Here is a 144179-nt window from a genome sequence, read left to right as displayed (position 1 = left end):
ACAAGAAAGAATAGATGTGTGTGAATGAGAGGGAGGTCAGTGGAATGGTGAGGATGCAGGGAGTAGAGTTGGCAAAGGTGGATGAGTTTAAATACTTGGGATCAACAGTACAGAGTAATGGGGATTGTGGAAGAGAGGGGGAAAAGACAGTGCGGGCAGGGTGGAATGGGTGGATAAGAGTGTCAGGAATTAATTTGTCACAGACGGTTATCAGCAAGGGAAGATCTACAAGACGGTAGTGAGGCCAGTGGGTTGGAGACAGTGACACTAACCAGAAAGCAGGAGACAGAGCTGGAGGTGGCAGTGTTAAAGATGCTAAGATTTGCATTGGGTGTGACGAGGATGGACAGGATTAGAAATTAGTACATTAGAGGGTCAACTCAGGTTGGCTGGTTGGGAGACAAAGTCAGAGAGGCGAGATTGTGATGGTTTGGACATTTTTCAGAGGACAGATGCTGGGTATATTGGGAAAAGGATATTAAAGATAGAGCTGCCAGTCAAGAGAAAAAGAGGAAGTCCTAAGAGAAGATTTATGGATGTGGTGAGAGAGGTCATGCAGGTGATGGGTGTGACAGAACAAGATGCAGAGGACAGGAAGATATAGAATAAGATGATCCGCTGTGGCGACCCCTAACGGGAGCAGCCGAAAGAAGAAGATGAAGGAGTCCTTAACACCAGAAGCAATAATAAGAATATTACATACAAAGACATTTTCCAATACTAATACTATTTATATAATAGATGCAACAAATTTAAAAGTAATAAAGTTTGATAATATATAATTTGTAATTACGTCTTACCTTTCCACTTTTTCAACTATACAATGCAGGATGACTCGGGTAGTTCATAATAAGCTTCAAATCAAATGTAATGCTTTTTATCACAACTTTTGTTTTTTCATTAACCTCAGAGAAGCTCCTACTGAAACTTCAGGCCATTTCACTATAAAATTAATTCTCAACTTTATATCATACTACCAGGAAAGTTAGAATCTGCAGTTGCCCAGTATAGCAGTTAAAAGATATCTTATCCTCACACTAGAATAAGATCTCTTAAAGTTGATGATTTGTTTTTGATGGAGTGTCTATATTGTTATGACTGTATATAAGGCATTCCAACATCTAAAAATTATTCTTCATTCGCAATAAAGTGTGATAGGAAGTGACACACACCTTTAAAATGTAGGCACAAAGTACTTAACATTTCATTAAATATTTATTTTTGTGCTTTGAAAGTTCACATAGACAAATATAAAAGAAAGTATTCAGCGTAGATAAAGTAGTACATGTGCCAGCCACCAAGAAAACTATGACTAATTTGTTCAATATGAATGGACGTCAATAGTGCTGAATCTTACTTAAACCAACTACGGGATCCACAAAACTGCAACATTTGTAATAAAAATTCAATTTGTTTGGTGTAATATCAAAATGTCTATATATAACTTCTAGGCAAATGTTAAAAAAATCTAATGCACTGTCCTAGCACTTTTTTCTTTGCTATGGATAGTGTTTTATATCCAAGTCTCAGCTACCAATTTTCATCAAGAAATATTTACTGTATGTGCAAAAGAGGTTCAGTGTTCACAGAAGAAAAAGAAGTTATTTACAACTTTTTTATGGAATTAAACAAATAATGGAATTTGCATAGCAACCTGGATCTGTTTGAGTTTGACCATGCATAATTGCATTCTAATTATCAGAATAAACATTTGGTAACAATGACCTCCACAATTATTTATCTCCATGAATGCTCAACAAAGATCATCTTCCTCTTTTGTCACTAAAGGGCACACAGTCATGTCAACTTTTTTAATGCCTGACTGCTAATGAGACATTTTAGTTTAAATCAAGGTTAGCAGAAGGTTAGAGGACTGCACAGGGCAAAATGTTCCATACTGGAAAGAATTTCTTCCATTATTGTTATATTTTTTAAACAAAGAGCAGATAATAATAATATAAAAGTGTTAGCTTAAAAAAAAGTCATTATTATTTACTGAACGGACAAAGGGATTTGTGCAGCTGAGCAAAAATGCAATATAACACAGTGGAAGAAAATTCTGGTTATAGAGTGTGTTCTATGGATTGCATAGTTCTTCTCATTTTTGTGCTTCCATTTCTAGATTGATTTATAGCCTTCTCTGAATATTACTGGGTAAAAAAACTTTTGGATTTTGTGTGCTGGGTTGCTGAATAAGAATAAAAAGTAAGAAAAAGGAAGGCTCATGTTCTCTGGAACTTTCTTCCCAATCCTGAATATCACTCAGCCCTGTCTCATGTTCATGTTTTAATGGTGTAAACTGTGATGTTTGGTCTGTAGCGATTGACCTTCTATTTAATGATCATGCACAATGTTATATTGTTACTTTGAATTGTACTTGATTGCTGATTAAATACCTTGTGATGGACTCAATAAAAAATAAAGCCTGTTTAATTGCCTGAAAGTCAGCACAGTAGAGCTGTGATTATCACCACTGCCTCACAGTTCCTTCAAATAATAGCCTAGGCTATGTGTGCACATTCTCCCTGTGTTTATAAGGGTCTTCTCTAGATAACAGCCTGTTACATTAAATCAATCCTGAATAAAGTTGTCTGGGGGCAGTAAGCCCTGTGGTGGAGGGTCACACTATCCAGGTTTGGTTCTTAGAGCCTGGCACTCTGTGACCTGCTGTTGGAATGAGTGTGTTCGACTGATATCCATTACAGATGGACACTTAAAGGGAGAAACACAATCTGCAGCATCTTGCTTCCCAGACTCAAACAATATATTATGAAATGACAGAGAATCTATTTTAATGACTTACTTGTTGTGTGTTTCTAGGGAATTCAGTATTATGATCTGTATTTGTATGATCCTAACAATTTCAGGAATTCTATACTCTATTGGGATTAAAATACTAGAAATACTCATTTTCAAACCTTAATTGATGATAATATTTTTTCTCAGTAATAATATTTTATATCAAATAGAAAATGCCATAATAAAACTTACATATGACTGTTTTGTAAAGGCTAACCAACTAATCTTTGATTGTGGATAAGCATTATCGTATGATGTGGTTAGTTTCTTACAAATACAGATTATTTTTCCTTTCAAAATCAGGAGCACATTTTCAAAATTCAGCTAGCAATACAGAAATAAAAAAGAAAACAGCTTTTTATGTAGGGTATATCTTAATTTGATCAAATCCTATATTCTACTGCCACTCCCCATAGGTTTCAAGTTCATCATTTACTAATCCCTGTTTAAAACCATGCTAATCATAGTTTAGACTCACAATATGCAGCATTTTTTTAAACTACAGCCTAGTAATCTAAGGCTTTTTAGGGCTCATAACAAGACACCATCTAATGTAATTTAACTGGCTCTTTCAATACGAAAATAATAAAAGGCAATTAACACTTATCACATGCACTTTTCTCTTTTTACATTGAAAATAATAAAAGGCAATTAACACTTATCGCTTGTACTTTTCTCTTTTTACATCTATAATAAGCGAGATGTGCCCTCACAACCTCCAAACCACCATTTCTCTAATTTCTAGATGAGTGTTTGTTTTACTGCATTGTAGTGTATGCAGTGGGAAGAGCTAATGCTCCATCCAGGTTTGGTACCTGCCTTGCAAGTAATGTTATTGCGATAGGCATTAGCTATTTGTAAATCTTCTTTGGAGTAATGATATTTAAACATATAAAGAGGAAAGGATTGCTATTTTGGGTCAAAACCATCGTGTATTGTTCTAGATATGGAGACTTTCCTCATCTGTTTAAAGTAATAGCTGCCCACTATGAAGTATAAAAGTACATGCTTCACGAGTATGTTATATTCTCCATAAAATATAAAACTACTACTGCCATTGCATTAGTTTGATGATATAAGTTATGTACACATTTTAACACTAAAGTTGTTCAAGTGATAAATCACTATTTTATATCATCTAGCCCAGCAAAACTGCTGAGGAAGGTTACTGAAGTTTCTGTTGGAAGAGGATTCTTTCCTGAATTAAACATTCCTTATTTTGATTTCTTGTGAGATCCTGCACCTTGTGAAGGATTACATTTGTTTTTCTTATTTGTGATAGGTTAAATGTGTTGTTTTTGTGTGCAATTTAGAAATTATCAGCAATGTTCAATCTATCTGTATACATTCTATTTGTCTGTCTAGCCCCAAAACTGTTAACTGCAGGCTTCTGGTCAAGTAATCCCAAAACAAGGAAAACTGGCAAAATAACAAGAAATGTCCCAAAATATGGCAAAAGCCCCACAAGTGGAAGGATGGCCAGAAACCTTCAGCTTATATACAAAACGGCAACCAATGAATCTGCAAATGACATGTTTAATTTAAAAATAGAAAAATACAAGATAAAATGCTCAAGAACAAAAACAGGCAAAAATGAGTTGAGCTTGGGAATGAGTCACTGTGGGGTCTGTTATTTCATTGTCAGTATTAGAGGCTGAGTATGTGACATACAGATTGAGGGAGTTCTTGGCTGTTGCCAAGTGACATCTAAATATTCACAGAATGGTCCAGTTGCACTGACTGCACTAAATGGCAGCAGCCTGAAATGAAAATGGAATCAGGAGTGAGATTGAAAAATATATACTAGCCAAGGTCAAAACCATGACATCAAGAACTGAATAATGAAGCTCTGAACGAGAAGCAAAAATTGTAGTTGCGGCAGGATTGTAAGGCAGGATCAAGCATGGGTAAAATGTGTGCCGAAAGAAATCTCTCAGTCCAAAAGTTCATTTAAAAAATTTAGCTCTTGGACTATGATGTTTGCTGATGACATTGTGATCTGTAGCGATAGTAGGGAGCAGGTTGAGGAGATCCTGGAGAGGTGGAGATATGCTCTAGAGAGGAGAGGAATGAAGGTCAGTAGGAACAAGATGGAATGCATGTGTGTAAATGAGAGGAAGGTCAGTGGAATGGTGAGGATGCAGGGAGTAGAGTTGGCGAAGGTGGATGAGTTTAAATACTTGGGATCAACAGTACAGAGTAATGGGGATTGTGGAAGAGAGGTGAAAAAGAGAGTGCAGGCAGGGTGGAATGGGTGGAGAAGAGTATCAGGAGTAATTTGTGACAGACGGGTATCAGCAAGAGTGAAAGGGAAGGTCTACAGGACTGTAGTGAGATCAGCTATGTTATATGGGTTGGAAATAATAGCACTGACCAGAAAGCAAGAGACAGAGCTGGAGGTAGCAGAGTTAAAGATGCTAAGATTTGTACTGGGTGTAACGAGGATGGACAGGATTAGAAAGGAGTACATTAGAGGGTCAGCTCAAGTTGGACAGTTGGGAGACAAAGTCAGAGAGGCGAGATTGCATTGGTTTGGACATGTACAGAAGAACAGATGCTGGGTATATTGGGAAAAGGGTGTTAAAGATAGAGCTGCCAGGCAAGAGAAAAAGAGGAAGGCCTAAGAGAAGGTTTATGGATGTGGTGAGAGAGGACATGCAGGTGATGGGTGTAAAAGAGCAAGATGATGAGGACAGAAAGATATGGAACAAGATGATCCGCTGTGGCAACCCTTAACGGGAACAGCCAAAAGAAGAAGAAGAAAAAGTGAAAATTCAAAGCAAATAATCTCCACAAGAATAAAGAGAAAAGTTTGTTACACGCATAGAATAAAAAGCAAAAAAAAACTGAGAAAAAGCATTTCTTCTATAAACGTTTCTTGTAAAACTTCAGTTTTTCTATACTTAAAGATGATATATTTCGTATTCAGTACGTTCTAACATATGGCACTGCATATTTAATAGAGCACATTAACTTTCATACTATTGAGCACGTAAGGCACGGTTTAAAACCATGTGCCCACCATGCCTTACACATGGCAAGGCATGTCCCTAACTGTGACTATTCTATAGTCAGAGGAGCAGGAAGTAGTTAAATATACCAATTCAATTCAACTTGTGGGGGTTATAAGAACTTCCCATAGACTATACACTAATATTTAGGCAAGCATTTAATATAACTTAAATAACTGGCAAATGGCTCTTACAGTAGTTAAAAGGTGAAGCAACATAGTCTAAAACCAGTAAAGTACTTTGTAAATTATGCCAAAACATAAACTGATTGACATAGTTAAAAGACAGAAAATGTTCATAACCAGAAATCAATTTGAAAACTCCGAGAAAATTAAGAGAGGGATTTAATTTGGGTCAGTAACTTAATGTACGTAAATCACAGGTAAATGAATAAAATGAACTATTAAAGACAACACTCAGTAGCAAGAACAGTATATTTAAGGAACTGTGAGTATGGGTTCAGACAGGAATTCTACAGGGAAGCAACAAAAGGACATGATGACAGTGGTGCATATGATATTTTTTATCTTGATTTTTCCGAAAGGGTTTGATAAGGTCACACATAAGAGACTGGGTATTAAACTAAAAGAACTGATAGCTCAGAGTGTAGTATGTAGATGGGTGCAGAACTTTTTAAATCCCTGGAAACAAGAGGGTTATGGTGTGAGGATCCTTATCAGAATTAGAGGATGTTAATAATGATGTTCTGTAAAAGAAATCATTTTTGTTATATTTTAACATTATATGCTCTTAAGTTCACATTGCCCTTCAATTGTTACAGGCTGGTACATTTCCATTGTGCAACTGTTGTTCTTCAGTAAATGCCAAAAGAATGTCATATAAAAGTGGCTTAGATTGTCTTAATATTTATTAACACTCCATATATAGGATCGTTCTATTTGATTTATGCTTACTTTATGCTCAGGTCAATTTAATTAAGCATTTGTGTGGTCATGATACCATATAAGAGCTTTTGTCAAAAAAAGAACTTTTATCAGGCTGCTTTTGCAGCAGGAAACTGGGGTACTGTGTGCAGTTTTGGTCCCCGGGCTACAAAAAAGACATAGCGGAACTACAAAAGGTCCTTAGAAGAGTGGTTAAGACTGCAGAGTGTAAGTTTTGAGGTAAGATTTAAGTTTAAGCAAATGGAGATTAAGAGGTGACATGAATGAATTGTTTAAAATTATCAATGGAATTATAATACAATACAATACAATTTATTTTTATATAGCTCAAAATCACACAAGAAGTGCTGCAATGGGCTTCAACAAGCACTGCCTTTTGACAGCCCCTGAGCCTTGACTCTCTAAGAACACAAGGAAAAACTCCCAAAAAAAACCTTGTAGGGAAAAAAAATGGAAGGCATTTCAAAGAGAGACCTCTTTCCAGGCAGGTTGGGCGTGCAGTGGGTGTCAAAAAAAAGGGGGTAAATACAATACAATACACAGAACACAAGTAATCCTCAATACAATATAATACAGTAATCCCTCCTCCATCGCGGGGGTTGCTTTCCAGAGCCACCCGCGAAATAAGAAAATCCGCGAAGTAGAAACCATATGTTTATATGGTTATTTTTATATTGTCATGCTTGGGTCACAGATTTGCGCAGAAACACAGGAGGTTGTAGAGAGACAGGAACGTTATTCAAACACTGCAAACAAACATTTGTCTCTTTTTCAAAAGTTTAAACTGTGCTCCATGACAAGACAGAGATGACAGTTCTGTCTCACAATTAAAAGAATGCAAACATATCTTTCTCTTCAAAGGAGTGCGTGTCAGGAGCACAGAATGTCACATAGATAGAGAAAACAATCTCTAGCAAACAAATCAATAGGGCTGTTTGGCTTAAGTATGCGAAGCACTGCGGCACAAAGCTGTTGAAGGCGGCAGCTCACACCCCCTCCGTCAGGAGCAGGGAGAGAGAGAGAGAGAGAGATAGAGAGAGAGAGACAGAGTTTGTTTTTCAGTCAAAAATCAATACGTGCCCTTCGAGCTTTTGTGCAGCATGTCGTTTCAGGAAGCAGCTGCACAAAAGATAGCAACGTGAAGATAATCTTTCAGCATTTTTAGACGAGCGTCCGTATCGTCTAGGTGTGCGAACAGCCCCCCTGCTCAATCCCCATACGTCAGGATCAGAGAAAGTCAGCGCAAGAGAAAGAGAAAAGTAAGCAATCTAGCTTCTCAGCCATCTGCCAATAGCGTCCCTTGTATGAAATCAACTGGGCAAACCAACTGAGGAAGCCTGTACCAGAAATTAAAAGACCCATTGTCCGCAGAAATCCGCGAACCAGCAAAAAATCCGCGATATATATTTAAATATGCTTACATATAAAATCCGCGATGGAGTGAAGCCGCGAAAGGCGAAGCGCAATATAGCGAGGGATCACTGTAGTGCAATAGAAATATTACAAGTACAGAGCACAATTCAACAGTAGATGATATCACATAATACGATTTGGATTTGTTCAGAGTCCTGGAGACCTCAGCTATCTTGCTGCCTCCCTCTATTGACCATTCTACAGCTGAGTCAGTGCTGGGTCAGCCAATCTGATGAAAGAACCCTTCTTCCTGACAATTCCTGCATTCCTCTATCAGAGATGACTTTACCTTAGGCAGGCAAAATAACTTGGCAGGTGGGCAGTGACACCAAGTGCCACATTTGAGTTCCGAGAAGAGAAACAAGCGGTGAGAGTTAGTAACAAATTATAACTATCATATTACTTAGGTTTTAGTGCTAATAACTACCAACAGAGATGAAGCTTGTACAGCTAATCAGCAGCTCAAGTCAGTATATGCTAAACTGAAGTAGTGAGTCTTCAGCAGGGATCTGAAAGCTGAGACCGAAGGGACATCTCCTATAGTAGCAGGCAGACCATCTCACAGTTTAGGGGTCCTGTAACTCAAGGCTATTTTATTAATTCTTGGAAAAATAAGCAGACCAGCATCTAAAGATCTTAATGTACATTCTGGTTTGTAAGTTCAGAAAAGTAAGCCAGAACTTGGCTGTTTAAGGCTTTATATGTTAAAAGGAGGTTTTTGAAATCTGCCCTAAAATTAACCAGGGGCCAGTGTAAGGATTTAAGAACTGGAGTTATGTGTTGTATTTTCTTGTTCTTGTAATAATTCTTGCAGAAGCATTGTGGATTAACTGGGAGCTATATAAAGAATGGTTTGAACATCCAGTGAACAACACTTTGCAGTAGTCAATCCTACTAAAAATAAATGCATGAATTAATTTCTCAGAATCCTGCTTATTTAGAAAATGCCTTAATTTCACAACATTTTTAAGATGGAATAAACATGATTTAGACAACTTTGTAATATGCGCTTTAAATGACATGCTAGAGTAAAAAATAACTCCTAAATTGCGGGCGGATTCAGTAAAATTAACGGTGATTCCAACTGAGTTAAATGATGACAAAATACTGTTGCAATCAGTGTCATTCCCTCCAGTAATTAACATCTCTGTTTTATCAGCGTTTAAACACAAGTAGTTCTTATCCAAACACTCCTTTAATTCAATAACACAACTAATTAAAGACAACATTGGAGAAACTTCATTTGGTCTAAAAGAAACATATAACTGGGTATCATCTGCATACAAGTGAAAATTAACATTATGTTTTCTAATGATAGATCCCAGTGGAAGCATGTAAAGTGAAAACAGTAAAGGTCCCAGAATTTAGCCCTGTGGGACACCATATCTCAGTTCTGTGTATAATGATGGAGTACTGTCAGCACATTTATGTACATACTGGAATCAATTTGATAAATAAGAGCTAAACCAGGCAAGGACAGTGCCTATAAGCCAAAACATCATTTTCTAGCTTGTGCAGTAAAATAGAATGGTCAATGGTGTCAAACTCTGCTCTTAAGTCTAACAACATAATTACAGTGGAGTTTCCTTCATCAGAGAATATCGGAATGCTGTTTACAACACGCGTTAGTGCCGTTCCTGTACTATGACCAGTGTGGAAACCAGACTGGAATTTCTCAAATAAATTGTGATGCATAAGGTGTGACTGAAGCTAATTGGCGGCTACTTTTTCAAGTATTTTAGAGAGAAAGGGTAAATTTTAATGGGTCTATAATTATTAAGTATGTGTGGGTCTAGGTCTGACTTTTTAAGTAATGGTTTGATGACTGACACTTTTAGCCCATCAGGTACTGTGCCATGCAATGATGAACTATTAATAATGTTAAGAATAGGCACTGCAAGATCATCCATTGCACTTTTTACTAGTTTTGTTGGCACCGGATCTAGGGAACAAGTAGCAGATTTCATTTTAGAAACTAAAGTCAAGACTTCCTGCTCACTTACAGGATTAAAATTTCTAAAGTGTTGAATGCAATGTGAGACAGGGTCTGCAAGCTAGTATGCGGTTTGCATTGTGATGCTGAGATCTGGGATCTTATATTTTTAATTTTCTCATTAAAGAAGTTAATAAAGTCTGTACTGCTAATATCTGTTGGAATTTTGCACTGTAGATCTGAATTCCCTTGTTTTAAATTAGCCACTGTTCTAAACATTACCCGAGGATTTTTATTATTGCGATCTATTATTTTAAAATAGTAATCTGAGTGAGCTTTAAAGAGAGCTTTTTTATATTTTTTAACACTCTCTGCCCATGCAATTTGAAAGACATGCAGCTTTGTTGTTCTCCATCTCCACTCCAGTTTTCAACACTCTAATTTAAGAGCTCGAGTGTTTTAATTAAACCAGGGAGAGTTTCTGTGTGCTTTGATCACTTTTGTTTAAAGGGGAGCCACTGTGTCCAAAGCATCTCTTAAGGTCACATTATAATGTGATGTTAGTTGATCTAAATTGTTTTCCATGTTTACATTTGATGTTAACTGATCTAAATGGTTTTCCACAATTACACTTGATTTACTCAAAGTATCTATAAATTTTGAAGCAAAATTAGAGTCTAGATGTCACACTGTCTTTGTTTTAATCTGTGAGTGTATTGGTAAGGGAAGAACCAAATCAAACATAATTAAGTAGTGATCGGAAATAACTTAATTTAATGGAGTAATATTTAAATTTAGAATTTCAAATTTGTAAATTTTAATTAAATCTAATGTGTGGTTATGATTATGAGTTGAATCTTTGACAATATGACAAAATCCAACTGAATTTAACAAATAAGTAAAATATTTGCTAAAAGTGTCAGTTTCCACATCAAATGTGTTCATTAAAATCCCTAAACAATACTACGTGATCATAACTTATAGCCAAATTAGATAAAAGGTTGCCAAATTTAGTAATAAACAATAAATATGACCCTGGTGGTCTGTAGACTAGCACTACAATTGTGTTGGAATCTGTTTTAATATTTAAAATTAATGCCCAAAAGGATGTGAAGTTGCCTAAATATTTAGATGTGATTTGCATTTTGTTGCAATGAATTATTCCAAGGCCTCCTCCTCGACCCGAATCTCTAGACTTCTGAAAGAATGAGTATTCATCTGGAGATGCCTCAGGTAAGGGAACAGTGTCAGATTTGCTAAGCCAGGTTTCAGTGAGAAGACACAGATCAGATTTTGTACTTAATAAAACATTATTTACCAAAACAGCTTTACTTCCAAGAGAGCGAATGTTCAATAAGCAGCATTTAAAACTTGATACTTCTTTCTGAACTGGTGATATATTTTTTGTTTTAATTTGAACTACGTTTCTATTACAGGAATTAGTACAGTGGATCTGCAATGTTACTTTAAAATTAATTTAACAGGAACATGTGGCACAATTTGAAACTTATTAAGGGTAAATTTCACACAACATTAGGAAGTTTTTCTACACACAGTGAACCACAGACACATTGAATAAGTAACCAAGTTGTGTTGCAGACAGGACTTTAGAAGCATTCAAAATTCAATTTGATTTATTTTGGGGGATTTAGGTGGAAAGCAAGGCTGGCATTGGGCATTCATAGGGCATTCATAGGGCTGAATGGCGTGTTCTTAACACAATTTTTCTAATTTTCTAAAGAGATGAAACTTGGAAAACCAGGAAGTGCCCAACATTGACCTGTATACCTTTAATTTGGTCAAGTCACATGCCCCACACTTCCGGTTAACAGTTTATATGAAAAGCAACATGGTGAGAAGAGATAATGCATTTTATTATTAATATTGTTAAAAAAGAAGTTGAAACAAGAAATAAACTAAACCATTTTGGCCTCTAAAAACCCCAAAATGATTTTTCACATATTTTTAGAGGTCAAGAAACCAAAGAGAAAAATTTAAAACAAAAGGCAGATCATGACAGCTGTAAAAAAAAAAAATAGTGTTACTTACTTTAGAATCTCATGAGTCACACTTACATGACGGTCATACAAAAACAGGTGCTTGAGGCTCCACCGCCTTAGAACAAACAAGAGTTAGGGCTCTGACTGACTGCATCACCACTTGTTGGTTAGGATGAATAAAAGGTTACATTGTCACAAAGTCTAGGATTTGATGCCCAAATGTAAGTCATGTTGAGCCACAAGTATTTGCTTGAGCTAGTAACCACTCTGTAATAGAAGAAAATTATTTTTTGCTTACACATTAGTCATTTGGTATTGAGTACAATCATTTGAGGCATCAACTCTTTAGCTATGACTGTTAGAACCCTGGAATCTACAAGTTGGATGTCAAGATGATTGAGTAGTCACACAACAACACACAGCTGCTGCTCCTCATTAGGTAAGCTGCTTCTTAAAGAGCAAGCAGAAAGGTTAGGGAGAATAAGATCATAATAAATGTATTGTCTTAAGAAATCTACACTAGCTTTAAAGACAAGCTGCAAAAGTAATGTGATTATTGAAAACAGGTCAAGAGAAATGCTTAGCACCACAACTGTAGATTGAGCTTTTTCCACAATTTCAATATTCAGTAGCAGCTGGATATCAGTAATTCAAACTGCATGAAAAGAGCTAATAAGAAGTTACGGGCAAAGAAATCCAAAAGATATGAAACCCATGAGTTCCAAACGATTTTACACTAAACATAAATAAATGAGTTCTGCGTAAGTTAATGTTTCACTAGTTAAAAGAGTAGAGCATCTTTTGTCAATGTGCTGTAAGCCTATGCATTAGCATGCTAACTGCCTTGAAACATTTTGAGGATCAGAACTTGGCTTTATTGTAAACCGAATCTGAAATATCAGACACTATACACATATTTTGTTACTCTGATTTTTTTCACATCCTTCATGGATATATAGGAAAGGTGCACATTTATGATGTTAAACAAGGTGAACTGAAATACGTGATTAAGTATCTACATCAATGAATATGTAACAAATACCTAAGATTTATTACATGATTATTGTTTATTGATAAATGTAATTATATAGTTGGATCATTAATCAGTTGTTATTTATCAGATGGCATAAATAACTACAGAATTACAACAGAAGTAAATGCACTAAATGAGAATTATTTTTGATGAATATTATTACTAGAGAAGTTAAAATGTGTATTGTAAACAAGACAGGGAAACTATTGTTTTTTTTTTGAAGGAGCACCAAAGGACCAGAAAAAAAAAGGCTTCCAACACCAAGGCAGACCCCAGAATACCATGGGCAGCAACCCCAAACTGTACCAACTTAGTCTTGGCTGCCATTGGTTACACCTGCACATATGCAATGTATCCAAAATATTGGGTGCTTTAATTGCAACCCCCCCCCCCCCCCATTTGATTTCCTGCTGCAACATGGACTTAAGTGAACAGCTGTGCTGAACATCTGCAGGCTGCTTATGTGATACCATTGGCCTTTAGTGTTCTCCAGATGGTTGCTTTGTGGCCCCCCTTTTTCCTCTCCTAGTCGGCTCATGTGTCAAAAGAGGGAATGAAGAAGTTAGTTGAACAGATGTGGTAAGCACCAGGGCCTACAGCTGTATGCAATTAAAGTAAGGAAGAAAGGAAACGTGAAGATCCACACTTCCAAAACTGTGAAGTTCTTTTATATATATTCAGATGAACCTTATTCAAATGCCTAAAAGCTTTTGGGTCTCATTTTGTTAGTGCCGTGATCCAGGACCAATATTCAGTTGCCCTTGTTGACAGCACAGATTTTTGGGGTAATGCATACATTTGCTAGTTCAACAAAGTACATCAGTTTTAACAAATTTCAGGTGGATTTTTTATTCATATCTATAAATTTGTGATTTCATGTTTAGTTTTGTTTTATTTGCTATCGATTAGGAAATATTTGTGTATGATCTAGCATCATATGACTTTATTTTCTCTTAAAGAAAATTTCATTTTCTCTGCTACCTAAAAAAATTTAAAATTTAGATAATGAATTTATTTTAATATTATTATAGCCTGCCTTTCCAAAAGTCAATTATAACAGAATCTGATGTCTTAATAAATACTGATCTAAATTATTTCTGCTTTACTAATTGGTGCTTACCATATTTGTAGCATACCATATTTATAAAAGAAATTGATTTATCAGAGACTCAGGACTGGCTTAGATGTTTCACTGTTATTCTGAAGATTTCTGGTTATGCAATATAAATATTAGTTAAGGTCAAAAATTGTATTTCATAGTGGTCAGCACTAGGCCACTAGTTTTATGTATTGTGGAAGCTGGCTCGGACACAGACAGGCAGACACTCTCATGTCACCCAACACACGTTTATGCACAATATGTACACAGTCCAAGTGCTCACAAACCCCAAAGACCCCAAAGTCCTGGCCACACAACAATGCCTTCTTCAGGTCGCCTCCTTGCCTTCCTCCCGACTCTTGTCCATGACTGGAGAGAGGCGGCCCCTTTTATACACACCCAGATGTGCTCCAGGTGCTCCCTGGCAATCTTCCACCGGCACTCTCCAGTGTGGCAGAAGTGCCGGCTGCATACCTGGAAGCACTCTGGGTGTTCCCTCTTTTCTTCCCCCCAGCACTTCCAAGTGTGGCAGAAGTACTGGGGTCCAGGGTTCCCAAGGCATCAGGGCGCCCCCTGGCGGAGACCAAGGGCCCCTACAGGGTTGAGCTTCCAAGCTCTGTACCTGTGGTCCCCAAAGCAACCAGGGAGGACACCCCCTCGTGTCCTGGAGGAGGCACAAGCCCTCCTCCGCTCCTCCTGGGCATCCCAGCCGGGCATGAACCCCCGCCGGGTACCACAGTATTTAAATGATTTTTATGAAAAATATAATTAACAAAATATGTTCATTTGCATATGAAACTAAAGTGAACTAGCAAAAACCAGATTTATCAAAAGTCAGATATTGGCATTTAAATGCTAGATGTTAATAAATAATAAGGTTATACACAAATGATGCACCACTTCTAAGACTGTTATCTTGGGAACTTGTAAGGGAACTTTTGTGCCGCAATTATTGTTGCAATTGTGTTGTTTGGCGTTACTGTATGTGCTCCTGATGGGATTGTCTATAACAAGCTAATTTAAGGGAAGAGGTCAGGTCAGGACTATACACTAATGAAAAGCAAGATAGTATCAATTAAATAAAATAGAACCTCCCATTGAACTCTCCTGGAACAGGGATACTGGGAAATCCTCAGGCAGCTCTGCCTAAAAGTGACAGGTGGTCCAGTGACCCATGTAGTCTGGTTGAACTCGGTCCAGAAAAGCCACATTGAGCTAACATGTGGGTTCACTTCCCAAAAGGTGAATGATAAGGATTGGGTGCAGTGCCAGTAGGATACAAGATAAGAGTAGAATGGATCCAGACCTACCAGATTTTGGCACTGCAGATTTATTGTTGGGGTGAAGAATGTATATTATTTGGCAAGGAATGAGCAGGAGTACATGCAGGAGTTATATTCAGAGTTATCGCTGAACTAGACTTCTTGATCAAAGCTGAACTCTCTCTCCTAGTTTGAAGTTTCCCCATGGGAGATGCCCCGTGTGCCTTAGCTGTAAGGATGATAACAAGTACCTTAGATGGGCACCTTCATTTCTATGTTTCTTCTAGTGGAACCTTATGCTGCAGAGGAAACCTTTGACTGTTTTTCCCATGCATGCACCAGAGAACTATTTTGACTATTCTGCCTTTTGACGGACTTTAGTATACACATGGAAAATGAAAGAGATGATATCTAAATGGTCATGATTAAGAGGAAAGGCTTCTGTGATTTGAACCCCAGTGGTGAATTGTTATTGGATTTCTGTGCTAGTCGTGGGCTGTTCATAAATGAACATTTTATTTGGACACACAGACTGTGTTCAAGACCTCAGCAATTGAAACAGTTGCAAGGAGCTGTGCCCAGGAGGTTGTTGGTGCCAGTCATGCAACTATAACACCCGTTGGTTGACACAAGAGGTACTGGAAGCTGTCAGGAATGCTTTGGCTGGGGTTGGATTCCTCTGTGGCTGTGGTTGCTGTGGTGGTTAAAAAGCTTCTTAGTAGCACTTGATATAGCCAGGAGTGTTTTGGCTTACATGCCTTTTCAATGTGGTTTGAAAGGTAGTGCCTTAGGGCTGGCAGACTGGAGTGGCTGTCCTTATTTTTAAAAAGTATGATAAGATATTATGTTACACTTATTGACAGATCACACTGATCAGTCTCTCTAGGAGAGCGTCCAAATGTTAAACCTCAGATCCAGAATGAAAAATGTGGATTCTGTTTGGTCATGGAATAGTTCACCAAATCTTTGTCATTGCAAAGATATTTGAGTAATCATGGCAGTCTGTCAGTCCTGTCTACATGTGCTTTTTGGATTTGGAATAAACTTGCTGTATAACTGTATAGCCCATATTATCTTGTGGAGGATGGTTCAAGAGCATGGGGTTCCAAAGCTCCTGCTGTGTCCCATCCAGACCTTATGTTTGCGACACAGGATTTGTTTTTTTTTTGCATACTTTGCATAAACTCTAATCCATTCAGTGCAGACACTGGAAACCACCAAAGGTTGGTGTGTTACAGGTAATGAGAGTAACATACCAAACTATTTTTTAGAAGCATTTTATTTATTTACTGTAAAGACCATATTATGGGGAAAGAGATATGTTTCATACAACAAAATAACTAAATGAAAAAATAGGATAATGTTTAAAATAAAAAAGGCTCAACAACAGATTTGAAATATTAACTATTTTTACTAAGCCACTAGAGGCAAAAGCAAATAGCTTTTTTATATTTTTAAAAAAGAAATATGTTATTTTTTATTTTAAAAGTGATGAACTTTAATAAAATAAATAAATGAAAGTAAAAGGTATAATTTATTTATACATTTAGTTAACGGGCAGTATATGGTGGTACAAAAACCAATTATAGACTTTGCTGGTCACCTTGGTATGAGGAAGCCCAAAATGTATGGTTTTTACCACTAATGACATACAATATGTTTACAGGTTGTTTCATCAACCAATTTGTCCTCATTGTATTGGCCATTACAGAATTGTTTTATAATTTTGAGGCCAAGGCATAACCCATATCCAAGTTCCTTAACATGAATTCTTAAGCTACATTTATATGCCACTTCCTTTTAAGGTGTATGATCAACCTGAAAATAATGTGCAAAAAACATTGCACAAGATTATAAGCCGCATACTATACACTGAAATCCATAAACAGACTTCTTTGCATTATGTACTGTATAGTGAAAGGAGGATGTTCATAGTGAAATTAGGAAAACAACCATGAAAAAAGCAGCAGTAAAAGGAAAAGGAGACACTGGGAGGATGAATCAAATGGAATTAAAACAAAACAGGTGGAAAACTGTTTGCTCTCAGCTACGAAAAGAGCTGTGAATGAATCTAACAACATTCAGCAAAGTAAGCCTACTAAACTTCTTCAAACTAAACCCAAGCTCTCGATCCTTATGTTAAAAAAATATATACCAACAAGCATTTAAAATACAGCATATGTTAGAATGGTATTTAGAGATGCTTGAGAGGTAGAAAGAAAGTTCACCAGGGCTGAAGGGTATTGCCTTGGTGCCATTAACTACACAGACGGAACACCAAATATACTGTGGGCAATTACATTTGAGCAGTGGAAGAATATTTTTGAAAATCAGAAATAATAGTGGAAAGAATACATTTACAGTATGGAAAAGCAAAAGACTGCAAGAAAATAGATAAAAGAAAATGGAAAATGATAAAAGCATTAAAAAGCAATTTTGTGGGCAAGGAACAAACTTGCACAGAATATAAAATGCTTACTATTAATGAGAATATGTTGATGTACTGAAGGAATCTTGGATTCTGCTATAAAAATATGTCAAAAAGTGAATTGGTCAAAGGTGAGAGAGAAATGTATGCTAAATGTACAACTGCTGCAACTGTGAATTGCTGTGGAAAAAATAAGAGTATAGGAGGAAAGAAATTAAGATAAGTAGAAATAAATATTAAATGTGAAATAGGAAAGAATAAATACTAGATTCAGAAAGTGTCAGAAGATGTATTGTGAGATCAGTGAACATGTAGCTAGATGCAGTATTATACCAGGTAAGCTATTGTGAGGAAACATAAATGATGCAAAATAGGACCAGAATAAAAAATACCTGTTTTAGGTAGTATAATTTATTCAAATAAAATAAATTATAGCATATACTATATTTTAAAGACATCATCAGCCATATTTCACATGTTACATTGGGTAATTCCAAGACATTTTATTATATAACTAATTCTTTTCAATCATAGTTTAATTATATGTGCTTTAAAATATGGTCTAAAGTTATCATATGGAACAAATTCAAACATTATTTAACTTATGCTTATGGATTATTATGTTGTTACATTCATTGCTACTTCATTATTTATGCAGTAAAAACAGTCAGGTCCATAAGTATTTGGACTGGTGAGACAATTTTCAGAATTTTAGCTCTGTACACCACCACAGTGGATTTGAAACAAAGCCATCAAAATGTGTTTGAAGTATAGACTTTCAGCTTTAAATCAAGGGGTTTAACAAAAATATTGTATGAGCTGTTTAGAAAAGACAGGCATGTCATACATGGCTCTCCTATTTCCAGGGGCTCAAAAGTCTATATGAACATTTCACTAATAAGCCATTCTAAATCCAGGTGAGATCAGTTCCCTCATTATTTCATTAACTATTAAGCACGTGAAAGGTCTGGAATTGATTCCAAATGTGGAATTTGCATTTGGAAGCTGTAAATTTCTGAAAAAAAATTAATACATGTGCAAAGTACAATGGGCAGCACCCATTCTTAGCATTATCAATAGTTTATTACTGAATGACACAGTTCCCAAAGCACAAATTATCAATTATTAGGCTGTTACTATCCCACATACACTAAACAATTATAGAACTATTTCAAATTTTTCAAGTATTTTAGAAAGAAAGGATAAACTAGTCATCATGCAACTTCAGTCTCACACATCCCACCTCATTTGAGAAAATCTAATCTGGCTTCTGCACTAGTCTCAGTACAAAAAAGGAACTAATCTGTGTTGTAAACCACAATTTAATCTAAATTTCTCCGATGAAGGAAATTCCACAGTAATGATGTTGTTGGATTTAAGAGGAGTGTTTGACTATTGACCACTCTGTTCTATTATATAGGCTAGAAAATTACTGTGGGCTGTCAGGCACTGTACTTCTGTGGTTTAGCTCACATTTATTAAATTGATGTGAAATAAATAAATAAATGAATAATAAATACTGAAATGTGTTGACAGAGCTCTGTCATTATACTCAGAAGTTAAATATGGTGTCCACAGGGTTTAGTACTTAGACCTTTACTGTTTTCACTTTACATACTGTATTTCAATTGGGAACAATCATTAGGAAACATAACATTAATTTTCACTAATATGCTGAGGATATCCAGCTACCTTTCCTTTTAAACCAAATGATGTGCCTCTGATGATGTCCTTAATGTGTCAGTAAGTTAAAGGAGTGGATGGATGAGAACTGCTCTTCTCTGAATACAGAAAAATCAGAAATGTTAGATTTTGGGGAAAAAGATGTCCACTGCAATAATATCCTGTCACTTTTTAACTTAGCTGGACTAAACATTTTTACTGAATCAGGTATTTTGTTTGACACTAGCATGTCTTTTTATAAAATCAAATCAAAACACATTACAAAACTATTCAAAACATTTTTTCCAACATAAAAATTTTAGAAAATATTTTCTAAATATGGAAATTACTGAGAAATTAATTCATGCATTTATTTCTAGTAGGATTAACTACTGCAATGCATTATTCATAGGCTGTTCAAATCATTCTTTATGCAGATTTCAGCTAATTCAAAATGATGCTGCAAGAACCATGACAAGAATTAGAAAGTATGACCATATAACTCCAGGGGCCTGGTGCGTACACACAAAAATGTTGTGTAGCCCGCTTCCTTACACACTTTGAGATGCATAAAAACTAAACTCGGAGTAAAGCTACGCACATTTCCACGGTAGCCCCTTACCTTGTGTACACAGTGCTACCCATTTCTGTGTCATCTACCTTACTTTTTCATATTTGCATTAATGACACAGGGTTTATCAAATACACAAAAATTAACTGCATATCGTTTACAAATTTAATTCACTTGATTGTTATCATTCTCTAACAATATAATGGTGCATAGAATGGCCAAACTATTCCATCTACCATAATTGCTTTAGCATTGTTAGAAGACATCACAAATGGAAGAGTTAGACGAGAGTGTGTATTTATAAATGATGATGATGATGATGACTGGGTTTCAATTTCCAAGAGCGACCCTGTTGGAGCTGTGTGCTGAACTGGCGCTGGCTTTACAAAGCAGACTTTGAGGAATTGTGCTCTACCTTCTCCTTTGCAAGCTCTGTCCACTTTCGGATATTTAACCACAGGAGCTTTACAACGTGTCACACCATGCCAGCTGTATAGGATGGTAATATCCGCGTGTCATCCAGATATATAAGATTTCCTTACACTGTGGTTGAACTGTGAAACATCAAAGAGCAATTTGCAGTAATGTCCAGTTTTCCAAATGTAATTGGAGCGGTCATCTGCACACACATTGCTATTGCAATGGTGCTGGATAAGTTACATCATATGGGGATGAATCACTAAAATGAATGAGCTGGCATTAGATCATATATAGCTGGAGAACCTATAAAAATGGCCATCACAGGTGCTTTTTCCAACTAGTGCAGAAAAACGCAAACAGTTCTTTTAAAGATAGCAAGTCACCTCAAATAGTCATGTAAAGAGAAAAGAATCGATCTGTCGTTTCGCTTGACGCTGATGCTACACTACAGTATAAATGCACCTTCACAGAATGAATTTGTTTATGTAAATAGAATGCATTTCCACTCAATTAATGTGCTGCTGTATAGTCCACAGAAAGTGTGTCACATTGTTCTGGCATGCAGCATCCTGTATAATGGGCCACACAATCGTTGCTTGCCTGTTTCTGAAGAGAAGTGGTATGATGAACCTGACCCATCCATCCATCCATCTATCCATCCATCCATCCATCCATCCATCCATCCATCCATCCATCCTCTTCTGCTTATCTGAGGTCGGGTCGCGGGGGCAGCAGCTTGAGCAGAGATGCCCAGACTTCCCTCTCCCCGGCCACTTCTTCTAGCTCTTCCGGGAGAATCCCGAGGCGTTCCCAGGCCAGCCGGGAGACATAGTCCCTCCAGCGTGTCCTGGGTCTTCCCCGGGGCCTCCTTCCGGTTGGATGTGCCCGGAACACCTCACCAGGGAGGCGTCCAGGAGGCATCCTGATCAGATGCCCGAGCCACCTCATCTGACTCCTCTCGATGCGGAGGAGCGGCGGCTCTACTCTGAGCCCCTCCCGGATGACTGAGCTTCTCACCCTATCTTTAAGGGAAAGCCCAGACACCCTGCGGAGAAAACTCATTTCAGCCGCTTGTATTCGCGATCTCATTCTTTCGGTAACTACCCATAGCTCATGACCATAGGTGAGGGTAGGAACATAGATCGACTGGTAAATTGAGAGCTTTGCCTTATGGCTCAGCTCCTTTTTCACCACGACAGACCGATGCAGAACCCGCATCACTGCGGATGCCGCACCGATCCGCTTGTCGATCTCACGCTCCATTCTTCCCTCACTCATGAACAAGACCCCGAGATACTTGAACTCCTCCACTTGGGGCAGGATCTCGCCTCCCACCCTGAGAGGGCAGTCCACCCTTTTTCCGGCTGAGGACCATGGTCTTGGATTTAGAGGTGCTGATTCCCATCCCAGCCGCTTCACACTCAGCTGCGAACCGATCCAGAGAGAGCTGAAGATCACGGCCTGATGAAGCAAACAGGACAACATTATCTGCAAAAAGCAGTGACCCAATCCTGAGTCCACCAAACCGGACCCCATTCAACACCCTGGCTGCGCCTAGAAATTCTGTCCATAAAAGTTATGAACAGAATCGGTGACAAAGGGCAGCCCTGGTGATGTCCAACTCTCACTGGAAACGGGTTTGACTTACTGCTGGCAATGCGGACCAAGCTCTGACACCGGTTGTACAGGGACCGAACAGCCCTTATCAGGGGGTCCGGTACCCCATACTCCCGGAGCACCCTCCTACAGGATTCCCCGAGGAACACGGTCGAATGCCTTTTCCAAGTCCACAAAACACATGTAGACTGGTTGGGCAAACTCCCATGCACCTTCCTGGACTCTGCTAAGGGTGTAGAGCTGGCCCACTGTTCCACAACCAGGACAAAAACCACACTGTTCATCCTGAATCCGAGGTTCGACTATCCAACGGACCCTCCTCTCCAGAACCCCCTAATAGACTTTTCCAGGGAGGCTGAGGAGTGTGATCCCTCTGTAGTTGGAACACACCCTCTGGTCCCCTTTCTTAAAGAGGGGGACCACCACCCCGGTCTGCCAATCCAGAGGCACTGTCCCCGATGTCCATGCGATGTTGCAGAGACATGTCAACCAGTCCTACAACATCCAGAGCCTTGAGGAACTCCGGGCGTATCTCATCCACCCCCGGGGCCCTGCCACCAAGGAGTTTTCTGACCACCTCGGTGACCTCAGTCCCAGAGATGGGGGAGCCTACCTCCGAGTCCCCAGGCTCTGCTTCCTGATTGGAAGGCATGTTAGTGGGATTGAGGAGGTCTTCGAAGTACTCCCCCCACCGACCCACAACGTCCCGAGTCGAAGTCAGCAGCGCACCATCCCCACCATTTACAGTGTTGACACTGCACTGATTTCCCCTCCTGAGACGCCAGACGGTGGACCAGAATCTCCTCGAAGCCGTCCGAAAGTCATTCTCCATGGCCTCCCCAAACTCCTCCCATGCCCAAGTTTTTGCCTCAGCAACCACTGAAGCCGCATTCCGCTTAGCCTGCCAGTACCTGTTAGCTGTGTCCAGAGTCCCACAGGACAAAAGGGTCTGGTAGGCCTCCTTCTTCAGCTTGACAGCATCCCTCACCGCTGGTGTCCACCAACGGGTTCGGGGATTGCCGCCACGACAGGCACCTACCACCTTACGGCCACAGCTCCGGTCAGCCGCCACAACAATAGAGGCACGGAACATGACCCATTCGGACTCAATGTTCCCCACCTCCCTCGGGATGTGGTCGAAGTTCTGCTGGAGTTGGGACTTGAAGCTACTCCTGACAGGGGACTATGCCAGACGTTCCCAGCAGACCCTCACAACACGTTTGGGCCTACCAGGCCTGACCGGCATCCTCCCCCACCATTGAAGCCAACTCACCACCAGGTGGTGATCAGTTGACAGCTCCACCCCTCTCTTCATCCGAGTGTCCAAGACATGTGGCCGCAAGTCCAACGACACGACCACAAAGTCGATAATCGAACTGAGGCCTAGGGTGTCCTGGTGCCAAGTGCATATATGAACACTCCTATGCTTGAACATAGTGTTCGTTATGGACAATCCATGACTAGCACAGAAGTCCAATAACAAAACACCACTCGGGTTCAGATCAGGGGGGGCATTCCTCCCAATCACGCTCTTCCAGGTCTCACTGTCATTGCCCACGTGAGCATTGAAGTCTCCCAGCAGTACGAGGGAGTCCCCAGAAGGTATGCCCTCTAGCACCCCCTCCAGGGACTCCAAAATGGGTGGGTACTCCAAACTGCTGTTCGGTGCATACGCACAAACAACAGTTAGGACCCGTCTCCCTACCTGAAGGCGGAGGGAAGCTACCCTCTTGTCCACCGGGGTAAACCCCAATGTCGGGGGGCAATAAGTATGCCCACACCCGCTCACCGCCTCCCACCGGGGGCAACTCCAGAGTGGTAGAGAGTCCAGCCCCTCTCAAGGAGATTGGTTCCAGAGTCCAAGGTGTGCGTCGAGGTGAGCCAGACTATATCTAGCCGGAACCTCTCTACCTCGCGCACTAGCTCAGGCTCCTTCCCCTTCAGAGAGGTAACATTCCACGTCCCAAGAGCCAGTTTCTGTAGCTGAGGATCGGACCACCAAGGTCCCCACCTTCGGCCACCACCCAACTCACACTGCACCCGACCTCCTTGGCCCCTCCCATAGGTGGTGAGCCCATGGGAAGTGAACCTGACCCTGACCCACCAAATGATCAGCCAAATCGAACAGCGTTAAAACTTTGTTTGAATCTAATTAGCAGAATGTAAAAACAGGTAATCAGATGCAGCATTTATTTTTAACCAGTTCATTTAAATTGTGATCAATATCACATAGTACAGCCCTTATATGTCTTAGTTCATTGGCCACACCTCTTACAACATCCACTATTGTATTTTGTGACTTCAGAACAGCGTACGTCAGCACACAGCCAGATGGTATCCCAGTGATTTCTGAGGCAGAAATGTTTGTGCAGCCAGTGTCTGAAGATGTGCTGGGCACAGCAGCACCATCACCGCATGGAGTCACGTAATCGGCATAGGGGTTAGCATTTGTAATATTGTCTGAAACAGAATAAACAGGTATTGGCTGCAACTCACCTTTTCACATCAACTTTCATATCTACAGTAACCTCTACTTTTTTTATTTTTGGAACTGTGTGACCTTCTGAACTTGAACTTTTGAGATTCTCCGACACGCTGTATCACACTATAACTGCTTAAGCCAACAAATAGAATGATTTTCCTTGCTTCTACTTCTCATTTGATGAAATTCTTCTTTTTTCAATTTGATTTTGCTATTGTCTTTTAACAAAACAGCAAACGGAAGGTGATATTTATATTGATTTGCATATTAAAATTTGTAAAATTCTGGGAGGAGTTGGGGTGGAGCTGTGGCGTGTGCATGTACCTTAAGTTTCACATTCATTGGGATTTATAAAGGGGAAGTGCATGCAACTTGGCATATGCTGTTTTATGCATCTGGATTTTTTTCTGTGTATGCACATTTCTATTTTTGTCCATACACCATGTTTTAGTGTGAATTCTACGCACAGTGTTATACATGAGGCCTCAGGTCTTAAGTCCTTACACTGTCTTTCAGTTACTTTGAAAACTGAAAATCATCTTTCTTACGTATGAAGGCTTAAATGGCCAAGACCCTGCTTATTTATCTGAATTTATTATTACATACAGACCAGAGCATCATTTAAGATCTCAAGATGCCAGCCTACTAAAGATTCCCAAGATTAAAAAAAATGTGGGAGGTTGAGCTTTTAGTTACAGGGCCCCATATATGTGAAACACTCTGCCTCCATAAATAAGAGATATCCCTTTGGTCTCAGCTTTTAAATCCAAGTTGAAGAGTCACTAGTTTCATCTAATATACTCTGAGTAGGACTACTGATTAGCTATGCATATTTAATTTCTGTCTGTTTGTCATTTGCACAAAAATAAAACTGCTCAAAACATTAAAGGAACACTTTGAAAACACATCAGATCTCAATGGGAAAAAAATCATGCTGGATATCTATACTGATATGGACTGGGTAATGTGTTAGGAAAGAAAGGATGCCCCATTGTTTGATGGAAATGAAAACTATCAATCTACAGAGTGCTGAATTCAAAGACACCCCGAAAACCAAAATGAAAGAATGATGTGGCTGACTAGTCCATTTTGCCGAAATTTCATTGTAGCAACTCAAAATTGTACTCAGTAGCTTTTGTGACCCCACATGCTTGTATGCATGCCTGACAATGTCCTAATGAGACGACGGATGGTGTACTGGGGGATCTCCTCCCAGATCTCTCCAGGGCATCACTGAGCTCCTAGACAGTCTGAGGTACAACCTGGCGGTGTCAGATGGACTGAAACATAATGTCCCAGAGGTGCTCTATTGGATTTAGGTCAGGTGAGCCTGGGTGCCAGTCAATGGTATCAATTCCTTCATCCTCCTGGAATTGCCTGCATACTCTCGGCACATGAGGCCAGGCATTGTCGTGCACCAGGAGGAACCCAGGACCCACTGCACCAGCATAGGTTCTGACAATGGATCCAAGGATCCAATACCTAATCGCAGTCAAAGTGCCGTTGTCTAGCCTGTAGAGGTCTATGCGTCCCTACTTGGATATGCCTCCCCAGACCATCACTGACCCATCACCAAATCGGTCATGCTGAACGATGTTACAGGCAGCATAACGTTCTCCACAGCTTCTCCAGACCCTTTCACATCTGTCACGTGCGCTCAGGTTGACCCTGCTCACATCTGTGAAAAGCACAAGGCACCAGTGGTGGACTTGCCAATTCTGGTATTCTATGGCAAATGCCAATCGCGCTCCATGGGGCCAGGCAGTGAGCACAGGGCCCACTGGCGAATGTTGGGCCCTCAGGCCACCATCATGAAGTCTGTTTCTGATTGTTTGCTCAGAGACACTCACACCAGTGGCTGACTGGAGGTCATTTTGTAGGGCTCTGGCAGTTCTCATCCTGTTCCTTCTTGCCCAAAGAAGCAGATACCGGTCCCGCTGATGGGTTGAGGACCTTCTATGACCCTGTCCAGCTCTCCTTGAGTAACTGCCTGTCTCCTGGAATCTCCTCCATGCCCTTGAGACTGTGCTGGGAGACACAGCAAACCGTCTGGAAATGGCATGTATTGATGTGCCATCCTGGAGAAGTTGGACTGCCTGTGCAACCTCTGTAGAGTCCAGGTATCGCCTCATGCTACCTCATGCTACCAGTAGTGACACTGACCGTAGCCAAATGCAAAACTAGAAAATAAACAGTCAGAAAAGATGAGGAGGGAAAAATGTCAGTGGCCTCCACCTGTTAAACCAATCCTGTTTTGGGGATCGTCTCATTGTTGCCCTCCTAGTGCACCTGTTGTTAATTTCATTAACACCAAAGCAGCTAGAACTGATTAACAACATCCTCTACTACTTAACTGACCAGATCGATATCCCAGAAGGTTCATTGACTTGATGCTATACTCTGATTTAAAAGTTTTCCTTTAATTTTTTTGAGCAATATATAAGCATTACAATAACTAACTTTGATTTATTCTATTCTGGCCATAGTTTAACGATTAATTAAAAGACAGATATTGTTGGTGTCCATTTATTTAAATCAGTTTCAAACTTCTTTGTTTTTCCTGTCTAACAAAATTGGTGTCTTTACATATATTCATCATTTACTTAGTAAAGTTTTGTTTTTGCATTTTACCTGAGAACTTCTCACAGTGCTCTGCACTTTAATTCAGTGAAGAGCGCTTTATAAAAATAAACTGAATTGAAATTAATATAACTTAACACAGTTATTGGGTGGGAATTGAATTTTGTTTTCTTTTTTTTTTCTCCTTTGTATTCGTTTTGAAGTAAATGGTTGTATCTGTTATTATAATTTATTTGATTGAGTAGCATGACATTGTGATGTTAAAGTAAAATTATAAAAAAAAAGAGTAAACACAATTCAACAATGATAATGTGAAAAATGACAATATTGTGTGGTGTTTTTAGAATAAGCCATTATTTTATATGGCCTGTCTTGTATTGCAAGACTTATGCAATTTACTTTGGTACACTGCGGTATAATTTTTTGTTCAGCTATTTCTGTGGTAAAATCCTGCAAGCTTCATGTAGTAAATCTTTAGCTTGCTATATTCCTTGTCCCTGTCCCAATCTAATACTGTTAGTATTCCATTTTTAGATGTCTGCTCTAAGTAGGCTTTAATTGTGTGTGGGGGGGTTGTTACCTTGTTGAAAGATTTTGCCATTAAATTATTTTCCCAAAGCTGCAGGGCAATTAATTAAAATCTGTTTATATATATGAGCAGTCATCATTGAATAATCCTTTACATAGCTGGCTGAGCTGGACCCCTACTCCAGTGGTTAAGGGCAGGGCTCTTTTCTGCTGATTTATGTAAAAACAACTACATTGTTTTATTGATCGATTTTTTTCAAAGCACTCACATGAAGAGTACTTTTCACAATTAAAAGAGAGAAAATATGACAGTGCATCTTTAATTACTGATCATTTGATAAGAACAGTTTTTGGGCCTATCATTCTACTTTCTATCTTGTCCAGTTTCTTCAACAGCTTGAAGTTCATATCAGTCAAAGTATGTTAGTTTAGCCATTTACAAAACTTTCCTTGCAGTACATCAGAATTTTTGTTACCAGGGCCAGCACATGGGATAAGGCAATAAGTTGATTATCTTGGGTGGCACATTGGTAAGGGTAGCATTTTCATACTTTTTATTTTTTTACTTTAAGAAATATTTCAAATTTTGCAGAATGCAACGTTTAACATTTGTGAGTGTTTAAGAATCCAAAGGGTGCATGCTTATTTCGAAGCCATGTGTCCGTATTTGACCGGGTGAAAATTTTAGGGATTTGTTTAGTATTTATTTATTGTTTTTTGGAATGGGATTATTACTTAAATATGTTTTTGAGGTTCTTACTCTTTGTTTTTTTTTTTTTGTTTTGTGTGTGAGTTTTATATTTTCCAGGGTGACGTCCATCACCATCACTTTGATAGATCTAATTTAGCCTGTGTCATGTGTGCTGAATTGGGGCTGATTGGGAGGCAAGACTTCTACTTTAAAGGATCGGCCAGCAGTGTTTTGAGGAGCAGGTCTCTGGTTTAAACTTGGTGGTGTTGTGTGCAATACCCAGGGAGTGAGTGCTATTTTGGCCACTCCATGGGAGTGCAGACAACTGAAGGAGATTGTTTTACCCCGATATGTGCAGCGGGTGCTTCTCCTTAAATTGACAGAATCCAGGATGGATGGTGCAATTAGTGCAAAGGAGAGAGGTACAGTGAGTGAGATTAGAGATCGGGCAATTGTCTGACTGGTGTTTCCAACTGACTTCATGCTTGTCCTGGTTTCGACATATTTGAGGCCTGGAAGATGTGAGTACCTTCAATGTTGTCTTCATCTGGGGTGATTTAGACTCTGATCATAACTTCTCGTGTTCATTCAAGTCGATGAGAGTGGAGAGCCCTGTCTGGCACCGTGTGTGTCTTGCTTTAGGAGCTGATGGGAAGCCGTCCCTTGAGACAAGCTTATGTGGAGGATCCCCGGTGGATGTAGGATCAAGCTGAACAAGTAAAGTCTGCAGCACCTTTAACTTTCAGGGTTGTACAAAGATGAAATAGCAATTAACAGAAACGGGAACTCACGAGTATCTGTGCAAGCACTGCATTGGACTTTGATTGATCTATTCTGTTTCAGATGTTGGTGATGATTGTATTTTTTTTTTATTTGGTTACTAAAATTGTATTTTTTTAATTGTCTGTTCGATGTGGTGGTTGCTTGTCCCTGTATAGAAAAAAGAACCTGTGTTTAGTAGCAGTTTGGAGGTTAGCTAATTTTGGGTCCCATTTCCCTTCCCTTACAGTCATTTCTTGCTGTATTGAGTGGGGTGGAGTTCAGGAGAGTTAGGCATCCCGGCGCCCCCTGCCGGTGAAAGGAAAAAGAAACAATATAGAATGCCCCCTTCTCACTCAGTACATGGTATTATAGCTCATTTTCCTGATTTTTACAAATTGCTATAGGTGCAGTCTATTGTGGGTAGGGGGAATAATTCTGAAACAATGCTACAGAAAAGTTGCTATGGTACAAATGAGCTGAAAAATCCATACCATCAGCTGTTGACTGTTTATGTTGCTACATCCTACTGCGGCTACAATGAGACTGCAGTTAAAAGTGTCTCACTTCTGGAATTTGACTCATATGGAATTTTTTTGTTTGACAGCTCAAATTCATTTTACAAATGATCCAAATGTGATATGACTACACATTGATATCTATCCTGAATCTGCAAAATTAGTAAAAATGAATTCATCAGACAGATGCAACTTATTAAACAAACATCAATACTAGCTACATGCTGACATCAGATTTTTTTACTTTGCTGGATGTTTGTAAATTGGTCAGGTCATGAGGGAAAGTGCTCAAGGATGCTTTGTGTTTCAATCATTACTGCCACATCTGTCTGCAAGTCTTTCTCGGAAGAATATGCATTTGAGATGTGACATTACACAAAACATGTAGCAATTGTGCCATATTAGCAGACTTTTCCCAGATTGAGTCTGTGTCACATGACTGGAAAATATATTATCTTTGAAAAGCAATATGAACAAGCATCATTTAGAGTGCTCTCTATTTAACTTGCCAGCCTACCAGGTAGCTTACAGTGATAGTGACAGCGCAATTATAATTTTACTATGCAGCCCCAAAAACTATAACAATATTGATTATATTTAGGCCCATGGACTAAACTTTTACCCATGATTCCTACTTACCATATTTTCACTAATGCATTCAGAGAGCCAGGAGCAAATCTGAAGATTGGAATTAGTCAAGTCATTGAAAGTGGTGAAAAATAAATGCAAGTTACGATGTAAGCCCATTTGAGAGATGCTTACACTTGGAACTGCATCAGGATTTAGCAATGCATTCAAAGTCTACAGTTGCAGTCCTGTTGCCCCGATGATCATTTAATTTTACTTTGCCATGTCTGTGTCTCCTAAGCTATGCCAGCTTGACAGATATTATCATTATTATTGCTGTATTATTGCCTATGTAGTAGCCTGTAATTTTTTTTAAAGCTCCCCCAATATTTTTGATGGTTTGGCACACATACATATTATGTTGCATATATATTGATAATTGTCATTTAGTTAAATTTGTTAATTTCTACTTTCAGTTTAAAGTGTCAGTCACTATGTTTGTTAAAATTCTCTTAAGTTTGCACTGTGCATGTTTATTCAAAAAGAGCAGCTTGCAAAGCAGAGTTTGAAACAGCCAAGGTATTTAGTGAGGTGTGCAAGAGAAGCGATACAGCTGAGTTTCTGTTTGTATTATTTTTAAATACTATTTTTGTTTTCAAGCTAAATCCTTTTTTTCACATTTTTCCAAAAATATATTCATTTTTTCAGTCAGAGAATCCACTGTATTGTGAAGCCTTTATAGCAATATGAATTGTATGTGAGTTAAGTTTATTTTCTCATGCTGAATAAGGATATAAGGGTTGGTGGCAAAAAAATTACCTTGTCTCAAACGGCCCAGTATATTACTATCAAGTGGATCCATTTATTTATTAAATTATGCCACTGACATGCCTACTTTGAATGATTACCACCTCATTAATTGGAATCACAAGTACTGTTGGTAGAATTTAACAAATACTCAGAATGGCAAGAGTGTACTTAGAAGAGATTTAGAAGCTGTGTTCTTACCATCTTATAAGATACAAATATGTGTTTACTTTTCATTAGTTAAGATGTTTATTTGTGTTTATTCTGAAGTTTAATTATGTCTTTAACAAAAAATAAACACTGTTTTGATAACTTGCTTTAAAAATAATTTTCTTACAGTAAGTGGCCCAAAACTTTTGCACAGTAATGTGTATACATTTTATAAAATTTTCCTCATCATAATCGTCAAGAACTTTCAATTTCTTTCTGTTCCTAAAATAGCATTACTTTCAAAATGGAAATCCAGTTAATATTTCTCTTTGTGGCACTTAGTTAATTAAGACTATATTCATGTGTGGGCTAATTCAATTAAAATTATTTCACTGTGCATCAATATATATTTACTTTTCTTGAAAGATTCATTTTAATAACCATTGTTCATAAATAAACAAAATGGTAGAGCATGTTGTGTACAGGGCGGCACGGTGGCGCAGTGGGTAGCGCTGCTGCCTTGCAGTTGGGAGACCTGGGGACCCGGGTTCGCTTCCCGGGCCCTCCCTGCATGGAGTTTGCATGTTCTCCCCGTGTCTGCGTGGGTTTTCTCCGGGCACTCTGGTTTCCTCCCACAGTCCAAAGACATGCAGGTTAGGTGGATTGATGATTCTAAATTGGCCTTGGTGTGTGGGTGTGTTTGTGTGTGTCCTGTGGTGGGTTGGCACCCTGCCCGGGATTGGTTCCTGCCTTGTGCCCTGTGTTGGCTGGGATTGGCTCCAGCAGACCCCCGTGACCCTGTGTTCGGATTCAGCGGGTTGGAAAATGGATGGATGGATGGATGTTGTGTACAGCAAGTATAATCAAAAATTATTATGTCACTGTGATTTATGATTTAATTGGTTGTCCACACACATATGTGATCTTTTGTGTTGTTCCTATATTTTATAACTAGTTTTGGCTTACATACCTATATGAGTATTTTTTACATCAGGGGGTCCATCATTAGTGGTAGTCAAAAATCAGACAGGAGACAAGCAAGGCACCTTAAAATGACAGAGTCTGAGAAGTAGGCTTTACAGGAATGCAATAGAGAGAAGATGTTTCAGGCAAGAGAGACACACAAGGATACCGAGAAGTGTAGGGTACTCGTGATGCAAGAGAAATGAAATATCTATGTCTTTGACAGGTAATGTATCTAGTAATTCATATTTGAATAAGATGATGGGGAGGTCAAATACTATGCCCTTTTGCTACCATACTGTGTGTCTTAATGGTTTAACATCTTTGTAATGTTGTCAATCCATCCAGTCCTTCTTCAACAAAGCCACTTGGGCATAGCTGAATGACCTGTAAGAAAACTCAATACCAGAAAAGAAATGTGCCCACATTCCTGGTGTGCCAGAGACTTTTGTTCTGATGATGATGATAGAGGTATGCTCATTGTCCCTATAGCTGCTTGTATGTTAAACAAGCATAAAAACACAAAGTTGGGTGTAAACTGAAGTGTTTATTCATCTTTTATACTAAGATCATGATGTCTGTTCTTGCAAGTAGCAGGAGACATAGAGTAAAATGAAAAATACAATGTTAAAATTTTAGTATTGGAAAATGTGCAAAAATAAGCAACATCTATGTAATGTATAGCTTCTAAATAACTAAGAGTTATAACTGAATTGAGATTAAAAGGATTAAGCAACAAATTTTAAACTAGAGTCTTTAAGAAAACAATGTTTTAGCTTGATCTAACTAAGAGATGCAAAATGAAGTAAATAGATCTAAATCTGAGACAATGAAACCATAGGCCACTATATTTCATGATGACAATGTTGTTATATTAGCGGTCCCGTGATATGGTCTGCAGTAAGATGCCGCTGCTAAGTTTGGCTGATATCCTGATCGCTCAGTTAAGATTGTGTGCTCACTTAACTCTTTGGTTATTTTTTTTCACACTTTTTGCACAAACTACTACTGCTTTGATTATTTATGACAGGTGAACACTTTTAAACATTCCAAAGCATTTTACTCACCTATTTCAAAGTGACCTACCAATGAGCCTATCATGTCCATGTGAGATTCTCCCTGAGATCTTATGTGATTAGGGTAACAATAATAGTCAATCAAAAACAGGATGGTTGATATCCGAACCAGGATTAAATTCTAATGGGACATCAGAGGCTGCAATGTTGTTTGACTGAAATATGGGTTTCACCTGTAATACCAGACCAGAGTAACACCATCTGAGTATTTCTCCATTATTCAGACAGGCAGAACAGCTGAGTCCAGTAAAAGTAAAAGGTGGAGGTGTTTGTTTTATGATAAACAATAAGTGTTGCGATCCCAGGAACATCTCCACTCTCTCGCACTTCTGCTTCGCTAATCTGGAACATCTGACACTCACCTGCTGCACTCATTATTTATGACATGAGTTTTCTGATGTTATGATCACCTCTGTCTATGTTAACCCTCATGCTAATGTAGATAAGGATTCTCTCCACTTTGCATACCATACAAATAAGTATACAGATGATGTCATCTCACATATTCTGTGCACCTTTCTGTCCTGCGTAGACAGCAACAAGGGGAATTATGTAAGATTGTTGCTTATAGACTACAGCTCAGCGTTTAACACCATTATCCCCCATTTATTGGCCACAAAGCTCAAAGACCTGGGACTGAACACCCTCCTCTGTGATTGGGTAACAGGCAGACTTCAGGTGGTGAGAGCAGGCAACGATTTCTCTGACAGTATCATTGTTAACACAAGGTTGTGTAATGAGTGTTCTGCTGTACTCCCTTTACACACATGACTGTGTGGCTAAACACAGCACCAACACCATTGTTTGTTGATGACACAGTTGTTTTAGGCCTCCTTGTTGTTGGAAATGAGGTGTAGTATGTTAGTATGGTGCCAGGCTCATAACCTCTCACTGAATGTCAGCAAGACCGATTAGCTAGTGGTGGATTTCAGGTGGAAGTAACAGCAGATCTACAGCCCCTTCAGCATAAATGGAGTTCCTGTTCAGAGAGTGGGCGGCTTCAGACACCTGGGTGTGCAAATCTCTGAGGACCTGACATGGATCCATGCACAAACTCAGGTCAGGAAGGCGAGACAGCGCCTTTGTCACCTGACTTGGATGAGGAAATTCAAGGTCTCCCCACCTATTTTGAAAACCTTTTACATTGGCACCATATAAAGCATTGTAACACAGAGCTGTACATCATAGATGAGAATTGTTCAGTCCAAGATCACAAAGCCCTGCAGAGAGTGGAGAGTTCAGCAGAGTGTAGCTTAAACTCAGCACTGTCCTCTCTGCAGGACATCTATGACCAGGACAATTAAAATAATTATGGACTCTACCCATCCCAGCAACAGACTTTTTAGCCTGCTCAACTCAGGCAAGTGGCTGTGCAATCTAAAGACTGAAAGACTCAAGAGGAGGTTTTTTATTTTCCTCTCAGGTCATTAGGATCCTGTAATCTGATATGCCAACTAACATACAATCTCAAAATTCATTGCACACTTACTTTAACTTGCTGCACAGTCACTTTACACTTGATATTGTTTCAGATTTCAGACTTTAATTTTCATCTGGTTTAACTTATTTTAGTTAATTTATTTTTTTTACTTAGTTAATTTTATTATCTTCTTAATTTTATTTTTTTCTATTGTATGCTTCCTTTTGTTTGGTGTAACATTATACCTCTATAACTCTTGATTCTTGAATGATATCAGTCACATTACTGGGAACTGTGCATAGAAACAGTAAACAACATGACACTATCCCCAGTCAAATTTAATAAAATAGTGGTTCCCCATGCAATACAAAATTAAATTATAATACTGTAGTAAAAGGAAAATGATGATTTATGACGATGCAAATCAAGATCCAACTCAATCATTGCAAAAACAGCATTAAATGCAATCTAGACATGGTAATGACAGAAACAAATTAATAATAACAAAAAATATACTCTTAAATTCAGGCATATGTTTATGGTAATACAGTAGCATTAGGCTTGATATAACAGAATATTTTAAAAATAATTTTCTTTAAAGAAAATAACCTAATAAAATTGAAACAACCTAAGTTTATGGAATTGTGTGTTCCCTGTAAAATATAACATATCTACATTACTTTTTGAAATTATAAAATTCATTTATTAATTAAGATTAGCAATAGAACTGTACATTTCATTATTACCAAGTATAAATTACTTAACTGAGCAACTCAAAATATTTTAATTCATACCTAGCTTCAATTTGTCCCTGCTTATTCAGTTTATGAGGAGCCTATGTTGGTATCACAACCTTAAAGAAGGAACCACTTTGGACTACACCAATGTGTATCTCCAAATACTTTATAAAATTGTGAGTTTTATTTATTTACCTGTGTTTCAACAAAAATAGCTAAACAGGCATATATAGACTAACATACTTTTGTAATATTTATGCTGGATGAAACATTATCGAAATTTTATTTATTAAACAATTGATATTTGAATCTGTTTTTTTATAGTTGTCATATTGCAGATCACAAGAAGACAGGGCATTTCATAAAAGCAGCTCACAGGTTTCATCACTGATTAAACAAAAGATTAGGCTGAACAAGTGACCTCAGGCAACAACAACAAGAATTTATTTATATGGCACATTTTCATATAGACAATGTAGATCAAAGTGCTTTACAAGGGAAATGAAAAAAACAATTAAGAATAGACAATAATATTAAAAAATAAGTAACAAAAGGAAAAGTCAAGGTCAGATGGCCAGGAGGACAGCAGAGAATAGTAGAGATTAGTACAGATTGCGGAACCCTGAGGAACATGATAATTCTATGCCCATATAATCTATTAGGAATAGAACTAAAAACTGGCTACGAAAAAGCCCAATTAAAGTAATAGGTTTTAAGTAGTTTTTTTTTTTCCCACAGTATTAGCCTGGCAAATTTCAATTGGCAATGTGTTCCAGATATTAGATGCATAACAGCAAAAGTCCACTTCTTTTAAGCTTGGCTCTTGGAATTTTAAGCAGATCTCTATTTAAAGATCTAAGGTTGTGACTTGGAGTGCAGGGGGACAGGCATTCCTATCTATAGGACGGGGCAAGAATATCTAAGGGTTTGTAAACCATTAGTAGTGTTTTAATGTCAATTCTGAATGACACAGGTAACCAATGTAATGACGCTAAAACTGGTGAGATGTGCTCAAACTTTCTTTTTCGAGTTAAGATTCTGACTGCTGCATTTTGCACTAATTGCAACTGATTGCTGTGTTTCTTAGGTAGTCCTGTTAGGAGTGCATTATAGTAATCTAGTTGAGTAAAAACAAAAATGTGAACTAATTTTCCAGCATCATGTAAAGTTATAAGAGGTCTAACTTTTGGTATATTCCTTAAGTGAAAAAATGCAGTCCTAAGAAAATACAATTTAACATGTAAGTTAGAGTCAATGATTACCCCTAAATTCTTTACCCCTGCCTTGACTTTTAAACCTAAGTAATCACGTTTATTTCTAATACCCTTGCTATTTCCATGTTTGCCAATCACTAAGATTTCAGTTTTTTCCTTATTAAATTTCAGAAAGTTTCTACTCATCCAATTGGAAATACTGCTAAGATACTGGATCAGAGAGTCAAGAGCATCAGGATCATCAGGTGCTATTGATAAATACAGCTGTGTGTCATCTGCATAGCTGTGGTAGCTCACCTTGTGCTTTGAGATAATCTGACCTAATCGAAGCAAGTAGATTGAAAAAAGCAGCAGACACAGAACACATCCTTATGGTACACCATATAAAGTATCATGTACAATTTCCACAACTAATAAAGAATTTTCTACCTGTTAAATTAGACTGAACCCGACTTAAGATGCTGCTGGCGTGGTCTACCCATTAGAGCGATTTATAAGAATACTGTGGTCTATGGTATCAAATGCTGCACTCAAGTCTAAGATAATGTGAACAGACATCCAGCCTCTGCCCGCATTAACCTGCAAATCACTTACTAGTTTAACCAACGCAATTTCTGTACTATGATTTGTTCTAAAACCTGCCTGAAACTTATATAAATATATATATATATATATATATATATATATATATATATATATATATATATATATATATATATATATATATTGTGGAAGACCAGCCCAGACACACACCTTTATTTACAATATTTACAACTAGTAAAGTCCCGCAAACAACCCAGTGTCCTTCCACCAATCAACCTCAAGTCTGGGCCTTTCAATGATCCAGCCTTTCTTCACCGCCTCCACTCCTCTCCTCCGAGATTCGTCCTCTTTCTCCCGACTCCGGCTGACTACGTGCTCCAGGTGTCCCTTGATGAGCTTCCTGCGGCACTTCCTGGTGTGGCAGAAGTGCCGCATGAGCACCCGGAAGCACTCCGGGTGTCTCTGGTATTTCTTCTGCCAGCATCTCCGGGTGTGGCGGAAGTGCTGACATCCAGGGCTCCTTACTGGTCTGGGCACCCCCTGGCGGTGGCCATGGGCCCCTACAGGGTTTAGCTTCCATGCTCAATTCCCGTGGCCGCCATACAAACCAGGGCAGATGCCTTCTCGTGGTCCAGGGGAGGCATAGTCCCTCTCTCTGTCCTTCTAGGCGTCCCGGCTGGGCAATATATATGGGCTGGGTTGGAGCGGTACCTTGGTTTCCCACAGGGCTCCATGGGAACTGGAGTTTGGTGCAGCTCTGTTGGGTCCCGCAGGCACCGCCAGGGGGTGTGCAGCTGGGACTCCTGAGCCCTTCTGGGCAGTGTTTTCGCCACACCCGGAAGTGCAGCTGGAACTTGGCATCAAGCACCTGGAGTACTTCCGGGTGGACTATAAAAGGGGCCAGCAGCCACCACTCTAGGAGCCTTAGTCGGAAGGACGAGGACTACGCTTACCGGGAGGAGTGGTGGTGCAAAGAAGTACTGTGGGTTTTGTTTGGTGTGCTTGTGACTATGTTGTGCCCGTGGGTTACGGGGAAGACATGCCCCACAGGTGAAGAAGAATAAAAGTTTCTTAAGTTTTATTCATGCCTCCGGTGTCAGTCTGTGTGGGGTCGGCACCTATAAAGCACCTTTGTTATATACAGTGCATCTGGAAAGTATTCACAGCGCATCACTTTTTACACATTTTGTTATGTTACAGCCTGATTCCAAAATGGATTAAATTCATTTTTTTCCTCAGAATTCTACCCACAATACCCCATAATGACAACGTGAAAAAAGTTTACTTGAGGTTTTTGCAAATTTATTAAAAATAAAAAACTGAGAAATCACATGTACATAAGTATTCACAGCCTTTGCTCAATACTTTGTCGATACACCTTTAGCAGCAATTACAGCCTCAAGTCTTTTTGAATATGATGCCACAAGCTTGGCACACCTATCCTTGGCCAGTTTCGCCCATTCCTCTTCGCAGCACCTCTTAAGCTCCATCAGGTTGGATGGGAAGTGTCGGTGCACAGCCATTTTAAGATCTCTCCAGAGATGTTCATTCGGATTCAAGTCTGGGCCACTCAAGGACATTCACAGAGTTGTCCTGAAGTCACTCCTTTGATATCTTGGCTGTGTGCTTAGGGTCGTTGTCCTGCTGAAAGATGAACCGTCGCCCCAGTCTGAGGTCAAGAGCGCTCTGGAGCAGGTTTTCATCTAGGATGTCTCTGTACATTGCTGCAGTCATCTTTCCCTTTATCCTGACTAGTCTCCCAGTCCCTGCCGCTGAAAAACATCCCCATAGCATGATCCTGCCACCACCATGCTTCACTGTAGGGATGGTATTGGCCTGGTGATGAGCAGTGCCTAGTTTCCTCCAAACGTGACGCCTGGTATTCACACCAAAGAGTTCAATCTTTGTCTCATCAGACCAGAGAATTTTCTTTCTCATGGTCTGAGAGTCCTTCAGGTGCCTTTTGGCAAACTCCAGGCGGGCTGCCATGTGCCTTTTACTAAGGAGTGGCTTCCGTCTGGCCACTCTACCATACAGGCCTGATTGGTGGATTGCTGCAGAGATGGTTGTCCTTCTGGAAGGTTCTCCTCTCTCCACAGAGGACCTCTGGAGCTCTGACAGAGTGACCATCGGGTTCTTGATCACCTCCCTGACTAAGGCCCTTCTCCCCCGATCGTTCAGTTTAGATGGCCGGCCAGCTCTAGGAAGAGTCCTGGTGGTTTCGGATTTCTTCCAGTTACAGATGATGGAGGCCACTGTGCTCATTGGCTCATTCAAAGCAGCAGAAATGTTTCTGTAACCTTCCCCAGATTTGTGCCTCGAGACAATCCTGTCTCGGAGGTCTACAGACAATTCCTTTGACTTCATGCTTGGTTTGTGCTCTGACATGAACTGTCAACTGTGGTACCTTATATAGACAGGTGTATGCCTTTCCAAATCATGTCCAATCAACTGAATTTACCACAGGTGGACTCCAATTAAGCTGCAGAAACATCTCAAGGATGATCAGGGGAAACAGGATGCACCTGAGCTCAATTTTGAGCATCATGGCAAAGGCTGTGAATACTTATGTACATGTGCTTTCTCAATTTTTTTATTTTTAATAAATTTGCAAAAATCTCAAGTAAACTTTTTTCACGTTGTCATTATGGGGTGTTGTGTGTAGAATTCTGAGGAAAAAAATGAATTTAATCCATTTTGGAATAAGGCTGTAACATAACAAAATGTGGAAAAAGTGATGCGCTGTGAATACTTTCCGGATGCACTGTACAGATAGATAGATAGATAGATAGATAGATAGATAGATAGATAGATAGATAGATAGATAGATAGATAGATAGATAGATAGATAGATAGATAGATAGATAGATAGATAGATAGATAGATTGTCTGCCATGAGGCAATGGCAGGTTTGCTGCACAACCAAGGCAACTACGAGTCCGGAGCCTTGCCACATAACATGTCCGTCGGCCTATGGGTGATTCAGGGAGCACTTTAATCTGGCCACTGATTTGGCCTGTTTCTTTTTCTTTTCTGTTTCCTCTCCTCCAGGATGACCTGATCGCAGCCGATGATCCACAGCTGCTGGACTGACTGGACGAGAAAGACTATCTATTCCTGAACTGAAGAAGGAAGTCAAGGCAGGATGACTGATAATGTCACTTCTTGTTTGCTTGTTATTGAAGTGGTAGCTCCTGTTTCAATTAATACCCTGGCTGTTCCTGAATTGAATAAAGCTGGTTTTCGTGAAGCCCTTGGACTCAGCTTCATCTTTCGGGTGCAAGACAGTGACTTACACATCACATGGTACCAGAAATGGGGCCTTGCACAAATGGATCCCCAACAGACACATAATGTTCTGCTACCACCGGAGCAAGATGAGGTTCCTACAGGAGCTCCTGCCTTTGCCCATCCAAGAGATGTGCTGGTGAAGATGGCTCCCTCAAATGACCCAGAGTGTTTCCTATTCAACTTCGAATGCACAGAAACACTGTTCTGGGACAGGGGAGGCTGAGCATTGTATTTTGGCCCTGTTTTTGGCTTGAGAGGCACTACAGGTGTTGCAAAATATCCTTCCTAAAAGGCTTGATGATTATGACTTCCTGAAGCAACAAATGTATGGCTATGAGCCCCTTAATTAAGGGGCACCATTTTACTCTGTGGTGAATTGATTCTGAGTGCCCTATACGGGATATGTCTAGGACTTGGTAGACCTGATTCAAAGTTGGCTTCGCAGAGACACCTTTGAGCGCATTGGGGAGAAACTTTCCATTAACGCGGTCCTGTCAGGGATAAATGAGGACCTTTGTGATGAGATGCCCTGGAACGATGTTCACTCACTACTAGACCTGACCTGCAGACTGGAGGGTGCCCAAACCACCTGGAAGCAGAGGGGTTATCCTGACTTGGCACTGGCTTCACGCAACCATCACATTCCCACCAGATGACTAATCGCCAAAGTTGTGGGTCTCAGCCTCCATCTTCACCCCATCCTTGCCTATCCTCAGGACAATGTCTACTGGCATTCCCTGCTGCAACTCATCCTATTCCAGTTCAGGCTCCTGGTGGGGCCACACAACACGGTGCCACAGGTGGAAGACGCTATCGTAGGAACTCCACAGCTGGGATCTACTACAGATGCTTTTGCTGCGATGAACTGGGCCATCTGGCTAGGGAGTGCTGCCTCTCACCTACGCAGTCCATGGACATCGGTCTGGCCCAGGTATGATGTTCGCAAGTTCCTCCAAGATTTTGAAGAAAAACCATTTTAAGATTTCTATTATGTCTGTCAATGTAAAATCCCGGTGCTTCTGGACTCTTGAAGCAACTTCTTGCATAGTATCCTGTGACTTGCTCTGGCAGACCCCGTACACGACCAAAGACAGGCTGAACATACACTGTGTCAATGGGGACATTAAAATGTATGAGACTGTCTTACTCCCACTGAAATTTAAAGAGAGGAAATTTAAGGTTTGGACTTCATATTAGACACTTCACCCTGGCCTCTTTTAATAGAGAAGAAGGATGCCCTCTTCCTATGTGTCCTAGCCACCTGCAGGGCACCTCCTTGAGTAGATAGAGAGGGTCAGTCAGGGAGCCGGTTTAGAAGCTGAAACTGATTTGTTCAGTGAGGTGGGGGATGGACCCTCATTTGACGGTCTGGGACAAGTTGAGGACTCTGCACCCCAGGCACTTGTGCCTTCAACAGGCCCCAATGTAGCAATGGCAGGGGAAGAGAGGAATGCTGCGTTGGGCACAGGGGAAGCAGAGACAGACACTCTGACAGAGTTTCCACACCTGCAACGAGCCAACAGCTCATGTCACAGATGATTCTTACTATGTGGACATGGAGGACCCAAACTTTACAACACCACACGTTTTAATTAAGGATGGGTCCTTACATAGGATAATTTCTGACTGCATAGAGAAAGGGCGGATTGAACAGTTGATGTTCCCAAGTGGGTATAGAAAGACGGTTTTAAAAATTGCTCACACCCACGTCTTAAGGGATCACCTTGGAGCAGAGAAGAAGAGGGATCACATTTTGAAACTTTTTTCGGCTGAATATGGACCAAGAAGTGGAGCAGTTTTGTAAGTTTTGTCCCAACTGTTAAATTGTTTCCACTCATAGACCCACTATAGCTCCCTCTTACTGATGTCTAATTAGGATGTCCCCTTTGTGAGGATTGGTTTAGACATTGTTGGCCTTCTTCCCAAGAGTAAAAATGGTTCTCAGTATACGCTCGTCTTGGTTGATTATGTGACAAGATATTCTGAGGTGGCCACTCTATGGAAGGCTAATGCACAGGCTGTTGCTAAGGCTCTCTCAGTAATTTTTACACATAGTGTCATCCCTTTGCGAGATTTTAACTGATAAGGTTACACCCTTCATTTCCTACATCATGAAGCAGCTATGTGAGTGCCTTGCAATCAAGCAATTGAGCACCACTGTTTATCATCTGCAGCTGAATGGCCTGACTGAACAATTTAATAAAACTTTAAAATACCTGATCTCCTGGGATACAAAGCTGATTTTTCTCCTCTTTGCTGTTCGGGAATACCCCCAGGCCTCTAATGGGTTGAGACCCTTCAAGCTGCTAATTGGCCGCTGCCCACATGGGGTGTTGCACATTTTTTGGGTAGGAATGGACGGGTGTTCATGATGCAGTTTGTGGGGGGAAATTTGCCAATTGCGTCATTTTCCTCCAAGAACAAAGTTCTATATTGTCCTCTATTGTGGAGGAACATCTGCAGTGTGAACAGGAGGGACACAATTGTAATTATGACAAAAAAAGCAAACTCTGCGAATTTAAGAAAGGTTGATCAGAGACTGGTATTGATCCTTTCTTACCAAAGTAAATTTCAAGCAAAATGGCTGGGTCCAGCAGTGGTGGAAGAACGCATGAGTCCTGTGAATTATTTCCCAGTCGACGAAAGCCAGTGCAAACTTTGCATATTAATCTTTTCAAGGAGAGGCATGGCCCTCATGAGGAGTTCTCCACATCTACAGCAGTTCCTCTGACTGAGGTTGCTACTGGTGATGATACAGTATGACTGACCCTCAGAAAGCTGAATTGCTGGCACTGATCAAAAGGAACTCTGATGTTTTTTCTGCAAGGCTTGGCCAGATTGAAATTGCTGAACACCAGATTATTACTGGACCCATCAATAAAGTACAGGTTTCGCCCGTATGTCTTCCAGAAGTAATGAGGAAGGTGATATGCCAGGAGGTGAAGCAGATGCTTGAGCAAGGGATAATCCGTGAAAATAAAAGCAAGTGGCAGAGCCCAATTGTTTTGTTCCCAAAACCAGATGGATTGGTTCAATCCCCTATTAATTTTAGGCATTAACAATAGAATCCCTGAAACCTACGAAAAAACTCATAATCCTGGGCCACCTTTAATTCTCTTGCACCTGCTCATCAGTGTCTTTTGTTTTACAAATGAGTCAATCAGCACAAGCAGCAAGCAGCCTATCTCTTTCCCCCATTGACTCAGCTTTAGTCATACACCAAGTTCTCCTAGCTCAAGTCTGTTTTTCTGGATGTGAGCTGCCTTGAATTGTATAGGGTAAATAATATATCGTTACTTGGAACACATACATTTCATGTGTGTTCCATGTCTACAACAATCTAGGTAAATGTAGGATGACAAGAAATACAAGGCAATAAATGTTGAACAGAAACTTTTTCATGTTCTACTATTAATTGACCAAATGCTGATGTGAAGTGTATGATGTGTAAAGACTGATGTCCAAATATCAAGTAAACACTTTGACAAAAGACTCAAATATAACCAAACAAGAGCGCTTTTTGTCAAGAATTTAACCAAGGCAAAAGAATTTGGGATAGGGTACGACACACACATCCACATACATGTCTGATTGGCCGGTGTAGAAGTAAGAACTGCTGTCTCCATGTCGATAGGTGGTGGGTTTGATCCCGGGGCTTTCATGCATTAACTGTTTTGAGTAGTGAGCGGCTATTTATTACTACTATTAGAGTAAAAACATTCAATTGGTTTATTTGAGTCAATTTGGAGGCAAGTGCTTTTGTCTTGGGGGCGGTGCTTTCTCAATGTTTCGATGTGGAAGAACACCCCATCACGTTTCTCAGCAGGAAACTATTTTAAGGGGAGTGCAATTACTTGACTATAGAGAAAGAATGTGTAGCAATTAAGTGGGCAATGGAGACCCTCCAGTATTATTTATGGGGTCAGAAGTTTACCCTGGTGACTGATCATGTCCCACTATAGTGGCTCTACAGGCAGAAAAATATGAATACCTGGCTCACTCTGAGGTTTATTATTTTACAGCCATTTGCCTTTGATGTTCACCATTGTCCCAGGTCTACACACTTTAATGCTGACATCCTCTGGCACATGGCTTAGACTGTCAATTCATTCACACAGATGTGAACAAACCTGTGGGGGTTGATGCAAGACCCGCTGTTGGGACACACACACCCCAGCCCAGTGCCAAAATGTGCTGTGTAAGGCATCTGTCAGCCAATGGTTGATGCGGGAAGCACTTTAATCCGGCCACTGATCTGGTCCATTTCTGCTCCCTCGCCTCCAGGATGAACTGATCGCAGATGCTGATCCACAGCCGATGGACCGATCAGATGAGGAGGACTATCTGTTCCTGAACCAAAGAAGAGAGCCATGGTAGGTGCTTGTTGGCTGTGTCTGTGTGTATTGAAGTGGTAGCCCCTGTTTCAATAAATACCCTGGGTGTTCCTGTTTTGAACTGAATAAAGCTGGTTTTCTTGAGGGCCTTACACTCAACTTTAGCTTTCGGGTGCAAGACCGTGACTCACATGTCACAATGTATAGTGGAATAAGGACATATTAGACCTCTTCACTTTCTGCACACTTTGATGTGCCGTGGATTTAATTTTAAATGGATAACCTTTTCTTTTTTTCTCTTATCAATGTACACTCAATAGCCCATAATGAGAAAGTGAAAACATGTTTAATACAGTTCCACTATATTATATTTATGGCATTTGTATTTTTTTCCTGCTGATCTTAATTTCTAATGTGATAATAGTGAATAATGTCAGATTAAATTTAGGAAAGCTGACATTTGGTATTTTGTTGTGTTGTTAACAGACTTCTAGCACAAAGAAGATCTGGGAATTGCCAAGGACACTGCAATATATTATCATGATACTTGTGTCACAGTGCAATAATGCAGCCATTTATTATTTCATTTTTTCACTGAAATTAAAAGTGAAGTCATCTCCCTGTAGGTGAAAAATGACAAACCATTTTACCTAATAAGAAAAAGCTTTGACTCAATTAATTCAACTTAATTAAGATTGGATTTAAAGTATTTCAGCAGTCTCCACAGTAAGACTGGAAGTTATGGCACATAACACACACAAATTGGCACGTTATCTATCTGTACTGCTGGATGATTCCTTGTGAGATAAGCTGTAATGTTCATATAGTAAGGCTGTCAGACAGTAATTAAAATTACTGTGTTTCAGAATGTTTAAAATACAGTGCCTTGCAAAAGCATCCAGTCCTTTCACTGATTCTCTGATTTTACTGAATAGCAAATGATACACTCAAATTTTGCTCTATGTAAATATTGTTACTTCAGAGCATTCATACTCAAAATTGCTCGTAGATTGTACTGCCATTGCAGATGAACTGAGGAATGAAAATTTACCAGGAAATGCATTGTAAATCTAATTACCAAAGCAAAGTCATTAAGCAGGAATTCAAAATAAACTGTTCCACAATCCAGAATGCTAACCATAATCAAAGTCATAAAGGAAATTGCTAATATTCAAAGTTAATATAACACACTAAATAATACCCAAGCTCTCTTTTGATTATCTGCAATCTTGGATGAAGTTGTTAGTGAACTTCTGGGTTATAAAGTATCACCTGTGTTATGTCACAGCATGTGACCATCAAGAGTACACCCCTAACAACTGACCAGTGTGTCTTTGATGACGGAGCCACAATATGACAGTGATCCCCTAAAACAAAATATTGGTGCAAAATAACGTAAACAAATATTAACATGACCCAAAACCAAATATGCACACAATAGTAATACATTCTGACTCTGCATGGTTCAAAACAATCAAAAAGTTTACTCATTAACTTGGAGAAAAAATTACCTTAAGCACAAAAAAATTTTCAAAGCCTGCCACACCACAACAATTGTAAAATAGTTCTATATTGAAAAAAAAACTAAAGAACATAAAAAATATGTTCATACATTTTAATATTTTGTAGAGTCACCTTTTGCTGTAATAGCAGTTTTAAACCTTTTGCAGTAAACTTGCCCTAGGTTTGAGTAATTTTGTTCCAGGCAGATTTGCTCATGGTTGTTCAGGTTAGGTGGATAACACTTGTGTGCTTCAGGTTTCAAATATTGTGACATATTCTCAGTTGGGAGTGAAACCATGGCTTTGAATGAGGCATTACAGGACATACACCTTGTTGTCCTTTAGCCACTCCAAGATTACTTTGACCTTACATTAGGGATTACTAACATTCTGGAACATAAACTTTCACCCAAGCTTCTTCTCTAACTGATTTCTTACAGTATATTCTTGTATTTTACACCATTCGTTGTTCCTTCAGTTATAATAAGATGCTCAAAACTGCTGATGAAAACCAACCCGAAAACACAACCTCTCTCTCTGCTATAATGAGCATATAATGTAGTTATACTATACTTCACTAAAGAGAGAGGTACAGTAATGTTACATATGTCTTGAAAAAAAAATCTTGATGTCTTCTGATCTAAAAACTTTTCCCCTAACTGGGTCACTCCCATGCATTTTGGCAGACATTAGTTCATATGGTCTTTTGTACTGTCGTTCCCAACAGACCAGTGCTATGCACAGCTGATGCACAGTCAACTGATGCACCTTTACTCACTTTCTAAAGTCTATAGCTCCTTCAAGGTGATTGTTGCAGTCTCTGTAGCTCTTCTCAAAAGTCCCCTTCTTGTTTGCACAGAGAAGTTTGAAGGATGATGCCTTTTGTAGATAACACTTGGGAAGTATGATGCAGCATCCACATTGATAAATTAATACACTGTCCCCACTGGGACAACCAAACATTTGGATATTATATTGTACCTATTTTATAAGTTATGTATCTGTATTAGATTATATCTGATTTCTCTGGAATGCTCTTTAGGCATTAATGTTGCAGCAGTGCTTCAGTTTAACAACCAGAATAATGGTCAGTAAACAGAAATTATGTCAGTTATCTTAATGATTCAGCAGTGGAGTACAATTGTAAGGCAGTTGTGACCTTGGTAGGAAACTATTTGTTTGCTTCTCTAAATCCATATCTTCCACAACACTGGAAGCACCATATTTACTTTTCCTTTGTTTCTAACATAAAGCAAGGTTGATTTGTTTTCAATCCTAATTTTTGTAAAAATTGATAAATTTGTATGGAATGATTACAATAAAATTAATAAAATAAAAAATAAAATACAAAAATAAAGCAAGGTCTCATTAAAAGTAATTTTGAGCTTCACTCTTTTGAAATAAAAATATAATATAGAACAAAATCACAACTTAGAATTTGTTATTAAGTAAAATTAGAGAATTGGTTAAGAAATTCAATATATATAACTGTACTACTCGAGTCAAGAATTGAGATTTTTTTTGGTTGTCTCTAACTTGTTTTGGACTTGGGGGTATTCATACAGACTTGACTGCTTGTCTTCTTTAATATTTTTGTTTTGATCTCGATTTAATCCAGTACCAAGTTGTTAAAATCTTGAAGAATGAGTGCTAAGGGTTAAATTGTTTTTCTAACCATGAAGCAGTCTTAACTTATATTTCATCTGAGCTCATATTTGTATTAGCTCATAGCTGCTTTTAGCCCATGTTTGCTCATTTCTATTTATTACCTTAGTTTATACATTGACTTATGACAAACAATGCAGCAGCAAATTTAAGACTCTTAAGTCTTCCTGTGGTTTGTACTTGCAAAGCTGCCTATGAAGCTCGTTTCAAAATTAGCCTTCCTATTAGTTTTTAAGATCATTTTGTTCTTTAAGAGACACTTCATAAGAGTTAAATGATAATGTTTGTGTGAACTTATAAAAGCAGCCTGCTCAATGCAACAAACACACACACATCTTAGGAGTTGCAGCAGGGCGTAGGACATTTGTGTGTCTAGCAATAAACCCTTGCTTCAGACTGATTGATGCATAAAGTGTTTGATTTATTTTTCATACAGGTAAAAATTTGAAATTATCTACAATTTGGTGGCAACGGTGGGATTCAAGACTGCTAGTCTTGGACCTGGTTCCAGGTTGAATGTGGGAAAGAAATTATGAACACTAGTATATACTGTAAATGTAAGGTGTGGGAAAGCCGGTTTGCTAAAATTTCCATCTTTTCCTTTGTAATGCTGCTAACATTCTTCGGTGGGGCTGTTGACTGTCAGTCCCTGAATCCTGCAGTTAGTAAGTAAATAAATCTTTAAAAGTGAATGATTATCTGGTCAACAGTTATTGCTAAAAATCCAAGCTTCAGCATTTCCAAGTTTAGGTAGTTTGGCATTTTACATGTCAACTGGTTTTGGTAAATATGTTAATAAGTATATGAAAAAATGGAATAGGAAATGGGTCATGAACATGGAACGAGCCATGAACAAAGTATACAGTGGCTGCTGGACAACAGTTTTCACTGGGATAAATGGTGTTATTTACAGGAATGTCTTTGTGAAAACAATAAGGTTAAAGTGGTACCGACAGGGAAACAGAAAATATGGAACCTGGATCCAGAATATAGGTATTATCAACTGGTAATTAGAATAAGGGGTATTCTGTATGTTAGAGGTTTAATGATGACCTGAGGAGTCTATATATGGCAATATCGAATGAAGTGCCCCGAATAATAATAAAAAAAATTGTATTGTGGATTCGGACAATGAGTTTTTTCCTCCTCCTTGTGAGCTGTAGGTGCCATTATTGAGCCCTTACCTGTCCGCAACGAGTCACAGGATTGGTCCAGCAGTAAATCCAGTCGTCTATGCAGATGGGGCAGGAGGGGCCGTAGCGGCTGGAGTTATGGAAAAGAAACAGAAAACCAAAGTTGCTGAAAGTGATAATTTGGCAGACTCAGAAGTAAGCAGTAGAGTCTGGAATAAAGTAAAAGCAGTAAAGAGTAATGAAAGCTAAAATATTGAGTACCCGAATGTTTGCTAGTGTCCTTTAATATTTGAAGCTGAGCACAATTAAAACAAAGTCCAAAGTTTTTGATAATTTTGAGTCATACACTAATCAATACTGCACAAATAGTGTGGATATGAGTCAATCGGAGGTCAATATATCTAATATTCATTTTTAAGGTTTACAATGCACGAATGCACTTGTGAGGCCTCATCTTGAGTACTGTGTGCAGTTTTGGTCTATAGGGTTTAAAAAGATCATAGCAGCACTAGAAAAGTTCTAGAGAAGAGTGACTAGGTTCATTCCAGGGCTACAGGGGATAAATCATGAAGAAAGATAAAAAGAGGTGAGTCTTTTCAGTTTAATCAAAAAAAGATTAAGAGGTGACATGGTTGAAGTGTTTTAAATTATGAAGGGAATTAGTACAGTAGATCAAGATTGTTGTTTTAAAATGAGTTCATCAAGAACAAGGGGAAACCATTGGAAACTTGTTAAGGGTAAATTTTGCACAAACATTAGAAAGTTTTTCTTTACACAGAGAAACATAGACACTTGGAATAAGCTACCAAGTAGTGTGGTAGACAGTAAGACTTTAGGGACTTTCAAAACTCAACTTGATGTTTTTTTTTTTTTTTTTTTTTTGGAAGAATTAAGTGGATAGGCCTGTTCTCATCTAGATTGTCCTAATGTTCTAATGTATATGCGTACCCTATGTGTGCGCTCCAAGCTGGTAGTGATAAAGACAGGAAAGCAATTTTTGAGCAAGTTTATCATCCATGGACACCTGCAGATTTAGTTGAAATTATGCACACTATCAATCTATTACTGAGAATCCTTGGGCGTTTATTAAACAGTTGGCTAGAAGTATATGTATCTATGCATCTTCATAAGGAATTGTTGATCAACTAACTAATACATCAACGTGGGAAAATATAGGAAAATATAAAGACCACAGGAATTTAAAATTGCCAGAAATGCATGAAACTAGTTAGTGTGATTCGGCAACAGGGAGTAGCTGAAGTCTCCTTTAATGCAGTTAAAGTCTCCGACTCATGGGGTAAAAATGCCAAATAGTATTTAGGATTTAAAAAAAGGACAGCAAAAAAGTGCAATGAAAGAAATTAGAAATTTCAAATGTAATATTGTAAACCAAGGAAAAAACTAATTCTGTTTAGTTGGCATTGTGGTTACTGTTAAATGTCATTTGTTAAAGAGAAATGTACAGCCTGTTTCTTTTTTTTACTTGCTTGGTGCCCCCTCCTGAACCCACAGTATTTGTGCTGTGTCTTTGTGTGTGTGTGTGCATTAATACTTGGAAATCTCAGTGTCTGTATGTACAAACTACAAGTCTGTGGTTAGAGGGCAAAGATATTAGGTTAGGGTGGGGTTGGTGGGGGACTGATAGACGGCCAGCTCTCAGAAATACATTAAATCAAATGCTGCACAAAGAAGGGTCAATGTGACGAATGTAATGTTCTGTGATGGAGTTTCTTGGTTTGTTTACTCTATTTAATAGTATTTCTGTTTCTGTTTACATTGTTAAAGTAGCTGTTGAGAACTAATAACTATCTTATGTGCAGGCAAAATAAGACAAATAGCCAAAGATAAATAAATTAATTGATTGATTGCATTCATTTGAGAAAAAAAGAGGTTTGGTTCTAAATGAGTATAATATTCTGTGCAAAGAATATGTCTCCACATTTATTCTAAAATATATATTTATGAATGTATTCCATCAGCACTGGTCACTTTCTGTGTTTAGTTTCTTTGTTCACTTTCACTGCAGTTATTTTTGTAGTTACCAGTTAGAATCACGTTTGAGAATATCCTTATTAGTTCTATTTATTGTTTGTCATGTTTAGTACTCTCATTTTCTTGGTAAATAATTTCTTATTATTTTTCAAGGGAGTGGTTAGCCACGGGCAGTGTTTTATATCTGCTTTGTTACTTTACTTGAATAAGTTTCAAAACTATTTCTGCTTTAGCTGATGATAAAATTCTCTGTTTTCATTTTTGCTTAATTACATTTTCTACCATAAATGGCTACTTTTACTTCTTTCCTAATCTAAGGCTGCTAGACACATTCATCATTGCAACATTAAACAAGAACACAAAAGACCTATACAAATACTCACAATGCCTTATTCAATCAATCACCTAAAGTACGCCTTTCCCATTCGTCTGCTCCCCACTGAACTAGGCTACAATTATTGACGCAGGGGTATACCATCAGTATGTTCTCTATCAATACTTTTGCAAGGTATCAAAAATCTTAGCTGCTTTCCTTAAATGTGATGTAGGTTAGTTGTTTTGCTGGAAACCTTGTGACCATATCTACTGACTGCCTATGCCTTGGTGTTTAACAATGTGTATTTTTTGGTTATGTAACTACATTTTTATAGATGAATGGAACAAATCAGCTGGAAATTTAGCTTTTTGTAAAAGCTCAAGAAATATTATAACAGAAAACAACCATAACAACAACCCCACTCAAATACACATAAAAATTAAAATAAACAAACAAACAAATATATTTTGATGTATTTACATATTGATGTAAAAACAGCTTCTTCATGCTTTGTTTATTCTTTCTGTACTAATAACAGTATATTGAAGATTTTTTCATTGTTTTACAGATTTTATTGTTGAATTGGTCACATTTTCTTCTGTTTAATATGCTGTGATCCATCTATAACTATATACACAAAAACATTTTTCTAATGAGTTTTGATTTAATAACCATTCTTGGTTTAAATAGAACTGTTATTTCTTCTTAATAACCCAGGTCATGATGTAGAGCCACCATCTCAAAGCATGTCATCAGAAGAATTAACCTTACTTTTCAGATTTTTTCCTTTATGTTAGTCTCCATTGAAAGCTAATCAAGAGCTCTTTATGAACTGTGTATCTTTGCCACATTATTTATCAAGTTGAATTATCAGCGGCCTCATGTATAAACAGTGCGTACACACAAAAATGTTGTGTACGCCTGTTTCTCCACACACTTCAAGATGTATAAAAACGAAACATTTTCATGGCAGCCTTGCATCATACATACGCATGTTTCTGCTCGGTTTTGCAAATGGACAACACCCAACATGAAAGCAGTGCCACTTTTTCTGTATGGTGTGTCTTTCTTTTTTTACATTCGTATCCATGACATGGGATTTATCAACCACACCGCAATTAACTGCATATCGTTTACAAATTTAACTCCTTTGATTGTAATCACTTTGTAGCAATATACTGTACAGTAATGGTGCATTGAATGGCCAAACTATTCCAACTACCATAGCTGTTTTAGCATTGTTAGAAGGCATTGCAAGTGGAAGAATTAAAAGAGAGCACATATTTAAAGATGATGATGACTGGCTTTTAAGTCGATTTTGATTTCCAAGAGCTATGCTCTTGGAGCTGTGTGTTGAACTGACGCTGGCTTTACAAAGGCAGACCTGCTCCTTTGCAAGTTCTGTCCATCCTCTGAGTTTTAGCCACAGGAGCTTTTCAATGAAGAATTTGCTAACAATGAATTGCGCTATGCCAGCTGTATGGGATTGGTATTATCCCGTTGTCATACAGACATATAAGATTTCCTTACACTATGGTTGAACTGGCAAGCATAAAAGCACAATTCGCAGCAACATCTGCTTTTCCAAATGTAATTGGAGTGGTTAGCTTTATGCACATTGCTGTTGCAACGGCGCTGGACAAGTTTCATCCCCCAGGGATGAATCACCAAAAATATGTGCTAGCACAGCATCGGCTATAGCAGGAGAACCTATAAAATGGCAACTCTAAATAGTTGTGGGCGCTTTTTCCAACTAGTGTGGCAAAAGGCAAGAAGTCCTTTTAAGGATAGTGAGTCACCTCAAAGAGACATGTAAAGAGCAGAGAATCTATCCTTTTGGGCGCTCAGCACAGATGCTACACTATAAATGCACCTTCAGAGAATGAATTTGCTCATGTAAATAGAAAGAATTTCCACTCTATTAATGTGCTGCTCTATAGTCCACAGAAAGTGTGTCACATTGTACAAGCATGTAGCGTGCTGCATGATGTGGAGCACAATCATGGTTTGCCCATACCTGAAGAGATGCAGTATGGTGAACTTGACCCACCAAATGATCAGCCAAAAAGCGAACAGTGTTACAACTTTGTTTGAATGTAAAAACAGGTAATCAGATGCAGCATTTATTTTTTAACCAATTAATTTCATTTGTGGTCAATATCACATAGTACAGCCCTTATATTCCTTAGTTTATTGGCCATATTGTTACAACATCCACTATTGCATTTTGTGAATCCAGAACAGCGTCCATCAACACGCAGCCAGGTGGTTGCCCAGTGGTTTCCAATGCAGAGGTGTGTGTGCAGCCAGTGCCCAAAGATGTGCTGGGCACAGCAGCACCATCACCACATGGAATTGTGTCCTTGGCACAGGGGTCTGCTTTTGTAATATTGTCTGAAACAGAATAAACAGACACTGGATTGTGACTCGCTTTTTCACATCGACTTTAATATCTGATCACTTTTTTATTTTATTTTGGGCACTGTGCGATTTTCTGAACTTTCAAGTGTCTCCACAACACTGTATTACTCCATTAATTTCCTTTTGTTGCTTATGCTACTGTTTAAGTCAACAAGTAGTATGTTTTTCCATGTCTCTACTATACAGTACATTCACTCTTTTTTCCACGTGTTTTTGTCATTGTGTTTTAACAAAACACTGAACAGATGGGGATATTTATAATAATTTGTATATTCAAATATGCAAAATTCATGGAGGGGTCTGCGTTAAAATTCATATTGATTGGGATATATAAAAGTAAAGTGCGTGAATTTTTTTGTGCATGCACACATTTCCAGTTTTGTCCATATGCCATGTTTTAGTGTGAATTCTACGCATGGTGTTATACATGCAACAAATCGGGATTTACCTTAAAGAAACTGCATTTAATATACAATGCATACATTAATTCTGTCATTGTTATCTTTTTGTCTCCTTTGATTATGTAACATATTCCTTTGACTTGTTCTGAATTCAGTGTTATACTTTTTGTTTTAATGCTTTCCATATTTTTAACTTTTACGTTAAGATCCTATCCACTTATTCTTGAAGTAACCTCAACTGTAGGTTTTCATGATATGTTGACAGTTTACTTCAAAGACAATGTTCAAAAGATCTATAGAAGAACTAAATGAATTTTGTTGTCCAGTTTATAAACCTTTACAAATGCTTAATTTTATTAGAGGAAACATGTTGCAAGGAATGTTCTGCATTATCAGCACATTGATTTTGATGCCGTAAATGGGCTAGGCTGGTTGGATGGATCCTGTGTGTTTGCATCTAGTGGACAACAAATGAGTTGTTGTCCACAGTGTCCCTCTAGCACCAGCATTCAGTACATTTAATCTCAATATTTTTTTTTCTTTTCACTTGAAAAAAAATCTTCCCCATTAGGCATTTTATACTTTAAAGTCTATAATATAATCTCTTCTAGGGCAGCGGATACATGAAATCACCATGGGACATTCCTGTTCCCTTGGCATTACACTTTGGTTTAGTTGCTGTGGATCAACAGATCAATGGTAGACCTATTTTCTGGGATCTTGCCAAACTTTCCTGACTTACTTTATGATAGTAACTTCTGAAAGACACTTTGAGGCTTCAACATATTGCTTCCTTATGTTAATGCAGGAAAAATTTACATTCATTGGAGTTAATTCTATTAAGAGTAATACAGCTGGTAACTAATTGATTTTGAAATAACATGGCCAATGAACAAAATGATCTATTAATTGAATAAGGAAAGTGATAACAAACATGCAGATGCAAAACTTTGGGAATTTCTTTTTTTTTAATTATTCTCAAGGATGGCTGTGTAACTGATTAGAATGGATATACACATATACTGTATAACAGTATTATTAGGACTATCACATTGTGACACTCCAAAAGCCAATATTTTTCTTGATATACTAAGAAGACAGCTAAATCTAGAATTCAACCATCTAAAGCAGTAACTCATTTTATTGAATACAGTATTAGATACACATAAGCAATAATAACAATAAAAATATTTGGTTATTAACAAAGAGTGTTAGACATCAAACTAAATCCTTTAAATTATTAATTCAAGATATTATTAGAGAAGAGGTATAAAACAAAATGGATTTGGGATTCTTTATACCACTTTGAGCATTTGTTCTCTTTCAAAGAATAGACTGTCCCACTATAGCTGTAACATTACACATTCAGCTAGATCCTTTTTAATTTTTTTGCCTGCATGCTTCCTTGTGAATTTTTGTTATTTTCAGTTTCAAGCTACATTCAATTTAAACATTTGGGTAACATAAGGAACTAGTTATGTGATAAATCAACTCCATTGAGCTCCTAACTCTTGATTTTTTGTCAACAACTTTTGAAAATGTTACTGGAATAATCCACATAAAAAATAAGCAGTTGCCTGATGTGCCCTGCATTGTTCAACAGAAAGATTCATGGTTCCCTTAGTGTCAATAAAAGACAGCTGACAGAACAATGCCTGAAATAAAATACAGTATGTTTATTCATAAGTTAATTTACTATTGGAGTTGAATGGGTATAGAATCACCACTGTGGTCACAATGGAGTTTAATGTCTCTGTGAACAATGGGTAGCTTCAAGCAAACCAAAATAGCTGATAATAATGAACAATATAAAGGATAATCACTTCACCCTTAAATAACGTTTTTCAATTTTCTGAATAAAAAGTGTGCTATTAGGACAAAACAAAAAAAAACAGATATAAAGGGATTAGACAGATGCATTGTTGTAACACACTTATAAGGCTGTTTAACATGGTTGCTATATTTTTATTAAAATAAATGTGCATGTTATGTAAAATTGGACGCTTCTCTTTGTGAGTGAGTGTAGATAGATAAAACTTTATTTGTCCCCAGGGAGTAATTTGGCTTTTTACAGAAGGAGGTGGGGTTGGTGATGGTCCAGAGTGTGTCCCATAATTGAGCCTGCCCTTTTATTTAGTTTGTTGATCGGTGGTCCTCTCTTAAAGTGACATTACCAGCTTAGCACACCACAGCGTATAAAATTGCACTGGCCATCACAGAATGCAAGTCTTTACATAAGTGTGCCCAGTGACAGATTGACATTGTGTTCAGGGATACCCCTTGCCCTTTGACCCAGAAATGAAGTAAAGTGATCTGAAGATGGATGGATGGTTCGATATCTTTACCTTTAAAAATGAATGCTAATATAAAATAATATACTGTACATACCAATAATATGCAATACAACTTTTGTATTGATTAATTTAATTATTATATATGTAAGAGGCAATCTTAGAAAGTTAAAGTTTTGAGTTAAACTTATATTAATGTTTGCTTTATTTGAATAGAATATAATTTCTTCCATAGTCATAGACAATGGTATAGTCTTTTCCCCTATAAGTTAGCAAGAAATAGAATCTTCTTACTATAACTGAGAAATAGTGAGTTTATAAGCTCTAGTTGTTGTTTAGAACAGGTCCCAGTAAAGAAGGACTTGATAAACCCATTTTAAGTTAGAAATGGGATAAGCATACAGTTTTCTGACCGTTTTGAAATGGTTCAGAAATTATAAGTAATTAGTAACGATTTAAGATGTAACAAGATTAAGCTTAGAACTACATTTTTCTTATTATAATTTTTTCTTTTTTTTTTGCTATTTTAATTTTCTTTTTTGTGTGAACTGTTTTACTTTGAAACTTAACTAAACTTTTAAAAACGAAGATATTTTGTCTGTGGAATCATTTCTGAGCATTACGCCTTTGCTGAATCCCATTTTTTTTGAGTTAGAACTGCAGAATTTTAGAAACTTTGGGAAAACGCAGCTACAATATATTTAATGATTTGATGCCTAACAGTGGCATTACTAGGATAAACTCTGGTTCACTACCACAATGTACTGAACTATGTGCATTTGAAATTTGCTGAATTTTATTTTATGTGTATTTGAAAATAATTAATTTAATGAACTGAGTAAGAGTTTAAGCTCAAGTGGTGGATGAGTAAAATCCAATAATGTTAATTCAATAATGTCTTACTAATAAGACATTATGCTTATTCTCAACACCAGTCAAATAAGGCCATTCAATTCAATGCATTGTTTTTCCACTTCTTTGTGTTGAAAAATACTTATTATGCTTTCGCAGCATGTTTTGGCTCATTGTCTATCTGTACTGTGAAGCTCCATCCTATCTGTTTTGCAATATTTGATGAATCTGAGCAGATAGTATAGCCCTTGTGATCACCATGGGGTACACAGCTTCCCAAAAACCTGACAAAACAGGCAAAGACTAAAGTTTTAAGCACACAGCACACATTTATTACACATTGGGAAGCACTTTCCCAAAGCAGCATCCTTACAAAGCACCAATATAGCACTTTAACAGTCTCTTTTCTTCTCTTCTCCTTCTCTCTCTTCCACCTCTACTACTCAAGCTTTGTCCTCTTCCTCCCAATTCTGGCTCCCTGATTAGAGTGAAGTGGCTTCTTTTATTGAGCACCCAGCAGTGCCCCGTGATTTCCTTCTGGGTGTACTTCCGGGTGTGACAGCAGCCATATATACTGTATATATATATATATATATATATATATATATATATATATATATATATATATATATATATATATATATATATATATATATACACAGTGCATCCAGAAAGTATTCACAGCGCATCACTTTTTCCACATTTTGTTGTTACAGCCTTATTCCAAAATGGATTAAATTCATTTTTTTCCTCAGAATTCTACACACAACACCCCATAATGACAACGTGAAAAATATTTACTTGAGATTTTTGCAAATTTATTAAAAATAAAAAAATTGAGAAAGCACATGTACATAAGTATTCACAGCCTTTGCCATGAAGCTCAAAATTGAGCTCAGGTGCATCCTGTTTCCCCTGATCATCCTTGAGATGTTTCTGCAAGCTTTATTGGAGTCCACCTGTGGTAAATTCAGTTGACTGGACATGATTTGGAAAGGCACACACCTGTCTATATAAGGTTCCACAGTTGACAGTTCATGTCAGAGCACAAACCAAGCATGAAGTCAAAGGAATTGTCCGTAGACCTCCGAGGCACAAATCTGGGGAAGGTTACAGAAAAATTTCTGCTGCTTTGAAGGTCCCAATGAGCACAGTGGCCTCCATCATCCGTAAGTGGAAAAAGTTTGAAACCACCAGGACTCTTCCTAGAGCTGGCCGGCCTTCTAAACTGAGCGATCGGGGGAGAAGGGCCTTAGTCAGGGAGGTGACCAAGAACCCGATGGTCACTCTGTCAGAGCTCCAGAGGTCCTCTGTGGAGAGAGGAGAACCTTTCAGAAGGACAACCATCTCTGCAGCAATCCACCAGTCAGGCCTGTATGGTAAAGTGGCCAGACGGAAGCCACTCCTTAGTAAAAGGTACATGGCAGCCCGCCTGGAGTTTGCCAAAAGGCACCTGAAGGACTCTCAGACCATGAGAAAGAAAATTCTCTGGTCTGATGAGACAAAGATTGAACTCTTTGGTGTAAATGCCAGTCATCACATTTGGAGGAAACCAGGCACCGCTCATCACCAGGCCAATACCATCCCTACAGTGAAGCACGGTGGTGGCAGCATCATGCTGTGGGGATATTTTTCAGTGGGAGGGACTGGGAGACTAGTCGGGATAAAGGGAAAGATGACTGCAGCAATGTACATCCTGGATGAAAGCCTGCTCCAGAGCGCTCTTGACCTCAGACTGGGGCGACAGTTCATCTTTCAGCAGGACAACGACCCTAAGCACACAGCCAAGATATCAAAGGAGTGGCTTCAGGACAACTCTGTGAATGTCCCTGAGTGGTCCAGCCAGAGCCCAGACTTGAATCCGATTGAACATCTCTGGAGAGATCTTAAAATGGCTGTGCACCAACACTTCCCATCCAACCTGATGGAGCTTGAGAGGTGCTGCAAAGAGGAATGGGCGAAACTGGCCAAGGATAGGTGTGCCAAGCTTGTGGCATCATATTCAAAAAGACTTGAGGCTGTAATTGCTGCCAAAGGTGCATCGACAATGTATTGAGCAAAGGCTGTGAATACTTATGTACATGTGATTTCTCAGTTTTTTTATTTTTAATAAATTTGCAAAAACCTATTCCGCACATAAAGGGAACACCTACAGCATGTCCGAGCGGTATTGTGGACACTTGGTAAGGCCGGGCTCCGGATTAATCCCAAGAAATGCTTCTTTGGATTGAGTGAAGCCAAATATTTAGGCTACCTGGTGGGTCGGAGTAGATGCCATTTTGAAATGGCCCCGTCCGCGAACCAAGCGGCAGGTCCAAGCCTTTCTCGGGTTAGCGGGGTACTACCGCCGGTTTGTACCCCGGTTCTCGGAGAGGGCGGCACCTTGACTGATTTAACAAAGAAGAGCGCCCCGAACGTTCTGGTATGGACTGAGAAGACAGGCGCTGCATTTGGTGACTTGAAGCATGCCCTTGCGTCCGCACCTATTTTGATGGCACCTAACTTTTCTTTGCCTTTCATCCTCCAGACGGACGCTTCGGACACAGGCCTGGAGGCCATGCTGAGCCAAAGTGTCGATGGTGTGGAACACCCCATCATGTTCCTGAGCCGGAAACTGTTGGACCGGGAGACCAGGTATAGCAGCGGTGGAAAGGGAGGCTTTGGCGATTAAATGGGCGATTACTCAGCTTAGGTACTACCTGTTGGGCTAGGAATTCACCCTTGTCACGGACCATGCACCTCTACAGTGGATGGCCCTGCACAAGGAGTTGAATCCGTGGGACACCCGGTGGTTTCTTGACCTACAGCTGTATAAATTTTCACTCGTTCATCGCCGAGGCGCTCTCCATGCCAACGCTGATGCTCTTTCTCAGGTTCACGACCTCTCGGTTAGGGTCACCCGACCCGACGGGTCTGGGCTAAGGGGGGGGCCTTGTCACACACGTGCGCATGGGAGGCAGCTAAAGGGCTTGAGTGACGGCAGTTCTAAGGCATGTCGGTATGTGGCAGAGTACACTGACTCTTTTTTCTCTCTTTCCTGTAGACCATTCCCAGGAGATTCCATCTGGCTCTCTTGACGTCACTTCTGGGACCGAGCTAATGGAAGGAGACCTTACCAGCTCCGGCCCCTGTGACTTCACGTCCGGGCTCGAATCAATGGCTAAAGAACATGGGCCCGATCCTTATGACCTCACTTCCTGTCTTCCCCTTGTGATGCCCGCCGGGACGCCTAGGAGGAGTGGAGGAGGGCTTGTGCCTCCTCCAGGACACGAGGGGGCGTCCTCCCTGGTGGCTTTGGGGACCACGGGTACGGAGCTTGGAAGCTCAGCCCTGTAGGGGCCCGTGGTCACCGCCAGGGGGCGCCCCAATGCCTTGGGAGTGTTGGCCCTCAGTACTTCCGCCACACCGGGAAGTGCTGGGGGGAAGAAACCTGAAAGCACCTGGTGGACTTCCGGAAACACCTTGGGAGCTTCCGCCACACAGGGGTGTGGCCACGGAGGCCCTAATGATGCACCTGGAGCCCATCCGGGGCATATAAAAGGGGCCGCCTCCCTCCAGTCAGGGCGAGAGTCGGGAGGAAGAAGACAAAGCGTGCTGGAGAGGAGTGGAGGCGGACCAGAGAAAGAGAAAGGCATTGTGTGGTGGCCAGGACTTTGAAGGGGTGATTGGTGCTTTGTGCACTGGGATTGTGCAATATTAACTGTAAATATTATGTATAATAAACGTGTGTTGGGTGACATGAACGTGTCTGCCTGTCTGTGTCCGAGCCAGTCTCCACAATGGCGCCCGAACAGGGACCCTCTGTCTGTTCCAAGACGGGGACCCCAAAATAAATATTTTGTGGATGGCTCGGCGCAGCAGGTGCGCCCACACACGCGCTGCGGGAGCGGCGCATGCACAACCCCGCGGGAGCAATTCACCTCACGGCCCGCCACCGGTCCTTTAAATGGCCATGTTCTCCTGGTGCGGGGAGAAATCCAGGGACGTTGCCGGAGTGCAGCGGGCTCCAGCAGGCACACTGTCGCCGACGACGGCCGGTTCGGCAGCGCGGTGAGGACGGCGAGACAAGAAGGCGAGTCCCAGGAGGTGAGTACCCTGCCCAATGGCGATTGGCCCCGTGGGGGCAAGTTTACCTTTTGTGCTGCAGGCAGGGACTACCTGGGACTGCGTCAGTGGCAACGTAAAGCCGTGCCTCAGGCTGTCGACGGCGCCGAGGTGGCAGTAAGCAGTGCCACGAGAGAGGAGCCGCTGCAGCTCGATAAGCAGCAGCAGCCGCTGCTGGGATCCAGGAAGGCACGTCGCCGCATCAGGAGACGAGGAAACAGAGCCAAAATGGCCGCAGACCGGAAGCCGCTCCCAGAGACTGGTCCAAGATTGGGCGGTGTGTCTGACGTGTCCGCCAATGATTGGATGGAGGCGGGCACACAGAATGTCAATCTTGGGCTGAGGAAGGACCCGACGGGGCCGGTGGGAAGGCCCCTCAGAGAGCAGCCGGCGGATATGCCTGACAGAAAGGTAAGGCAACTGCCGACTGTCTCTCTGTGCTTGCCAGCGGCTCTGCGCGAGCTGGAGGAATGCCTTCAGCCCGCAGAGTCGCTTTTACAGGTGATGCGCGTCCTCCGTAGAGGATTGAAGGAGCTGGAGGTGAAAGCGGCCGCGTCCGTGATGACGCTGCGACAGTGGGCGGATCGGCGCGGCGCTGGAGGCTCCAGCCGGAGGGACGCGGCGGAGACGGTAAGTGGAACCGCCCCCGTACAAAGAAAGGGAGATCCTACTGATGGGGACTGTGAATACAGTGATCAGGACCATGTCGGTAGATCTCCGACAGCGGATGCCGCGGTGCAGGCTGCTCGCGTGGTGAGGGGAGTAACAGCAAGAGAGCAGGGCGGACAGGGGCTGACAAGTGCCCTGGGTCCTAGTGCCCGACGCCCCAAGCCCGCGGCAGTCTCCCGTCGCTCTGCATGGACGCAGACGGGAGCGAGGCTGCACGTTTGTCATGCGCAGACTCAAACCGTCAAGGCGTCCAAGAGGGAAAGGAGGGATCGAGGGCTGTGTGCCGATTCCTCCAACAGGAAAGGATGTGCTGTTGGGTGCGCCCGTCCAGTTAAGGGCCACTCCCCTGAGCCAGTGGAAGGGAGAGAAAAGCAGGCGGTCCCGTCAGCTAGAGGGACACGCAACCCGCGGAAAAGGTTCCGAACAGGCAAGTTCCGGGGTCCTTGTAAAAGGGGGGAGCGCTGCCAGTGCGTGGCACAGAGGGACGCCAGGGAAGGGTGTCCAGGCAGTGGCTCTGCCCCTGTGTTTCTGTGTGTTGCAGGATTGGGCCCGGGACGAGCAGTAGGACCTGCTTCGTGGGAAGCCAACCCTCATCAGATGGACCGTCTGGCCGGACGACATTTCGCTGGCGATGGGGCAGCCTCTCAACCAGCGGAGGCTGCGAAGGCACGAGCGGCACTAAACAGCGGGGCGAGGAGATCTCGGAGGGGGTGCCGAAGAAGAGAGTTCCAGGGTGCCGGATTGGACCCTGGACGAAGAGTAGGACCCACTTCGGGGTCGAGCCGCCCTAACGGGGTGTGTCGCTCGGACCAACGGGTCTTCGCTGGCGATGGGGCAATGTGGTGCCCGGCGGGCATCCATGCCCGGCCGGGACGCCTAGGAGGAGTGGAGGAGGGCTTGTGCCTCCTCCAGGACACGAGGGGGCGTCCTCCCTGGTGGCTTTGGGGACCACGGGTACGGAGCTTGGAAGCTCAGCCCTGTAGGGGCCCGTGGTCACCGCCAGGGGGCGCCCCAATGCCTTGGGAGTGTTGGCCCTCAGTACTTCCGCCACACCGGGAAGTGCTAGGGGGAAGAAACCTGAAAGCACCTGGTGGACTTCCGGAAACACCTTGGGAGCTTCCGCCACACAGGGGTGTGGCCACGGAGGCCCTAATGATGCACCTGGAGCCCATCCGGGGCATATAAAAGGGGCCGCCTCCCTCCAGTCAGGGCGAGAGTCGGGAGGAAGAAGACAAAGCGTGCTGGAGAGGAGTGGAGGTGGACCAGAGAAAGAGAAAGGCATTGTGTGGTGGCCAGGACTTTGAAGGGGTGATTGGTGCTTTGTGCACTGGGTTTGTGCAATATTAACTGTAAATATTATGTATAATAAACGTGTGTTGGGTGACATGAACGTGTCTGCCTGTCTGTGTCCGAGCCAGTCTCCACACCCTTTAAAAGCCTGCCCCTTTTCCCTATTTCCTCAGTCTTGTTTTGGACTCTGTTGTATGCACATCAGTGCTGTATATTTCGAAAAAAGCAACTTTGCAGCCAGGATACCAAATTATACGGGTGGCTGCCCCAAACCTTTATGTGATTATGTCTCATTTTTGTGACAGTGTATAAAGGGTCATTGTTGACCTCAAGGGGCAGAGTCTCGACCTCAGTGACTTCTTTGGGAGGCAATTCTGGGTCGGTCGATGAAGTGGCGGACTTGTCCCCTTGAGCGTTAGCACCATTTTGGGTTACATGGCGTGGAGACAGCCAAGTCAGAAGAAAGTCTGTCCATTTCAAGGCCCAACTTATTTTTAGGAGTGGCTATTTCCATACTGCTTTTGTTCTCAGACCAGTCTCATCCTAATATAACCGAATAAGGAGGGTCAGGCTACAAATAACTTCTTGGGTACGCCCTCCCAGGTTATACAACAGTTGGCGGACTTATAATATCTGGTCTCCACATGTATACTAGTCACACTGACCTTTGTTTTCAGGTATTGTCACGGTAGGACTAAACAGCAAGCAACAAAAGAAATGTTACTCCCAGAGTCTAGCATCGCAATCCCCCGTTATCCATTCACTAACACCAATCCTGTATGTGGGATTGACAGGGGATTAGATAGAGTGCTATACCTTCCTCCTCGAGCCAAAGTGCTTCTGACTCATCAACTCCCACCATGGGTCCATTCAAAGTGGTGCAACTTCCTGCTGTATGTCATTTTGCAATTGGCTTGCCACATGGATTCCTGGCAGGAAGTGAAGCGATGTGATTGAGGATTATGCTCCCTCACTACCACTGACATCAACAACTCTGTTGTGCAGGCTCTTCTTTCCATCTATCTTCCTCATCCTTTCTACCACATCAAAGTCCATGGCGATGTGCAACAGATAAAGAGAACAACCATTGGCTAATGGTGTATTATGTTTTTAGTATGGAACCCGGATGTATGGCGGAGTTGGTGTGATGGCCATTTAGAGGCACAACCAGGACAAGTGCCTCGTCTGTGTCCTGTCTAGGCAGCCTTTTCCAAGCATAGCACTGCCTACCCCTGACAGGATGGTGACAATAAAAGTCATCCTAAACAAAGTTTGTCCCATCTTTACTTGGCCAGGAAATTGCACCTGATGAGTCACCCCTCTACATGCAATCAAAACACTTCAAAATCTTTCATCCTAGCTTACTTGGAATGTCCACACTCTCATGGATTAGATCACTACAGACTGACCACCTTGGAGAACAGCCCTCGTAGCCTCAGAACTCTAATACTACAAGGTGGACATCTGTGCCCTCAGTGACACATGTCTCACTGATGAAGGATCTATCACTGAATCCACAGCCAGATGTACATTCTTCTGGAAAGGCTGACCGAAGTCAGAGATATGGATCCACAGCCTAAGCCTCGCTGTCAAGAATGAACTCCTCCTAAAAATCCCAGAGTCCCCTGTTGGCATCGGCTTGCACTTAATGACCGTGCATGTTCCACTGAAAAAAGGTTCCCATATGATAATCATCTGAGCATATGCTCATATCCTGGATTCAGCAGAGGAAAAAAAGGACAACTTCTATGTTTCTAGTGCCAAAGCAGTCTGGAATTTTCCTGTTTCAGACAAGATCGCCTTACTTGGTAACTTCAGCTCACGAGTTGGAAGGAGTCCAACAATGTACAATTATGTGATTTGGAAATATGGAACTGGAAACATGAACGCTAATGAGCCCCATCATTTATCCTTCTGTGCGGAGCAATAATTGTCTACTACCAACATAATGTTCCAGCTCCCCCACAAATACAAGATGACATGGATGCATCTTTGATCAAAGAACTGGCATCTCCTGGACTGTAAGATTGTCTGTCAGTATGATCTCGAGAATGTTCTGATCACACGAGTGATGCAAGGAGCAGAAAGCTGGACAGACCATAAACTCCTCCATGCTGTACTTAGACCACCTACTAAAAGACAATCCCCCAAGCCAGGATTCAATGTTGCATCCCTTGCATCCATTTACACCAGAAACGCATTGACATTTTTGCAGTAAGCTTGAATAGATCGAGATCCCAACCGTGGAGGGTGACAATTATAATTACCAATTGTGATGTTGATAAACTGTGGACATTACTGCTCTCATCAAAGAAAGGCCTTGGATTATCCAAGTAGAAACATCCATACTCGTTCAAGAAGGTCACAGACAAGATTTTCCACCTCCTGGAGGCCAAGAATGTAGCATTCCAGGCTCATTTTGTGATTCTGTCATCAGTTTCCTTCCTGCAGAAGTGGAAAAAAAACTAGACCCGTTACACAGTGCAAACTCTGTGAAATACATAATAACTGGTGGATCAACAATGCCACTGAAATCCAACACTACTCAGATGAAAACAAGACCTATGAATTTTACAATGTCATCAAAGGAATTTGAGTCCGGGCTGCAGATGGTGCAACACTCCTCTAAGTAAGCAACAGATCCCCCCCCCCCCATGTCCCTGAAGAAGTGGAGTGTCCTACTCTCCATGTAGTCTGAACTGTTGTCCAAGCCCTGAAAAACAAGAAGGCTCCTGGGGAAGACACTATACCTGCCAAAATATATAAATATGGGGACTTAATCTTCTTCCTGACTCATGGAAACGTGCTACCATCATCGCCCTCTACAAGAAGAAGGGGGGCTTAGAGTCATGGTATGTTACTGTTGGATGTTGCTGGGAAAATCCTTAGCCATGTGGATGTGATGCTTCTCTGGCTACTTTGTCACATTGTAGACAGAGTACTTCCAGAGTTGTAAGCTGGCTTTTGCCCCAAATGCAGCTCAATTGACATGATCTTCGTCATCCGCCAACTCCTAGAGAAGGCTTGGGAACATCAGTGAGACATCAGCATTGCCTTCATCGACCTGTGGAAAGTATTTGACACCATCAACAGTGAGACGCTTTGGGAAGTACTCCATATGTTTGGATGTCCCTCAAAATTTCTCAGTATGCTCCGTCTCTTGCATGACAGAATGAGGGTGATGATCCTTGTTGGCAGAAAAACATCTGCTCCCTTCAAAATCCCTGTTGGTGTCTAGCAAAGCTGTGTCCTGGCTCCAGTACTTTTCAACATTTACTTTGTCGCCGTCATTCTTCCCTCCAGAAATGCGGTGGATGCAACTGATGGAGTGCTGACCTGGTACTGACTGGATGGCAATATGTTCAACTTCTGAAGATTGTTAGCCCACTCAAAAAACTCTTTGACAATCATCTATAAGCTCCAGTATTCTGATGATGTTGCTGGCATAGCTCTTCACCTGGGAAGCATTCAGAGGACTGCCAAGTCCTTAAAGTCAGCCTATTCCTGGATGGGCCAGGAAATCAGTACCTCCAAGACACTGACTCTTCAGATTGCCTTCTAGCACACACAAATCTACACACTAGAAGCAATCCACATTTGCTGCTTCCAGAAGATCCTGGGCATCACTTGGAAGGACAGAGTTGCACACACTAAAATTCTGGAATGCTGATCATGAACTAACATTGAGGTCATGCTGCTTAACCGTGTCCTCTGCTCACTGGATGTTATCTGCATGGATGAGTTTTGGCTCAGTTTTGGTTTAAATTTATTTTGTTCCTTTTTAATATATTTATTTTCCTCATGTAAAACTTTAACAGTGACACTGCTCCATGCTGTAGAACTGTTATGATGTTTTAGTTCAGTGCTTTGTCTTTTTTTTTCTTAATATTTCATCCACCATGCTTGCATCCGATCCTTCTCAACATAAACATCCTACAAAAAAAAATGCTTGTTTTTTTTGTAAAGTGCTTGAATATTCTTTATATATCCATTAGGACTGTCAAATCAAATGCCAGAAGGCAAAAGCTGGCATTTGATTGTAAAAGATCAGTTGTGTATTTTACCTCACATTACTACTGACATTATTCTACTCCAGACATGTTACACAATGCTATGTGATGCTGCAAATCTGTTCTTGCACATCAGTTTCACAATTTTGAATGTTTGGCGTGTTATCTTCATTAGTAAAATTTAAAGCCACACTCCTTCACAACATTGTTTGGAACATTTTTTCTTCTCCGCTGCCATGTTTTCTGACCCACAGATTAAGCTCAGAGCAGATTTCTTAAACACTTCTCAGGTACCTTAGCATCATTCTGCATCTAATCCCGATCTAATTCACTCTTGAACCTGAGATCACTGAATATAGTTTTATGCTGAAACATTGTCAATAATACAAAAAGTAAATAACTTTCATCATTCTAATTTTCCCTTCATAAGTATAGAATTTTAAAATCTACACTTGAAGGAGCTTTTTCATTGTCAGCAAGGCACATTTAGCTACCTAAGCCAACACGTACTATCCCACAATTAGTCCCAGTCTTCTATGGTTGCTGGCTGGTTACATTATGCCTAAAACAATGAGGTATAATTTAATAATATTAGGGTTTTGCTGCATCTGTAATGGAAGAAAAAGTGCCTTTAATTTAGTTTAATTACATCAGTTATTCCTTGAAGGCTGGCTCCCACCTGCAGCAACTGCCATGGTACAAATGTATAAAGTTTGGGCTGAATATCTATCTAATTTGCACAAGCTTCATCTTTTACTTTTTTTTAACTAACTACATCCTATGCCACTTGTGATTTTCTTTATAATTTTGCTCTTCATCATTTTTAAACTTAGTAGTTTCTTGGCATACACTCAAACTCATTTTACGAAATGTTTACGTTGTGAATAAAACATTTTTTACAAAAAATAAATTATAATGAATACTAGATATTTGAAGATCATTACAATGCAACATTTGGTACATTTGGTTTCTTCATTTATGAGATCAAAAATAGACTAAATTTGTATAAATACGAGATAGACAGTCACCTCTGGCCTCAAGCACCAAAAAGCCACTTAACTGATGGAAATTAAAATGATGACTGCATTTATCATGGGTGATTTTTTTTCTGGGCTTAAAATGTTCATTACAGGTTGCGTTAAATGTGTCCTGTTCTATTTTCTCTTTTCTCGCGTCACTTTATACACAGAAAAAACATGTTTTTGCAAAGGGATGTATTTTTGAGAAACACTTTTGTTTGAAGGGCACAGTATTCATTCAATATGTGGATAACAATACAGATTTTCATACCTGAGTTAACAACAGCCACCACCAGTACTGTTGGCCAAACAGGGTGCTGGCAGAAATTGGGCTACTGTTGGCCGAAAAAGAAGAAAAAAAGGGGGAAGGCATGTCCTGATGCGGGGGAAGATGAGGAAGGTAAAGAGATCAGAAGTGAAGGTAGTAACTTTGAATGTTGGCAGTATGACTGGTAAAGGGAGCGAGTTCACTGATATGATGGAGAGAAGGAAAGTTGATATATTGTGCATGCAAGAGACCAGATGGAAAGGGACTAAGGCCAGGTGTATCGGAGTATTATCCTGAAGGAACATTATGTCAAGAGAATTTCTTGTAGGTGAAAGTGTCAGACAGAGTGATGATTAAGAAGCTGAAAATTGAAGGTGTGATGTTGAATGTTGTTAGTGCATATGCCCCACAAGTTGGGTGTGTGATAGATGAGAAAGAAGATTTCTGGAGTGAGCTGAATGAAGTGGTAGAGAGTGTAATCAAGAGAGAGGGAGTAGTGATTGGAGCGGATTTCAATGGACATGTTGGTGAAAGAGAACAGAGGGGATGAAAAGGTGATGGGTAGGTATGGTGTCAAGGAGGGGAATGGAGAAGGTCAGATGATAGTGGATTTTGTGAAAAAGGTGGACATGGCTGTGGTGAATACATATTTTAAGAAGAGGGAAAACACAGGGTGACATAAAAGAGTGGAGGAAGATGAACATAGGTAAATTATATCCTATGCAAGAGAATCTGTCTGAAGGAGATTGAAGACTGCAAAGTTGTGGCAGGGGAAAGCGTTGTTAGGCACCATAGGATGGTGGTCTGTAGGATGACATTGGATATCAAGAAGAGTAGGAGAGTGAGGACAGGGATAAGGATGAAAAGGTGGAAGTTGGAAGAGGATGATTGTAAGGTGGACTACAGGGAGGAGGTGAGACAGCCACTGGGAGGCAGTAAGGAGTTACCAGATAGCTGGGCAACTATAGCAGAAGTGGTAAGGGAGTCAGATAGAAAGGTGCTTGGTGTGACATCTGGACAGAGGAAGGAGGAAAAGGAAACCTGGTGGTTTCAATGTTTGCTCTTAGAGTATTGAAGTATAGAGAAAGCAGAAGGAGTTGGATTGTGTCTTTGTGGACTTAGAGAAATTATATGACAGGGTGCCTAAAGAGGAGTTGTGGTATTGTACTGTATAAGAAAGTCGGGAGTAGCAGAGAATTATGTAAGAGTGGTACAAGATATGTACAAGGGAAGTGTGACAACAGTGAGCTCTGTGGTAGGAGTGACGGATGCATTTAAAGTGGAGGTGGGATTACATCAGGGATCAGATCTGAGCCCTTTATTATTTGCAATGGCGATGGACAGGTGAGATTAGACAGGAGTCCCCGTGGACTATGTTGCAGATGACATTGTGATCTGTAGGGAGAGTAGGGAGCAAGTTGAGGAGACCCCGGAGAGATGGACATATGCTCTAGAGAAGAGAGGAATGAAGGGCAGCAGGAACAAGACAGAATGTATGTGCATGAATGAGACGGAGGTTAGATGAATGGTGAGGATGCAGGGAGTAGAGTTGTCAAAAGTGGAGGAGTTTAAATACTTGGGATCACTGTCTACCCCTTTAGTACTTACTACATATGGTACATCTATGCCACAACTGTGCCTCCACAACAATATTTTTACATGGGTGTAGACATCTCTTTGTCATACCTAAAGAGTGATGGGGATCTTCTTAAACATTCCCTGGGGTAGTTTCATAACAAAACTTCACAGAGAATCACAGTGCTAAAGGCCAGCTAAGGCATAGCAAATACTATCAGAGGATAGGACATTACTGACGAACAACATAACTTCTAAAGACATGGTAAAACAGAAGAGGATATGGAGCCTGACCCTCTACACAGTTAGCAAGAGGTTTGATAAGTACATTGTAGTGTAAAGTCCCAACCTAAGAAAGATGGAATAATGTTTCATACATTTTTTATAGAGTGAGAGTTCATGCAGGAATGACAAGAAGACTAAAGATCACTTGAGGGTAACATATGGGATTATGGAGGACCAGTTGTACACCACTTGATGGAGCTCTAGTGTTTTGTCTATGCAGCCAAGTAGAAAGAGATACCCAGATGAGTAAGAGAAACACTAAATGAAAAAGAGAAAGTGCTTACATTGCTTCATAGATGGGCATGTATAAGTGTAAGTAAGCAAGTTCAGATATGGGCTTTGTTAATATATTTAGTTTGGTACTTTGTGTTCTCCCTGTGTTTGTCCTTCTCATGTGTGTCTGGTCCAACAGAATCGGCTACTTTTGACACATATTGGATATCTTGATGTTATTCAAGATGTGGACAGATACTAGGTTGGACCTCCCCTATTACGCTATGTATATTATTTTTATATTGTTTTCTTCCCATAGTATTTGGTTCAGATGCCATACACAATTATTAGTGTGTATTTTTTTTTAATTTCTTGTCTTGCACATGTTACTTCTTAGTTCCTCATACTGTAACTCCCTATTGGGGGGAATTGGTTCAAAAGATGGATAAATGGGTATTTTTTATTTCATTGTCCCCCTTTTTTGTTCTGTTCTTAATTCTGATATTTGTAGTTGCCTGCTCATGGAGGTACATTTTACTTTGCACTCATTTACAGTATTTTGTGTCTTTCAGACAATTTCCCCTTAGAGATTAATATAGTGTACGAAATACCAAAATATTTATTTTGACAAAAAATCGCAGTGCTGCAAATTTATAGCAGTACATTTCTACTTTAAAAACACTAAATTTTGAATTCTTAAATGCCTGCCTCAAAAAAATAAACTACTTCAAAGTATGAAGGTTAAACATAAGGGATAGCCATTCCCAGAATACTGATTTCTGGCTTGTTTAATGAATGTCAGCCTCTTGCAGGACATCTATAAAAATGAGTGACTCATTCTCTGAATGTCACAAGGGCATTCCGCCAATTCACGTACCTGGAAATCATGACTTTTTAAAGTTATTTATGGTACCATGTTTTTAGCAAAGGATCAGGGTCCCTAAAAGCTCCTAAATGCCTATGCCTATTACTGAGCCATCAGTTTGAAAATAACTTATCAAGTACTAACCTATAGTCTTCAATGCTTCTTTATATTACTCATGAATATACCTCTGTAACTAAACAGTGTCTGTTTTGGTTTAAGATTTAAAAACCCTTACGTTGATCTTATAACTAAAGCTTAATCTTTTTTACTGATTCGCTTATTAAAAGAACTCATTATGTTTTATTCCTTTATTTGCAGCATGCTATACTGTACATATGTTGTTTATTTCATCTATAGAATTTTAATGAAATATTTTTAATCAATACATGATAATTTTTACAACGTAATATAAGCATATACTTAATTGAAGTTGTAACAATGGATTATTAAAAGCATAAGGAAAAGGACTGAAGGTAACTAATGGGTTAACTAAACACAGCTTAAAGCTTGGGCATGAGAAGCTTTTGCCTCAACAAGAGGAGCCACCAAGATAGATCTTAGGAGTAGAATGAAGTGGATGTGTAATGAACACCCCCTTAAAAAGCAAGAACAAACTAGTGAGAAAGCCCAAACACCCCTATTATGAAGCGATGATAAGGTCAACGGGAAAACCCGTAGGATATCCCTGTTAACGAAGCAATCTATATTAATAAAAGGCAAAGCCCTCACTGATGGACTGACTCACTGACTCACTCATCACTAATTCTCCAACTTCCCGTGTAGGTGGAAGGCTGAAATTTGGCAGGCTCATTCCTTACAGCTTACTTACAAAAGTTGTACACCAAAAAATGTATACATTTATGCATGTAATGGGCAAACAAAAAATGTACTATACCCGAAAGCACTGCAGTAGTACTCAATGTATCTTTACTTCTTAAATGTTAACATTTTACTGTTTAATAATTTATACGCTTCTTATATGTTGTTCAAATTCTTTTATCAAAATACCAGTAACAGCGCACTGCACGATAACGTGGAGTGAATACACTTGACATAAGCATTCATGTTATTTATCCTCTTTCTCTGTACATTTACCGTTCGTTTGCTCAGAGGTTAATGCGCTTGATGCTTACTGAGCAGCTCTTCACCCTAGCGTCCCGCTGCTTCTCATCTTTCGTCGGCATCTTTTCACGTTAAAACTGATTAAGTTACTTTTTGTATTGCGATAAATTAGTATGTTTTCTTTAATTTTTCAGTTAAGCTGGCACTTAAGTCTTCACTCTGCCTCAACAATGATTAGCGAAGGTGGTAGGGAATGAAAACTGCACCCGTACGCATCCGCCCACGGCCGCCCTGGTGCGCGCAGCTGTGAGTTCATTCTACAATAAAATAAAATAAAGATAAAAAGACTAATAAAATCATCACCCCAGAAGCGGATAGTAGACGTGACATAGTATATGTGTACCAAATTTCAAGTCAATAGGTGAAACGGTTTGCGAGCTACAGGTGATTTAAAATCCTGGACAGCCAAACGAATAGCCACGGTAGCGTATTATACAAGAAGATTTTACTGTTTAATAATTTATATTTATATACAATGTGCTTCTTATATATTACTTCATATTCTCATATGATAATGATGTTAATGTTGTTTATATTGATTTCTATGTTATCGTAAGTGCTCTTTATTTGTGGAAAAATAAATTTGGCAATTAACAAACTTATTTTATAAATACTACATTTTATGTTTTTCTCTTGCACTCAGTGAGCGAAGCCACTGGGTAATCAGCTATATATATATATATATATATATATATATATATATGTGTGTATATATATGTAGATATGTACTGTATATATATGTGTATATATATGTAGATATGTACTGTATATATATGGGTATATATATGTAGATATGTAAATATATATGTGTATATATGTGTCTGTGTGTATATATATATATATGTGTGTATGTATGTATGTATGTATGTATGTGTGTATATATATATATGTATCTGTATGTATGTGTATATGTATATATGTATATGTGTGTGTGTATGTATGTGTAGATATATGTTGATATGTGTGTATAAATGTATATATGGATGTGTATATGTATATATGGATGTGTATATGTAGATATATATGTGTATATGTAGATATGTATATATATTTATATATTTATGTGTGTGTGTGTGTGTGTGTATATGTATATATATATATATATATATATATATATATATATATATATATGACAGCAACACTCATAACAATGACAACACAATTACATTGACAATCGTTACGTTATTTTTAAAATGTTTCCTTTTCTTTTTCATAACCTCTTTAACACACTACTTCTCCGCTGCGAAGCGCGGGTATTTTGCTATATATATGTATATGTATATATATGTATATGTATATATATGTGTATGTATATGTATATGTATATATATGTATATGTATATATGTATATGTATATGTATATATATGTATATATATATGTGTATATATGTATATATATATATGTGTATATATGTATATATATGTATGTATATGTATATATATGTATATATATGTATGTATATATATGTGTATATATATGTATATGTATATATATATGTATATATATGTGTGTATATGTATGTGTATATATATATATATATATGTATATATATGTGTATGTGTATGTGTATATATATGTATGTGTATGTGTGTGTGTATATATATATATATATATATATATATATATATATATATATATGACAGCAACACTCATAACAATGACAACACAATTACATTGCCAATCATGTTACGTTATTTTTAAAATGTTTCCTTTTCTTTTTCATAACCTCTTTAACACACTACTTCTCCTCTGCGAAGCGCGGGTATTTTGCTAGTATTTTGAATAATGGAAGAATCACCATGTAAACAATCTTACTGGTGACTGTAGTCGATAGGCTAACATAATAGAAATCCGCATATTAAGAGTCAGATGATGTGATGTATTAGATAATAATAATAATTCATTACATTTATATAGCGCTATTCTCAGTACTCAAAGCGCTATCCACACAGGGAGGAACCGGGAAGCGAAACCACAATCTTCCACAGTCTCCTTACTGCAAAGCAGCAGCACTACCACTGCACAGGTAATGATAATAGGAGTGTATAAAAGGGCATGAATTGTTTTCTTGATTGCTCACTCCATGAACAGAGACATTTGTGCATATCTATGTGCAAATAAAGAATTATTCTGCATTTTCATTTGGTCTCAGAGAATGATCTCTTTGAATATAGAGGAAAGTTTTTCCACAAACATCACTGTAAATGTTTTACCTTCATAGCACACCATATGTAAAACAGATGTGTTTCTTCAGTATGTTCTATAAGAATGTATTTGCCTGACAAAAACATAAACCTGTTGCAGGAGCTATACACAACAGGTGGTGACATAAAAAGTAATTAAACATTCTTTCACACATCAGTCCTCTCAATAATTCAGTTGTAACAGATGTATAGGGGTGACATAGCATGTGAAAAGAGAAATTAAGGAAGTATCAAAGCTTTAAGGTTTAACATTTGCAGCACAGACAGGAAAAACATTTATGAGAGTTGTTTGTGTTTGATTTTTCTCTTGGGCTGTAGTCCTAATTTGCTAGAAATAAAATGTATAAAATTAACATTTTGTGAAAAATGAGGGTGGTAAACTGCAATGTCTTGACATCAAGGACTCCTTTTTCCTTGCATCTGTTCGCTTTAAATTATGTTGTGCTATGGTACAGGCCACAAGATGATGAAAAATTAAGCAGCTGTATCACTTAACATGTGGAGGGTCATTATACTCTTAATGCAGTTAGTTAATTAAAAAGGCCGTTCATTTGTGCAGAATTTTAAAAACCTCTCCAATATACTGTAGTGAGTGTTACATTTATAAATCTAATGTTCCATGAGCTTTATTTATTTAAGGACTATTTACATTATAATTAAATGATGCGGCAAAGTAGAATAATTTTAATGTTTTTGCAAGGATGAAACTGTTTATTTTTCATAGTTACCGTAGGACAAGCAAATTTAATGTTTCCAAACAGTAATTTCATTTGCTTAGTCAACAATAAAATAAAGTTAAGCTTATCATGAGGTGTACCATTATTAATTAAATCAGTTAATTTAAACAAAAAATTGTTTATTGATTTTATTAAAATCAAATAGCATTCCATACAAGCAAGTCAATTTCAACAAAACTAGGTTCGAAACTAGTCAACCCCCGCCCATGAGAAAGAAAGCTAGACCAGCAGAGTAAAACTTTAAACTAGTAAAACTACCGTGGATACTTGCGTATAAGTCGAAAAATTTATGCCTTAAAATTCATTCAAAAAAACAGGGTCGACTTATCCACAGGGCAACACAATTGTCCATAGAAGTTAGGTAATGACATTGTACACTCAACGCTTCACGGTGTTAAGTCACCGGTCATCTGCCGTTTCCCATGGTCTTTGAAATAATTATAAGCCAGCAATACTATTGCTAATTAGCTACTTTTTTTCTAATTTCATTAAATAATTATTTAAACTGTGAAATACTTGAATTTGAGCATTAGCTTTTGCAGGTTTTGGATAATAAACATACCATTAGCTGCCACGTGCCATCTAGCGGCTGCCATCGCGCGTGCCTGTCGGCTAGTACATAGTGTTAAAGGTCGCGGGAGTAAGCCGGCATATAGCGGATACAATCGCGCGTGCCTGTCGGCTAGTGCATAGTGTTAAAGGTCGCGGGAGCAAGCCGGCATTTAGCGGCTGCAATTGCGCTGGCTGGACTCCAGGTACATAGTGTTAAAGGTTGCGGGAGCAAGCCGGCATATAGCGGCTGCAATTGCGCTGGCTGGACTGCCGGTACATAGTGTTAAAGGTCGCTGGAGCAAGCCGGCATCTAGCGGCTGCAATCGCACATTCCTTTCGGCCAGTACATAGTGTTAAAGGTCGCCGGAGCAAGTCGGCATCTAGCGGCTGCAATCGCACGTGCCTGTCGGCCAGTACATAGTGTTAAAGGTCGCCGGAGCAAGCCGGTATATAGCGGATACCATCGCACGTGCCTGTCGGCTGGTACTTAGTGTTAAAGGTCGCTGGAGCAAGCCGGCATCTAGCAGCTGCAATCGCACGTGCCTGTCAGCCGGTACATAGTGTTAAAGGTCGCCGGAGCAAGCCGGCATATAGCAGATATGATCGCGCGTGCCTGTCGGCTGGTACATAGTGTTAAAGGTCGCAAGCTGTCAAGTTTTACCCTCGACTTATACGCGGGCCATAACAAATTTCGTAATTTTCGGCTGAAAAATACACTCTACTTATCTGCGAGATCGACTAATACACGAGTATCTACGGTAGTTCAATTAATAAAATAGAATAGAATAAAAAAGAGGGGGGAGAATCCGCTTCCTCAATTTAAATTCTTATTCTAAAATGTTATTGATTAAACCCTGCCAGGTTTTGAAAAAAATTTGTACAGATCCTCTAAGTGCAAATTAGATTTTTTCCAGTTTCAAATAGTATATAACATCAGTTACCCACTGACTTAGAACAGGTGAGTTAGGATTCTTCAAATTGAGCAACTCTACTTGCCAGTTTTGTAGTGAAGGCAGTTACAGTTTGTTTGTCCTTCTCCACTTCAAGCCCATCAGGGAGTACACCAAACACAGAATTTAGTGGATTAGGAGGGATTGTGACATCTAAGCTGTCTGAAAGTCATTTAAAGATTTTGGTCCAAAATGATGTTAATTTGGTACACCCCCAAAACATGTGACCAAGTGAGGCTGGAACTTGATTGCAGCGTTCGCAGGTTGAATCTTGCCCTGGAAACACTTTGGACAATTTTAAACGAGAAAGATGTGCTTGATAGATAATTTTAAGTTGAATAATTGTATGGTTTGCACATATGGAGCTCAAGTGAATTCTGTGCATTGCTACCTTCCACACTTTTTCTGAGATGTTGAGTGAGAGATCTTTTTCTCACTGTACTCTGGGATCTTTGAAAGGCAGGGACTGTAAAATGTTTTTATATATTATGGAGATGCTGTCTGAGTCCTCAAGACTGATCAATATATTTTCTGGAATAGAGGTAGGTGGGAGGTGAGGAAAATTGGGCAGGTTTTGTTGAACAAAGTTTCTAATTTTAATGTAGTGAAAGAAATGTGTTGCTGGAAAGTTCAATTTGGAGTGTAATTGTTCGTAGAATGCAAAGATGGTGTTTATGTACAGGTCTCTAAGTGATTTAATCCCAAATGTTTTCCAGATATTAAAAACTGTGTACGTTTGAGGGGGTGGAAAAAAGTGGTTCTCATGCAGAAGTGCCACAGATAAAAGCTTCTCTGTCTTGAAGTACTTCCAACATTGGTTCCATGTTCTGAGTGAGTGAAACACAATTGGGTTGTTAGTATACTGGCGATGACTTGTTCTTATTGGGGTACAAAGCAAGGAATATAAAGAAGTAATGCAGGATTTTATTTCTAGTGCAGACCAACCCTGTGTATATTCATCTATCTGTGTCCATGTCCAGGTTTTTATAGTTTGTATATTTGCTGCCCAGTAATAAAGTTAAAAGTTAGGTAGAGCCATGCCACCTTCTGCCTTAGGTCTTTGTAGAGTTGCCCTTTGGATATGTGGATGTTTTGAATTCCAAATAAATTAGGTTATGGTTGAATCTAATTTCTTAAAAAATGATTTATTGATGTACAGTATATTGGAATGTTTTGAAATAGAAAAAGAAGCTTAGGAAGGATATTCATCTTGACAATGTTATTTCTTCCAGCTAAAGTGAGATGAAGGGTAGACCATCTATACAAGTCTTGCTTAACTTTTTTCATACAGACAGCAAATTGTGTTGATAAACAGCTTTATGTTTACATGTGATATTTACCCCTAGGTACTTAAACTGATCTGCGATGACAAAAGGGAAATTAATCTTCAATTATCATGGTAGGTAGACTAGTAGGGGAAAAAAACATACTTTAAAAAAATTTTTTTAACCTACCTGCTTATTGATTTTTGTTAGTATTTTTAGCATTTAAGATGATTTGAAATAACAATATAAATTGTTGAACTTGAAGTAAAAACAGCAAACTGGCTCTTATTAGTTTATATGTGAAATGTTAAATTTACCAATACTAACACTTAATAATTCAATTATTCATTCTTTTAAATTTTGCGGAGCGTCACAATGTTTTATATGCATGGATTGATGACTCAATATGTCACATGACCAGAAATGTTAAGATCATGCCTGTTCAGAATTTCAAAATGGGGTGCAGGTCTGTACCAACAGAGTATGCCACACCCTTTCTAGAAGCCTAACCCCAAATTCAAGAGGTATGATTGCAGTCTGTGGCCCAAAGGTGGAGCAAAAGCTTAAAAGTCCAAAATATTGCAAAGCAAAAGAGGGCAAAAATGTGAAACACCCTATGGCCCAGAATCAAATCAAACTTCTTTTAATATTTCTATATTTTATTTACAGAACTCAATAAAAAGATTGCAAAAAACAAAGGGAGGCTTGATAAAAGGAGCAAACAACAAGCACACCTGAAAGCAAGCAAATTCAATAGATACAAACCAGAAACAATGACTTCTAACATCTGATGCTTCTACTTAAATAGCAGTGTGGGCGTTTCCCCAGCTGCAGCAAAAGGTGGCTCCATCTCTCTGGCCATACAGACAAGACATGCAAAAAATAATTTAAAGAGCCAGACGCAACAAATCTAATTTTATTCAAGAACAAAAAATAATTAATAACCAAGATATTCATCAACTCAAAATATGTAGAACAAAAAACAAAATCAATATAATTTTCCAAATAATTAATGATAAATAACAAAAAGATTAAATAAACAAAAAACACACTTGAGCTAGGAATAAGACAATGGCTGAAATATAGCAAGCAACAGGCAGAGTGATGCAGAAATTGTCACAGAAATGTTGCGAGTAGCCCTGTAAAAATGGAACACAAAATGGTACCATCAGAAAAATGATTAAGTAATGTAACTACTACAAAAATTAAGTAGAAATGTATACCAGGAAGAAAACTCAGAAAAAAAATGTTCTGAACTATAACCACAACACAGTTGTTTTAGCATTTTTTGAACTTTTTCATTTTGTGCAGTTTGCTGTTACACTTTGATAATGTCCTTTAGCACACCACAAATTGTGTTCTGCTGTGGTCATCACCAGTCACTTGTACACTAGTGGGTCACTAGCACCATTGTATATTTAATACACGGTGATCAGGGTTTTGCCCTGACAGGCAAGAGAGAATGTTTTTGTCTTTACTTTAAGAAAATATGCATAAGGGAAATAGAAAGGCAGAAATCATTTTAACCTCAAAAATAAATATATTTAATGGAGAAAACAAATAATTAAACTTCAGTATTCATTGAAGGAACAACTATAAAGAAATCACGTATTTAATGGGACAAAAAACAGAAGAAAACAAAACAGTTATGTTCACCAAAAAAGAGATCTTGCATGTACGGCATTAGGTATATTATTTAAACAGTGACCACATGTGGACTCCAAGAAAACTCAATGTAAAGGATAAGATCAATATGTTGTAAAGTTGAACATATGTTTTGCAATGATGCTATACATTAATTTACAATGGGAAATTGTTTTTTAATTGAATACAGTGCCTCTTCCTTCAGTTTAAAATGGCATCTACAAACCTCCAGTGCAACTGTGAATTGGCATTAATAGATAAAAAGTAAGACGGAGAGGACGGATTTTCAGAATAGGAGAGACAAAGCCCTGGATGGTTGCGACTTTTTTTTACTCTTTTGATTAGAGTAGAGGAGTTAGTGCCTTACCTGATTTTTTTCTAATACATGAATATCTACAGTACTTTCTAAATCTTTAACTTTTTTTTTTCAGGTGTGCCAGCTCCGTGGCAGTCTTAATATATTCTGTTGTGCCTCAAATAGTAACCTAGTGTGTATAAGACAAAATCATCTTACATAAAGGAAAAGTAGAATCTGAGTGTGAGTAAAAGACAAATTAGATAGTGTGAGCAAAAAGGTAAAGAAAATCTTTGCATTTGGGATTGATAATAATTGGCCCTGGCCCTGGCATATCTTCATCAAAGACTTTTCAAAGATACTTTGATCTGAGAGGATTTGCAGCCACTGACCTTGGTTTGCCTTGAATTTTTTTGTTTCTATAGAGAGTCTTTAGAGACTTTTACATTTGTAGATTTACTGGTTATGAACTTTATTTTACAGTTTGGCAATGCACTTATTTTACTGAAAAGATACTTAGACTCTATGACTAAAAATAAAACAATGTAGCTACCATAAAGAAAGAAAAATATTGTTTCTGTTTTTCTGGATGACTAGACTATAACATAATGTTGGTATATTAATTTTGTTGAGAACAAATCAGAGGGAGGGTATACTCCAGTTCTATTGTAATGTCTTAATAATAGTGAGGGATCAAAGTAACATCCTTTGAAATACATAGACTTCCTGAAGGTTTCTACACCTACATTAATAAGTGATGGTAAGGCCAACACTAAGCATACTGCTGAAAACCACCCAAAACCTGATAAATCTGACTTCAACTGCTTAATAAGACTGAACAACAGATTAGTATATTCTGACACTATGTATGTAATGAAACAAAGCTGATCATAACCATGAAGCGACAAAACCGCAGTCAATTGTAAATCGTAAACTTAAAATAAACATGTCACGCATGCACATTAGTGGGTCATCCCCTGGGCTCTTTTCAGGTATGTAATATTGCTGCAAGCTGGAAGAGGGCAAAGCCGCTAGCAGTCTTGTCTTCCCTTTCTCTCAAAGTGCTGAGAAGTCACCAAAGGGGCATAATTGAACCCGCCACTTCAGGTCCACAGATAATAAAGGCACAACCGTGCAGAAAGAGTTGAGGAGTGGAGAAATGGAAAAATCCTAATATGAATAAAAATATATCATTAACCTTTTGATAGCCAGTGTTAATTTCCCCTACCTCTTTTGTTTTCTATTTTGATGCCATTGTGCTGTGTAGAAGTAAACGGGGACAAGTGGCTTGGCACCCAAATTTTATTCACGCCTGCAGAGACTTATTCCTTTAGAGCATCACAATATATAAAAAAATATTTACACATTCCTAAAACATTATGTCATAGGATTTATGTGACCAAATTCAATGCTGAGAAACTGTTTTGAATTTCAAGTAGATGACTGACAGCTACTGAGTGCTGTACAGAAGATATTTTAAACTGTTCAGTTAATAGGCTTTTTGCTTTTAGTTTAAAGTCTTGACAAGCTGAAAAAAAGAGTACTGTGCATTCTGAGGTAGCTGGAACATGAAGTAGGACTGTAGAGTCTTTTTATACTTTTTGCCGAGTTAGTTTTGAATCTCAGAAAATTAACCTTGCACTTTTGATAATGATGTCTAAAACATTTTAAATGAGTTTCAAGAAATAGCTTAATGTTAATGGGGATATAAACCAAACACCAGGGGCCTCATGTATAAACGGTGTGTACGCACAAAAATGTTACATACGAATGTTTCCATGCTCAAATCACGAAGTATAAAACCTAAACTTGCCGTAAAGCCACACACATTTCCATGGTAGCTCCAACCCTGGCATACGCAAGTTCTCCGCTCTGTTTTGCAGACCGGCAGCACCCAGCGTCAAAGCACTGCTACTGTTCCTGTGTGGTTACCCTTTCTTTAGATCCACAACCCTGACGCAGCTTTATCGTACACACTGAAACTAACTGCATATTGTTTATTAGGTTAATGCATCTAACTGTAATTAACCTGTAACAATATAATGTTCCAGGGAATAGCCAAAGTATTCCAAATATCATAGCTGCTTTAGCGCTGTTACTCTCACTGCACCTTCTTTTTCTTCTTTCAGCTGCTCCCGTTAGGGGTTGCCACAGCAGATCATCTTTTTCCATATTACTCTCACTGCACCCCTCAGAGTATTTATATCACTATATCTGAGTGGGGAATCACAGATCTACAGCAGGGAATTATCGGTATACAGCATCAAGCACACGCTGCCTCAGCCATGCTGCCTATTTGAACTGCTCTCACTCGGCAAACGCTTCAAAGCCTTTCCTGTATGGACCTCGCGGTTCAGAAACAGTTTCATCCCAAGAACTATAAACGCATTCAATCAGTCCATCAAGTGCTCCTATTTGTACTTATTAATACAATTACCTCACTGTAAACTTGCGATGCAGTTATAATATTGCACAACCTGAGCCACTGTATAAAGCGCGTATTTACATATGATGACAATATCATTTTTAAGATGAAATGCAGCAAAATATGTTTATTATATTATACAGGTAAAATGTTAACATCATTTAAATAATCTATATTGTTAATAATTAAACATGTGAGGACACGGTGCCGCAGCACTAGCTAGATCAGGGACTATTCCTGCTTCGCGCTGTATTCTTGCTGGTGCTGACGCGACACTGGAAGGATAGATGGATATAATAATTAAACACGTACTACGAAGATATTTCAATGTTCCTTAAAAGTTTTGAAGAATCGGCGTTCTAAGCTTACAGATGGCTTAACGTCTATTACAGAGCTGATTGTGTGGCGATTGGGTATTTGGAGAAAGAAAAGTAAGGACAGGAATTGGGGGTTAGTACGTTTGAAAGAGACAGTACTGCTACAATAAAGTATTTCATCGAAGGTCGCGCATGGCGCAGCAAGCATGTTGTGTGAGACATGAACAATCACTGCGCCACCGTGTTCCCATGTTTAATAACATGCTTTAACTACTATCATCATGAATATCACGTATACATCTCAGTATTTTAATTATTCAGAGAGCTGTAATATTACAAATGTAATGGATTCTGTGTCCTGTCGGAGGCAGAGAAAGCCTGTAAGCACGTAGTGATTCACACACATAAAGCACATAGAAAATCAAATACAAAACAAAGCATTTAACGTGCTACTTTAGTTACGATGGGATTTGAGAAACTAGTAAATTAAACAATTTTAAGATGAAGTTTATGATGTTCTACTTTAATGACAAAATAAACTACGTGATTAAAGTGGAAATTTCAAGATTAAAGTTGACATTTCATGCTTTTTTCCCCACTGTGTGCCTTTTTTTTTCTCTGTACCCTAATAAGCTTTCATATGACGGTGGGCTACAACTCGCCTTTTCACGGCGACTTTGATATGTGACAACTTTTTTATTTTGGGCACTGTACGACTTTGTGAACTTGAGCTTTCGAGTTTCTCCGACGCGCTATGTCACTCGATCAAGTTCCTTTTGTTGATTATATCACTGTTTAAACCAACAAATAGTAAGTTTTTCCTTGCCTCCACTTGGTATTCGCTGAAATTCTTCTATTTTCCCCCCTGCATTTACCATTGTCTTTTCACAGAAGGCTGAGCTTAAGGGCTATTTATATTGATTTGCATATTCAAAGAGGCGTAATTCTGGGAGGAGTTGGAGCAGGACAGCGGGCGCGTGCACGTGCGTTACTTTCACTCTGAATGGGATTTATGTAGCGGAAGAACGTGGAAGTTGGGATTTGTGCATCTGGATTTTTTTGTGCGTAAGCACATTTTCGCTTTTGTCCATACGCCATGTTATAGTGTGAATTCTACGCACGGCGTTATACATGAGGCCCCAGGTGTTATGTCCTTGCTCACTTTTGATCAAGAAGAGAGGGGAGCCAATGCATTTTTTTAGTTTCTAAAAAGAAGACACTTTTCAGAGAACTCCCCCCTTACACTTCCCCTTTCCCTTTTTTTCTCTCTATCTCTGCTGCTTTTAAAGGTGAGACTTGTTTTCCAAATATTTCCTCCTGTCTCTCTCACTGCATACATTGTAACGAAATTCATGGGATCATAAAAATATTTCATCATAATGGAAATTTCATTAATAACAAAATTTCGGAGACCATAAAAATACTTGGGCAGCACGGTGGCGCAATGGGTAACACTGCTGCCTCGCAGTTAGGAGACCTGGGTTCGCTTCCTGGGTCCTCCCTGCGTGGAATTTGCATGTTCTCCCTGTGTCTGCGTGGGTTTCCTCTGGGTACTCCGGTTTCCTCCCACAGTCCAAAGACATGCAGGTTAGGTGCACTGGCGATTCTACATTGTCCCTAGTGTGTGTGTGTGTGTGTGTGTGTGTGTGTGTGTGTGCACGCCCTGCAGTGGGCTGGCGCCCTGCCCGGGGTTTGTTTCCTGCCTTGCGCCCTGTGTTGGCTGGGATTGGCTCCAGCTGACCCCTGTGACCCTGTAGTTAGGATATAGCAGGTTGGATAATGGATGGATGGATAAAAATACTTTGTTATAAAGGAAATGTTGTTATAACAAACATGGGGAAAATATGTACACTATTGTGACCAGAGTCGCTGTTGATTTGCCATCTCTAATGGCAATGTTGCAAGGACATCCTCGTAGCTGCTCTGCTACACCTGGTAAAAGGTAAACCAAGGGCAAAGAGTCCTCTGCAGGCTTACTACATAGCATGCTTGTTGCATGATTTTTTATATATACAGTAGGAATGCAGAATGAAAATGAGACGTTAGTTGAAACTTTTTTTTTTATAGAAACACGGGTAAGAATACAAAACAGAACAGTATCTGCAGGCGACTCTACTACCCACACAGACACTGACTCGGAATTTAGCTATGTATATGATGTCACGCCTACACTCTCACTGAGATTGCCTGAAACAGGGAATTTTTGCAACAGACTGTCACTTTCTTTTGGTCTAACAACAAAAAAGACATCCTGTTGCAGAGTTCCCAAGACTCGGCGAAAAGTGTATGCTCTGCATTAAGTATTTTTTGCATTGCATTATTTTTGGTCGAAAAAACATTTGTTATAGTGAAATTTACATTTTGTTTAAATGAAATCCTTAAAATATGATGTTGTATGAATGTTTGTTCAGACCCACAAAAAATATTTGTCATGCTGAAAATGTTGTTACTTCGGTATTCACAATAACAGGATTTAACTTGTATTCATTTTGCTAGAGGACACATAATCTGCAAGCATAGAAGCCATCTGGGAATGTAATCATCATCTTGTTACTGCTACTTGGGCTAAATGAAGACTTGAAACACTCAAGTTGTATGGTTTTTTGTGTCACTGTATGGTATATACTTGCTGGTAATGGTTCTGATGCACACAAAGATAATTCTTAAGTAAAAACTTAAAAGCTTTAACTCTGCTTGACTGTTACTAGTGAAAACTAAGAAGTAGATTATCATTCCATGTTCAATTGTAGTCCCTTTAAAGAATTAGAGGACACACTTTTGAAGCACTCTATTGATGGTAAATAGATTTGAAGTAAAGGAGTGAAATTAATGACAGTCCCAGTCAGCAAGCAACCTGCCATAAATGTCTACAGGGCTAAATACCTAAGAGGTTAGTTGGAAAATTTCGTGTTGAGTGTTCTGATAACATTATAACACAAATATCTTCCTAAATAAAAGTAAAAGCTTAATCTCACATGACTCTCAAGCCCAAGCAACAAACACAGTAAAGTTGCTCACAAGCTTTTTTTAAGTGTGACTTCCTTCCATAAATGCAAATAAACTGACAATTGCACTGATGCAGTTCCTGATGTTGTGGCTCAGGGCATGGGGTGAGGGGATGATTAGAAAAGGGATACAACAGTCTTTCACATATCAATTGTTTCTTGTTCTGGCATGCTGCTTTATTTTTAATTCTATTAATGAAAAAAATCTGATCACAAAAAGGGCAAATATGATTTAGAGCTTCTGTAAACTTCCTGTACATAAAAGTACTGAAGTCTGGTATTTGTACTATTTTAGTTAGAAAGCAACAATTTTAGTGCCTTAATCCTTGTTGTATGGTGATGAAAGCAAATGTATGACAAGTTCTTTTAGGCCTCAGCTGAAAAGCAAATTCTTCAATTGCAAACATTCAGAACATTGCACAAACACAAAGTAAATGTCATATAGTGTAGCAATAAGCAGTATTACTATATAATATAAAAAAACATTAACTATACAGTAGAAATAAGCAGTATCATTATATAACATAAAAAAACATTAACTATGTGGCTCTGACACTCTATCATCATTCAATGCAATCATATTTGGAATACTGGATGCAAATCTGGGCCCCATACTACATAAATGATGAAGCAGCAAAAAAAAGCAATTCTAATCACCCTGGAACTGTAAGTTATGCCATACTGTACAATGAAACCTATCCCTTTCCATCCATCCATCCATCCATTTTCCAACCCGCTGAATCCGAACATAGGGTCACGGGGGTCTGCTGGAGCCAATCCCAGCCAACACAGGGCACAAGGCAGGAAACAATCCTGGGCAGGGTGCCAACCAACCGCAGGACACACACAAACACACCCACACACCAAGCACACACTAGGGCCAATTTAGAATCGCCAGTCCACCTAACCTGCATGTCTTTGGAATGTGGGAGGAAAAAGGAGCGCCCGGAGGAAACCCACGCAGACACGGGGAGAACATACAAACTCCACGCAGGGAGGACCCGGGAATCGAACCCAGGTCCCCAGATCTCCCAACTGCGAGGCAGCAGCGCTACCCACTGCGCCACCGTGCTACCCCCTATCCCTTTCAGGTTTGAATAAAGGAGGCTATATGAGGTCCTAAGACTACACTCTCCCTTTTGTAGGTTCCTGCCATATTTCAATATCCAAATAAGGTAATCTGCAATCCATGAATAACATTCATATCCTACATTCATATAAATGTGGCTCACTGTATATTTCCACATATCTCCTTGTTGGAGAATGCAATTGATGCAAAATGACAGGCAGAAGAATACTGAATTGTGTGTGAAAATGCATAAACCAATGAGGGTGAAAATGTAAGTGTATTAATGCACACAAAAATGTGCATCTCTTCATACGACTAAGTGTGAATCTAGCCTAAACTGAATGTTCACATTTATCTAGAGTGTTAGTAAAGCAGTATTATTTCAGCTAAGTTATTAATCTTGAGCTCATGAAAACTTGAGGGAACTAAGGCTGAAATATGTCCAAGACAGAAAGCAGTAACCTTTGCATGCAATAAATTGTAAGAATTGCAAGAGACTAAAGAATCATTTAGTTGAAGTGATGAATCCCAAATCTCTATATTTTAATAAAATAATCCTGTGATGAGACGAGACTTTTTGGAAAACAAGACTTTTTGGAAGAATTTTTCAAGTCCCACGAATTGAGACTTTGGCCATGAGATGTCTTCAAGTCACGCCCTCCTCTCAACAATAGAAAACCACACACATGGTCCTCTCACCTCTCATTCGTGTAAATGCTTTTGACAGACACAGTTCTTGCTCTCTCAGCTCTTATAAATTTTAATGTTTTCCTCACTTTAACTTCCCAATTAAAGAAAATGTATTATGTCCAAATCTTATTGAAGAATTTCATCACAAAGGGTTATCAACAGTAAGAATGAGTACACGGGCAATCCTAGCACAGAGAAACGAAGTCAAATGAATTAACGCCAAAAATGATGATTGGTTACACTGCAAATTGGTTAAATTCGTATCAATAGACTATGCTGAAACAGTTGGTGATGATTGTGTGGAAGATGAAAACATCAACTTACAATATTCCAAAGAATATCTACAACCGTTAACACCGTCCGGTCTTCCTCCGCACAAATTACTGTAGAAAGAAGGATGTATCCAAGAAAGGTAATGTAGTACATCAGGGCCGGATTAAGAGCTTTGGGGGCCCGTAGCACATTTCAAATTGGGGGCCCTTTTGGTCTGCATCATCTGAAGTTTAGATTCTGAACAGTTCAAACCGGACTAAATAATTATTTTACTCTCGATTATAATAAGAATCTTATAATATTTATGTGAATTTTATGTGTTGGGCCCCTAAAGTTTTGTTGTGTAAGAAATTTACAGTTTAAAAACGTAAAGATAATATTTTTAAAGACCAGTTTTTCAATGCTACACTTTTTCATTAAATATTGGGTCCACCATTTGGGGGCCCCCGAAATTGCGGGGCCCGTAGCATATGCTACATGTGCCTATTGGTTAATCCGGCACTGTAGTACATCCATCCATCCATCCATTATCCAACCCACTATATCTTAACTACAAGGTCATGGGGGTCTGCTGGAGCCAATCCCAGCCAACACAGGGTGCAAGGTAGGAAACAAACCCCGGGGAGGGCGTCAGTCCACCGCAGTAATGTAGTACATCTTCCGCAGATAACATTTTAATACGAATGGCATATCAAGATCTCCTTTGTTGTCTAATGTTAACAGTTTCCTGTTAGAATAGCTTTTGCAAAGACAATTAACAAATCTCAGAGCCAAACATTCAAAAAAGTCATTTTATTTAATAGAGATAAATAAACGAAATTCAATCCTGGGCAGTTATACATTGCTTTGTCACGATGAAAGTCCAAACACAGAATCAAAATTCAATGTGATATTGACAAAAATTTAATTCAAGAAATTGTTTCTGACTTCAGCTGCAGGTGGAAACTCCTATCCCACCCTATGCAACTGTGTTTGATCTTATTCAGGAAAAGATCCCAGTTGCCCCACGGGAGAAAGACTTTCTGAGACTAAGGTCATAAAGCTTATGAAACCATTTCTGGACAAAGGCAGAACCATAACAACAGTTGTGTGGAGCATGTGTGTGAGCATGCAATTTACTTGTGACTTTATGGTGTAGGAAGATATGTAAATAAATCAAGATAAATAACATTTGATCTGGCTTTTATATAAGTAACATATAAATGTTTTTATATAAAGACCATCACAAAACATAATCACAAACTGGGCTTTGCACAATACCTTGGCGAGCTCTGTAAGCTATGCTTTTTCTTTGAAGGACAGGTGTGGGGCAGACTGACTGGCAGGATGATGTCTGACCTCTTTTTGCATCCAAACCGTGCCATCTTTCGCCTTTACACCTGGGGCAGCTGCGTTGTTCTTATATGTGACTGGACATTTATTGCAGGGAGGGCTTCTGTTCTCTTTCTACAATGTAGAACCATCGTCCTCATCTGAGTTCACCTCTGTTATAGCATGTCGTTATTTGAAAACAGCAATATCAGATTGGGGTGAGTGTGAACGAGACTGAGGCTAACCTCTAGAAGTGGCATACAGTTACACTGGCTGTTACAGACTCAAATCAAATGTATGTTATTATTGTATAATAGTAACAATAAGAGCAGCTCACTACTCAAAACGCTTATTTTGTGACGCAGCAAGGCTCAGACCCGCGACCTGTGGATTATGAGTCAGTAGTTTTTACCGCTGTACTACCAAAGCAGTCATAACAACGAAGTACACTAACCAGCTTTCTTTTTCTTCGGTTATAGTTTTGAATAAAAGCGCACTTGTTTGGTTATACTTGTACCTTTTGTGAAAGTGCTTATTTGATATTTGGACTGGTCTTCACACATTATACACTTCATGTCAAAATTTTGTTGTTAGTACTAAAACATGGTATGTGTTGAACATTTCTGTCATGCTATACTTACATAGATCTTTGTACACACGGAACACACATGAAATGCACGTTTTCCGAACAACAATATATTATTTACACTATACAGCTCCTGGTACCTGACTCCCATATAAGGCTTGAGTTTTATCGATTTTGCCATTTCTGTGGTTGTGGGAGATAGCTGAGATAGATGAGATAGCAGGCTGCTTGCGCTTATTGACACATTTACAAAAGAAAAGACGCTGACAGTGAAGTGCGAACGGATTTAAGTTAGGCCGGGTTTACGAGTTTTTTTGTAGGCTTTGGTAATTCTAGTGTTAAGTGAGCTTGGGCCCAGAAATGGTGCTGGGGTTGTTGGTGTATGATTTCTTCTTGGCATGGTTCAGTTTTAACTTGCATTGGTGGATGCAGCAAGGAACTTTGTTCATAGACAATGGTTTTTGGAAGTGTTTCTGAGATCATGCAATGATTTCCATTACAGAAATGTGTCCATCTTTAATGCAGTGCCAATATATATGCCATCCAATATAAGAAGCTGCAAAGGAAAAAAAAAAAAACAGCTGTATAAGGCATATAGGACTCATTACTCCAATGCAAATCTTAGGGAGATTAGAGCATGAGTGCATCCATCAAGAAAGATATTAGAGAAACTGAAAGGCAGTTAGAGAGGAACATATCCGTTAAGGTGAAAGATGACCCAAAGAGATTCTTTCAGTATTTTAGTAGTAAAAGAATAACCAAGAAGGAGGTGAAGAGCATCAGGTATAATAAAGGGAAATAGATGCTCTAAAATTGTGTTTTTCTGAAGTCTTCAGATATGAGGAAGTGGATGACAAAGGGACTAGTAAGGAGGTACTGAATGATTTGGAAATTGTAGAAGGAGTAGCACTACTTAGATTAAATACGCTAAAATTAAACAAATCACCAGGACGGGATAATATTTACCCTTGAGTGCTCACGAAGGGTAGCAAGTACATATATAAACCATTAACACATATTTTTACAAAGTCACTGCTGACTGGTGAAATTCAAAAAAGACTAGAAAAATGGCAAATATTATTCTACCAGTAAAGGCACACTGCATGATAACGTGCAGTGAATACACTTGACTTGAACATTCATATTTTTTCATACTCTTTCTCTGTACGTTTAGCATTCGTTTGCTCAGAGGTTGATGCGCTCGCTGCTTCCTGAGCAGCTCTTCTTTTCTCCACCCTAGCGGCCTGCTTCTTCTCTTCTTTCGTTGGCATCTTTTCATTTTAAAACTGATTAAGTCAGTGTTTGCATTGCAATTACTTAGTATGTTTTCTTTAATTTTTCACTTAAGCTGGTACTTAAGTCTTCAATCTGCATAAAGAATGATTTAAGATATGAAGAGGTAGTGGAAGTGATTGTGAAGGTGGTAGGGATGAGAACGGCGGCCGTACACATGCGCCACACGGCCGACCTGCTTCCGAGAGTTGATTGTACAATAAAATAAAATACAAATAAAAAGAGGAATAACCGCGGAGGTCAATCAGCTCCCCAAAAGCAGATAGTAGAGGTCACGTAGTATATGTGTACCAAATTTCAGGTCAATAGGTCAAACGGTTTGCGAGCTACAGATGATTTAAAATCCTGGACAGACAAATGAACAGCCACGGTAGTGTATTATATAGAAAGATTATATAAAAAGGATGACCAGGCAGATCCAAACAACTATAGGTCAATAAGCTTAACATGTATCACAGGTATATTAATGGAATTAATTATTAAGGAAAAGATAGAGTAACACATGGCAAGAACTGGCGCTTTACTGAGCAGCCAGCATGGATTCAGACGAGGAAAGTTGTGTTTTATAAAATGCAAAAATTTTATAAGGAAGCAACAAATGGATATGATCAAAGTGGAGCATATGATATTATTTATCTTGACTTTCAGAAAGTATTTTTTATGAGGTCCAACATGAAAGGCTGGGCATCTAACAAAAAGAAGTGGGAGTTCAGGGTGTGGTGTGTAGATGGGTGTAGAATTGACTAGCAAAAGTTTATGGTATAAGGAGCATGATCTGTATATTATATAGTATAGTACTATTTTATATTTATATATTGTCGCAGGTGGCTGGCGGGGGCAACCTCCCTGGTTACTATGGGGACCACAGGTACAGAGCTTTGAAGCTCAACCCTGTAGGGGCCCGTGGTCACCACCAGGGGGCACCCCGATGCCTTGGGAGCCATGGACCTCAGCACTTCCGCCACACCTGGAAGTGCTGGAGGGAAGAGAAGCGGGGACACCCGAAGTGCTTCCGGGTGCGCAGCCGGCACTTCCGCCACACTGGGGAGTGCCGATGGAAGATTGCTGGAGAGCACCTGGAGTACATCCGGGTGATGATAAAAGGGGCCGCCTCCCTCTAGTTGGGAGTGAGAGTCAGGAGTGGAGAAGGACGGAGCTCGGGAGGAGAGACAAGGAGGCGGCCTGAAGAGAGTGAGGCATTCGAGTAGTGGCCTGGACTTTGGGGACTTTTGGGGGTTTGTGGTGCACTTGATATTTGTAAATATGTACAATAAACGTGTGTTGGGTGACATCAACGTGTCCGCCTGTCTGTGTCCGGGCTGGCTTCCACAATGGCATCCCAGATGAGACTCTCTGCCTGCTACAAGGCAGGGACCCAGAACAAATAATTTTGTGAACAGTCCAGCACAGCAGGGGCACCCACACACGTGCCACGGGGGCGGTGTGCACCCAGCCCCGTTGGAGAGACGTACCCCACGGACCGCCACCGGTCCACGGAAGGCTTGGTTTTCCCGGGTGCGGGAGAACAACGACGGGCAATACCGGAGTGCAGTGCTGTCTAGAAAGGCCATGCCGAGGCAGCTGCCTCGGACAGACGGGACTCGGGAGGTAAGTTCCTTGCTTGCCGGCAGCCGGCCCTGGGGGTCCGAGCGTGTTTTGTGTTTTGCAGGAAGGGGCTGCCCGGGTCTGCCTCAATGGCAGATGCGCGCTGATCTGCGGGGATTTGCAGATGCGACAGCAGCTGCGGGAGCTGCCAAGGAAGAGACACTGCGACTCAGAAAGCCAGCTCGTCACCGCACCAGGGGGAAGAGATCCAAGATGTCCGCGGACCGGAAGTCCCTCCCCAAGACAGGCACGGGATTGGACGGTGTGTCTTGTGTGTCCGCTGATGACTGGATGGAGGCAGGATCAAGGAATGTCTGTCTCGTGCCGGGGAGAGACCCGATTGGGCCAGAGAGGCCCCTCAAGAAGCAGTCGGCAAATATGACTGACAGCCAGGTGAGTCAATCGCCGACTGTCTTTTTGTGCTTGCCAGTGTCGCTGCGTGAACTGGAGGCCTGCCTTCAGTCAGCAGGGCCGCTTCCACAGATGCTTCATGCCCTCCGTGTGGAATTACAATTGCTGGAGAGGAAGGCGGCCGCATCAGTACGGGCACTACGTGCATGGACGGAACAATGCGACGCCCACCTCAGACCACGTGGGGGCAACCACCTTGGTTACTATGGGGACCACAGGTACAGAGCCACACCCGGAAGTGCTGGGGGGAAGAGAAGCGGGGACACCCGGAGTGCTTCCGGGTGCGCAGCCAGCGGCCTGAAGAGAGTGAGGCATTCGAGTAGTAGCCTGGACTTAGGGGACTTTTGGGGGTTTGTGGTGCACTTGCTATTTGTAAATATGTACAATAAATGTGTGTTGGGTGATGTCAACGTGTCCGCCTGTCTGTGTCCAGGTCAGTTTCCACTATATATATATATATATATATATATATATATATATATATTGTAACAAAAGGCTTTATATAGGCGCCTGACCCAACACAGATGGACATGGAGGCACGTATAAAATAAAAAGACTTTTATTTTTCTTCAGCTGGAGGGCACGTCTTCCCCGTGTCCCCCAGCTACAACACAGTCCCAATACACCAACACACCACACACTTTCTTCTCCTGCACCACCACTCCTCCCAGGCAACCTCATCCTCCTCCACCCGACTCTGGGCACCTGGACCCTTTTATTGGGCACCTGGAAGTGCTCCAGATGTTTGACTGCCAACATCCGGCTGCACTTCCGGGTGTGGCCAAACCAGTGCCCAGAAGGGTCCAGCAGCTCCTATTGCAGCACCCCCTGGCTGCGCCTGCGGAACCCAACAAGGCTGCACAAAACTCCAACCCCCATGAAACCCTGGGGGAGTCCGAAGCACTGCTGCAACCCAGGGAGGCTGGCATCTAACGTCCAGGGAGAGATGTTGTGTTTCCCATTTTTGCTCCCTTGGTACATATGCTGCAGGGGCGTATATATTGTGGCAGGAGGCTAGGGTTCATGCCCAGCCAGGACGCCTCTGCACTCTGTATTCAGGGGGAGCAGCCCTGGATGGTGCAATACCTCCTCCTGGATGCTAGATGGCTGCCCCCCTGGGTTGGTGCGGTGCCTCGGTTACCCGCAGGGCTCCATGGGAATTGGAGTTGGGTGCATTTATTTTACACGTGCCTCCGTGTCCATCTGTGTCAGGTTGGGCACAATATAGTGCCTTGTTACTATATTATATATACAGTAATATATATATATATACCCCTCCTTTAACCGCCACCTTATCGTGGTGGAGGGGTTTGCGTGTCCCAATGATCCTAGGAGCTCTGTTGTCCGGGGCTTTATGCCCCTGGTAGGGCCACCCAAGGCAAACTGGTCCTAGGTGAGGGATGAGACAAAGAGCGGTTCAAACCTTCTATGATGAAATGAAAACTTTGGACGCCGTTTTCCCCTTGCCCGGACGCGGGTCACCGGGGCCCCACTCTGGAGCCAGGCCTGGAGGTGGGCTCGATGGCGAGCGCCTGGTGGCCGGGCCTGCACCCATGGGGCTCGGCCGGGCACAGCCCGAAGAGGCAACGTGGGTCCCCCTTCCCATGGGCTCACCACCTATGGGAGGGCCAAGGAGGTCGGGTGCAGTGTGAGTTGGGGTGGTGGCCGAAGGCGGGGGACCTTGGCGGTCCGATCCTCGGCTACAGAAGGCTGGCTCTTGGGACGTGGAATGTCACCTCTCTGAGAGGAAGGAGCCTGAGCTAGTGTGCGAAGTTGAGAGGTTCCGGCTAGATATAGTCGGACTCACCTCGACGCACAGCTTGGACTCTGGAACCAATCTCCTTGAGAGGGCTGGACTCTGTACCACTCTGGAGTTTGCCCCCCGGTGAGAGGCGCCGAGCGGGTGTGGGTATACTTATTGCCCCCCGACTTGGAGCCTTTACATTGGGGTTTACCCCGGTGGACGAGAGGGTAGCCTCCCTTCGCCTTCGGGTGGGGGGACGGTCCTAACTGTTGTTTGTGCGTATGCACCGAACAGCAGTTCAGAAGTACCCACCCTTTTGGAGTCCCTGGAGGGGGTGCTAGAGGGCATACCTTCTGGGGACTCCCTCATTCTGCCTGGGAGACTTCAATGCTCACGTGGGCAATGACAGTGAGACCTGGAAGGGCGTGATTGGGAGGAATGGCCCCCCCCGAATCTAAACCCGAGCGGTGTTTTGTTTTTGGACTTCTGTGCTCGTCACTGATTGTCCAGTAACGAACACCAATGTTCAAGCATAGGGGTGGTTCATATGTGCACTTGGCACCAGGACACCTAGCCTGAGTTCGATGATCGACTTTGTGGTCGTGTCGTCTGACTTGCGGCCACATGTCTTGGACACTCGGGTGAAGAGAGGGGCGGAGCTGTCAACTGATCACCACCTGGTGGTGAGTTGGCTTCGATCGGTGGGGGGAGGATGGCCGGTCAGGCGTGGTAGGCCCAAACGTGTTGTGAGGGTCTGCTGGGAACGTCTGCAGAGCCCCCTGTCAGAAGTAGCTTCAACTCCCACCTCCGGCAGAACTTCGACCATGTCCCGAGGGAGTGGGGGCATCGAGTCCGAATGGGGCCATGTTCCGTGCCTCTATTGTTGAGGCGGGCTGACCAGAGCTGTGGGCCGTAAGGTGGTCGGTGGCCTGTCGTGGCGGCAATCCCCGAACCCGTTGGTGACACCGGTGGTGAAGGAGTGCCGTCAAGCTGAAGAAGGAGTCCTACAGGACCCTTTTGTCCTGTGGGACCCTGGAGGCAGCTGATAGGTACCGGGCAGGCCAAGCGGAATGCGGCTTTGGTGGTTGCTGAGGCAAAAACTCGGGCGTGGGCGGAGTTCGGGGAGGCCATGGAGAACGACTTTCGGACGGCTTCAAGGAGATTCTGGTCCACCATCCGGCGTCTCAGGAAGGGGAAGCAGTGCAGTGTCAACACTGTATATGGTGGGGATGGTGCGCTGCTGACCTCGACTCGGGGACTTTGTGGGTCGTGGGGGGAGTACTTCGAAGACCTCCTCAATCCCATTAACATTGCCTTCCAATGAGGAAGCAGAGCCTGGGGACTCAGAGGTGGGCTCCCCCATCTCTGGGACTGAGGTCACCGAGGTGGTCAAAAAACTCCTTGGTGGCAGGGCCCCGGGGGTGGATGAGATACGCCCGGAGTTCCTCAAGGCTCTGGATGTTGTAGGACTGTCTTGGTTGACACGCCTCTGCAACATCGCATGGACATCAGGGACAGTGCCTCTGGATTGGCAGACTGGGGTGGTGGTCCCCCTCTTTAAGAAGGGGGACCGGAGGGTGTGTTCCAACTACAGAGGGGATCACACTCCTCAGCCTCCCTGGAAAAGTTTATTCAGGGGTCCTGGAGAGGAGGGTCCGTCGGATAGTCGAGCCTCGATTCAGGAGGAACAGTGTGGGTTTTCGTCCTGGTCGCGGAACAGTGGACCAGCTCTATACCCTTAGCAGGGTCCTGGAGGGTGCATGGAGTTTGCCCAACCAGTCTACATGTGTTTTGTGGACTTGGAAAAGGCATTCGACCGTGTCCCTCGGGGAATCCTGTGGGGGGGTACTCCGAGAGTATGGGGTACCGCCCCCCTGATAAGGGCTGTTCGGTCCCTGTACGATTGGTGCCAGAGATTGGTCCGCATTGGCGGCAGTAAGTCGAACCCGTTTCCAGTGAGAGTTGGACTCCGCCAGGGCTGCCCTTTGTCACCGATTCTGTTCATAACTTTTATGGACAGAATTTCTAGGCGCAGCCAGGGCGTTGAGGGGGTCCGGTTTGGTGGGCTCAGGATTGGGTCACTGCTTTTTGCAGATGATGTTGTCCTGTTTGCTTCATCAGGCCGTGATCTTCAGCTCTCTCTGGATCGTTCGCAGCCGAGTGTGAAGCGGCTGGAATGAGAATCAGCACCTCCAAATCCGAGACCATGGTCCTCAGCCGGAAAAAGGGTGGAGTGCCCTCTCAGGGTTGGTAGCGAGATCCTGCTTCAAGTGGAGGAGTTCAAGTATCTCGGGATCTTGTTCACGAGTGAGGGAAGAATGGAGCGTGAGATCGACAGGCGGATCGGTGCGGCATCCGCAGTAATGCGGGCGCTGCATCGGTCTGTCGTGGTGAAAAAGGAGCTGAGCCACAAGGTGAAGCTCTCAATTTACCAGTCAATCTATGTTCCTACCCTCACCTATGGTCATGAACTATGGGTAGTGACCGAAAGAACGAGATCGCGAATACAAGCGGCTGAAATGAGTTTCCTCCGCAGGGTGTCTGGGCTTTCCCTTAAAGATAGGGTGAGAAGCTCCGTCATCCGGGAGGGGCTCAGAGTAGAGCCGCTGCTCCTCCGCATCGAGAGGAGTCAGATGAGGTGGCTCGGGCATCTGATCAGGATGCCTCCTGGACGCCTCCCTGGTGAGGTGTTCCGGGCACGTCCAACCGGGAGGAGGCCCCGGGGAAGACCCAGGACACGCTGGAGGGACTATGTCTCTCGACTGGCCTGGGAACGCCTTGGGATTCTCCCGGAAGAGCTAGAAGAAGTGGCCGGGGAGAGGGAAGTCTGGGCATCTCTGCTCAAGCTGCTGCCCCCGCGACCCGACCTCGGATAAGCGGGAGACAATGGATGGATGGATGGATGGATGGATATATATATATATAGATAGATAGATAGACAGATGATATGATAGGAATTTGAATAACAAGATGGTTAAATTGCAGATGATACCAAGTTAGGTGGATTGGCAGATAATCTATAAACCATTGAATTATTATAGAGGAACTTGGACAGCATACAGGCTTGGGGAGATTAAATTTAATTTAAGTAAATGTAAAGTATTGTATGTAGAAAGTAAAAATGTTGAATACACAATAGGAGGTCTGAAAATTTAAAGTACACTATATGAAAGGCATTTAAGAGTTGTATTGCACTCTTCAATATCAACTTCCAAACAGTGTGGAGAAGCCATTAAAAAGGTTAACACTAGAATTACCAGAGCCTACGAAAAAACTCATAGATCCATCCCACCTTAACTCGATTCACACTTCTCCATCAGCGTCTTTTGTCCTGTAAATGTGTCAATAAGCGGCAAACAGCAATCAGCCTGCTATCACATCCCCCACCGGCGCACAGATTTCTCAGCTCAGATCTGTTTACCTGTGTGTCAGTAGCTTGGAGTTGTATAGAGTGAGAAGTCAATCAAAATGACACCTTTTATAAATACTATATCGTTATTTGGAACACATGCATTTCATGTGTGTTCCGTGTCTACAAAGATCTATGTAAACACATTGTTAAAACAAATGTTTTTCATGTTTTAGTAATAATTGACAAAATGTAGACATGAAGTATATAATGTGTGAAGCCTGAATTCCAAATATCAAAGAAACACTGTCACAACAGGTACAAATATAACAGAACAAATGAGCTTTTATTCAAAAATCTAACTGCAAAAAAACAACCTGCGTTTACCTGCGACATTGACACACAAATGGTATTAGAGATTCAGTGGCGCAACGGTATCAGCTGCTGACTTGTAATCAAAGCTTTGCAGGTTCGATCCCGGGCGAGTCCATTTTGAGAACTGAGCTGCTCGTGTTCTTACTATTTTAGAATAAAAACATACATTTGATTCCAGTCTGTAACAGCCGGTGTAATTTATGATACTTGTAAAGGTTAGCTTTGTTTTTTTCTATTCTGTTATTCTCTCAGCCGCGTTCACGTTCCCAACTCCCCACGCCACCCCCCATACCCCAACGCATTTGACGCTGCTGTTTTCACATAGACGCGCTATAACAGAGGTATACTCAACTCATGCCGACAATTCTACATCGGATCAAGAATGCACTTTTGCCATCGCTGCACTTTGTATATGTACATGGGAAGCTCTGCACTCATGACTTTACGCTGTAGATCTGGCTCTTACATACAAAGGATGGTGCATGTGCCCAAAACATTAACATTTATATGTTACTTACATAAAAGCCAGATCTGATGTAGAACCGTCATCATGTAAGTAAATAACTCAAGGTAAATAACATTCGATTTACCTATTTACCTTTATTTATTTACTTACTTCCTACAGCGTAAAGTCTTGAGTGCAGAGCTTCCCATGTACATATACAAAATACAGCGATGGCAAAAGTACATTCTTGATCCGATGTAGAACCCTCGTCATGTAAGTAAATAACTCTAGGTAAATAGGTAAATAACATTAGCTCTGGCTTTTATGTAAGTAACATATAAATGTTAATGTTTTGGGTACATGCACCGTCCTTTGTATGTAAGAGCCAGATCTACAGCATAAAGTCACAAGTGAACTGCAGAGCTTCCTCTGTTTGATTGTCAAAGGCATGCTCACAAATTACACATGTAATGTCACGAAACATACCTGCTGACACTTTAGTACGCAAGCAATAGTACGAGAATGCAGTTAAACTTTTTTTGGGCACATACACCACGCTAGTGTTTAGATCTGGAAGGTGTGGCATTGGCGAAATAAATAACATGCGAGCTATAGCATGTCTTTATGTGATCCAAATAAATAACATTTGAGCTATAGTGCGACTTTATGTGATCCAAATAAATAACATTTGAGCTATAGCGCGTCTTTATGTGATCCAAATAAAAACATTTGAGCTATAGCGAGCTATAGCGCGTCTTTATGTGATCCAAATAAATAACATTTGAGCTATAGCGCGACTTTATGTGATCCAAATAAATAACATTTGAGCTATAGCGCGTCTTTATGTGATCCAAATAAAAACACTTGAGCTATAGCGCGTCTTTATGTGATCCAAATAAATAACATTTGTGCTATAGCGCGTCTTTATGTGATCCAAATAAATAACATTTGAGCTATAACGAGTCTTTATGTGAAAACAGCAGTGTCAGATGGGGAGTGGGGGTAGGGTAGAATCGTGAATGCGACAGAGAATGAAACTGAACAAAAAAAAAAAAAAAAACCAAAGCTAACCTTTACAAGTATCACACATTTATACCGTTACAGACTGACTGAGCGCATTTGTTCTGTTATATTTGTACCTATTGTGAAAGTGTTTCTTTGATATTTTAAACTTCATGTCTACATTTTGTCAATTATTACTAAAACATGAAAAACATTTCTGTTTTAGCGATGTGTTTACATAGATCATTGTAGACACGGAACACACACGAAATGCATGTGTTCCAAATAACGATATATTATTTATAAAAGGTGTCATTTTGCTTGACTTCTCACTCTATACAACTCCAAGCAACTGACACACAGGTAAACAGATTTGAGCTGAGAAAACTGTGTGGCGGTGGGGGATGTGATAGTAGACTGCTTGCTGTTTATCAACAAATTTACAGGACAAAAGAAGCTGATGGAGAAGTGTGAAGCGATTTAAGGTGGGACGGATCTACGAGTTTTTTCGTAGGCTCTGGTAATTCTAGTGTTAAGAGAATGTTAGATTATATAGGACATTGTCAAAGGAGTCAAAGGAGGTTATGCTCAAGCTTTATAATGCACTGGTTAGACCTCATCTGGAGTACTGCATACAGATCTGGGGCCTCATGTATAAATAGTGCGTACGCACAAAAATGTTGCGTACTCCCATTTCCATGCTCAAATCGCGATGTATAAAACCTAAACTTGGCGTAAAGCCGCGCACATTTTCATGCCAGCTCAAACCATGGTGTATGCAAGTTCTCCGCTCGATTTTGCAAACTGGCGTCACCCAGCATCAAAGCAGTGCTACTCTTCCTGTGTGGTTTCCCATTAGTTTTTAGATTCACATCCCTGACGCGGCTTTATCAAATACACTGAAATTATCCACATATCGTTTTTATTTTAAGGCATCTCATTGTAATCAACACATAACCATATAATGGTGCACCGAATGGCCAAACTATCCTAAATACCATCACTGCTTTAGTGTTGTTATTCCCAGTGCACCACCGAGTATTTAACCCACTGTATCTGAGTGTGGAATCACAGCTGTACAGCAGCTGATCGGATTATCAGTATACAGCATCAAGCACATGCTGCCTCAGCCATGTGCGCAATCTATTTGAACTATTCCCATACAGCAAAAGCTTCAGAGCCTTTCCTGTATGGACCTCGCGGTTCAGAAACAGCTTCATCCCAAGTACTCTAAACGCACTCAATCAGTCCATTAATTGTTCCTGGTAGAACGGTTTGTACTTATAAGTACAATCACCTCACCGTAAACTTGCACTACAGTTATAATACTGCACAACCTGAGCCACTTTATAAAGCGCGTATTTGCCTATGATGACGACTGGCTTCTAAGTTGATTTAGATTTCCAAGTGCTATCTTCTTGGAGCTCTTGATATCATTTTTAGGATGAAATGCAGTAAAGCATGTTCATTACATTATACAGATAAGTTTTAAACTTCATTAAAAAAATGTATATTGTTAATAATTAAACATGTGAGGACACGGTGGCACTAGTGACGAGCTGGCGCCCATTCAGGGATTGTTCCTGCCTCGCGCTGTATTCTTGCTGGGACTGGCACGACACTGGATGGATAGATGGATGGAATTATTAAACATGTCCTACGAAGACATTTCAATGTTTAATAAAAGTTTTGAAGAATCGGCGTTCTAAGCTTACAGATGGCTTGGTATCTATTACAGAGCTGATCGTGTGGCGATTGGTTACTTGGAGAAAGAAAAGGAAGGACAGGAATAGGAGGTTAGTACGTTTGACAGAGACAATACTGCTGCAATAAATTATTTCATCGAAGGTCACGCACGGTGCAGCAAGCATCTTGCGGCAGGAACAATCTCTAGGCAGGGCACCAGCTCATCGCTAGTACTGCACCACTGTCTCCCCATGTTTAATACATGCTTTAATTCCTATCATTATGAGTGTGTTGTTTCCCACTGCAATTTGCCAGCACACCGGAACCGAGCATATTCGGCAACGTATATTCATTGAATGTTGCAACCGGCTATAGTCGTGTCTCAGTCCAATTTGCCAGCATGCAGGGAACAAGTATATTCAGCGACATACATTCATTGAACGTTGCAACCGGGTATAGTCACTTCACAGAGCAATTTTCCAGCACGCTGGAGCTGATCAGTCAGTGCCGTATTTTCGTTGATCAGGCAGCTCATGACCACTTTGGGCCCTGGCAGCACTGCAGCATCACTGTCCCTGGGATTCAGCTGCTGCACTAGACTAGCCTGCAAGTATCAGCGCTTACCTGTGTGTGCTTGTGTGCAGCCAGTTCAAGTGCAGTTGGCTCTGTGATTTACTGAATTTCCTCAATAGCGTCAGTTGCACCTTGTACATATAATAATTGATTGTTGCAGTAGTTTTTTTTTTTAAGTTTTTACAGTGCATTGATAGTGTGTAAAATGATCAGTGTTGCATTAATTGTTACGCACTTTGCATGAAAAAAAATGTGTTCCAGTAAGATTTCACATTTTCTTTGTGAATTGTGATATTAACTTGCAAAAGTGCAGTAAAAAAGTATTTGGTGTCCAGGGGTGCATTAACCCCCAAGTGTGTGGCAGTTTAAAATTGTTCAGAGAGCTGTAATATCATGAATGTAATGCATTCTGTGTCCTGTCGGAGGAAGAGAAAGCCTGTTTAAGAAGCACGTAGTGATTCACACACGTAGAGCACATAGAAGAACACACAGAAGCATTTAACGTGCTACTTTAGTTACGATGGGATCTGAGAAACTAGTAAATTAAACGATTTTAAGATGAAGTTTATGATGTTCTACTTTTATGACAAAATAAAGTACGAGATTGAAGTTGAAATTTCGAGATTAAAGTTGACATTTGGACATTTTTTTCAACTGTGTCCCTATTTTGTTTTTCTTTTCTCTGTACCCTAATACGCTTCCATATGACACTCAGACGGTGGGCTAAGACTTGCCTTTTTATGGCGACTTTGATATCTGACAACTTCTGTTTTATTTCAGGCACTGTGCAATTTTGTAAATTTGAGCTTTTGAGTTTCTCCGACACTCTATGTCACTCAATCAACTTCCTTTTGTTGTTTATACCACTGTTTAAACCAACAAATAGTACGTTTTTTCTTGCCTCCACTTGGTATTCGCTGAAATTCTTCTGTTTTCCCCCATGCTTTTGCCATTGCCTTTTCACAGAACACTGAGCTTAAGGGCTATTTATATTTATTTGCATATTCAAAGAGGCATAATTCTGGGGCAGGGGAGGGGCAGCAGTTGCGTGCACGTGTGTTACTTCTCTAGCTGACCGGGATTTATGTAGCGGAAGAACGTGGAAGTTGGCGTGCGCACAGATTTATGCATCTGGATTTTTTTGTGTGTACGAACGTTTCCGCTTTTGGCTGTACACCAAATTTAGTGTGAATTCTACGCACGGTGTTATGCATGAGGCCCCTGGTCATTTATTTTTTGTTACTTTAGTTCATTAACATTCTTACATAATCTTATTTGTTTTTTCTTTCTTGCAAATTTCTCTCTGACATCTTGTTAAGGTACTTTGAATGAAAATGTTACATATAATTAAATGTTGTAAAAAGGTATTTGTTAGCATTACACAACTGTTCCAGTGTTTTGTTGCCCCTGTCCTAACTTTTTTGAAAAATGTTGCTAGCCTCAAACTAAAAATTAGCATTTTATTTACATTTTACACATTGTCCTGACTTTTTTGTAAACCGGGTTGTTGAAAAACAACTTTAATAAGATATCTGTTATGTAAAACCTTCAGTGATATTATTAATACTGTAAGAAAAAACAGCACACAGCCAGTCTGTGATTCTGTAGATGCCAAGATGTCTCTAATGATATATAAATGTTGTGAAAAAGCACAAACTACAGTAATTCATCACCACATTCAAAATGAAGCCTTAAAAATGACAGAGTCATACTCTCTTTTCTTAGGCAAGCCCACAGGATGCTTAAAAGATTTGTGTTATTTTGTTGCTTAATACCCAGCATCAGATGTGCTTTATTATGACAATAAATCTGTCGGCATTCACTTTATTTTGTTCAGCAAGGTTTGTTTTTGATGTTATTAGTCAAGGAGTTAAAATTAATATGCTATAAAAAAAATAAAAGACTCTACCTATATTGCACTTGAGCAAGTAATCGGTAGCTTTTTCAAAAACTATAGACAACTTAAGATTGCCATTATAGTGACATTTAATGCTAAAGACATGTTGACAGGGAATAAATACTTCAATAGAGCTTATTTAGAAAAGAAAATCCATGAAATTCGAAACATTATTGGAAAATGTAAATTGTTGATAATTTAAGAACTTTGTCTTAGCACTTATTTGAAATCACTGTCAATTATCCATTGCTTCTATTGATATCTTTGAGAGAAGTTTCTGTTTTTAAAGGAAGAAATAAGAAATAGCTTTGGATAATTAACCAGCTTTTTGTTAAGGACATTTAGAAATAGCGCCGTATCTGTCTTTTTCTTTATATAACATAAACCACATTAAAATGAATTTTGCCTTTCCTTTCCTTTATATAAATTTGCATATGAATCTAAGTAATAATTAGAACAAGACTAAAGAGGAACAGTATGTCACAAATACTTTCTTTCTTGAGTTATCTTTATACGAGTAAAAATAATTGTTTTTTGTTAACATTTGAAGGTCTAGGGCTGAAAATCTGGCATTCTTTCTAGAAAACAGAAATACAATTGAACCCATAGGAATGTCACATATGGCCAATAAAATTCCATTTTCCTCACTCTGTATTGCTGCATAACCCAGTATTTGTTTTCTTTAACATTTTAATGAATTTATTAAAAGCAAGTTACATTCCAGACGAGCAAGTCAAACTTGACAAAACTAAGTTCAAATCAAAAAAGTGATCTTGCATTCATTAAAGCAACCACCAAATGGTAAAGTGGTTCCTGTTAAAAAACCTATACAATTACCTGCACAGGCTTACTGGGGAATCTTAAGCTTATTTCTACCATGCTAGATTTTTACATTGCATTATGTCACAATTTTACAAATTACTTCCTTGGAACTGATGACACACTTCTCTTCTATGGATAAGGAGAAAGTGAGTCAACAAAGATGGTGTTGATGAAAAGCACTAAAGGCATTTCATCCACTCCAGAATGTTTAGTTTATTAAAGAAATGCAAGACATCTTCCCAAATATAGACGTTGCTTTCAAGCTTTACCTGACATTGCTTGTCACAATTGCGAGTGGTTAGCGATCTTTCTTCAACCACAGCCTGGTGAAGAATAGGCGCAGGTCCACAATGGGGCAGGATATACTACATAATTTGACTTGGAAAGTCAATTGAGAGTGATGTGGTTCGGAATCTGGAAATAAACAGTACAATTCTGAAAAACAAGCATTTGCCTGGGTTAATATACAGAATATATAGAATTGCCTATGCAGTATTTGAATGCTTTTGTAGGCATTTTCAATAGGTTTCTGTAGTTGACTTTTCAAAATTTGGTTTTTGATGGTTAATTATTCATTTGTCATCAGTGCAGCAATGACTGATTTAATGCAAAACCTTTGATAGAGCATACATTGGCTCTCATAATTGAAGAGCCCCATGAAGCTTCCAGTGCAGTAATAATAATAGTATTCTGCCACCTGGGAAAAACGGCAGACTGGGAAGAGAACTGGGAAGAGAAGTAATGAGGAGGCAAGTATCAAAACCTGGAGACAACAAATCTGGTGTCTAAACCATAGGGAAAGGCACTCATAATTGAAAAAACAAAACAGGGTCATAAAATAGAAAATTTATATAAGAAAGTTTTTAGTGCAAATATTTGTAAAGGTATCCACAAAGTCAGGTAGTGAATGTTTCACCTGGACATTATTTAAACCATAGCGAAATGTAACTCTGGCAAATGAATAGCACCAAAGCAGTGACATCCAATAAAAACAAAATGGTGTTGCTGTATTTTTTAAATACCAAGACAAAATAACTTTCACAAAGCATCATGTATAATTGGAATTCTTTATCAAAAAGCTTTCCAACAATAAATAACATGTTTAACAAAAAACGTATCCTTTCCTGGGAAAAAAAGTGGTTCATGGCACAAAGAGCGGTGGATGGATCCCCCATGAAACTTCCACAGCTGACATAAAAGAACACTGTATTGAAAAGCAAGGTTCCATGAAACTTTGACCACTGTGACAACATAATATATCACTGATCATAGAGCCAGGGAGAAGGGGAATGGACACTGGTGGTACTGTGTACTGGTACAATAAAAAATGTTGCTGGTATTTCAAATAGAAATTGAAAGATGTGTTGATATTGCAGTACTGAGCACCAGCCGACTTAAAGCACTGCCTATAAAGTATGACATTGACCTAGTCCTGAAAGATTAACTAAATTGCATTGCATTTTGAAGAATTAGACATATCAGGATGTACTACAATTTTAGTATATTTTCAGTACAATGCATAAATTAATGTTTATTAGTGTATTCAAGATACTGTATATTACAATGACTTTTTTTAAATTGTAAGATAAAACTTTTGAATCTATTCTTTACCTTTCCCCAGCAATGTTGCATATGATTACAGCATTGCCTGCATTCATTATAAAAAAAGTAGTATATTGTGCATTTCCCTCTTTTGTAGAAAAACTGGTAAAGCACAATTCATCAAACCATGCCACATTCTTACACTGCCCACAGAGACCTTTATCTTTGCAAAAATGTAATAGTAAATGTGCTTTGTATTGCTTTATACACATCACCCACCTATAATTTCCTACTCTGAAGAGTACTTAAAGAGCCAATGTTGAAGAAGCTGCTGTTAATTTAGAGTTGTTTTGACAATTTAGGACTGAACTTCATACTTAATGCTTCGACATCCGAATCTAGCATTATCTGCTTTCTGCTACAGTTGCCCTTTCTTGATTATGTCATTACTGAGTTCTGTGCATACATCACTTTAGACTCAGTTTTTCATTATCCTGCTTTCATTACTGAATTTCCTGCAAACTGTCACCATTCATTCTAAGTCAGTCAAGTCTCCACTTATTTTTTTTCTCGCCATAATTGTGGAAAGCAAGATGTGCTAAGAATTTTATAGACCTATGCGGGAACATTTGCTTTCAGTATAGTGTTTCTCCTTCATTTGTCCACATTTTTCAGCCTTGTTGTCCACTGCCTTCATGCATCCCTCTGCCAGATTACACATTATAAAAAAAATAATAAGGTAAAATTTCCTGAGAGGGTGATGGTGTCACAGTTGTTAGCATTGCTGCTTCACAGATTCAGTGTTCTGGTATCGAATCCTGTATCTAATTATTTTCTTTGTGAAGTTTGCCTATTCTCTCCATATATGAGAGGGCTTTTCTCGGAGTACAAAAAAAAAAAATCTGGTTCAGAATAGCACAAAGCCGACCAGTAGGTTTTTTTATAATGCATTTGGCTGACAGAATCTGTCCTGAAATGGATCAGGGTCCAGACTGAAGGCCTACTTCCAGTATCATCACTGGCCTGAATAAACTGAATAATACACTGAATAAACATGTCCTCTGTAATTACAGTATGTTAGGCTAAAAACAACCTCAAAGCCTCATGATCAGCTATTTGTATAATGACTCATTATTTCTTTGCCAGTATTATTAAGTGGCAAAGCTTCACAATGACCTGCACTACATCATGGTTTGTTGTACCTAACAATTTGAGCTTGAGACTTCAAAATAGAATTTAACTCTTCAAATGTGTGCTTCTTTGAAAGGGTTTCCTCCGGGTGCTCCGGTTTCTTCCCACAGTCCAAAGACATGCAGGTTAGGTGCATTGGCGATCCTAAATTGTCCCTAGTGTGTGCTTGGTGGGTGTGTGTGTGTGTGCGCCCTGCCCGGGATTTGTTCCTGCCTCGTGCCCTGTGCTGGCTGGGATTGGCTCCAGTAGACCACCGTGACCCTGTGTTAGGATATAGCGGGTTGGACAATGACTGACAGGTATTTTATGTATTCTAATGTACAGTGTGTACTGTAGATATATCCAAAACTAACCCCGAAAATAGATTGTAACTCATTGTCACAAAATATTAACAAAAAAAGGGGTAATGCTTTAATTTAGTCAAGCCAAAAATGAGCCTATTACTCATATACTGTTAAGTAGCAAGAGGTTAAAAAAGACTTCTTGACAGAGTTAGCTTAAGTGAGTAGGTGCACAAAGTACAGTGGCTGAGCAGCACCAGGATTTTGAAGAGTGAATTGGCAGAGCACATATCATGTGCAGATGTGTTTGGTTCAGCCAGTTTTCTCACTGACACTCCATGGGGACTAATGAGGGCACCTGCACCCACAATTGAATAAAAAGGAACCTGCGCAGGAAGGAGATCAAAGAAAGAAAGAAAGAAAGAAAGAAAGAAAGAAAGAAAGAAAGAAAGAAAGAAAGAAGAGAAAAAGAGCTTTCACAGGTTAAAAGGGAAGGAAAATAAGAAAAGGCAGGATGAGGCAGACCCGGTGTGAAAGAGAGGAGGCAAGTGGTTTGGTACAGTCCTGAGTACAGTGCGTGGACACCCAAGGAGCAGGGGAGACCAATCAATATGAATAAGTCCCATAGAACACTAAGGGACTGCGTGGGAGAAGGGAGTAGGGCGCGTGAAGTCTCCCACTGAACGCCAAGGGATGGTGGCGGAAGGGAACAAGCCAGATAGAAGGTTGACTGTGCTTGTCAGAAGCCATCTATTGAAGTAGAGCAGACCAGGTCATTTATTGAGTTATTTATAAAGAAACTGCATTGCACTTTTGTTTTGAACATTGGATTTTGTGAAAATAAAAGCACTGTGCTGTGTGTGTGTTTATGTGAGACAGACAATGTCGTTATTGCCCAGTCCATCATCAGTTTATGATTATCGATGACTATGTTCAAGGGGAGTGTGCCAGCTGTGGGCCACCCAGGCATCTCAATGCATTTTAACTGTTAAGACCAAAGAAGCCTTTGTTAAGGTCTCATTACTGAACAGTATGAGAAATGGATGTATTTTTGCAGTGTGTAAAGGGTTACCCAAAAATGAAACATGTCTCTTTGACAAAGTCAATAAAACAAAAAAAAAAACTCCAACTTTCAAAACACTTAATAAAGTCCCCAAACGCCACTCCTACATTTTGTAACTTGTTCATATTTTGCTCCGTCTTTATGATAACTTGGACTACACTTTGTTTTGTTATATTTTGGCTACCATCCTTTTGATCACCTGTCTATTACACTTTTTTCTTTGTTTTCAGAATGTTTTTGTTTAACAAACTTTGTTGTCAGTTTATACAGTATTTTATGGTAATATGAGAGGTGTTTAAACCCTTTCAAATTACGATTTCAGGCAGGAGGCAAAAACCTGAAAGTCTTGTCATGCTTGACATAAGTGCAGTGTATTAAGAAAATGCTAAAAGGCAAAGCAGGATTTAAAGTAATTTGCTTGAGCTTGGTGATAATGAAATAGTTAACTGTTCTCTCTACTATTGGAACGAAAGCCCAGTTTGTGTGCCTATTTGGGTGACATGGGGAGAAGTGTGGCTGCCTTTTTATTAAATCTTTCATTTATATCTCTCTATATATATTCCGTAGTGTAGTGGTTATCATGTTCGCCTCACACTCGAAAGGTTCCCGGTTCGAAACAGCGGAAACAAATGCTGGATTTTTTTGTTGTCACAGGAGGCACAGTGGTAGTGTTGCTGCTTTGCAGTAAGGAGACTGGAAGATTATGGGTTCGCTTCCCGGTTCCTCCCTGTGTGAATAGCGCTTTGAGTACTGAGAAAAGCGCTATATAAATGTAATGAATTATTATTATTATTAACATCCAACATCAGTCTGTCTGTCAGCTTTTCACTTATCAGTCCAAGGCACTTTGTTCCAAAATGAATCTGGCTTGTCTAAATGAGCATTTGCATACAACAAATGACTGTTTGTGGCACAAGTGCAGAAAGGGCTTCTTTCTCATCATCCTGCCATACAGATGTTCTTTGTGCAAATTGCGCTGAATTTTAGAATGATGTACAGATACACCATTTGCAGCAAGATGTTTTTGCAGGTCTTTGGAGGTGATCTGTGGGTTGTCTGTAACCATTCTCACAATCCTGCGCATATGCTGCTCCTGTATTTTTCTTGGCCTGCCACACCTGGGTTTAACAGCAACTGTGCCTGTGGCCTTCCATTTCCTGATTACATTCCTTACAGTTGAAACTGATAAGTTTAAACCTCTGAGATAGCTTTTGGTAGCCTTCCCCTAAACCATGATACTCAACAATCTTTGTTTTCAGATCTTTTGAGAGTTGCTTTGAGGATCCCATGCTGTCACTCTTCAGAGGAGAGTCAAAGGGAAGCACAACTTTCAATTGACCACCTTAAATACCTTTTCTCATGATTGGACACACCTGTCTATGAAGTTCAATTTGGTGTTGCAAGTAATCAGTATTAAGCAGTTACGTGCATTCAAATCAGCAAAATTACAAGGGTGCCCAAATTTTTGCACTGCCAGTTTTCATCCATCCATCCATCCTTTTCCGCTTATCCAAGGTCGGGTCGAGGGGCAGCAGCTTGAGCAGAGATACCCAGACTTCCCTCTCCCCAGCCACTTCTTCTAGCTCTTCCAGGAGAATCCCGAGGCGTTCTCAGGCCAGCCGGGAGACGTAGTCTCTCCAGCGTGTCCTGGGTCTTCCCCGGGGCCTCCTCCCCGTTGGACGTGCCCGGAACACCTCACCAGGGAGGCGTCCAGGAGGCATCCTGATTAGATGCCCGAGCCACCTCATCTGACTCGTCTCGATGCGGAGAAGCAGCAGCTCTACTCTGAGCCCCTCCCGGATGACTGAGCTTCTCACCCTATCTTTAAGGGAGAGCCCAGACACTCTGCGGAGGAAACTCATTTCAGCCGCTTGTATTCGCGATCTCATTCTTTCGGTCACTACCCATAGCTCATGACCATAGTTGAGGGTAGGAACATAGATCGACTGGTAAATTGAGAGCTTTGCCTTATGGCTCAGCTCCTTTTTCACCACGAGAGACCGATGCAGAGCCCACATCACTGTGGATGCCGCACCGATCCGCCTGTCGATCTCACGCTCCATTCTTCCCTCACTCGTGAACAAGACCCCGAGATACTTGAACTCCTCCACTTGAAGCAGGATCTCGCTCCCAACCCTGAGAGGGCACTCCACCCTTTTCCGGCTGAGGACCATGGTCTCGGATTTGGAGGTGCTGATTCCCATCCCAGCCACTTCACTCTCAGCTGCGAACCGATCCAGAGAGAGCTGAAGATCACGGCCTGATGAAGCAAACAGGACAACATCATCTGCAAAAAGCAGTGACCCAATCCTGAGTCCACCAAACCGGACCCCCTCAACACCCTGGCTGCGCCTAGAAATTCTGTCCATAAAAGTTATGAACAGAATCGGTGACAAAGGGCAGCCCTGGCGGAGTCCAACTCTCACTGGAAACGGGTTCGACTTACTGCCGGCAATGCGGACCAAGCTCTGACACCGGTTGTACAGGGACCGAACAGCTCTTATCAGGGGGTCTGGTACCCCATACTCCCGGAGCACCCCGCACAGGATTCCCCGAGGGACACGTTCGAACGCCTTTTCCAAGTGCACAAAACACATGTAGACTGGTTGGGCGAACTCCCATGCACCCTCCAGGACTCTGCTAAGGGTGTAGAGCTGGTCCACTGTTCCGCGACTAGGACGAAAACCACACTGTTCCTCCTGAATCCGAGGTTCGACTATCCAGAACCACCGAATAGACTTTTCCAGGGAGGCTGAGGAGTGTGATCCGTCTGTAGTTGGAACACACCCTCCGGCCCCCCTTCTTAAAGAGGGGGACCACCACCTCGGTCTGCCAATCCAGAGGCACTGTCCCTGATGTCCATGCGATGTTGCAGAGACGTGTCATCCAAGACAGCCCTACAACATCCACAGCCTTGAGGAACTCCGGGCTTATCTCATCCACCCCCGGGGCCCTGCCACCAAGGAGTTTTCTGACCACCTCGGTGACCTCAGTCCCAGAGATGGGGGAGCCCACCTCCAAGTCCCCAGGCTCTGCTTCCTCATTGGAAGGGATGTTAGTGGGATTGAGGAGGTCTTCGAAGTACTCCCCCCACCGACCCACATCGTCCTGAGTCAAGGCCAGCAGTGCACCATCCCCACCATATACAGTGTTGACACTGCACTGCTTCCCCCTCCTGAGACGCCGGACGGTGGACCAGAATCTCCTTGAAGCCATCCGAAAGTCGTTCTCCATGGCCTCCCCAAACTCCTCCCATGCCTGAGATTTTGCCTCAGCAACCACCGAAGCCGCATTCCGCTTGGCCTGCCATTACCTATTAGCTGCCTCCAGAGTCCCACAGGACAAAAGGGACAGGTAGGACTCCTTCTTCAGCTTGACAGCATCCCTCACCGCCAGTGTCCACCAACGGGTTCGGGGATTGCCGCCACGACAGGCACCGACCACCTTACAGCCACAGCTCCGGTCAGCTGCCTCAACAATAGAGACACGGAACATGGCCCATTCGGACTCAATGTCCCCCACCTCCCTCGGGACATGGTCGAAGTTCTGCCGGAGGTGGGAGTTGAAGCTACTTCTGACAGGGGGCTCTGCCAGACGTTCCCAGCAGACCCTCACAACACGTTTGGGCCTACCAGGCCTGACCGGCATCCTCCCCCACCATCGAAGCCAACTCACCACCAGGTGGTGATCAGTTGACAGCTCCGCCCCTCTCTTCACCCGAGTGTCCAAGACATGTGGCCGCAAGTCCGACGACATGACCACAAAGTCGATCATCGAACTGAGGCCTAGGGTGTCCTGGTGCCAAGTGCACATATGAACACCCCTATGCTTGAACATGGTGTTTGTTATGGACAATCCGTGACGAGCACAGAAGTCCAATAACAAAACACCACTCAGGTTCAGATCGGGGGGGGGCCATTCCTTCCAATCACGCCCTTCCAGGTCTCACTGCCATTGCCCACGTGAGCAATGAAGTCTCCCAGCAGTACGAGGGAGTCCCCAGAAGGTATGCCCTCTAGCACCCCCTCCAGGGACTCCAAAAAGGGTGGGTACTCTGAACTGCTGTTCGGTGCATATGCACAAAAAACAGTTAGGACCCATGCCCTCACCCGAAGGCGGAGGGAGGCTACCCTCTCGTCCACCGGGGTACACCCCAATGTACAGGATCCAAGTTGGGGGGCAATAAGTATGCCCACACCCGCTCGGCGCCTCTCACCGGGGCAACTCCGGAGTGGTACAGAGTCCAGCCCCTCTCAAGGAGATTGGTTCCAGAGTCCAAGCTATGCATCAAGGTGAGCCCGACTATATCTAGCTGGAACCTCTCAACCTCGCGCACAAGCTCAGGCTCCTTCCCCTTCAGAGAGGTGACATTCCACGTCCCAAGAGCCAGCTTCTGTAGCCGAGGATCGGACCGCCAAGGTCCCCACCTTCGGCCACCACCCAACTCACACTGCACCCGACCTCCTTGGCCCCTCCCATAGGTGGTGAGCCCATGAGAAGGGGGACCCACGTTGCCTCTTCGGGCTATGCCCGGCCGAGCCCCATGGGTGCAAGCCCGGCCATCAGGCGCTCGCCATCGAGCCCCACCTCCAGGCCTGGCTCCAGAGGGGGGCCCCGGTGACCTGCGTCCAGGCGAGGGAAAACGGCGTCCAAATTTTTTATTCATCATAGGAGGTTGTGTTGAACCGCACTTTGTCTCATCCCTCACCTAGGACCAGTTTGCCTTCGGTGGCTCTACCAGGGGCATAAAGCCCCGGACAACAGAGCTCCTAGGATCATTGGGACACGCAAACCCCTCCACCACGATAAGGTGGCGGTTCGAGGAGGGGGCCAGTTTTTCACATTTGATTTAATTTCATACAACTAAATACTGCTTCACTAAAAATCTTTGTTCAGAAAACACCGCAGTACTCAGATGTTCCTAGAAAATAAAAAAGACATACCACTGTTATCTTTTTTGTTGAAAGTAGAGTAAATTATTATGCAGGCTGAGAGGGGTTCCCAAACTTTTTCATACAACTGTATATATTATATATATATAGTAGCAGTTGAAGCCCCTATCGACCTCTTGAACCCTCAGGTACCACTCCAAACACCGGGTAAAAGCACAATTATTATTTATTTTATAATAATAACGTGTACAAAGCACCCTCCACTCTACACTACTCATATAACACAATACTCAATAATCAATAACCAATCCTCCTCTCCCAGACGCGTTGTCACCCTTCCACCCAGCTCAGCTCACTCATCTGGGGTTTCCCATAGTCCTTTGTAGTCCCTGACCCAGAAGTGGATCCAGCCCTGCAATCCATGAGTCCTCATCACTTCCGGGTCAGATTAAAAGTCCTTTTCTTCAAGACCGGAAGCACGTCGTTCATTCCGGTCATGTGATCAGGACGCACTTCCAGGTTATAGGGCAGTTCAGTTGACATTTGTTTTTCTGACACTTTTGTAAAGGGCTCAGCTCAGTTGCAATTCTGTACACTTCAATAGAGCTTACTATGTGCTTAGCTGTTGGACACTTTCCAAGGAGCTCTGATTCCAGCAATAAAATTTTCTTTTCAATTTTCACTTAAGGATATATATTTTGTAACAACAGAACAGGGCCATCTGAGACTAATTAAAGACTCTATGAACCCACTGATATTGCATAATTATTTGTATTGCTTATATTTGCTGCTATTGTTTTTTTATTAAAATAAATGGTTTTTAAGCAAAAGCTTGATGACAGACCTCTCTCACTGATCGATTACAAGTGAGCTGAGAGCTACAACTGATCATTCCTTGTCTAGCTGCGGTCCCTTGATGGCTGAAAAGGACACTTTTGGAAAAGCCCTGTATTGATGGTTGAAGTAATGGAGTTAGAGTAGAAGAAAGTCCCGGAGTGTAAGCAGTCTGCTGATAAGGGTCTCTAGGATTGAATATAGACAGTGAGACAGGTAAGCTGCTACAGATAACAGTTATATAGCTGGCCTGAACATTTCTCCCTATCCCCCCATTAAGAAACGTACCTAAGAGGGTGGCTGGAAACATTTGCATTAGATGCAAATCACAAGTAATCTGATAACATGATAAAACAATTGTTCCCACCTCCTTTTTGAAAAATACAAGCTTTGCCTCATTTCTTCCTGTGCAGGTTGCAAAGCCTGCCTCTTGAGTTTGTGTGTCATGCCTAGTTTGCATTTTTTGATCCATACCATAGGTTTCATTAGAGCTTTACTATTTCTGTTTCTTTTTAATAACCTCCCTGTTACTCTTAACTTTCCATAAGAAACCCTTTTTGTTTAGAAGGTGGTCCCTCTAGTGGATATTCTGGGTAGGGGGATCAAGTTATGAGCACCCTTTGCAAAAGTGCTAGACATATAGATTACAAATGGTGTTGAAACAAAATTCTGTGACAGACTGCAATTCATGGTTCCTTAACAAACTAACAAGGCCAGTGCCACAGCCTTTTCTGGCGAATGATGATTGTATGGCTTTTTTGTTATTACTGTATTTCAGTGTAGTCTTCAGCAATGCTCCCTCTAAGCAGTAGCCTGGTGAGTGCCTTTTTTTCCTATGAGCAACAAGTTCTAAAAAACAAATATTTTTGAGTGTCAGTATTAGCAATGTTTTTCTGTATAAAACACAAAATCCCCATTACATATGATTATTTACCGTATTGCATATATACAGTATCTCAAGTATCGAAAAATTAACCACACATATATATAACAGTATTTTTTAAAGGTCTATTACTACTTAAAATTTTGTTCTTTATTCTGTACTTTTCTGTCTTCCACAAGTTATAAACTCTATGAACATTAACGCTAAAATTTTAAAGTTTTCATCAAGTGTTCCAAATGCTCAATGTCTAAGTGATTTCTAGATTTTGTTTTTGTATTGTTCATTGTACTAAATCTTTTTTCACAGCCAGCACCCGAGACCTGGAATGTGCCACAAATGTCCAAAAATGAAAATAACTCAGTGAAGTGATCCTGCTTTCAAGCAAATTTTACAAATGACAGCATTTATCTCAAAGTAGTTCAAAATTTCTCCCACAAGCACATGGTGTCCAACGCTATGCGGGAAGTCTGTTTTAACAAAACATTCCATCAACCATTCCATCTTAAACACCAAACACTGTTTATTCAATGTACTACTTGTACTACAATATACTTAGACATGGTTAAAGTGACAAAGAAACAATGGCATAGTCCATTTCATATAGTGCAATTTTATTTGAAGTTTGTTTAAATCATGTCGGCAATAGATTTAGTTTAAATCATTTGTGTTTCATTTTTATAGTTTAATTTTGTTTGAAAATTGGGTCTTTTTGTGAGCTACCATGTAAAATCTGTCAGTGTCACTTCTAAAATAGTACTGAACTTTTCTGTCTTGATGTTTGAAATCTATCCACCAAGAAGAATGAATGCAATTAACAGAAAATGATTGCATAACCTGGAAACAATGCTCATAAACAATGCTGATGTGAATACAAGTGGTTCCATTTTTTATTGTTATTCTTAAAAGAATCCTGTAAATTCTAGACAAATATGAGTTAAAAAAAGACTCTTCAGACAGAACAGAACTCTCTTACAGAAAGAATTAAGGTGTACAACACAGTGAGTTCAGTGTACACTATTTCCCCTTTTAATTTATTTCACTTTTGTATCTAATAATAAGGAAATTAAAGGTCTTTTAGCCTGTTGTCAATTTACCACTACTTGGTCTTTAATATTTTCCTTGTCAATGTCAATTTATTTATATAGCACATTTAAAACAACAAAGGAATGCTGTGGCCAAAGTGCTTTACAATAATAAAATATGAGAAAAACAAACAAACAAATAACATAAATAAAAATAAAAACATATGAACATAAAATAAAAATAAAATAAATAATAAATAGAAGTGATGTTGTATAATCACAATGAGGAAACCATCAGTACTACTGAAGGTCATGGAATGCAAGTGAATAGAAATGAGTCTTTAATCTTGTTTTGAAGAGTTCAATTGTAGACGACTCCTTTATATGATGAGGTAAAGAGTTCCACAGGCGAGGAGCAGCAGCTGCAAAAGCCCTGTCCCCCTTGGTTTTACACTTGGTATGAAGCACAACAAGGGACAACTGACCAGAAAGTCTAAGCACTCTGGATGGCTGGTGTAAAACACACAATTCGTATAAATAGGCAGGAGCAAGCCAATGTAAAGATTTAAAAACTAGCAACAAGATTTTAAAATCAATTCGAAAACTGACAGGCAGCCAGTGTAAAGAAGCTAAAATAGGAGAAACCAAGTCATACTTTCTTGCCCCAACCAGAAAGCGAGCGGCAGCATTCTGGACCAACTGTGACCTGTGTATCAGGGATTTGCTAATCCCAGAATACAGCGAGTTGCAATAATCAAGGCGAGAAAAAATAAAAGCATGAGTAGCTTTCTCAAGATCTCTAGAAGATAAAAAGGCTTGATCTTACCTAACAGCTGATGCTGGAAAAAACTCTTTCTACAGAAACTACAGAATTTACTTGTTTCTCAAAAGAGAGGTTACTGTCAAAGATTACACCAAGATTGCAGACTTGAGGTTTGCAAAAGACAGAGAAAGAGCAGAGAAGTCCAAGAACAATTTGGGCTTTAGCTGATGGACCCACTATAAGCACCTCCATTTTATTTTGATTCAGATCCAGGATCTTGGTTCAGAAAGATAGTTGTGGAGTTGATTTATTGCAGAGTTGCAGACAGAAATATAAACCTGTGTGTTATCAGCATAACAGTGAAAAGAAATGTTAAATTTCCTAAAAATAGCTCCAATAGGATGAAGGTATATAGAGAATAAAAAAACGCCCCAAAATGGATCCCTGAGGAACACCATATTTAAGAGGAGCAGTAGACAAAAAAGAGGAATTTAAAGTCACTAAAAAGTGTCTACCAGTTAAATATGATCTGAACCAGTTAAGAGCAGCCCTTTTAAGCACAACAAGATGTTCAAGCTGCATCAGCAATATCTTATGGTCAATAGTGTCAAAGGCAGTGGACAGGTCAAGGAGGAGAAGGACTGCGGCGTCAACCGAGTCCGTAATAATAGAGATGTCACTGAATACTTTCAGGAGGGCCGTTTCAACACCATGAAAACGCCTAAAGCCAGATTGGTAGATCTCAAATAAATTATTGGAGTTAAGGTGATCAACTAATTGATTATACTGTAAATAATTCTTTCTAGAATTTTAGCCAGAAATGGCAGTTGGAAAATTGGGCGAAAATTGGCTAGAACTCCAGGATCTAATTCTGCCTTTTTTAGACAGGGACGGACCGCAGCATGTTTAAAAAATGAGGGTACAACCCTCGCACTTATAGAATCATTGATAATGGCTAGTAAAGATGGGCCCAAAACATCAAAGACTTCCACTATGAGGAGTGGTTGTACTATATCAAGTGGGCTGGGAGCTGGTTTAAGGGTGTCAATAGTTCTTTTTAACTGTGAAAGTGAGACTAGATCAAAGGATTCTAAGACAATACCCTGTTTAACAGGAGGAAGTTCATAGCCAGTTTGAACAATGCCACAGAGGATAGTATCAATTTTGCTGACAAAGAATGATAGAAACTGCTCACATGAATGAACAGTGCTATTTAATCCCATCACAGAATGAGGGTGAATGGCCACATTATTTAAATTAAATAAGACCCTAGGAATTTTAGAATGACGGGATACTAAATCAGCAAAGAAATCATGTTTAGATTTCTTAACGGCTGCCTGGAAGTTGAACAGAGAAGTCCTAAAAATCTGTTTAGAAACAATCAGTCCATCTTTTTTCCAACGCCGTTCAGCAGCTCGACAGGCGCAGAGCATCGATCGCGTAGTTTCATTTAGCCAGGGAGTAGGTCTTGCCTTATTACTGCATATCTTGGGCGGAGCAATTGAGTCTAAAACCGTTTTACAAGAAGAATTAAAGTTTAAGACAGAATCATCGATACTATTATTTTGGACATACACATCAAGACTAGAGAATATGGTTTTAAAATTGGATATAATAGAAGAATTTATAAAGTGCGAGCAGATTGGGGGACAGCTAGTAGTCGGGACATCAACAGTAATATTCATATCCATCATTATAGAAAAGTGATCAGTGAAAGAAACATCGCATAAATCAGTATTATTAACTGAAATATCACGAGTAACAACGAGATCAAGGGTGTGACCGAGAGAGTGAGTTGGCGTATTAATATGCTGGACAAAATCAAATGAGTCCAATAGTGATAAAAAAAGTCATTAACCAAAGGTTTCAATTGACAACAAATGTGAATGTTAAATTCACCAACAATAAATACTTTGTCATGGGAGAGGGTGATATCAGCCAGGAGATCAGAGAATTCAGAAATGAAGGTATCATTAAATACAGGAGGTCTATAAACCATGGCAATCAACAAAAAATGGGAGCTGCGCACTTCAAAAAGTTGCAGTTTGAAGCTGCTAAATGGGCCCTTTGTAAGGCTCTGACACAAAAACATACTTTTAAAAACAGTGGCAATGCCCCCACCACGACAAGTCAGCCGCGGAGAGTTTAAAAATGAATAACCTGATGGTACCAAGTCAGTAAAACATGAAGAGAACTTAAATCCGGTGTCCAGCGCCCATGAACCAGGGATGGAGTCCTGTGCAGGAGAAGATGGGTCATAGACGACTCGCAGGCATTGGGAATCAAAGCTCTGGGACTTGAGTTTGCGTTGTTTAACAGCAATTCTGGCTCTTTTTCCACAATGGCGATGGGTGCGTTTTCGTCTCCGAGGGGCATTCAACTCACTTATACAGGTGAACACCGGTGTCCAGGTGAAGAAGTCAGGAGATGAATAAAACATAGGTGGAGGTTGACAAAAAATCCCATCAGGAGATGAAAATTGAGAGAAAAGCAAGCCAGAAAATATGTTGAGTAAGGACTCATGATCGTAGGACAGTGGCCGTTGGGATAAACTAAAACATAAAAACAAAGTTAAAACATAGACTAGTGAGACGAGCAGACAGCCAGCCACAACAGTCGGCACTTGGTTTGCTTTGAAGGACAAAAGGGATAATACTCCTTAGATTCCCATGGAAAGACTACACTGATGTACTCAAAAACAGACTTCATTAAACAGTTGAACATTGGACTCCAGAGGAGCAATTTGTATTATTTTCTGGCTGTAAAGCTGTTGAACAACCATCTGTTTTTGCACAGATACTAGAAGGGTCATGGGAGTTTGCCAAGCACATGTCTTGATCCGATTTGTGGACTTGGTAAAAGCTTATGACCATGATATTCAGTGGTATCTAGTATAAGAGTATGAGGTTCTGGAGCTATGTCATCCAAGGTATGCATTTGTGGACGGCCATTTGTGTTGGCATACTGGATTTTTATTCAAGGCCATTCAAAATGGGAACTGGACTCTGCCAAGGGTGCATTTTGTCTCCTTGCTTGTTTGAGATCTGAAGGTTAAACAGCTTGCGAACCTAACAGTTATGTCTGTGCTGCTTCCAGATGATGCTGTCCTCTTGATCACTTCAACTGTGATCTTTGATGCATACTGGAAAAGTTTGCATCTGTGGGTGATGTAGTTGGGATACAAATTAACACCTCTAAATGGGAGGTCTTGGTCCTCTCCAAGAAAACAGAAGCACGTAAAGAGTGAGCAACTGCCCCTGGTTGAGTAGTTCAAGCACCACCTGTACATTCATGAGTGAAGGTTGAGGTGATTGCAACACTGATCAACAAATGGCGCAGCAGCTTTGCAAATGCTGCATTCAATCATGGTGGTGATGAATACACGGATGAATCTGTAATTTTACTGTTCAGTCTACATCTCCTTCCTCACCTATGTTCACAAACTGTGGGTAGGGACTGAAATAATGAGACCACTGATGCAAGAGGCCAAAGTTAGGTTCCTGAGTAGGGCTGCTAGACTAACTTTCCATACCAAGGTGAGAAGCGTAACAATACAGATGTACCCTGGAATAGAAACACTGCTTCTCTGGCTTGAGAGGTTCTAGTTGAAGTGTTTTAAACATATTTAGCATATGTTCTTTGGACACCTCCCTTGAGGGTGTACAAAGTAAAGCCCACTGGGAGAAGACTGAGGGGACAGACCCAGGACATGGTGGAGGAATTCTATCTCTCAATTGTCTTGGAAGGAATCTGGTTATTACCCCAGAAGATATGAAGAAAATTGCTGGAGGCCTAGTCAGTCCCACTTAGTGTGTTGCTGCAGTGACTTTCACCAGGAACAGCAGAAGAAATACTGTAGATGATGATGCTGGTCTACATGAAGGGATAACATAGTTGCACTGTGATTAATGACATGTCAGTGCTCAAGAAGATTGGGTGTACATTCCAGTTTAGGTCAGATGTAGAGTTATAATATTGCTCTGTGTTGGTTTTTCACTGGGTACAACAGTTTTCCTATTACATTCCAGACATATACATATTAGGCTGTTTGGTAACTCTAAGGTGTGAGTGAACATATGTAGGAGTGTACCCTGCAATGGATTGACTTTCATGTCTAGGATGGCACCTATTACAGCTATTGTAGGTCCTAGTTATCCACATACCTGAACTGGGTACAGGTCAAATTCCGTTATAACGAATATCTTTACAACGAAATTTTCATTACAACGAAGTATTTTTATGGTCCCGACTGTTTCCCGATATGACGAGAGTATATAGAAATCTCGTTATTGCGAAGTACATTCAGCAGATACTTTCAATATAATGGAGTGCACAAAAAACCTTGAAATGCCTGAATGAATCATTCGCAGAGCAGCTAGTTCTGTGGCCGCAGCTCAGTTGTGCACAATGATCCCCACACAGAAACATTGTAATTTTTTTCTCTTTCTTTGAACTTTCCTCATACTGTTTTTTTGCCCTTTTTGTTTCCTGCGGTTTTCAGTGATACCTTTTGCTTATTGCTCGTCAACATTTGAAAAACATCCATTGGAATTTAACTCATTGTCACTCTCCTATAGAAACGGCAGACACGATAAACAATTTCATATTAGAAAAAAAATTTACATTTTTGCAGCTCTCGATTGCGGCAAAAAAAAAAAAAAAAAGATGTGGCCAGTGAATTCGGAATTTTGCCATCGACGCAGTCAACTTTCTTGAAAGACCGAGCAAAAAAAAGAAAAAAAAATCTCGGGTTGCAAACGTATGTAAACTGCTGCATTTGAAGACGGTCAAAAAAGCAGTTTTTATGTGGTTCAGAGATGCTCGTTCAAGAAACATTTCTATTAATGCGGCACTCATTCAAGGTAAATGTGAGGTTTGTAAACTCTCTTGTGACCTCCCCTAACTGGACGACATGCAGAAGAGCGTTGCGAAGTTCGATCTCCGTGTCTATGGAAGACTGTTTAGCTGTTGCCGGGGCAACAGCTGGCTCAAAGATATTCTGCATCTCTCCTTTAAAGCAAACAGAAAAGATATCGATGGGCGATGCAGCCTGACTGCTGTGTCTGTGTATAGCAGAGTGTCAGATAACGCTACAATAAATAAGTGTGCCGTTCCTGTTTCAAGCTGAATAAAGTTGGTTTTCCGAAAGTACTGAGACTCAGCCTCGTGTTTTGGGGTGCAAGACAAGGACTTATAGCGTGACCCCGATCTTTTATGATTTGCTTCTGTGTCACTTCACTGAAGTGCTATGAGCCTGTTTTTGCCCTGCCCCGGCAACGGACAAACAATCTTCCACAGACGCTGCAATCGCATTTCGGGAAAGTGTATTATCGCAAGGAAATGCTGAGAAAAATTCTCATCAGCATAACTTGTAGGCAGGAGAAGATTAAAATGAGCACAACAGAAACTATTGAAATGATTGCAAACGCCTGGGCACAAGTTAAAGAGAGCACTATAGTAACAAATACAGAATCTCATTACAACGAAATTTCCGTTATAACGAAATATTATTTAGGTCCCTGGGAGTTCATTACAACGGAATTTGACCTGTATATGGGTTGAGGAAGGGTACAGGCTAGGATATTTAACTTAGAATCATTAGATCGCTGGTTCAATTGACATTTGTGGGACACTGTGTAATGCTCCACAACTCATATAACCAGCCTTTGGTCAAATTATTAAAAAAAGTCATACTATGGTTCTTTAATTGTACAACTTTACAATGGTATTCACTATAGACGAGCAGTAGAAAAGGCCCTGTGTCACGCATGTGCGTCTGAGGATCTCCTTGAAGGCTCATTCGAAGTAAATGGTAACTCACCGGGGCAAGAGGGTGCGCTGCCACTAAACTTGTTCCCTTTTTCCCCACAAATCCCAGAAACCTCCCAGTGAAGGAAACTAGCTCCACCCCTTCCAGTACTCCCATTATAAAAAGATCGGGTGCCTCCACTAAGTCGTCTTATCTTGATGAGACCAGTTCTGGAGAGTGAAAGCTCTGAGAATACTTTCTGTTGTTTTGTTTGCTGTTACCAAGCACTATAGTAGTTTTGATTTTGTTCTTGCTTGCCTTATGTTAAGTATTACAAGACGGCACCTGTTTAAGTTTGCTAAATTTGAAGGAATTAAAAGGGACTATCCAGATGGAGTCCCAAACCTTTTTGAGTTGTTCCAGCTTTGCTTGAACCCATGTTCAGCTACCTCACATTGGTGTAGCCGGCAGGATTGCGCTGAGGCGATGACAGACCCTAGCAACCTCGCGGAAGTAGTACAGCGCCTGGCTGAAGAGGTAACCCACCTACAGCTACAACAGGCAGAATGGGCAGATGTGGATGCCTACCAGAGACGCGGTCAAGGTCTGACCCAATTACTTGTTTCCATGCGTCCTCAAGACGATGTGGAGACTTATTTACTGGTGTGTGAGAGGATGGCCACCAGGCAGAGATGGTCACAAGATGAGTGGGTGCATCTTCTAGCACCTTTATTAACGGGAGAGACACAACGTTCATACTATGATTTAGAAGAACATTTAGCCGCTGACTATAACATTCTGAAAAAAGAAATCTTCGCCCAATACGGCTTAACAACAGCTTCCCAAACCCAGCGGTGCCATGAATGGTGCTTCAATCCGGTGTGGCCTACACGTTCCCAGGCCTTCAACTGGTTGTGTCCCACCAAAAACTCGCCAGAACACATTGTGGAAACAGTAGCAGTGGACTTTCTGATGCTCGCCCTCCCAGACCATCTCCTGCGGCCCGTACGGCGACAACAGTGGAGCGATATGGAAGATCTTGTCGAACTCATAGAGCGCCATCGAGCCACTAACCTTTTGGAGAAATCAAGCAAGTGAAGACATACGCGACCCACCCGGCCTACAAGACAAGAACCCATGCCACCTGAGAGATGGGAGGCGAACCTGCTAAGCCGCAAACAGTTTCCTATGCCCCTATGCTGCTACCGTTTTGCAGATGCGGGACACACGATTGCCCTATGCCTGAAGACGGACAAATCCATGGAGTATGCATGGGCCCAGGGAGAAAGGTACTGTTATGTGAGTGCGACTAACCCTCTCTCGCTTCCTTTTACAGGCATGATATGATTGAATGGTCACGTGGTTGGTGCTCTGTATGACTCTGGCAGCAACATTACCATTGTTACCCGCTATTTCATCCAGTCAGGACAATATGATGGTAAGCAGGTCGGTCTGATTTGTATTCACGGCGAGAGGAGGGAGCGGCCTAACGCCACTTGCTGGATTTTGGCTCATTGCCTACACCGACACCTTAGTGTGGTGGTCTTACCTACACCTCCATACACCGTGATACTGGGAAGAGGCTGGCCCCAAAGAAAATCCGACATGGACTCATTGTACCAGCCTGAACCGAAGAGCCTAGGCATGGAAAGAGACACCCCATTCCGAGGAGAATTCCAGCCATGCAATAGAGAAGGTAAAAGGGTGGCGACCCAGGTGGACCGGACCAATGTGGATCTTCCGGAAGACCTGGCTATACCGGGAACCTCCAACAGAGAGCCACGTCGGACTGAGCCAGCTGGGAATACACCTGATCCACTTGCCTCGCTGCAACTCAAATCCATTCCCTGCCTTCCTCCTTTAAACAAGAGCAGTGGAACGATGATTCCTTGAAGCAAACAAGAAATGCAGTCTCCACTATAAATGGCCGCCCTGCCCCTACCTCCACGTCATCCGGCCCTACTTTTGTCCAAAAGAATGATCTGTTGTATCGGGTGACTGACCATCAGGGGGAGCCCCGAAGCCAGCTTGTCATCCCGCTGCCATACCGTGGCGAGATTTGCGAGTTGGTTCACACCCACCTCTTAGGAACTCACCTTGGAGCGGAAAAAACCCTAGAGCAAGTGACAACACGTTTCTACTGGCTGGGGGTTCACAAGGAAATTCGCAGATTTTGCAAATCCTGCCCTGAGTGTCAACTAGTCCAAATACCGAGGCGGGACAGGGCTCCCCTTGTTCCCCTCCCACTAATTGATATTCCATTTGACTGGATTGGCATTGATATTGTTGTGCCACTTGAACCCTCTAACCGAGGCCACAAGTATATCCTAGTCATAGCAGACTATGCCACCCGACACCCAGAAGCCATCCCTTTGAGATCGGCTAATTCAAAAACAATTGCCCTGGAACTTGTAGGGGTCCTTGTGCAAGGCGGCATCCACAAAAAAGTCTCAGTTGACCAGGGGACGCCTTTCATGTCGCACACTTTCAGAGCGATCGCCAAAATGCTTCAGATTACCCATCTAAAAACATCCGTATATCACCCCCAGACAGACGGTCTGGCGGAACGTTTTAACCAAACCCTTAAACAAATGCTCAGAAAAGTAATCCAAGCAGACGGGAGAAATTGGGACCAGCTCCTACGCTTAGTTTTATTTGCCTATTGGGAAATGCCCCAGGCTTCTACAGGGTTCTCCCCATTTGAACTTTTGTATGGGCGGCAGCCTCAAGGTTTACTCGACCTGGTCAGAGAAAACTGGGAAGAGGAGGAAGCCTCTCCATGTTCAAATATATTAGAATACATGGCAGGCCTGCGAGAGCGGTTTGCAAAGATATGCCCCTTAGTAAAGGAGCACTTAGAAAAAGTGTAACGATCGCAGACCCGATTGTACAATCGCAGCTCACAACTCTGTGAGTTCCGGCCAGGAGACACAGTCATGGTCTTAATCCTCACATCCCATTCTAAACTCCTGGCTTACTGGCAAGGACCATACGAAATTAAAGAATGAAAGGAGTTGGTCAACTAAGTAGTGACACAGCCCAACCGGGGTCAACGGGAGTGGGTATACCACATCAACTTACTTAAGCCGTGGGTAGGCCGCGATCCCCAAGACATGGCGGCTACTCCCGCCCCTGTCTCTTGTAGTGGAGGCCGAACATTTAAATTATGGTGACACGCTCTGTACCTGGCAGCAAAAAGATCTTGAGTCCACCGTTCGTTTCATCCATGGTGTGATCAGTGACAGACCCGGTCGCACCGACCTGATCGCCCATGATATAATGACAGAACCAGGGGTGATAATCCGTGAAAGAGCCTATCACTTACCAGAGGCAAAGAAAACTGAGGTGGAGCTGGAAATAAGATGGATGCTGGAGCTAGGTGTATTTGAACCCAGTAACAGTCCATGGTCCAGCCTAATCGTATTAATTCCAAAACCGGACGGCTCATGGAGGTTTTGTAATGACTTCTGCCGGCTCAATCAAATCTACTGTTTTGACGGCTATCCAATGCTGCGGGAGGACGACCTCCTGGAGCGACTCGGAAGCGCCCGGTTTCTGTTCACCCTCAACATGACGAATGGCTATTGGCAGATCCTCCTGACAGACATGGCGAAAGAAAAGACCGCGTTCAGTATGGCCACTGGCAGTACTGTGTCCTGCCCTTTGGGCTGCATGGGGCTCTGACGACTTTTCAGTGTCTGGTGGACAGACTGCTTCGGCACCATAGTGCTTATAGTGGCACTTATCTAGACGACATCATTGTCTATTTCAGCACCTGGGCAGAACACCTGCTCCACCTTACAGAGGTCCTTCGGTCCATCCACAGAGCGGGTCTCCGGATCAACCCCGACAAATGCTATTTTGGCCTGACTGAGGCTAATTATTTAGGCTATGTGGTAGGCGGAAGACACGTAAAACTGCAGCGGTCCAAAGTTGCTGCCATTCGTGACTGGCCTCAGCCGCAGTCCAAGAGGCAGATTCAGGCTTTCTTGGGATTGGCAGGGTACTACCGAAGGTTCGTCCCCTCTTTCTCCAAGAGAGCCATGCTACTCACATAACTGACATGGAAGGCAGCCCCAAATACGGTGACATGGAATCCCACAGCAGAGGCTGCATTTAGTGACTTAAAAACTGCCCTTATGTCTGCTCCAATATTGCTATCTCCTAACTTCTCTCTGCCCTTTCTTCTCCAGGCTGATACCTCGGACACTGGCCTTGGCGCCGTGTTAAGCCAAGTCGTCGATGGAGCCGATCACCTCATCATGTATCTCGGCCGGAAACTGCTGGACCGGGAGATGTAATACGCTGCGATTGAGCGGGAAGCCCTCGCCATCACCTGGTCAATCAGACAGCTTCACTATTACCTCCTGCGACAGGAGTTCACGTTGGTGACTGATCACGCCCCTCTGCAGTGGCTATCAACCCACCGGGACTCCAATCCCCATATAACTTGCTGGTTCTTGGCTTTACAGCCCTATAAATTCAACGTGGTGCATCGGTGAGGCTCCCTGCATGCAAATGCTCTCTCCCGGGCTCATGACCTCATGGCTAGATCCGCTTGTACCTATAAGGATGAGCAAAGGGGAAGGCCGTGTCACACATGTGCGTCTGAGGATCTCCTTGAAGGCTCATTCGAGGTAAATAGTAACCCACCAGGGTGAGAGGGGGTGCGGTCACTAAACTTGTTCTCTTTTTCCCCACAGCTCCCAGAAACCTCCCAGTGAAGGAAACTAGCTCCACAACTTTCAGTCCTCCCATTATAAAAAGACCGGGTGCCTTCACTAAGTCGTCTTATCTTGATGAGACCAGTTCTGGAGAGTGAAAGCTCTGAGAATACTTTGTTGTTTTGTTTGCTGTTACCAAGCGCTATAGTAGTTTTGATTTTGTTCTGGTTTGCCTTATGTTTAGTATTACAAGATGGCAGCTGTTTAAGTTTGCGAAATTTGAAGGAAATAAAAGGGACTTCCCTGGCTGAAGCCCCAAACATTTTTGAGTTGTTCCGGCTTTGCTTGAACCCATGTTCGGCCACCTCACACCTGGAACTAAACATGTAAAATAAAATCTGTTTAACAAGGTCAAGATTTTAGGGCTCTGGCATAAAATTCCTGCTAGAAATCTTATATTTGAATTACTTTGCACAGGTTGACTACAATCTTTAAAAAGGTCTACTCAAATCTGTAGACCGTGTAAAATAAACAAGCAGACCACTGAAAAGCTTTTTCCTCGATTTAATGGCTCAAACTGCTTCTTCAAGTTATAGTACCATAAACAAATACAAATGGAGAGGAAAACTGCTGAACATTGCTACTTAAAAAGATGCGTCTGAAAGAAAACACATTCACTGCAGTTAACAAAATTAGACCAAACTAAAAACAAAAATAAAGAATATTTGACAGAACAGCAAAGCTAATGATACATTATAATGACTCAGTCTTAATGTTAGCAAAACGTGTCTAATGATGGTAAAATCAGTCAAACTAGAATTTATATTTCTATGAGTGCTCTCATCATGGTTTGTCTTACATGAAACCAGTCTCATCTTGCTGCGCTGTAAGCCTTTTTTCCCTACTGTTAATGAAGTGTGTCCTTTAATCTTGAGAATAAAATCAACACTATTTATTAGATTCTATTCGGAGTCTGTTGTTAAAGAAGATTATGTAATTGAGCCATTGTTATTTAATAAACAAAATACCTCTCTAATACAGTCATTGTCCTTTATTCTTTGAGGATAATATAATTAGGCCACTAAGAATCCTAAATATGCTATTCTGTGAATGCATGCACATGTGTCTTTAGCCTAAGTACCCCTGAATTGAAGGGTGAACTACTAAGCAGTACCCAACACTATAAGAGTATTGTTACTGTCTGTTGTAGTATATTTTTTGAATTGTTATAATTTGTCACACTGAATTGTGAATACTGCATATATATTTAAGGTGTATTATTGAGTTGATGCTGTGAATGTCTTTAAATAAAATAAAAGTTTGATTTATCAACTGTTTAGGCCTTTCAAATGCCTGCTGTTTACTCCTTTAGTATTACTTTTGCACAATGTCCAAAACAGTTTACTCATCCATCATTTTGCAATTGGCTACTAAGCATATTTGTAACAACCTCTATTTGTATCACATTTGTGATTCTTCAGTATGTATTCCCGTCGAGGTGTAAGAAAATCGCTCACTTTTGTTGATGCAAGACAAAACAGATGCAAAATGTTTTTAATAAATTTTATGTCACTGAACAGAACATAGGACCCAACTGAAATGGACATCATCATCATCTACTGCCATTTGGAACAAGAATGACACCAATCAAAATTAGTTGCAAAGCAGTGGCGGTGTTCTGCCAGACTGAGTGACAAAGGAAATGATTTTGGAATGGACCAGAATATAAAATGTTAATCAGGGCACAGGCAAAGATTCACAACTGGGAAGTCAAAAGGCACAATCATCAAAACAAAAATCAAAACCCCACCCATAGTTAAAAATCTGTTTGCACAATATTTGTTTGCAAAAAATCCTATATGTTTCAAAACTTAACAATGGCACAGAAATTTCCCAAGCATATTACAAGAAAGCCAAAATAAACTGAATTGTAACCATATTATAACAGGGGGTAGGAAGTTCCATTAAGGGTGGTTTCCTTCTCTCAACATCCCCTCTCTGCCTCATCAGAAAGGTGGTCCACCCGAACAAGAACGCTTTCTTCACAACACAAGGAATGCTAGCTAAATGTAGGTTTTGAGAGCTCTTGAATTGCCTCCTTTGTTTCTCTGGGTTTGACTTTTTTGGGAGTTGAGAAATTATCTGGGAAAACTGGAGCAGGGAATTGGATCCACAGGATCATGGCTTTGATGTTGATCATACAGAGCACTGGAATTGGTACAGCTCTCTTTCTAGAATGGAGAATCTTTCAGAAGGAATGCTGATGGAGGTCCTGCTACCATACTGGAGAACAGTGATATACTGTACTTGGCTTTATATGCAGGTAATGGTCACAAACAATAGGCACACATTCATTGCCTTTATATCTTAGACAAAGAAAAAAAACTCTTAAGTGTATGTTATAGTGCCTGGAGAGAAGATGAAGCATGAAGCTGATGTGAGACAAAATGTGGCAATATGCACACTCCACATAGGGTATGAATTCATTATTCTAGTGGCAGTCATTGTACCCTGAAGCACCAAAATATACACATTTATTTTTGGTTTCAAAGCATACAGTTAATGTGGTGTTATCAGAACATTGGTTGATGAGGACAGAATGTCTGATATCAAATGCATGGCAGTGTAATTAATGTTATAATAATTTTCCCTGGTTATAACAATTGCCTTTCAAAGGTATACAGTATATACAATATTATGAAATAAGTTATTCTTCCAACTTCATCAATACATTTGTACTGAAATTTCAAAAATAAAACTAGAAAGTATGATAGCAATTTTAAGAATCCACAGACTGACATCTTTTAAAAAATTATATTTTTGCAAATGTATGCAGTATCTTTAAAAAGAGTGGTACTCTAAGTGTATGGCAGGCCAAATGAACATTTAGAGATATCTCAAAATGAATTTCAGATATCTTAAAATGCAATTTATCTTTTAAGATACCTGAAACTCACTTTGAGATAATAAGTTCCTTTACATTTTAAGATATCTGCAATATATTTTTGAGATATCTCAAATGTTTTTCAAGATATCTCAAATTTTCTGATATTTCAAAATAACACTGCATTTCAAGATATTTCAAATGAATTTTCAGATATCTTAAACTGATCTTTCATGCATGTAGCTGCTGGTAAGTAAGGCAGGATCAAGCATGGGTCAGACGTATGTCATAAGAAATCCCCCAGTCCAAAAAGGTTTATTTTAAAATGTTGTAGTGAAAATTCAAGCAAACAGTCCACACAAGAATAGAGATGAGTTGTTACACACGTAGAACAAAAGGTGGAAAAATGTTTCTTCTTGTTAAACTTCAATTGTTTCTACAATTAAGGTCAAGTTAATTCGCTATGCTTTACTTCACATTCAGTATGTTCTAAACATATGGCTCTGCGCATACAACTGAGCACGTTAAGGCATAGTATAAAACCGTGTGCCTTCCATGGCTTACCTACGGCAAGGCAGGTCACTAATTGAGACTAATCTATGGACAGAGGGACAAGAAATAGTTAAAATATACCAATTCAATTCAGCTTGTGGGGTTATAAGAACTTCCCATAGACTATTCACTAATATATATAGGCAAATATTTAATATAATTTAAATAACTAGTAAATGGCTATTACAATGCATTTTCAGATATCTCAAAATAACTTCCTGCACATGTCAAGATATCTTATAATAAACTGGAATTTCCATTGAAAGAATAGGCAGTTTTACAGGAAGTTATTTGAGATATCTTGAAATATATTTTAGATATCTGAAAATGGACAGGAAGCTGTTTTGAGATATCTACAAATGTATTTCAGATATTTTAAATTGTATTGTAGATATCTGAGAATACTTTTGAGATATATTGAAATAATTTAGTATTTTTTTAAAGATATCTTAAAATGTTTTTTAGATATCTTGAAATGTAATTCGAAATATCTTGAAATGTATTCTAAGATATTTGAAATGGAGCAGAGACCAATTTTAAGATATCATGAATTTAAGATATCTAAAAATGTATTTTAGATATCTCAAACAACAGTGAATTTCAAGATATCTTAAATGCCTTTTGAGATATCTTAATTATATTTCTAGATAAATAATTTCCAAGTATATTTTGAGATATCTTAAAATAGACAGGAACTCCCATTATAAGAATAAAAAAATTTACAGGAAGTGATTTTGAGATATCTTGAAATGCAAATGAAATTATTTTACGATATCTGAAAATGTATTTGATATCTCAAAATGTACACAGTATTATTTCAAGATATCTTGAAATCTATTTAAACATCACAAAAAGCATTTCAGAGATCCTGAAATACTGTATATGCTTTGTCAGATATCTTTTAATTCAATTTGAGATATCTAAAATGCATTTCCCGATATCTTAAAATATATTTTGAGATATCTCTAAATGTTAATTTGGCTTGTGATAAAAGTGTGATACTTCATGGAATCTCGATTTTATTCAGAATGGAGAAAATCAGTCACTTTAGATTTAAACTTCAGAACTGCTGTGGAAATATAATTAGAGGCACTTTGTAAAACTTAAATTCATTTAAAAAGTTATCTAGAGATGTAAACATTAGCAAAAAAATACCTATCAAAAGTTACACTGATGTGAACACAGAAATTCAGGTTGGATAAATAAATTTCTATCATGTAAACCCATTATTGCTCCCAGCAGATACTGTTGTTTCATGTTAATGGTGTATGGAGTGCAATATTAAAAAAAAGAAAAAGAAAACTGGAAAATTACATTAGCACAGAAGAAATGTAACACAGCCATTTGCTCAATATTACAGGAAGACCCACTCTAGACAAGACAAGAAAAGATGTCATTGGAACCAAAAAAAACCCTCCTGCCTCAAACTTGAATCACTAGATCTTGAACACAGCATTTAATCTGTGCAAAGAGTGCCACCAGAGGGAGCCTCACAACTTCTGAGTTGTCTGTCTTTCATGACAGGGATTAGATGTCTCAGGAATTTGGCCTAAGGCATGTATTACCACTAGGTGGGGGTGCAGATACCTATTTAGGCCTAGTTTTCAAAGCTGTAAAAATATCATATCCAACATATCTGAAGCCACTGCCTTTTGTCATCTGTGTACTGAAAGCAATAATAAAATCAGATGAAAGGTCTCAAAACTTTACAAAAAAAAAAATCCTATGATGCAATTCCATTTTCAAGGGTGCCTTTCTCAGTGGACCAACTTAGAATTCAACGTGTAAATTTCGTAAAAGTATACATGTAGCAAAAGTTACAAACTAACATTAAGACAATAAACACAATAATGAACAAAACTAAATACACACATTACTAATATGGTATTAAAGGTAAAACAAACACACATATACTGTATACAATATGCATACTGTGTACACATACACATAAATGTACAGTATATACATACAAAACATCACAGAAAGATAAAAGAAGAAACAGACTGAGGATGGGTTGTAAAACATAATTTTAATTAAATTATAAGATATGGAAAATGGATTATAATGAAAAACTGGATGCTATGATAAGGAAGAACTATACTAAAATAATAGAGCTTTTGCCTTCACTTAAATTCAGAAATATCCATGCATCTATATTCCAAACTCACTTACATGACTACATGGACACAGTGTCTGTCCCACCACAACTGAGTACAAGGCAGGGTCCAGTTGTGATGGGATGCCAATCTAATGAAGGGCACATTCCTATGCACACACACACACATTTACTAATTCATATGAGGCTAATTTAGAGAAATTAAACATTTTATCATATATAATTTTTAGGATATACAAAAAAAAGCATTAACGGGAAAAAAACATGTGGACACCTCTCTGCATTTACTCTGTGTATGTGGGTTGAATGCACAAAATCCACTCAGAGAGTTTAATATACAACACAAAACGCAAAGGCAAAAAGGTAAACAAGCCTCTGTGACGTCGAGGCCTCATAATGCCTTATGGTCAACCAACGGCTTTTGTTTAAATTAACACGGAGTCGCAATTGCAGTTGTACACACGTGTACTCCCATCAATAATAATGCTCCCGCTTGTGTATACTTTAGTGTTTAATTAACAATGTTGGAAAAACGTAATGATCGTGCGTTTACCTATAAACGGTATTACGGTGTCCATACTGTTTCCAACCTGTGCAGCAATTGGTGCACACGCTTATGCAGCTTCTGAGTTTGAAGCCGGCGCTCCGGCCAGGTACCTGTGAGCTCCCAGAAGGGCTCACTTTGATTGGCTTAGTGGGGGAACGACAGTTTGAGGAAGTTCAAATTTTAGTTTACAGTTTGGTTTCACGATCGTTTATTTCTATTGATTTAGTTTATATACTGTTGAGAAAACGTGTATGTCTTTTGTGTTTTGATTAAAAGCTGCAGTACAGCGGGAAATGCAAACATGGAAAGCATTTCTTACATTGGCGATTGGTAGCGCTCACAAGCCGAGGTGAAAAGAGTTCGATAGGTATAAGCAAGAGCGCTTTGTTAAGAAAAAGAGTTAATCAGCTGAAGAGCAGTGTGGTGGCTCAGCGATCGGCAGTAAAATTGGAGCTGTGATGTTTAATTCTATGAGTTAGGGTATGCTGCCGATTATTTGGTGGTGGGGCTTTATTAAGTGGATTGTGGGCAGATGTACGTCGTGGTTTTTAAAAGGCTGTAATTTTATAGAGTACAGTACTTTTGTTGTACAGATAGCTGAGAGGCCTTGTGCATATGAAATGTTCGTTTTCCTTTTGCCTTTTCATTATTTCTGATATCAACACAGTGGGGTTTGTGTGTATGTGTGTTTTTTTCTTTATTTTACATTACCCACTTGTATGTGTTGGACTTAGAACTGTACATTTTAATTAGCCAAATTTATGCTATAAAATACGCATCATTCTAAAAAAGTCCTGTTTTGAACTGACCTGTTTTTGAATATAATCCACCTTTTATATTTTAACACACCATGCCATTGCTTTTTCTCCCCTCTCATTGGGCCTTTGGTCCTGGTTGGTCCTGAAGTACCGCAAATAATAAGTAAATCCAACAAGAAAAGAACTCCTTCAGTAAATGGGACAAGCACAAGAATCCACATTTGACAGATTTCTGAAGGACTCTTGATCCTAATTATAGCTGTTTCCTCCCCAATCTGGCAAATTGCAATATCTAATGCATTGTGTGTTTTCCTCTCCTTTATGCTATTGCCATCAACAGGGCTTCTAAACCTTGGCTCACTTTAGATGATACTAGAAATAAATGAAGATTGATTGATTAGCTGAAGTATCATTCTTTCCTTTCCACTCTGTCTACTTAAGTTTTTGTTACTGTCATGTCATTTTTATCAATAACAACTTTTACTGGAAAAAAAGTCCTTGGTTTCCTCTAACAAGATATAAAATCACAGTCATATGAAAAAAGCTATACAAAAAAATGAAAACTGTCAGGTTGTTTTGTTGAAAGAGGAAAGTGACCCTTTCAAGAGAAGATAAAACAACATATTTTGGACAATTATAAATAAAATATGTGTATATTTTGTATTCATGTGTAAGGCTTGTCCAAAAAACATATATTTAAAGACCCTTCACCTATAAATAAATTATTAAAAACACCCCACAGGCGCAATTATTTTTAAGATGCTGAGTGAACTTGGAGCTTTTTCATCTTTGTTGGTGGATTGCTTTATAGTTTTTGACATAAATTTATCCTTTTCCTGGTTTATTGTTGTAATAAAATTAATAAAACAATCAAAAATCAGGCATGTGTGAATTCACAGGTAGATACTGTGTGATGTGACAGCTCTTTAGATCTTGTTTTAGCAGACTTCAGATCCCCTGAGTCAACTTAAACAGTGCCACCACACTGACATTTCCTTTCATGTTCTCTTCCTGCCAAGCTATTTTATTGATTTTTTTAGACATGTACACTTTCTTTTTTTATATTTACCTCAGTAATGTTTCTAATTTTTTACATAGTACTTTATATTACAATAGTTTTCTTAAAATATATAAAGAATATACAGCAAGCATTGTTCTTCTTTCTTTTTATATGCAGCCCTACTCCAGAAATGCACTTTAGCAATAATGGTGTTTTTGCTTTCATACCTTAAAACTTTAAAAAGTGCTATCTCTTAATTGTTTTAGAAGCCAGCAGTTAAATCCTATTAATTAAAAAAATAGTTCCAGACAAATGACTGAGAACATGGTCTTGCTCTTTAAAATGTTTTTCATACCATACTATTTTTATATAGAGTATTATTGATTGTAAGCTTCTATTTTATTTTAGCTATATTTTTAAATGTGTATAGTCCTCTGAATTTAATAGAAGATGTACTTTGTAAAAATAAATTGAATCACACAGTATCATAAAATATGAGGAATAAAAACGTCTATGCAGTAAGGTAAGCAGAATTAATACGAACTAGGAAGCATAGTTAAGCCCTGCAGGACAGTAACAGCAAGGGTAGTTTAAGATCAGATGTAATCAGAAAAGATAAGATAGAATTAGAAAACTGAATGCTACAGATAAACACAAACATTTTGAATGAAATGGAGACAAGGTGTATCTGGATTTGTATTCAAATGTTGGTAATGACTGAGAGTTCCACATATTCAAAAGGAAAGCAAATATAAAATATGTAGTTTATTCAAACTTCACCAGCATTAGTGCTTCTAAAAATAGCTGGCTTCAGATGATTTTAGCACTCACAAAACAATGGAGACAAAAGTTCTCCAGACTGTTCATTTTCCAAGTCTGCTCATTGACTAACTAACAGTCTTGAAGATTGTTTAGAAATGGGCATGAAGCCAACATAGTTGTGGGAGCTGAAGGGATATAAGATCACAGGCTTACTGTACTGCATGCATTTGTACCTGTTGAAGACAGTCAAAACATCTTGCGGAAAGATCACTGAGGAAACATTTTCAGTAATTCAACAAAGAGGTTATAAGGGTGAGGAGAAGTACTTTGGCATCCAAGATGAAGTGGTAGAAGTGGTAAGTATACAGTCTGCAGATGATTCACAAGTGGCCATAGATGTGCAATTCACATTTCAGCCTGCTGTTAAGAATGATTCTAAGACTGGTTATGGGAAAGGTTGACAAAATTCAAAAGTTAGTATTAGATTAAACGCATCTGAATGTAATACATGTCAAACACTTCCACCTACACCCTTGTCTATAACTAAAATAACTGCATATACAATAATATATTTGTTATTTAGTTGTACATTTTTAAAAATATTACGGCCACATTCTGCAATTGATGCAGTGCTACATTTAAAGAAATAATTAAAGTGGCATCATGAAATTGTATTGCTAAAGGGCACTATACAATTGCTAGCCCTTAAAGCAATTATCCACCTAAAAATTGTGAAAAATATCCCCATTTTAGAGGTCATGCAATCAAAATGTTGTTTTTTGTTCCATTTATACCGTATTGTAACTGTAAAGAATAGTCTAGTATTGACCTCATGACCCATAATGATTGCAAAATTGGCCAAACACAAAAAGGAATAACCACGGGGAGAGTACAGAGTACAAATAAATACAAGGAAAAGCAAAAATCTGCAACGTCTTTGTGTTAAAAATCAGTTTTTACATCTGTCTTTCCTATTTTCATACCTGTTGCTAATTGCTTTTATTCATCAATGTGACATCTGCACATGGCCTTTTTATGGGATTTTTCTCTTGTTTGGGCACCTCATTTTGTAGAAAGGATGCATTGATGCCACCATATTGTTTGCGGAAATTACCACAGTTGCTATTCATATGATCCGTGACCTGTGCTGTCACAGTGTTGAGACACAAACACTAAAAGAAAAACTACTTTATGCTTAGCGATTTTGTAAAAATCTGGTTTATGTTTTGATTTTGAATGTCCACCTTTGTTTTCTGACTTTAACTTTGGTTAACATTTTTCCAAATTTTGATGATTGGTATTTTGGATTTCCTTCTGGTATTCTGACTTTTTACTTGTCCTAGATGTTACCTCTAATGACTCCTTTCAACTAGTCCATATCATGGTCTTGTTACTGTAATTTTCATATCCTGGTCTTGTTACTATTATTCTGCGTCTCAACATTTAGGCATTAGTACACTGCTAGCCTTCCTACACAGGTTTTTAACATTGTCTGCCAGGTGAGGTGTCATGCCCACTTGGACAGCACAAAGTACCACACACATCACAGCCTGTTCATCTGCTGTCTCTTTCTCACACACACGCACACACAGTTAAAAAGGCTGACATTTTTCTTTGTTTTCTTGACTCGTTGGTTATGAAAAAAGGTTCTGCACAATGTTCTGTGGATAACTCAGGAGATTTCCAACTCTGTATTTTTTGACTGAAAGTACATGCACTGTTCCCAACTCGGTGCTAATCATTTAATTGTCCTGTCTTTTCCATGTATTTGCTGAACCTCGGTAAATGTGTTTTTGTTATGAATGCAATAATTAAGAATTACAGGTAAAAGCCAATGTAAGGTTGTCACTGTCCTGCTGGAGGGTAGGGGAAAATTGAAGGGAGTATGCAAATGGTTTTAGTAGGCAAGCTGTAGTGAGAAGTCAAGCAAAATGACACCTTTTATTGGCTAACTAAAAAGATTACAATATCCAAGCTTTTGAGGCAACTCACGCAATATGCCTCAAAACCTTTCATATTATAATCTTTCTAGTTAGCCAATAAAAGGTGTCATTTTGCTTGACTTCTCACTACATCCATAATGGCTAACAAAGTACAACAACCTAGTACAGTAGGCAAGCTGAATTAGACATCACCATCCTAATGTTTGATCATAAGCTCTGGAAAGTGCTTGTAAGAATGATACTGTGACTACGAGTGGGCAAAATGGGGGTTGCGCACATGGTTTCTAGGCTCATTCTCTTTAAAAGACTTGAGGGACTTGGCAATATGGAAGGACCTTTGAGTATATATAACCTTTTCTTCTCCAGATCAAGAGAAACCTATTGTGCATGGTTTATGCATAAAGTCAGGATGTTCCAGGTGCAGTAGAAAAAAAAAATTGATGGGCAGACACCAGAGTGCTGGAGGAATTATATCTCTAGACAGGCTTAAAAGTGTTTGGGAATTTCTCAAGAGAAACGGGACATAAGGAGACCTAGCCATTTTAACTCAGTGTTTTCACACCACAATCCAGACTGGTAAGAGAGGAGTCATGATGAAGTGTTACCTTTTATATATTTTATGTTGAAACATGTATACCATATTGGCTTGTCACTATATGTTTAGGTATCATTGCTAGTTCACAGTAACAGATGCACAGGTTTCAGAAATCAGGGTATGTTTTCATTCCTAAACCTGAAACATAAAATAACAATGTGACCTGGTGTTAAAATCCAAATATGTCCATATAGGCCAGAAACTGCCTGCTTGAACTTTGCATGTTCTTCCCACATTTATTTGAGTTTTCTTCAGGTTCTCTGGCTTTTGTTCTACATGTATTAAAGGTGAATTGGCAACCTATTTTACCATGGTGTCATTGATGGTGTGTGTACAAATCTTTATTCCAATGATGTTCCAGTTCACTGTTACTTTGCACTGAAATGAGTAAGTTCAAGAAGTGGATGGATTTTGGATTATTTTACATGTCAATTGGAAATTTCTGAATGCACAGCAAAATACAGATAGGCATATTTTGCATCCCAGTATAATCTAAAGCCATTTACATGTACATGTTTATACTATAGCTGGTTTGTAAATTAAAAACTGTACAATGAGTGGATATTTGAATGAAATATTGACACGGTGAGTGCTGAGAAATGGAATTCTGGTCTTACACTTCTCTTGTGAGCAGTAATCCGAGTTAGGTTATTGTTTTATTGTTATTAACCTAAATCTTTTATTATAGTATAATCCATCACTGGTAAAACATTTTGGTATTGCTTGCTAAATTATATCTTAAATATAAATTTAGTTTATCATAAAACGTCTTTTTTTCAATGCAGTGTTTTTCTAGTTTTAAGATTGTTTTCGTTTTAGTTTTTATTTAGTTTTTGACATTACATTTGGGCGGCTTGGTGGTACAGTGGTAGGGCTGCTGCCTCGCAGTAAGGAGACCTGGGTTCACTTCCCGGGTCCTCCCTGTGTGGCGTTTGCATGTTCCCCCCGTGTCTGTTTGGGTTTCCTCCCACTGTCCAAAGACATGCAGGTTAGGTGAATTGGCAATCCTAAATTATCCCTAGTGTGTGTTTGGTGTGTGTCTGTGTTCCCTGCCCAGGATTTGGTCCTGCCTTGGCTGCAGCACACCCCCATGACTCTGTGTTACGGTATAACAGGTTGGAGAATGACTGACATTACTTTTTTTTTTTGTTTTATTTAGTTTTAGTTTTTGGCCATGTTTTAATTTGACTTTTTATTTAGTTTTAGTTTTTCAGCAATTAGCTTTCAGTTTTTGTCACAGTTGATTAGTTTTGAATTACTAAAAATGTTCACAAGCACAGTTTTGCAAGTAAGAAAATGGTTTTCTTTATTGTTGTCAAATTGTATATCATTCATGTTCTACCTGTCAACTTAATACAAACAATATTACAGTCTGTGACAGACCTCAATTTTCTCATGATAATACGACAGCTCAAGGCTTCCAGTATAATAAAGAAATGCAAATATCAAATAGCAAGTGTACTCTGATGTTATTTGTTACCTTAACCTGTAACAAGTTTAATCAGCTGATTATTTAATGTAAAAAACATTTTTTTTATTTCTGAGATTTCCTTTGCATGTAGTAAGATCACTGCACACATATACTCTTATTTTATATTTATTTTTTATATATTTCTTGATGCTGACATTATGCTATCTACCTATTTTGAAACATGGAAAGTGTTTTTTTGTCAGGGAATTCTTACTTTGGCTTTTTTTTGAAAAACTACTTGAACAGTGTTAATAACAGTAATACCAGAAGTAAAGATTTTCCATGTATAGAGTGAATTTATACAAGCATTTTATGTAAATGAAATAAACATCAGATCATTCAGTCAATAAGCAGCACGCAGAACATGGGAAGCTCCCTGTGAGCCTAAACTGGAAGGATATAATTTAAGGAATAAACAGATTTTTGAAATTGAGAGTGCTTAATGACATACTTCTAATATCCATCTATTAAACAACATCTGAAGTTACATACACTCAGTCCACATACACATGGAGAGAACATGCAAACTCCATACAGACACTGACCAGGTTAGCAATCAAACCTGAACTAATGGCACTATGTAATAATATTATTATTATTATTGCACCATTCTTATGTTAAAAGTGCTCTTCAAATATTCATAGGAATACAATAGGAATAAAAGCAAAGATTACATTAATAACACAAGATTCAAACTAATATCAAATATTAAACACCATATATAAGATAAATATTTGAAAGTCAAAGTTTTGAATTAGATTTAGAAACAAGCAAAAAAAAAGAAGAAAGTCATAAACAAATAGTACAAATTATGTATCATTATATGTAGGAATATAAATGTTGATGTTACAATCACTCATGACGGTAAGGAACAGTGAATTGGATAAGAGAAGGTTTCGTTAATAGTTTTACAGCCATACGATGGAAGAACATTGGCCGTTCAATGGCTATTCATTTGATGTTCATTTCAGATATAACAATCCCAGCAAGACCTCTGTGCTGCTGCAAAGTAAACACTCAGATGGAGTCGCCTCATTTCCAAATGCAAACTCCAAGATTTTTTTTTTTTTTGCTTTTGCGCAACATATCAAGATTCTTCTAGTGTGAGTCGTATGTGATGGGTCATATGTTAAGTATGACAATGTCAGATAAATAATATTCATTGCATGCAGGTCCATCGTCTGAATTTATTTCTATATTGAGCAGATTTGATACATCACTTTTGTGATTATAAACACTGAGCAAGATAGCATACTTCAGAATTAAGAGTGCTGATGTGTTGTCAAGGTCGGCCAGGAGATGCCATAATCCCATTAAAGATTTTGCAATACTGTGGCATTCTAAATATGTGAAGATTATTGCAGTTTGACCACTTGCTATTAATGTAGTATTTAACTCAGAGAAATTCATCACTATAGTGTGACAGGAACTCACTCAGCATCACAACAGCAGCCACATTGAACCATCAGTACTAAAAACTAAATGTATACATGTAACGTTGGCTCATTTGATAGCAATGATTGCATGCTACATGTCTGTTTAATCTGTTACTTCAACGGTACTCCTGGGAAGCAAGCAATATCTGTGCAAAATAAGGATGAAATTGCTGAAATTCCTTTCTTTGGCATATAAAGATAACATTTTTTCCAGTCTAAATACTGACTGAATTTGATGCTTGGGGGTGGCTATTCGAGCATAAAAAATCCCCCATAACTCAAATTTTCAAACTACTCAGCTGTGTCTTTCAATGTAACATTTGGCATGTTTTAAGCACTTTTTCCTTGGAGTTTGATGAACACTGCCTGCCACTCACTAAAACCAGGGCCTCTGTGACTGACAGGTAACTATGGCCAATGAAATCCACAGAATAAGTCATTGGTGAGTGATATGGTTTTGGTTTTCACTTTCAGCTGTAGCAGGGAAAGCTGACTGATGGCTGAAATAACCAACAAAATCACAAATTCTGATGCCAGCAGTGAGGGGTACTTGCACATGTGCATGAACCAATGCTTGGCTCTAAACTAATATGAATTTACAGTTTAAAATAATATTTAATAAATATACCAGCAACTGCATTCTCACATGTACAGTATGAACACAGATTAGCATCAGCATCACTGAGCACAAGGCGAGAATTAGCCTTGAATGGGATTCTGCACTCATACGAACATTAAAATATATTTGTTTAAATAGGGGTCAATTTACAGTCACTAATTACCTTAACATTCAAATTATTAGGATATGGGAGAAAATCTGGAGATCCCGTAGTCAACCCAATGCAGACAATGACAGCAAATGCACACTCCACACACATATAGTAAACACGCCTGAGGTTTAAATCCACAGTGCTAGATCCATGAGGCACCAGTGTTAATGCAGTGGTAGTACATGAATGCACAACTTTATTTTAATGTATTATTTAAAATAAATAATTTGTTGCATCTCACATTTAAAGATATACTTTAATCCTTCACATAATCTTAAATTGTTCTGGTCATACACGCGTATGCATTTATAGCTTTACCTCGATTCAGTATTTAAACAGTAAGAACGCATCACTGAGCATACTTAACAATGCCATAATATGGTGTCTATGCTTGGAAGTCTGCACCTATCCCTTGTTTTAGTCTGGGTCATTAAGTACACATTTTAGCCTGAACTGAACTGACACAGCTATTAAGTGAGCTTCTTTATGATACGTTTATCACATTAAGAAATGTCATAACTGACCTGTGATTCTTTGGGTCAGTAGCTACTTTATCAGTCCAGGATTGATTCATCCTATTTATCAGGAGATCTTTATGAAGTTATAACCTTAAATGCTCTACTTAATTATGAGCTGTGGAAAATAATCTTTCAAGAATGTCATTCATCCATTTTATGAACCTTCTTTATACAATATAGGGTTGTGCAGTGCAACTGCCTGACAAAGCAAGGCCATCACATTCAAGAACACAACAACAACAGACTAGGGTTTAGAAGGCATCATACCTAAGCAACATGTCTTTGACATTTTGAAAGACATTAAAGTATGCTGGGATACCCACAGGGTCATGTGGAAAACATACTTGCTCCATGAAGACAGATATCAAGTAACTGGATCTGTCAAGTAGCAGTGCTGTACTCTACACCACCTACCTTAAGTAACCTTTAAATATGAAAACCATTATATCAGAACTTAATACATTTACAGTATATACATATGCAATTAGTTTTAAAATTGCAAATATACAGTACCTTTTCATAATGTTTCAAAATATATAGGAGCTCTAAATGGAAAACGGCAATGCTACTGAAGCTAATTAGCTACTTTCTTAAACAGCCTAGCACTAGTT

Source organism: Erpetoichthys calabaricus, chromosome 3 (assembly GCF_900747795.2).
Source record: "Erpetoichthys calabaricus chromosome 3, fErpCal1.3, whole genome shotgun sequence".
NCBI lineage: Eukaryota > Metazoa > Chordata > Cladistia > Polypteriformes > Polypteridae > Erpetoichthys > Erpetoichthys calabaricus.
The sequence above is the reverse complement of the archived record's forward strand: the minus strand, read 5'-3'. Positions refer to the sequence as shown.